This window comes from Tenrec ecaudatus, chromosome 4 (genome assembly GCF_050624435.1).
Source record: "Tenrec ecaudatus isolate mTenEca1 chromosome 4, mTenEca1.hap1, whole genome shotgun sequence".
Classification (NCBI taxonomy): domain Eukaryota; kingdom Metazoa; phylum Chordata; class Mammalia; order Afrosoricida; family Tenrecidae; genus Tenrec; species Tenrec ecaudatus.
In genome coordinates, this window is record NC_134533.1 from 32,288,011 (window position 1) to 32,432,189 (window position 144,179).

The following is a 144,179-nucleotide window of genomic DNA, read 5'->3' on the forward strand; positions in this document are numbered from 1 at the left end:
TCGCCAAGGACTTCATCCCTATGTATTCTTCCTTTACTTTTATTTTTTTAACTGAAAAGGCTTTAAAATGAACCAAAAGGTAGATCAAATGGAAAGATATTACATTTTGATCTAAATAGATATGCCAAAATAGGTTTTACAATACTTTATATCTGATAACAGGGCTGTCCATCCTGCAAATGAGTTTTGGCTTTCTAGTGTCATCCATGGACTTCTGTAAACTGGGTGTTCCCAGTTTAAGCTCTGAGGCCTTACCCCCTTTTTCGATTTGGATTATCTGACTTTCAGTTCTTGGATCACACAGACTGGTGTGCTTCTTCTATGTGGACTTGAATGTCTGCCTTTTTGAAAACCAGCCTTGACGGCTTGAGACGGTATGCTTTCCAATAGGCAAAACCTAGATTTTCCATCACCTATTGCTATAGCACCCACTATCTTCAATGATCTCCTCCTGAGATCAGACAGAAACCTATCTTAAGAACCAATTGTTCTTAGAGTGGAGCTAGAAATAAGGGCAAGCCCCAAATCCATTCCGGCATTGTGGTTTATATATGTCTCTAGATGAATTTAGAGGCATCATTATGGTTTGATAGAGATTATTGTCAACACTCTCCCTGGGCTATCACTTCCACTGCAACCAAGTCAATATATATAAGGCAGGGGAGCAGTGCTCTTGTGAGTCTGTGGGCCTGCAAATCTTCACAGAAGTAAAAAGCCTCATCCTTCACTTCTGGAGAGGTCTGATGGTTTCAAACTGTTGACCTTATGTTTTGCATCCCAATGTATAACTACTACGCATTCATCGCGTCATTGGTTCAGCCAAGGGCAAAGATTTCAAAGAACACTTATGAGAAAAGGACATCTTATTAGTATAGGCCAGCTATGCATAGCAATATATGAATTGTTGAATTGTACAAATTAAACTTGTAAGCGACTAGAAACTATTTACATAAAATATAGGAGTTGGTAATAAGGCACTTCCAATAATATTCCTTCCTATCATCAGAGCCATGCCTATCATAATAATACATGTCATAGTGAAGCAGGAAGGGCATTAAGATAGTAAGTGTATGGTTGTTCTGGGCTGTCAATTTTAGGTCAACCGCAAGGCAAGAGATTCAAACCAAAGTCCAATGGCCCCACATTCTATGTCCTGGGGCTAGTAGTCCTCTGCTTCTCACATTAGAGAGTTCTAGCCTTAATTCAAATGGTTAAAGGTAATTTTGAGATAAAGACCAGTTTCCTTATTTGGATTTCCATATCAAATCCTCTTGTGTCCTATGAAGGATTTTGAGTAATTCAAACGAATAATTTTTTGTTTGTTTTGGTTTCTTTTTGTTTCGATTCACTTTGTGTTTTATTCTGTCTTTTCTGGGATGGTTTCCTCTCAACATACCAGCGTGGCATTTATAAATCTCATCTGTTATTTATGACAGAAGCAACATGTCATCGCTCCATCAAATATCTCTTAATACAGGCTGTGGGCATTTTCTAATGCCTTCAATGTATTTTTGTAATATTTAATGCATGAATGCGTTATAAAATTTATTAAGCTCTACATCAGCAAATTCTGTCCACTAAATTAGGTTCTTCTTGCATGTAGGGATGCTAAAGAGTTCTCTTTTTTAAAAGAAACCCAATGTATGCAATCATACAGGAAGAATTATCAGATTTTTTTGTATTGAAATGTTCTCTTTTGAGTTGAAATATTGAAGGTGTCTATTTTCTCTATGACTTTGTAATCACAGGTTATGGTTGTTGCATCTTTACAGTGTCAGCTATTATGCTAAACTTTTTATGGATTATTTCATTCATTCCTTTGAGCAATGTGATAAGTAAAGTGACGCTTTTTCAGAAATATGATGAGATAAATACAGTTACTAGAAGTTAAGAAAACTGCACATGATCCCATTTGCCAGTGCATTTACTCCTTTGGGGAAAGCGCAGATTAAACCCAGTGTCAGTTTAGTATCAGGGACTCCTGTCTTTTATTTACTCCATTAGGCATCACTTTGTATGAGGCATGAGCCTGCAGTTTTTAATGGCACAATTTATGTGTGAAAGCTTATCAGAATTCACTCTAAAAAAAGTGCACAATATACGTCATCTTATGAAAGTCTATTTCTAGAAAGGACATACAAAAGTTTTTTTAATAATTACTATTATTTGACTAATGGGTTTGAAATATTTTATGGTAAAATATACATTAGATTTCTTTGGCGAGTTGAGAAAAGAATTTATAAAGAAAATAAGTCCTTAATATTTATTAAACTTTAGTGTTACATATTGTAGAGTGTGAAGTTTTTATTTTAGTCTTCATAGCACTATGGAATTTCCCTATGTGCAAACCACTAATCTAAGCATTGTGCTATACAAAAAGTTACACTTTGGATTATGGGAAAAGGGAATTGATATTAATTTAAAATTTAGATATACATTCATCATTATAAAAAGCACATAACACACATGCAGAATTTTACTATTGTTTTCATTTCACATATGCAAAACTAATGTTCAGAAATTTTCAATAACAGTTTATGAGATGTTTTTAACAGACAAAAAGTTCTTCCAGAGAAACATACAGCATTTCATTACACTACATAATTGGGACAAGTCTATCTAGGTATTAGTAAACAGTGATGCAGGAATATCAAGAGATTTTACAAAGAGATATGTTCAGGTAGTGTCAGTTTTGGGACTAAATTTAGATTTTCTGATTTTTATTCTAGTATCCTTTCTTCCCATTTTCCGCAGCACAGTTTTATCATGGTATAGGTGATTAGTTACTTAGAGAAATAGAACATATTAAAGGCAATCACAATTCTGTCCGATGTGTGGGTTTCTAGAAATTTACCACCTTGATTTTGCGGATTAAGTAGAGTCAGCAGAAATATGAGAGAAAGTTCTGGTACTGAGTACTTGACCATGGTTTATAAACAAAATAAAACAAAAATGAAAACAGAGCCTGCAAAGCACCTTATTCAGATGACCGGAGTAGTAATGACAGGAGAGAAGTAACAAAACTAGGCAAACGTCTTGAAATGTCACAGGAGATAAATGGATCCTATGTGAGATTTGAAGGAACAGCCAAAGGAAGACTTCAGAAAGAACATTAATTCAGAGGTACACAGAGAGAATCTGAAGTACTACTTCTTGAGTTGATGACCATTGCTATAGTTTATTGTGCCAGCCTGGCCAATAAACACAAGTAGGATTAACTGAATGGCAGAGGGATAAATGGCTCTGTGAGCCTCACCTTGGTTGTTCTGTGCCTTAGTTTAAAGGGGTACACTACCTGTGGGATGCCTAGCCTGTGGACTGTGTCGCTGTATGTTGAGGTCCCTTTAAGCTCACATGATTGGAATGTATATCTCTGGAGCTGGGGACCGACAGGTGAGACTGTTGGGGACCTGCCTTGCTGTTTGCTGCCTGGATATATATATATATATATATATATATATATCCAGTTTAAAGGGGTACACTACCTGTGGGATGCCTAGCCTGTGGACTGTGTCACTGTAAGTTGAGGTCCCTTTAAGCCCACACGATTGGAATGTTCATCTCTCGAGCTAGGACTGACAGTTGATGACAGTTGGGGACCTGCCTTGCTGTTTGCTGCTTGGATCTATATAGCCCAGCTCTCTCTACAGAAGGGAACTGGCAACTGCAGCTCTCAAGTCTTAAAGGACTGCTAGTGTCTCACTGCTTTATAATTTAACTGTTAATGTCTTGCATTATCTATCTGTATATAATTTAATGGTTCATTTCTTGAATTATATATCTATCTTTATAAATATATTCATATATAATTACTAGCCATCTGGTTTGTCTCTCTAGAGAACCCTGTCCAATACAACCATCTTACTTGAACTTTGCCATAGGGAAGATCATAGGTCGAAGTGAGGATCTCAGTCTTGAGGAGACCTTAGGGTTGATTTAAGTACATGATCTGTTTAATGTGAAAGATAGCCGTCTTGAGCCAACATTGTAGCACTAATTTTATAAAATTGAGTTATTGCCAGTAAAGGCAACATGATATATTTGAAAATCCAATATACTGTCCCTATATCTAACATTATATAATGTGAATGTCCTCGAGGTCATTTAGAAAGAAAGCAAACATACTAACACATTTGCTGAATCAGATGTCATGATTTAAAGTTTGTAAAGCAGTTGCTCATTTTAACAAATATGTATTATTTTGAATCTAACTAGATTTGATGTATAAGGCGAGTGACAACTACCCAAGAATGGGTGATAGTGAGAAAGGATGTATTCCCTCCAATTCCCATCTGTTTACAATAGACAACTTTGCTTGGCATATTCTCTGTTGGTTTTAATAATAAAATGGCAAGAATTAACTCGCTCTTTGCTTATTTTGGGCGTCCTGGGAGCACAGTGGTGAGAGAGCCCCTCTAGTCAATAGTTTCTGTAGCTCAAGCCCACCAGTTGTGCCACAGGAGAAAGATATCACCATGTGCATATCTAGTTACTAAAACTTTGGGAGTCTTTGAGGGCAGTTTTATTTTGTGTCTTAGCAATGCTTTGAATCAGAATCAAATCCAAGACAATGTGGTTTCCTTTGGTTTTGCATTTTTTTTTTGTATCCGGGTCAACTTTTTTTAAAAAACACACTGTGAGGAAGTGACAATAGGGAGGGGTTTGACTATTATTGAATCACAATTCAGTCTATTCTCTCCTAGAGAGTGTATGTCATCATTCAACATGTATTTGTTTTGTACTTTTGTGGGATTGTTTGCTGGAAGTATTCTTTTGAAATCCGAGCACTAATAAGAAATCTTTTCTTTATCTTCTATGTCCTCCTGGATGACAATGGGAAAGACCAAAACATGAAACCCTTCCTTGTGCGATGCCCAAGGAGCCTGGAGTCTTGTGTTAGTCTGGGTACTTTAGAGAAACAAATTCACAGAAACTCATATGTATAAGAGAGAGTTCTATATAAAGGGTAAGTGCACATCAAGAAAACATCCCAACCCAGTGCTGCCCAAGCCCACAAGTTCAACATTAGCCCATATGTCTGACACCAATCCACAAAGTCCTCCTCCATCTCACAAAACACACCCAATGATGCCGACTGCAGGAGGAAAGCTGAATCAGTGAAAGTATAAGCATCTCTGCACTGGCAGGGGTCTCCACACGGCTGCTCCAGCACCGAGAGCTGCATTGGGGTAGGTCCATGAGGCTTCTCCTCAGGGATGTCTTTCAAGAAGTGAGCCTTGCCAGCTGAAGCAGGGAACTGACTAAGGCAGCTGCACCCTTGTCTAACCATCAGAAAGCAAGAGATCCGAGAACTAGAAAGGCGAGACTCATTGAGCCATTTATCAGTCTGCCCTTCAATTATCCCCACATGTGTTTATTGACCAGGTTGGCAAATAAACTAATTCAAGTCTGATCTTTTTATTTATGAGGAAAATAGTATTCCAAGAATATTAACTTAAAAAACAAACACATGAGAATTATATAAATGCTTTAAAACACTTGTGTAAAGACTCATCATTTCCCTTCACTGATATGGAGTTGATTAGGACTCATACCAATCCTAGAGGGCATGGTACAACTGAGTTTATTGTTTTCTGAGATAATTTTATTTATTGGAGTAGAAAGCTTCATTTTTTTCTCCCACACCAAGAACTGGTGACCTTGCAGTTATTTTTTCACAAGGGTCTCCTAAGGGTTCACCATTAGTATAATATATGTGGCTTAAGTGTATAGTTAGTTGTGTGTGTATATATATGCACACACACACACACACACACACACATATATATATATATACACTTAAGCCATGTCTATGTTGTACAATATAATACAGAATCCTGGTGCATAGCTGCTTTAGCTATGCTGACAAAACTTACTACTGATTCTAACTTTTTTTTCCCTGCATACTTGTAATTTATGGATCATAGTCACATGAAGAATAATAAAAGAACCAGGAAAGTTGTTCATAATTAGTGCTCTCTACTTCTAAGTGAAATGGAGAATATTTCAATAAACAGCTTTCAAGAATGTTGTGTACCACCTTGGTGCAATGAACTGTCACATTGACACAGTGCATGCACATGGAGATTTATTGCTTTTCATTCCGCAAGAACACTAAAGTCGACTTACTGTAAATTTCAAGCTCGATAAAAGCTTTCTAGGCAGATCCTTCACAAATGACTAATCATCTCGCAGACATTTTGTATTTATAAATGAACATTAAAAATCTAGTGATTGGTATAGAATGTAATTTCAAAATAATTATGATTACCAGCTGTATTTGCTCATTTAATTTATCACCTTGTGATGTCTAGATTAATAATTATGACTGACTACTAATATGGAAAGTTCAGCTATTAAAAACTTTGTAAGAGAGAGAAGTTATTTGACAATATTTTTTGGCAACTCTTCCCTTTTAAAGCCATAAAAGTTTGGGCATTTATAGGTTTCTAATATCAATTCAAATATATTCTGGAAACATATTAAAATCATAAAAAATGGCAATATAAGATGTCCTTAAAGTAAGGACAAATATTGTTTGTGAAATTTTGAGTCATGCAATTTTTAACATTTCAGGGGTGTAAAATAGAGTTGATTACCTTTATTTCTTTGACATTCACTTTTCATCACTGTAGACCATGACCCATCTCCCAACATTTGGCTAGTGAAGTCCTTGTAATCAGTTTTAAAACAATGTCTTGGAGTTATGATCTGTACTGTCAGCAACTGGATAGATCATTAATGAATACAGTTCATCCTCATCTAAACTTACTAAATCCAACTCCATGACATATTTTTGGAGTTTTGCAGTAATTTATTCTGAATTCTATTTTGAGTCAAAAAGTAAATCAATAAGAATCTTCTCAATTTTCAAAATTAAAAGTTTTTTTAAAAAGCAAAGTGGGTCAAAGGGGTATCATAGACCAAAAATAGTGCAATGTTTGCAGACAAAATTTATGTGTTATGGTCAAACTGTATATATATTTTTTCTCTAACATCTCATAAAAATCATTAGTTTTTGAATAATAGTAAAAAGGCAAAGTTTTGTTCCATTTCAAAAATCTTTTTCTCTGATATTTATCTGTGAGAATGTTTTCAGTTTTTATTTATAATTTTAAAAGTATCTTTCAAATTGAAGTATGTATACAAACAGGTTAAATTATGACTATGATTCTAAACTGTGACTCTTTACTATAAATGTGTGGAAAGAGATTAATAGTAAAGCATCACCCAAGAAATATGATTTTAACTCTATTTAGTGTGCATGTGATTTATTTTATTTAATTAATTTCATTTCATTCAATTTTATATTTTGGGGAATATCAATTTTATTTATTTGCATTGAAATGTACATCATTAGCTGAACTAAGAAAGTAATTATAATTCTTATGGATTTGTTCAGTGGTTATATACTTCCCATGGCAGTGTTTCAAGATAAATTATTTTAGGAAATGCTGCACAAAAACCACAAAGGCATTAAGAAATGACAATATCATTTGAATATGTCTACAGTCTATGCCAAATGTCAGTTTGTGCGCTTTCATGTTGTTGTGATGCTGGAAGATAAGCCATTAATGTTGCAAATATCAGCAGGGTCACCCATGATCAGTAGGTTTCATGGGAACTTCCAGACTAAGAATAGCCTAAAGAGAAGAAGTACATAGTTTATTTCTGAGGGATTAGTCACTGAAACCTTATGAATAGTAGTAGAAGATTGTAAGATATGCCTAAAAATGACACACAGCCCTTCCCCAGGTGGAAGGCCCTCAAAATACTACTGGGGAAGAGCTGCCTCATCAAAAAGAGCTGACCTTAGTGCATGGATTGAGTTAAGTTAGCAAGCCTTCATTTGCCGATTGGGCATCAAAATGAGAAAAACCAACAACAACAAATTAGCTGTGCAAACATCCACTAATAAATTGCGATGGTGAATGTACAAGATATGAAGCCAGGAAAATTGTAAAGCATCGAAAGTTAAACTGATCACATAAAGATTCATACTCTAGGTATTAGTGAGTTGAAACGGACTGACATTGGCCATTTTGAGTTAGAGAATCACGTGTTTTCCTAATAAAGTCAGAATGAGTGATGCCTTATTCATTGTCATAAAGAATATTCACAATCTATCCTGAAGTATAATGCTGTGTACAATAGGATATTTGCTCTGTGTCCAGCCCTCATTGATTCTATGTCACAAAATTTGGAAGACAACTATGTGGCCAACTGCCTGATAGAGATCTACAAGACATGTATACATATGCCCATTCCAAAAAAGGACTACCCACCAAAATGTGCTCTTTATATCCTAATATCATTAATACAACACACAAGTAAAAATGACTGCAGCCAGACATTGACAGAGAGCTGCCAGCAGTTCAAGCCAGACTCAGAAGAGGATGTGGGAGGAGGCGTATCATTGCTGATGTCAGGTGGATCCTGGCTGAACACCGAGAATATGAGAAATGTAGTGATGTGTTTTTTGACTATTCAAAAGCATTTATCTTTGTGGATCATAGAAAACTATGGATAACCATATAAAATGGGAATTACAGGACATTTGAATCAGAAACCGTTTGATGAGAGTAAGTTTGGCTTATGTTGAGTCTTGTAATAATGGAAAAAAACACCTATGCATAGACCGAGAGGTGGTCATTTGAACAGAACGTGGCCCTGTGGTTGAAAATCAGAAAAAGGATGGATCAAGATTGCATTCTCTTGCCATACTGATTCAATGTGCATGTTGAGCAAATAATTTGATAAATTGAACTGCATGAAACAATGTGATATCAAACTTGAAGGAAATCTTAATAATTACCTACCAGATGACATATTCTTGCTTAAGGAATCAAGGGAGAGCAAGTCTACATCTCAGAAGTATGAGATATATATTATATAACCTAGGCACAAAAGTGGTTTATCCAATAAGAAAGGTAAGCTGTTTAATTTTTTCTGCCACAGCTAGATTTGGCCAAATTCGGGTGAAAATATTCAGTACAAATTCATAACAAAACACATGTAAGCCTGCATTTACCTTGCTTTTTGAGAATTCAGGGATGGGCTATAAATTTGAAAATAAGCAAATAAAACAAAATATCATTCTGTAGGAAGGAGCTTTGAAGTTGGAGAGAGCACATGTCAGTCATAATTGGAAGCAGAATCTTTGATAAAGTGATAAAATGTGAAATTGTTCAGTACAGATCAGTAAGAACTAAACTGATGTTTAACTCTGATATGGGGTAATCTACATTACTCAATAATGCCATGAAAATACTTTTTGTGAAGGATTGAAAAAATTCTCTAAAGTGGAAGATTCTTCTCCCTCGGGAAGCTTCATAAAGCCTTAGTTTGGGAGTGGAGGGGGCGTGTAATACCCTGTGAGGAGTAAAATGAAGAGGTAAAACAACTCTTAACTCTACAATGTCCTTTTTCCAACAGTAAAAACTATGTGAGCAATGTATACAAGTGTCTTGATTAATAAGATTTATTTTTCCTTCATATATAACTGGAAATAGAGCTGCAAACAGATTTAGCTAGCCTGTAGATCCAACAGTAATTAAGTACTCATGTGGGGTCTGCAATATTTTCTTAATGTTGAAATAATTTTCCATCTTTTGATTCTGTATCATAACCTCTTTCACCAATAGCTTATTAATTTGTATTTAGGGTTTGTTTGGTTTTTGTTTATTTCTTCCTGCCACATTTTATTATAATGATTAGGAAATCCTATTCTGGGCAGAATGTAGTAGTTCATAGGAAATGAATGTACCTTTTGGAGCAAACAAATAATAATTACTAATGGCAATTCCCATTTGAGGCATTAGGGCCTGTGAAAGCAAGATGGATCATATGGAACTGGAATTTTAAAGATGGAAGATATGTGGTGAAATTGACAACATGAGCTATTTTCTCTCAGCCGTGGTTTCTCACTATGGGTGTGTTTGAAGGATTAGGTTAATCCCAGAGAGAGAAATCCCATATGAGGAAAGAGATTCCAGTGAACGTTTTCGATACCAGGAATTCAGGGTCTATATTAATGAGGGAAAAGATCTGAGAACAAGAGAGCCACATGAATGACATATGCTGTCTAGGAATATTTGCTAAATTGTGAGAGAGAGATGAAAAAGAGATATTGGGAAAGATAGATGAGATGAAGAAATGAAGGAACAAAACAAAGCAAATGAACAAATGAAAGGAAAAAGGAAAGATTGATCCCTTTGGTTTTGTTTCACTGGAAAACCTTTCCTAATATTACTAATAGACCAATATAAAGTAAAATACTGGGTTGCACCAGTATTGACAAAATGTCTCAAAAGTAAGCAAAAAACTCGTTTTCCTTTTAGAAAGATACATCTCTCTAGCAGGTTAAAGGTCTGTTTGTCGATTCAATGGGTCATTCCCAGACTATCTTTGATTCTAAATCCTCTTAGAGTTTGTTCTGAAGTGTATGTAGGAATGAAATATAGTCACAAATAAGAGAAACACATTTTTCCTTTGCTTCTTCAAGGAAAGTTACCTAGGAAAAGAGAAGGTATCTTACAATATGGGAAATGGGGGCTATTTGGGGAAAATATTGAATGAAGAATACATTTAGAGATCAAGGCGATAAGAGTAGACAGTATTGCCATAATACTAACCTATACTTATAAACCCATGTGCTGGAGGAAAAACAAAAGAAGTAGATTTGCGTGTTTCAAGATTCATTTTTAGTAATTGCTCTAGTTTGTAAAATTCCATGTCTGCCCATTGAAATTTCAGGCAGTGTTGCTGATGATCCGACTCAACTACAAATAAAACACTTAATTTCTGTTGATTTGGTAAATATAGTATCTTTCTTAAATCAAGACTGAAATTAATTTATTTCCATTCTGTACCCCTGTAACAGTCAGTAGCGAAATACCAATACTACTTACATAGGTGACAGTATTACGACTCTATAAAGCCATGTGGCTGGGAGGGTCAATAATAATACCACCACCACAAAAGCCAATAACCAACAATCATAAGGATAGCTTCTCAGATAGGTATGGGAATGTTCATAGAGCCCCTTGACTTACTTTGATTAGTAAGACCACCTGGCAATGAAATCATCAAAGCTTTAATGAGAACATACTGTGTAAAACTCTTAACCAGTAACTGCCAGAGGAGTACTAGGAAATACAAAGATACTGAATACTCTGTGGAGAACAAAATAAAAAACACATCTTTCTTGGAAGAATTGCATCCAGAATACTTCTTAGAAGCAAAGGTTGGGAGACTTCATCTCATATACTTTTATCACTTATCAAGAGGCCTCAGTCCCTGGAAAGGGACAGCAATCATGGAAAAAAGATGAAATGAAACACACACAGCCCCTCAATGAGCTGCATTTTAAATGGCAGCAACAATGAACTTAGCAGTGTTTTCTTCGGTTATACAGTGTTACTATGAATGGGAGAAAAGTAATTTACAATGAACAATGAGGTGTCATAGGATTGTAGTATCGTATACTATATATCTATATACATATAAAGAAAGATAGATGTGCACTATTGATGCTGAGTCACAAGAAACATTGGTCTACTAAAAGCTGATATTATTAAACATAGGGTTTTATCAAAGAAAATCTATTTCCCTCTCTCAGGTGCTTTGAGAGTCAAATTAAATGTGGTCTATGATCCTGGAAATCGCTCAAGGACAATCTTTAGGTTTTAACTCTCAACAAGGGATTATTGTTAAGACCTTTCCCTGTCAACTGTGATTTGTAATGAGTGTGCAGAATTGGGAGTTACAGGAAGGATATAAATTAAACTTATTAGTAGAGAAAATAATTGGAGTTGAATATTACTAGATAGGGGTTAGAAGTCAGCAGGTAAAATACATCAAAGTGACACTCTTCCACTTGGGGAGATTATTAATGCATTAAAATTGACAAGCATATACACAAAAAACAACAACAAAAAAGAATCTGAAGCATCACTTGGGTTTTCCACATGAAAAGGTATTTACTGGAAGCTTGTAGAATCAGGAAATAAATGAAACAGAGATATGGAAGTAGGAAGAGGAAATGGGACCCGTGTTTGATTGCCTCTGTGCACAACTGTCCCTTTCGCATTTATACCAGAACTGGATGACTCCCAGCTGTAATTATCGATGTTTACTTTTCAAATATTTTAGAAGAATTCTAATCAAAAGTGGGAGAATTCAGAACCAAATTTAGGAGCCCTGAGCCTTGAGGCTTGATGAACCCATCAAATAATTGACCTGAGATCATCTTTTTATGTTAAATCTCAAACAGTAATCATTCTCTGAAGTCATCTTTGAACCAAGCATATATATTAGTATAGTATGCCTATCTTGCTCATTGTACTCTGGTAATGATTTAGTCATGTAGGATCAAAGTGACACAGGAAATTTAGATGAGGTCCAAAAAGACAGTAAGTTTATATTAAGAGTGGAGTAATTTGGAAAATGATAGTGAGCCAGATGGTTGTACACCTTAAATAATGCAATTGATGCCATTGAATTGTAATCTAGAAAACGCTAAAAAAATGACGTATGTTTTGCTGAGTACATTTTCAGCCAACAAAAATTTTTTCAAATGTTTAAAATAAATGAATGAAAGTTTTATTTAAAATAGCATTCAATATTTTGATGGGTATGAACTATCTCCGGGTATATTTTATTTTTTTTCTGAATTGTTATGGTTTAAATCACAGGTTTATCATGAGCATATAACTAATTATGTACAAATGAAAAAAAAGTATCATGTGTATATACTTGTGTCTCAGACATAGAAAGAGTGGGAGAAGACAAAGCATATAAAACATGTTGGAAGACTTTTATCATTTGGGGAAATTTTTCCAGGTGTCTTTGCTCCTACAATAATCATTAATAATATTAGTCATTCCCTTCCATTGACCTCTCCCAGTTATTCTCATATTGAATGTTTCTTCTTGATTATATAATAAAATTATTTCAGAAAGTGCCAGGTAGATATTTTTGACTAGTAGTTTGCAAGCTACTCTGAAAATCCACTGCAGCAGCAGTGTGGCTACTTTGATATATCTAGGACATACGAAATCTCCCACTGACCTACAAAACACACATTACCTTGAGTTTGTAGAATTTCTGATTATGTTTGGATGAGAATAGAGATGGATGCTTTTCCATTGTACTTTCATCCTGCAGATTTTAGTCAGAGAAGTGAAAAAATCTTAAGTAAACCTGGTCTGGCAAGATATCCAAAGTCCCTCTGCTGTCTCAAGGGTGGCAGATAGCCGAGATAAGCGCACAACCTTGAAGTGCTTATCTCAACCAAGCAGAAACCCTACTCTTGTCGTTCAGCACATCATTTTCTGTTTGTGTTGGCAGAGAGGATCTTCAGTGTTCAGGGGCTGGAACAGAGGCGAACGAAAATGACATCAAATGCATTTGATTTAGGGTCCTTAGAAGTTCGTGCCTTTCATTTGCTAGATGACTGTTAGCGAAAGGAGCATCCCTGAACTGTCAGGTAAATGACTTTGTTTGTTTGTTGAACGATGTCCTCATATCATGTTTTCTAACTCTAGACCAGATGGTTCGTGATTTACATATCATTAATTTTCAAAGATGATGATACATCTCCATTGCTGAAACCTCTGGATAAGGTATTCTCTGAAGACTTTTGAGATTTTATATGATAAAATTTGAGGAAGCAAAAACATATTATTCGAACCTGGCATTGGTAGGCACGTCTTACCTTTTCTTATTTAATATTTGAGGTGGGTGGCAAGATGAATTTATTTTTACATGTAAAAATTATTTACATTGAAAAAATTTAACAATGCATACACCCAAAATAAAATCCTCAGTAGACAACTGATTTAAAATTTGTTTCCAGGCTAGTGAGACTTTCCTCAGTGAGAAAGGCATTTATGACTCATTTAATATTAACATTTCTCTCTAGTACTTGGGAATTGTTGAAATGTCTACAAACACTCTAAAGCACGGTTTTCAAACTTTGTGTAAACACTGATTGCATTCACCTAGCCCCATCGAGAAATTATTAAATTATTTTAAAGAATGCTTTGCTGCAAATGGAGGTTCACTATTCTTTAAAGGACATGATAGCTTCAGGCATCAGGAAGTCAAATCATAAACAGTTATTCCACATTCATTCTAAACACTTACACGAGGACGGCATCTAACATGACTTATGTCCAACACAATCGATCTGAAGGTTGTTTCAATAGCTCCAATATTAGTGACCTTGATACTACTGTATGCCTACAGTACTTTACTTCTCTCTAAATCCTGATGGTTTTAAAAATATTACATCCTTCTAAATTTCATGTGAAGTTGAGAAAATAATTACTTGAATTTTTGAAGTGGAAGACAAAAAATAAATTGATTAAAAAATAAATATTTGGTTTGGTCTTGATTACTGAGAGATTTATAGGATAAGGAAATTATTTCATAAAAAACATGATCTAGCAAAAGGTTGTGATATGTATATGTAAACAAAGTCACTTTCCAAATTGAGCTTTTTTCATAAATTATACAAAGTTTGGTGTTTAATAATTATTGTTGAATCCAACATGTTGCTGTAAAACTATCACAGTAAGACACACAAAGTCAACAGTTTCCAAAGGCACAAGTAACATTAGCATAGTCTTTGTGTTGTGCAAACTTTGTCAATATTCTTTTCTGAGTTGTTTCCCCTTCAGGATTCTATTTCATCTTTATATTGCCGTGTCATTTTGCTCTTACATAGATCTTATAATAGCATTATGCTCAAAGCTAAACTATTTGTTTAGTTTTAATATTGATTCAAGCAATATTTTTGTTCTGTTTAAAAACTGTCTCAGGGCAGTATCGTTCCGGGGATCATTGCCCTCCATGCTCCAGAAATTCTGGAGTGTACAAGAATTTGAAATTTTGCTTTTCATGTTTTGCCTCTTGATCAGGATCCTTCTATGGATTCTTTAATAAAAATGATCAGGCTTCTAGATCTTTCAGGTCTCATGTTAAAGGAAGTAGTTATTCATGGAGATAATTACCTACAAAATTCATAGTATCCCTTATTCCTAACATTAATTCTTCCTCTGTCGTTCCACATGAATAGGGTCCAATTGGGCTACCTCATATAGCTGTCTGAAAGCTTTGAAGTCTCTAGGTGCTACGCAATGAACGAGGAGAATGGAAACATGAAATAAACAAAGGATCAAATCCCACGATGTGTTTGGTTTCTTGAAAATAAGCAACCTCAGCAGCCATGTCGTTGTTGCTATAGGAAGCAAACCCATGGCACAGCTCTTGACAATTCAACTTCTTACAATTTACTGACAGTAATTTTAATAATTGGCTATGCAACATTAGCTGTAATTAATGTGGTTTTAAGTATTGGGGAAATTGACTTAATCTGCTTCTCCCACATTTGCACTGGTTTGCCTACAATCCTGTATTCACATTCTCTTTGGAATCTGGCTTGACTTTCTAGACTTTCTCTCTCAATATATATGTAGTCAACTGATGTTTGCTTTCAGAGTCCTAAGAATAGCACCATGTCTCCTCACAAATAATGACCTTAGGAGAAAAGTCTGGGTCACTTCGCAGCTGTTTTTTCAAAGGATGGTGTGTTTCAACTTAAAGCTCCTTTTTCCTGGGGAGTCAGAACCCAAGGCATAAAATTCACAGTGACCCTTCTCATTTCCAAATCTTCCATTAAAATTCACTGCACTAACTACTAACTAAAAGCTTTTCTCTCTTGTTGTGTTTTGTTTTGTCCGTTGTCAGTGGTTTGTTGTTGTTGTTTTGTTGTATATTGTTGCTTGGTTGTGCTCTGTCTTGTTTTTGTGCATGTTATTATCTCTGCAGGTCTGTCTAAATAAAATAGGCTGGATGAACAGTCTGGAGGAGAAAACAACGGGACTGACAGATCTGGGGGGACATGGGATAGGGGAAGGTGGGGGGAAAGGAAGTGGTGCTAACAAACCCAGGGATAAGGGAACACAAGTGATCCAAATTGGTGGTGAGGTGGGTGTGGGAGGCCTGGTAGGGTATGTTCAAGGGTAATGTAATGAAGAGTTATAGCTGAAACGCAGTTGGGGACAGAACATGATAGTAGGACAGGAGGAAAGTCAAGGGAAATAGAGGAAAGAGCAGGGAAGCAAAGGGCATTTATAGAGGTCTAGATAAATACATGTACATATGCAAATATATTTATATATGAGGATGGGGAAATAGACCTATGCGCCTATATTTATAGGTTTAGTATTAAGGTAGCAGAAGGACATTGTGCCTCCAATCAAGTACTCCCTCAATGCAAGAATACTTTCTTCTATTAAGTTGGCATTCTATGCTTTACACAATTGATGTATGTATGGAATGTGATAAGAGTTGTATGAGCCCCTAATAAAATATTTTTTAAAAATTCACTGAACCGAGCTCCCAGGTAGTGCCATCTGGTCAGTGGTCCGCCATTCATCTTTGAACACTAGTGCACACATTATGTTGACTTTTTCATCTGTTCCGGAAATTCACAGACATCAGGAATGAACTTTTTTAATCAATTGACATTTCACCTTTTATGAAACAAGAAAAGTACTCATACACTTGAATTTTCCACAGTGCTGTCTTTGCAATCTGTTTTCAACATCACAACAGTTTCTGTGGCATTCTTCCCAAGCAGGAAACAAACTTTCACAGCTGCACGCTGTTCCATTAAATGAGCCATCACACACACACACACACACACACACACACACACACACACAACAATGTTCAAGTAAAACTGTTTTCAAGAAAAACACTATGATCACAGAGAACCTTTCTAGGTGATGCCACTGGGTGCACTAACTCAGAGCAAGTAGCTCAATGATTGCCTAGCCGGTAAAAGGGGAACTACGGAGCTTTTTTGATTTTATTGGTATCCCACTCATCTGCATCTGAGTTAAAACAAAGGGATTTCAAAAAAAGAAAAAAGAAGGAAGACAAGAACTGAGATATGTAGAAAAAGAGGGAAAGAATGATAGTAGAAGGGACAGAGGGAGTAACACTGAAAGTGTGGGAGGAGTTTATAATTTAAGCAAATAGGAGGGAAGTAAATACAATCAAGATAACTAGCACATAGGTTGTTGTGGCTCCCTCAGTCCACTCCAACTCAGCAACCCTACCGTGGAGTAAAACATGCTGGTCCCGCTCCACCTTCACAAGTGTTCCTATGTTCCAGCCCTTTGCTGCAGCCAGTGGATCAACCCATCTCGTCGAAGTCTTTCCTTTTTTCTCTGACACTACTTTAGAGCAAGAATGGAGTCCTTCTCCAGGGACTGTTCTCTCCTATGTCCCAAGTATGTGAAACAAAATTTCACCATTCTTGCCTCCAGTGAGTATTCTAGTACTACGTCTCCCAAGACAGACCTCTTTGTTCTTTTAGCAGGTCAGTGTAAACTGTAGAAGGATGAATGATATTGGAGGTTGTCTCCACTGAATGCCTGTGCTAAAGGGAAATTATTGGGGCATGCTATAATAAAGGTGTTTGCAAGAAGTCAGGCACATATGAGACACCTATAGGGGTAATCCAAAGCTGGGGATGTTCACACCAAGGTCACCTAGACACAGCTGAAGGTCAATCTGGGCACGCACACTAGGCACCAATGACATCACTTTACAGGTGCCCTGAATGTAGCCACTAAGAATGGTCAATACCCTCAACCACACCCCCTAAGTAGCGTAGGAGGGGATAAAACGCAGAGACCAAGGGCAGCTGCCCTCTGATTCAGGTACTTATTCCCCATGGTTTTTTCATCCCACCCTCTAAAGTGACCATCTTCAGTCACGAACTCTTGCTCGAGTCCCACCTCTCCTCACCCCACCCCACCCCAGCCTTGCCTGTTTTCCAGGGACAGTATTGAGTCTGAGACTTTCCTTTCCCTCATAAATATTACTTAGATGACAAAAGTGCTTCTACCACTTGAATTCTTTCAGCACTGACAAGCAAGAACCGAAGAAAACCATCTCAGAAACCTAGCAATTGTGAAGTCAATTGTGAAGTCAATTGCACCAACAAGCAATTCAAACACAGCTATATTTCTTTGGTGTTCCTTGTTAAGCATCCAACTTTCACATCCATATCAGGTGATGGGATAAGCCATGATTTGGATCAGGGGCACTTTAGTTCTCAAAGTAGCATTGCTTTGCAAAGCTTGAAAGAGGTATTGTTCAGAGGACTTACCTCATGTGTAGCCTTGAATCTTGTCTCACTCAATGCTGATGATCATTTCTAGAAAATTTACTCTTTCATAATGATCTCTCTGAAAAGAGAGATTATGTATGCCTTTCTATTCAAATTATGTTAAATATTAAATAAGATTATTTAGAGAGAGATTTGGTCACAATTTTAGGTATTAAGTCTCCAGTTAATTGGAATTATTACTATTAACTTTTAAAAAAAGAGAGCGCATGATATAAAGTACATTTTTTTCCTAGTCAATATTTCTCTGGCTTGAAACCTTACTATGAGCTCTGTTCTGGTGCGGTATGGGTTACACATTGGGCTGTGACCTGCAAGGTCAGCAGTGAGCCACCAATTGCTCTGCGGAAGAAATATAAAGCTTTCTACTCCCACAAAGATTTGCAGCTTCAAAGTCCGGTTCTATTCTGTCCTATTTGTCACTGAGCCACTAGGAATCAATTTGATGGCAGTGCATGAGAACCCAAGACATGCTACGTCCTCCCAGAGTATCTAGTGTTTTCCTCTAACATCAGCAGTGTAGTGGTAGCTGTCTGACAGCATTACTGAGAACTATCAAAAGAAAAATAAAGCCCATTGCAGTGACCTTGATTCATGCTCACGGTGACTCTCCAGGACAGAGGAGAACTCCGCCTTTCTATTTTCCATTCTGTGGTCTCTGCTGAAGCTGCCGGCCATGTCTTCCTCCCACTGAGAAGCTGATGGGGAAGAACGGCGCTGACAAGAAGTGCTGAACTTAGCAGCCGAGCACAAAATCACGACACTGTCAGAGCTCATTCTGGGGAGAATTACACAACAAAATGAGGAAACTAAATATTTTAGGATCCATTAGTGTTGATGAGAGTCGCTGTGTAGTAATTCAGGTTCATCACGTCGTGGGCTACAGAGTAGAACTTCTATTTAGGGTTTCGACATGCTTCGGAAACAGATCGCCAACCCTTGCTTCTCTGACCTCCAAATGTGCAGAATGGTTTGGAATGTCAAACTTTTGATTATTTTTTGTCCGGAACTCTGTTACTGATGACATGGAGGCGTCTGGGGTACACAGCGACCCTGTGTGATGAGGGGCAAGTGGTGAAGTGCTGGGCTCCAAGCAGAAAACAACTCCATAAATGTCTAAAAAAAACCACATAGGTTAGATAATGTTACTTTGAGGACTATCCATGCTTCCTGACACTGTATAAAGCTAAATGCTTACTTTGTGTCACTTAATAAGACAGTCACCACAATATTTTTTTTATTATTGTAAATGCAATACTCTATCTTTGACCTGCTTTACATAAATGGAGTTAAATTAAGCCATTCTGCTTTTCTCTATCAGGTTGACCCAGAGCCCGCTGTGCACCAACCCTTTGTGGCTTCAGTGCTGAGGGCGAGGGGGTGACAAGGACAATGTGCAGAGGTATGTATCAAAGCGGGGTGGTTGGACTAACGCTTCGCTTGCGTTAAATAAGTAACTGTGCCTAGGACCGCATTCATCCCACACTTCAGAGTAGCAGTGCACAATGGCTTCCAGGCAGTTGGGGAACAATTGCCATGCCCTATTAACAAGCAGAAAGAGAACAGTAGCTTTTCTTCCATTACCCAGGGTTGTACTTTGGACTGTATCTCTCTAGTCCTTTATGGCTCTTCAGCAGCAGGACAGTGATAAGTTGACGGCAACCTTAAGCGTCAGACTATCCCCCCGTGATGACCAGATGTTGCCCAGAGCTAAAAGATCATTTCCCTCTGCAACTTGGGCTTATACAGTTTAGTGGGAAACACTGATAAATGTACCTAGAAGTTGTTTGACTTTGTTTTAAAAATCTCACTGGAGGAAGACTCTGCAAACATACCTTGCAGGCCAGTAATAAATTTGGCAGTGCCATTTATTAAAACACGTTGAAACATTGGGCCACAGCCAAACTAGAACGTGCTCGACAGCTGCATGTTTTCATGTTGTCATTGCTGAGGTGGCTTTGATTGTTGGTGGATTAACAAAGTTGTTATGTAATGCATGGGGAATGAAACATATACAAAACCAGTTAACTACAAGCCAAATAATATGCTGCAGGAATGATTGTCTCTTATCAACTATTGAATAGATTTGCCAAGATGTCCAACAAATTCTGAAGGAAGATTACCAACATGAGGCAAGGGAAGAGTTAAAATTTATACAGCTATCCTGAAAAAATTTAAAAATAAAAACAATTACTATTATTTTATGTGATAATATATCATATTATGAGCAGTTGAATGAAATAAACTATCTGAGAAAAAACTGAAGAGAGAAAAGAATTTTAACTAGTGATTTTAATTCACAAACAGTACACTCAAATTAAACCTGATCTCGATTCTTAAACGTTATTTAAATTATTATCCTTTAATGTGGGCTGTTATAAGTGATGAAACTTTTGGTCTTGAAATGAATAAAATTTGACAAAATCTTGAGTTTTTTCCCATGGAATAATGTTTTATTCTCTCTTTGTCTTTCTATCATGGAGATAGCTTTTTTCCTTGACTGATATATTATTTGTCTGAATTAAGTAGAGGTCAGTAAGTAAGTTTGCCCCTAGGGGTCTTTGGTTGATAACTTGAGGGCTTCTCCGGCCTCTATCTCAGAGATGGTGTACAAACTAAAGGCAAATGATTTGATGCTAGTCTCATCTCCTGAGGAGACAATAATCGCTCAGAATGCTTTCTCTCATGTCTCGATATTTGATCAGTCAGACTGTAATACAGTTGGTAAATATCTCCTGGATGACTATATACTTTAGTAGTTTTCATATGGATATTTTTCCACTTCTAACCACACTCTCATTTTCCTGTACGTATACAAGCCTAGTCATAGTCTCACTGCCAAACTATTCTTCACTTGGCTGTTCCTCATTCTGAACTTAGCACAGAGGCCTTGCAGCAGATGTTTCACCCCCGTCAGTATGACTGATACTCTATGTACATGTACTCTACTGATTGGTTCTTTTGGCAACTTAGAGAGTCAACAGTTTGGCTTCAAGCCCTTCATGCTAATATTGAATCCAGGATTTTTATGCAAATTCACACATCCAGACAAAATGGAACACCTAATACAATCAAACTGCTAATTAGAAAGGCTCAGAACAAATTGATTCATTATTTTCTTTTTTGGCAGTTGAATGCTAACACATCCTCAAGATAGTAACCTAAACTGGAAATCCATTTTGTGGTCTCAGAGAATACTTCCCAGAGAATCCTTTATGCTTTGAAAAAAGTAGACAGGCTAATCCATTGTCATAAAAGCAACTAGCAATGATATTTTTAAAATGACTATCCTTTCTTTTGTTTGCTTAGAAAATATTTTGTTTTGGTCGTGATGTATGTTGCTCTTGGGATGTGTATGCCTGGGACTATGGTATATCACTGCTAGAGGGTACTTATTACAAAGGTAGACTACAGGAACGAAAGTAGAGCTTCAATGAAATGTAGGCTTATTAAAGAGAAGACAATTTTTTGTTTTATGTAAATATATCATTTTCCGTCACATGTTTATATTACTCAACTCTAAATCTCTTAAGCTAAACTATTAAGCAGATATAGTTTTATCAGGAAAAATAAAATGGGAATTCTATGGCATTTTTCTGGACATTAAAGTAAGTAATTTCTTCTGAAACCACCTTAGATGTGACTGAAGAATATTAGCTGTCACCCAAGTATTAAATTACCTTTAGCACTAGAACAATTTATGCTTGCATTAAACCTGTTTCATTACTAGTCTATCAAATATAAGTTAGAATATTTATTTGCATTTCTATATAATTTTCCTATTCATGTTATATAAATCAAATGAATATTTAGTTTTTTTTAAAAGCAACAACTGGTGTAGTGCCAATGTATAAAACGATTAGAGTTATTTTATTTGTATTGCTGATGTCCTCACACCCTCTACTCACTGTGGACCCATGCACATACACAATAAATAATACACATAAACATTCAGCGTGGGCAGACACACGCAGAGAATTCCAGAAAGAAAAAAAATGAAAACCTTTTGCTCTTCTGAGGAATGTTTAGATAAGTAAATATTCTGTTGTATACTAACACAAATCCTAGTACTTTAAATCTAGATTGTTTCATAAATATAGATTACAAGTGACTTATTGTGGAGTTGTTATTAATGATGGCGGTAATAATTCAGAATTGTGTGTTTTATAATAGACATGTATTTGGTTTAGACCTATTAACATTTATAGATAATATTAAAAAATACTATGCTCTATGCAGAGATTAGAGATGATAAGCTTAAATAATCACCAACTTTAATAGGCTTTTCAAAACAAAACCAAAAAATCTTTTGACCATTTCAAAATCTTTATACATTTTATTCATCCAATATTCAAAACCACTTTATGGAGGGATGAAACTTGAAATATGAATTCCAGGGTAGGATCTACTATCATTCTCAGAGGGCTATTTGCAAGACTTTAAAAAATCATTCAGATAAGAAAAGAAACATGAGTAATTAGAGCCACGAAATAAATCACCAGTAGAGACAATTTTACTTACACACACACACACACACAAACACACACACACACACACACATAAAGGGAATATTTTATGAAAACAAAATGTTTAAGAGATTATTTGTTCACTCTGTTATTTTCTGTGACATTTTATAAATGTTGAATTATTTGTATTTTAGTACAGTTTGAACAAGCTTTCTATATATATATATATATACACACACTGTACTTTCCCTCAGAAAAGTGCTTCAATTTGATAATTGAATTCACACAATTTTCAGAATACTTGCTTCATGCCACTAAATTAATCCAAGAGTCTGTTTCAGCGTATACTGTCCATGGATTCTTGAAATGCAATTACTGTAACTATCCCAGACTTAACAAGTCCTATATGTGAACAAACATAGCTATCTTGCTAAATAAGATATCACAAAAAGAAATGGCTTCATTTAAATCTTGTTACCTCCAGTGAAGTATAAAATGATGTCAATAGGTTCTTTTCCATAAACTACATTTAAACCTATAGTTTAATTTCTAATGAAGAAATAAATGTTTCTCTATCAGCCACTGTATGAATTAACCATCTTCTAACCAGTAATGTTTTGTGTGCCTACTGTGTGCAATAAACTTAGGATACCAGATTAATGAATATTTTTATCTGCATGGTTTTATAACAACTCAAAGATAGTGAGCTTTTTAAAAATCATTTAACTGGGGACTCTTACAGATTTCATAATCTTCTATAGTTCAATTACATCAAGCAGTATTGTACAATTACTACCATAGTTAAGTTTCAAACATTTTCTTTCTTCTTGAACTCCTTGATATAAGCTCCTTTTTATCCTCTTCCACTCCAACCCTACCGATTATTATTATATATTCTCCTTGTTATCCTCCTTCTCCTGCTGTATCTAACATCATCTAATGTATCTGGTCACCTATAATTCTGTTATTTATACCCCTAACATGGAGTTATTCAATCATCATTACTATCAGTTACCCCTTTTCCCTTGTTCCCCCCATCACTTCACAAGTTCTCAGGGAATCATTACTCCTGTTACTGTTTCTGAAGGGTTATCACTCTTGACTTTCATGCATCCAATGATCTTAACAATAAAAATAAACCTATGCAGGTCTAAAAAGATTAATGAGGTAAAAACAAAGACCATAGTAGTAAGGGAGGAAATATTAAAAAACTAAGGGATAGTTATGTATTTCATCAGTGTTATATGGCACCCTAGACATATCATCCCTTCCATGTGGCCCTTCTTCGAATGACTGTCCAATTATCTTACAGATGGATTTTTGGTCTCCACTTTTTCCATATTCATTAATGTCAGTTTTATTGCTTGTTTATAAACTTTTGATACCTATTTGAAACTATGCCTCATGATTACACAGACGGGTGTGATTCTTCCATGTGGGCTTTGGTGCTTCCCTACTAGATGGCCACTTGTTTAATTTAAAGCATTTAAGACCCCAGATGTTATACCCTTTAATAGCCTTGCAGCATCAGCTTTCTTCACCACATTTCCTTGTGTACCCATTTTGTCTTCAGCAATCATATTGTGAGGTGAGTATCATACATTGTCACATTACTAGAAGAAACCAATCTTGTAATGAGATAAGATTTAAGTTGAGGTCCGAAGTTCATCTGCTTCTTTGTTATATATGGAAATATACATAGAGATAGATATTTTGACTTCTTTATATATACCTTGGTTGTGTTTGATCAATTGGAATGTATCTGAGAGGAATTACTGAGAGGCGAATGATAGATAAACATGATAGTTGTGCAGGAGAAAAGAAAAAGAGAAAATAAGAAAGTAAAAGACATAAATAATAAATATAGGAAGTGAACTTTTTTCTTTCTTTTTTTTTTAATTTTAACAATTTATTGGGGCTCATACAATTCTTTTCACAGTTCATACATATACATACATCAATTGTATAAAGCACATCTGTACAGTCTTTGCCCTAATCATTTTTTTCTCTTTTCTTCTTTTACAATTTATTAGGGACTCATACAACTCTTACCACAATCCATACATATACATACATCAATTGTATAAAGCACATCCATACATTCCCTGCCCCAATCATTCTCAAGGCATTTGCTCTCCACTTAAGCCCCTTGCATCAGGTCCTCTTTTTTTTTTCCCCTCCCCATTCCCCCCTCCCTCATATGCCCTTGGTAATTTATACATCGTTAATTTGTCATATCTTGCCCTATCCAGAGTCTCCCTTCCCCCCTTCTCTGCTGTCCCTCTCCCAAGGAAGAGGTCACATGTGGATCCTTGTAATCAGTTCCCCCTTTCCAAACCACTCACCCTCCACTCTCCCAGCATCGTCCCTCACACCCTTGGTCCTGAAGGTATCATCCACCCTGGATTCCCTGTACCTCCAGCCCTCATATGCACCAGTGTACAGCCTCTGTCCTATCCAGCACTGCAAGGTAGAATTCAGATCATGGTAGTTGGGGGGAGGAAGCATCCAGGATCTGGGGGAAAGCTGTGTTCTTCATCGATACTACCTCACACCCTAATTAACCCATCTCCTCTCCTAAACCCCTCTATGAGGGGATCTCCATTGGTCGACACTTGGGCCTTGGGTCTCCACTCTGCACCTCCCCCTTCATTTAATATGATATATACACATACATATATACATATACACATACATACACACACTTATATCTTTTCTTTTTTTTGCATGATGCCTTATACCTGGTCCCTTGGGCACCTTGTGATCGCACTGGCCGGTGTGCTTCTTCCATGTGGGCTTTTTTGCTTCTGAGTTAGATGGCCGCTTGTTCACCTTCAAGCCTTTAAGACCCCAGACGCTATCTCTTTTGATAGCCGGGCACCATCAGCTTTCTTCACCACATTTGCTTATGTACCCATTTGTCTTCAGCGATCCTATCATGGAGGTGTGCAGTCAATGATATGATTTTTTGTTCTTTGATGCCTGGTAACTGATCCCTTTGGGACCACTCGATCACACAGGCTGGTGTGTTCTTCCATGTGGACTTTGTTGCTTCTGAGCTAGATGGCCGCTTGTTTATCTTCAAGCCTTTAAGACCCCAGTCACTATCTCTTTTGATAGCCGGGCACCATCAGCTTTCTTCACCACATTTACTTGTTCACCCCCTTTGACTCCAGCCGTTGTGTCGGGAGAGTGAGCATCATAGAGTTCCAATTTAATAAAAGAAGGTATTCATGCATTGAGGGAGTGTTTGAGTAGAGGCCCAAGGTCCTTCCGCCACCTTAATACTTGACCTATAAATATAGACACATAGATCTATTTCCCCATCCTCCTATATATATTTGCATGTACATGTCTTTGTCTAGACCTCCATGAATGCCCTTTGACTCCTAGCTCTTTCCTCCATCTCCCTTGACTTTCCTCCTGCCCTACTACCATGCTTCATCGCCACCTGGGCTAGAGTATACCTCTTCTCTAAGCACCCTTACCCTTGATCATTTCCCACCAGGCCAGCCACTCCCCCTTCTCTACCATTTGGGGTCCCATGTTTTTCCCTTGTCCCTGGGTTTGATAACACCACTTCCTTACGCCCCCTACCTCCCACCCCAAGTCCCCCCAGAACTGTCGGTCCCGTTGTTTTTCCTCCAGATAGTTCATCCAGCCTATCCTATTCAGACAGACCTGTGGAGTCACTAACATGCACGAAAACTAGACAGAGGAAAACAAAGCAACAGTATACAACCAGACAACAAAACAACAAAAACAAACCACTGACAAAGAACAGAACAAAACAGTTCACAAGAGAAAAGCTTATAGTTAGTTCAGGGATCGTTTGCTGGCCCTTAGGAGCGTTTTCCAGTCCAGTCTGTTGGGGCACCATGCCCTGGCCCCAAAGTCCACTTTCAGCATTCCCTGGGGACCTTGCCACTCCATTCCCTTGCTGTTCCGCTGCACTCCCCCAGTGATTTGCCTCGGTGTGGTGGGATCAGGTCAGGTGCAATTCCCACACTGTGTCTCCGGTGCTGTCCCCTGTATCGCCCTTAGTCACTGAGGGGCATCATGTCTCATAGTGGGGCCAGCCATGTTATTCTCTCTGTGGACTGGCTGCTCTACTCAGGAACATCATCATCACGGCCTGGTGGGCCAGGCTGTGCTCCACTCTCTCCTCCTGCCCCTTCATCTGCTCCCGTGTGCTCTGATCAAATATGTCCATCTCCCAGAGCTGCAGAATCAATGGCGTCCTTTGGAACAAATTCTTTTCGGGGGAGGGGCAGGAATCCACTTAATTTATGGTGCTGGGGCCAGAAAAATGGTCAACTGAAGATAGTGTCTAGTACAAAATGGTGACTTCATGATGTTATCTTTTGTTTAGTGCCATCTGGTCAAGTGTTTACGTATAGGACCTGCTGTGGGAGAACAGGAAAGTCCCATCGTGTTCTCTGGGCTGTAATCTTCATGGACACAGATCCTCTGTTCCATTTCCCACGATGTTATATATATTTTTTACATTCAAATTCATCCTTTATGGTCAAATTTGCAATCCTGTAAAGTTAAAGTTGTAACAGTAGTTTGTTGAAGAGTGTTTATGTTATACATTACCATTGAAATAATTTAGGAAAAGTCACACTCGAGATTGATGTTCTGGCTGCCAATATGTTGCAGAACCAGGTTCACATTAGTAATGCTATTCTGTTTAACATAAATTGAATTATTTTTATTTATTTTTCCCTTTTAGTAATCATGTTGAATAAATGATATATTGATTTAAAATGTGATCAATCACTTTTCACAGAAAGATGCTTGTGAAGTAAAACGATAAAAATGTTGACTCTGGGTATCACCTTTGTACCTCCTAAATCACATCCCAAAGGTATTAGCACAATGATCAATTTACCCTGTAAGATAATCAACACAATTTAAAATATCACTTCTATAATTCTGGGAAGAGATAAATGCATGTATAAATTCATAAAATCTGAATGCTTCTATTATGTAATTCCTTCTTTTTTTATGAGATTATGTAATACCTTCAAACACAAAACAAAATTTAAAAAACCCTCATTAGTATCAGAGTTATCCTGTGCTATTCTGATTTCATATTTAATATCTACTAACCTCTTTTTTTTTTTAAACATTTTATTAGGGGCTCATACAACACTTATCACAATCCATACATAGACATACATCAATTGTATAAAGCACATCTGTACATATTTTGCCCTAATCATTTTCTTTTTTTTTTTTTTCTTCTTTTACATTTTATTAGGGACTCCAACAACTCTTACCACAATCCATACATATACATACATCAATTGTACAAAGCACACCCATACACTCCCTGTCCCAATCACTCTCAAGGCATTTGCTCTTCACCTAAGCCCCTTGCATCAGGTCCTCCTTTTTTTCCCCCCCTCCCTCCCTTTTCCCCCCTCCCTCATATGCCCTTGGTAATTTATACCTCGTTATTTTGTCATATCTTGCCCTATTCGGGGTCTCCCTTCCCCCCTTCTCTGCTGTCCCTCTCCCAGGGAAGAGGTCACATGTGGCTCCTTGTAATCAGTTTCCCCTTTCCAACCCACTCACCCTCCACTCTCCCAGCATCGTCCCTCACTCCCTTGGTCCTGGAGGTATCATCCACCCTGGATTCCCTGTATCTCCAACCCTCCTATGTACCATCATCACACACGAAGATTAAATTTAACAAGCAGAACATAGCATTTTCTAGTTTCACCATTCATCCACAGGATTTTGCTCCAATTGTCTTTTCTTGATAAATGGTAAAAGAAAAGCCCTGCTTTCAAAATCAAGAATCTAGTACTATATTTCTACGTGATTATCTTCTTTGTTGCTCTGTATTAAATTTAATACTCAAATCCTCTGAGTTCGACCTTAAAACAGTTAAGGCTTATTGTATCAACCTGGCCATTAAGCACATGTGGGATTAATTGAAGGGTGGAAAGACAAACGGCTAAGAGAGCCTTCCTTGCCTTTCTAGTTCTCTTGTCTCTTTCTCTTGGATGGTTGGACCAGGGTGCTGCTGCCTTAGCTAGTTATCTCCTTCAGCTGGCAAGGCTCACTTCCTGCAAGGCATTTCTGAGGAGAAGCCACATGAATTTACCCTGATGTATCCCTGGGTGCTGGAGAAGCCACATGGAGACCACTGCCAGCGCTGAGAAGCTTATACCCCCGCTGGATTCAAAGACTTTCTACTCACTGGCCTGTTATCGTCCTGCCTTCAGTATCATTGTGTGTGTTTTGTGAGTTTGAGGAGGACTTTGTAGATCAGTGACAGGCATATGGGCTAAGCTGTACTTATGGGCTTGGACTGGACAGGGTTGGGATGTTTTCTGAGTGTACACTTACCCTTTATATATAAAACACTTTCTAATACATATATGAGATTCTGTGGCTTTATTTTTCTCATTTACCCAGACTAATTCATACCTCCCTCCACACTCGCATTATCTCAATCTAGGATCTCTAACTTCATTTTTTTACCTCTAGGACTATAAACATGTCTTTTCATCAAAGGAATGTACCTATTTGACTACTCAAATACCAGTTCATAAAGATTCAACTGTGAATAGCAAATATAAAACAATATAGAAACTGAAATGTTATTGCTTTTGGTGTTAGATGCCATTGCGTAGGCCTGACACATCGCGAACCCAATGCACAACAGAACAAAGCACCGCCCTGAAGCATTTGCACAATGGTTCCCATGCCTCAGCTCATTGTTGCAATCACTGCGTCAATCTGTCTCATTGAGAGGCTTCTGATTTTTGATGCTCCTCCACTTTACCAAACATGAGATTTTTCTCCAAGGACTGCTCTCTTACCCAAAATATGTATCCAAAATATGTAAGACAAAGTCTTGCCATCTTTGCTTCTTAGGAACACTCTGGCTTAACTTCTCCCACTACAAATCAGCTTGTCCTTTTAACCTTCCACAGTACTTTCAATATTCTTTTCCAGCATCACAATTCAAATGCATCAATTCTTCTATGGTTTTGCTTATTCAATGTCCAATTTTCGTATGAATGCGATGTAATAGAGAATACATAGCTTGTATCAGGTGCACCTTAATCCTCAAAGTAACATCCATGCTCTTCAGCACTCCAAAGATATCTTATACAGCGGATTTACCTAATGCACTGTGTTTTGATCTCTCAATGGCTGCTTCCATGAGCATTGGTTGTGGATACAAGGAAGACAAAATCCTTGACAATTTCAAACTTTTCTTCATTTATCATAATGTTCCCTATTGGTCCAGTGATGAGGATGTTTGCCATCCTTCCATTGATTTGTAATTCATACTGAAGACCACAGTCCTTGATCTTCATCAACAAATCCTTCAATTCCCCCTCACTTACAGCAAGAGGGGTTGTGTCATTTGCATACAGTAGGTTGCTAATAAGCTTTCCTCCACACCTGATAATGTGCTCTTTCCATACAGTCCAGCCACTCTGATGATCTGGTCTGCATATAGATCGAAAAAGTATGGTGAGAGGATCCAACCCTGGCACACACCTTTCCTGATTTTAAACAATTAAATCTTTGAATTTTTTCTTATTTCAGAGACAGATATGCTAAGGTTATTATCTTTTGGCTTTCTAATTCTAGGTCCTTGCACAGATGTGAATATGCTTTCACTTTTGCAAATGGCTAAGGGTTAAAAGCTATAAAATATTAAATTACCAATGGCTGCTTAAACTTTTTATTCATAAATTATATTTACATTATTGTAGCTACTAAGACTCCAGTACAGCTTAATGAGTCAACACATATTTACATATAGATGGCCAGAAACTATGGATTATTCAAGAATATTTCCAGATAATGCAGCATCTGTGATACCTTGACTTGAAGCTCATTTTAATTTGCTAGCTTTTTCGTGATAAATCTTTATCTGTGCGGTATATTGTGGTTGGTATATGTAATCGTGGCATGTGCTAAGGTCTATTTGCATATTTGTGGTCTATAATTTTCCAATAGGGAATCCTTCAGACGTTTATATGTTTTCGTTAAAACATGAATCATCCTTATCCCTGTTGCTGTAGAAAATGGAAACATATTCTTCAAAACATTGCTTGTAGAGTGTGATACTGAATTGGTGATCTACTGTATGCGTGCTTGAGTAAAATGAAAAATAACTAAATAATTCATAGGCATATGTAATAAAATGACTATTTTGAAACTAGAAAGAGTATTGCTTTAAAACTTAAGGGTATTGTCTCATACTATAAGTCTTAGAGTAGTGTGTTTTAAAACATATTCCTATACATTCTATATTGGTTATATATTATTGCATATAAATTATCAGAATTAAGTGGCTTAAAACAAAAAATATTATGTATTATATTATGGGGTCTGAGGGCTAGTAATTTCAAGTGGACACATGAGGATGACTTTATTCTGCTCTGTTGTATGTGGGTCTCAGAGGAAATACTCAGAATCATGGGTTGCTTGAATCATCTGACATTTTTTCAAATACTTTTATTGGGAGCTCATACAGCTCTTAACACAATCCATACATCCATCCAGTGTGCCAAGCACATTTACACATATGCTGCCATAATCATTTTCAAAGCATTCTCTTCCCACTTGATCAGCTCCCCATTTCTTCCTCTCCCTCTCCCACCCTCCTGCACGAACCCTTGATAAGTTATGGATTATTATTTCCATATTTAAAATCATCCTCCATCACCCCTCATGCACTTTTCCATCATTCATCCCCCTGGGAGTGGGTTCTAGGTTAATCCTTGTGGTTGATTTCCCCTTTCTACCCCAACCCTCCCCTAATCCTCCTGGCATCTCTACTTGGCCCTGAGGGGTTTATATATCCTGGATTCCCTGTGTTGTGGGCTCTTATTTGTACCAGTATGCATGTTCTGGTTTAATCCGATATGTAAGTTAGAATTGAGGTCATGATAGTGGGGTGAAGAAAACACCAAAGATCTAGGGGAAAGTTGTGTGTTTCATCGGTGCTATATTGCACCCTAACTGGCTCATCTCTAATCTGTGACCACTCTGTGAGGGGTGTACAATTTTCTACAGATGGGCATTGAGTCTCCACTCCATGCCCCCCACCCCCATTCACATTGGGTATGATTTTGTTTTGGGTCTTAGATGTGTGACACCTGATCCCATGGACACCTCATGATCACCCAGACTGGTGTGCTTCTTCCATGTGGAATTTGTTGCTTCTCAACTCGATGACCACTTGTTTATCTTCAAGTCTTTAGGACCCCAGGAACTATATCTTTCCATAGCTGGACACCATCATCTGTCTTCACCACATTTGCTTATGCACTCATTTTGTCTTCAGGGATCGTGTCGGGAAAGGGAGCATCACAGAATGTCGGATTGTTGGACCAAAGTGTTCTTGTGTTGAGGAAGTACTCGAGTCGAGGGCCAATGTTTCTGCAACCTTAATTCTTGACATATAGATATGAGTACATAGCTCTATTTCCTTCTCATTATATATACACATACATATATATACATACATATATATACTTACATACATACATACACATATATGTTTTCATATGTACATGCCTGTGTTTAGGCCTCCTGGTTCTTTCCGCTATTTCCTTTTACATTCCTCTTGTCATCTGACATCCTGACAAAGACTGCACAATTCAAGGTCCATGTTAATTTACTTACACGACAGTTACTGCCTCTCACCAATCACTTCTCTCTTCACAGGGCTGTGAATGTCTCCTTAAGTACTGAACACCCTTCTTTCAGACTTAACCTTAGGAGCGCCATCCAAGGGACCAAGGTCAAAGCAGCATTTCCTTTTATGTCCTAACCATAGAAAATATGCATAGTTAAATGTGATATCCTATTCATCAGAAGGAGTCACTAGCCTGAGTTACAGTCAAGGAAGGGGGAAATTTGGTTCTCATTTCTTAATCAACCATGACAAATGATGCATATCACTTTAAAATGCAAACACTTAACACTTTGACTCTTTTTTATTGTTTTATCTGCTTTTGGTTTGCTGGTCCTTTAGAATACCATCAGAAATCTTCTTTTATAGATGTTGTTGTTATCCTTGAGAAAGAATTAATCAAGTGAACAATTAAGTAGAAGCCCTCCTCAAGGAACTGTGGGGTCAAAGCAAACATAGAAGTGCCTATGTACTTTATAAGAATAAATATTAAGTTATAAATGGTAAAACTTCATATTTTCTGAACTCCTAAATTATTCAGATCATTGGGATATGCAAGAGAAATTTAGTTATTATATTTTATGATCTCAACTTGAATCATATTTTGTTGAAGCCTTACAAATCCCCCCCCCCAAAATAAATTCACAGCCCATAAGTCAAGGCTACTTCACTGAAACCCTATAGGACTGGGTATAACTCCCCTTGTGGGGTTCCCAGACGGCAACTCTTCATGCCACTAGAAAGTCTTGGTTTCTCCCAAGGAGCCACTAGTGGGTTCAAACTGCTGACCTATCTGTTGAAAGAATAAATGTTTCATAAAGGAAAAATACATTATCATTGAAATAAGGAGCCCTGTTATTGTCCTGCCCTGCCATTGGTGAGCATTCATTTGGTAGCCTATATTTGAACCCTTGAGGATATGGGAAACCACTAAAGGCAGGGTGTGATGAGGCTTTCTACTCCTCAAAAGAGTTCTAGTTTCTGAAACCCACTGGGTCAGTTCTACCCTGTTCTGTATGGTCACACTGAGACAAAATTGACTCAACATCAGTGAGTGTTTTGAGTTTGAATCATTTAATTGGAGAAAGATGTCAGAGCCTGCTTCTGTACAACGTATAGCTTTAAAATTCCAAATTCAGAGGTAGTCCTATGGGGTCACTATGACAGAATTTATTTCAAGACAATAGGTAGTAATGAATTATAAAAAATCTAATATTTAAGAAGAAAGTCATGCTTAAGAAAATTGAATAAAAGTTAAGCACAATTCCTGTTAAAGTATTAAAATTAAGACAGTAATCCAGTTTTCACGCAATATTAGCTTTTCTTGGGAATGATATGACACAATATAATTGAAAATAGTAGAATTTGAAAAAGAATTTTCAAACATATCTAAGAGGTGAATACTTATGAATTTATAAGGTCTTTAAAGAATATTTGTATGTTTAGCTAATCTGGTAGGGTTATCATTTTGAGATTTGATCATAGTATTATCAATATAAAATGATTTATTAATTATGCACCCATGAGAATAAGGGACCGGTTAGCATCCCTTCCTCTTTTCTCACCCAGGAAGTCTCTAATTTCATTTTAAATTAATGGATGGCTTATTACTGAACATCTATTGTTTAAAATTTCATCATCATGAAAAAAAGACCAGTTTAGAGACCTGGAGTGAAAGTTTATTTTGAATTTGTGAACATTATATTCAGAACGGTGGAGAGTGTTGAAAGTACTATGGACTGACAGAATAGCAAAGATGTCATGGCAGAAACAGCCATTCAACATGCTCCATGGGGAGAAGCACAGACGGTGAGACTTTGTCTCATGTACTTTGGACATGTTTTCAGGAGAGACCAGTCCCTGGAAAAGAGCATCGTGCTTCACATACGAGAAGAACAGTGAATAAAAGGAAGACCTCAAGGAAATGGACTGACCCAGTAGCTGGATGTCAAGAAGTTTAAAACACATTTGATTAGTAGTAAATTTAAATTGGTGCACCATTCATTGTTTTAATCCTCCCATGCCATCAACTTACTTCCAGTTCACAGCCACCTTGTGAAAGCAAAATAAAGCCCAGCCCACTCCTACGTCGTCCGCAACATCCTTCATATGTGGGAGCTCATCATGGCAGTAACTGATAGAAAGCCTTCCTCTTCTTTCACTGAGCATCTCATTAATCAAGCTTGTTGTCCTTCTTTAAGGGATTGGTGACTCTGTTTTGGACTGCTAACCTCAAGGTTAGTTGTTTGAAACCAACAGTGGTTGCAAGGGAGAAAGATGTGCCTTTCCACTTCATTTCAGAATTACACTCTAAGAAACCCACAGGGGGCAAGTTCTACCTTGATCTATAGGATTCCCATGTGTCAGAATTGAATTGATGACAGTGATATTACAAAAAAATAATAATAATGTACTCAAAATACAACAAATGGAAACTACTATCATGATTTCCAAGGAGCAGTCTAGCTATACTTCTTTTAAAAAGATTTTTCAGCCAACCTCCCAATAACCCTATGTCCTCCAAGTTCAGCTCAGAGTGACTCAATGCAGGGTTTTCAGCCCTGGCCTTCTTTAAAGGAGGAAAAGCTTCCTGTTTCTCTGGAACTTGGGTCAGCTGCACCTTAGCCCTCAAAGTGACAGCTTTGTGTTTCCATACTTTAAAGACGTGTTGTACAGTCAATTCGCCCAGCTTCAATCACTTCTCCATTTATCACAATGTTGATGGCTTGTAAATTGTGTGAATTTCTTCTAAGAGTGGGTGGTCTAAGCATATGAATGGCAATCTATTTCTATGCCTGCCCTCATCTACTTCAGATATGTACCTTTTAATTTCTTTTGACAAGTACACTTTTCTAGAGCTTCTCTTGAATAATTTGTTTTTACTTAAATAAAAGATGTTTTGGCTCATGTTAAACAGGCATATCAATTATTGAATTAACCTATTAAAATCAATTGCACTATTTCTTTGATTGAACCCCAGCTAAAACCAGATCAAATATCTATTATATTTTAACATGTATTTTATGAATGCATTTTGAAAGATGGTATAAATCATGTTATCTCACAATTCTGTGACACCTGGGTGTTAGAGCTAGCAAATGAATAACTAGGCAAACGTAATATCCAGTATCTAATGAGCCCTGGAGCCCTGGTGGTGTAGTTATGGGTTGGACTGCTGTCCTCAAGGTCATCAGTGTGAAACCACTAGCCACTTGGGGAAAAAGAGACTTCCTCCTGCCCATGAAGCGCTATGGTCTTGGAAACCACAGTGGCAGTTCTACTCTACCCTATAGAATCACTATGAGTTGGACGCAATTAGTGAAAAGTAAGTGAGGGTATTGCAAAAGGTGCCCCAGTGGTGCCGTGTATTAGTCATTGGACTGCCAAGATCAGGGTTGGTGGCTCAAACTCACCAGCTTCTTCTCAGGAGAAGAATGACATTGTCTTCTCCTGTAAGGATTCACAGTCTCAAAAACTCCACATAGATGCCTGTGAATCAGAATGGAGTTAATGGCAATGTTGTTTTATTTAAAATTAATATTCCATTGAATAGTTTGTCTCTCAAATGCACTCAATACTGCAAATTAAGTAAATGAATTTTGTTTGTAGTATGTCACACACTGCTATGAAATGAGTTAATTTTTTAAGTATATGATTCTTAGTCTTTTAGATATGAATATAAAACACAGGCAAAATAGAGAGAAGAAATTTAGCAGAAAATTGAGGCCACATGGACTTTGGACCTTAGAATTAATCTCAGAACAATATATGAAATAATAATAATTGAATTCTCTGAGTTTATATTTGAGAACATTTAGTCTCTGAATATTTAAGTGAATTATTTAAGGTGACAAAATGAATAGTTGTCAAAGCAAGAAAAAAAAATCAAACCTGTCCTCAGTCAGGAATCTCTTCTGACTCAGAGTGATTTTATACAGATATTCCTAGGCTTTAAAGGAACAGAGTCTCATCTTTCTTCTACAGAGTGGCTGGTGAGTTTAAACACCAAAAAGCACAACCTGTCAGCTACACCAGGGCTTTTAGGTGTCAAAGGGAAAAAATAAATGCTGAAGGTGCATCTGCACTGCTTACAGAATATCAGAAAACTTTCAATAAAGAACTAGAATCAAATGATCATGAGCATCTTGCTGTCACAATGATGCACTGTTTGTCACCACTTATGTCTACACAATGACAATCATAGACCATTTCATTATGAAGAAATTAAGTTGGGGTTAATTCAAATAACAGCTGTATATAATTATCAATATTCCTGTTGAATGCTGTAGCATTGTTATCAAGTTCACTCGAACTCACGGTGGTTACATGCGAGTGTGGGTTTGTCAGGGCTGTCATCTTTTGAAATCGGGTCCCCAGGTCAATCTTCTTAAGGTTCTAACTGTCCACATTTTGCTTAATGGTTCAATGCTTAACCACTTGCACAAAACAATCTTTCTAATTATCACTGTCTATTTATCCATCATCTGTCTAATGATCCATCTACTTATCAAAATGTGTGAAAGTGCATTGACCTGAAATCCAGGAAACCTTCATTCAGACCCCATATAAGTTATGTTATTTTATTTTTTTAGCTTCGTGGCCTTTGTAAACATATCTCCCTGGTGTCATACTAGAGTTTATATGTGAATAAGCAGTCATTATATGAGGAACTGATAGCAGAACAATGATTCTTAGTACATCACCAACGCCCTGGAGCCAAGAATGTGGTAGAGTTAATGAAATATTTGAAAGATAACTATAAGAGTCAAGTGAGAACTCCATGTAGTCTATTCACAGTTACTCAGCTGTTATCCAACCCCTGGATGGTCAATCATTGTCTAATATGTTGCACTGGAGCTTCTTTCACAGTTGTGATTTCCCAGATTTTCTGTGAAAACATTTATTAGTTGTTTACTATCTTTCCATCTGGTGATATGTTCTGTAGGGAAAAGGGTTGTTTGCCCAATTTGTTTTCTATTATATTACTCTTTCTTATTGCAAAGATGAGAACATAAAACAATCCCTAATAAATATACTTGTCTGACTTGCATACTTTACTGATTAAAATGATTTTTTGTGCATGACACTCAAAATAATTATAATATTAACACTATCTATCTATTTTCATAACTTGTTTGTCGGTTTGGATTATAGTCTAGAAAATTGTGTAACACGCTTATATATTTTCACCGTAGTTACTCTATCTTATGTTGAAGAAATAATAAGAGAAACTGGACTCCAGACAGAAGAAAATTGCAGCAAGATTGGAGGGAGATGGTAACAACCTCACAGCCGAGCACGATGAGAGCAAGAAGGGCTAGAAGCTTTGGATGAATGCAAACCAAACACCACCGCCATCAGCATGGATTGAAACTCAATATAAAGAGAAGCACACTCTTCAAAACTGGGCCAATATTCAACATGATAGTAAACAAAGAAAAAGATTGAAAATGTCAAGGGATTCATTAGGCTTGGTCCATAATCAATGCTCATGAAGTCAAAGTTCAAGGACATCTAAGAATGCATTTCCCTTGAGTAAATTGCTGCACAAGACCTTGTTGAAATGTTGAAGAGCAAGGATACCATTCTGAAGACTAAAGTGGGCCTGAACCAAGGCAGAGTATGTTAAACAGCCTCCACTGCATGTGAAAATTCAGCAAAGAATGGGGAGACCAAAGAGGAATCGATGCATTTGAATTATGAGGTAGGTGAAGAATATTAAAAAAAAAAGTGGACTGGCTGCCAGAAGAACCAGTCTGTCTGGGAATAGGTACAGCCAGAAATCGCAGTAGAATGGCGAGACTTTGTCTCATGTATTTTGGATTCGTTACGAAAGACTAGTGTGTTAAAAGGGACATAATTATTGGTAAAAACTCAAACCAATCTCACTGCCATTGAGTCAGTTCAATTCTTGAACAGGGTAGAACTGCCCACTGAGTTTAAGAGATTTCACTCCTTAAGGGAGTAGCAAATCCCCATCATTCTCAGAGGAGAACTGGTGGTTTGGAAATGCTGACCTAACCCTAGCAGCTCAATGCATAATCAATACGACACGGGGCTCTGGTAAAGTTGAGGTTCAGTGAAAACGAGAAGACTGATAAAGAGATAGATTGACATATTGGGTAAGACAATGAGTTCAAATGTAACAACTGAGAGACCTATGCTTGACCTGCACCCACGGCGAATGGAAATCAACTCAACAGCACCTAAACACTAAAATAGCGATCAATATCTACTTACGTAACACAAAACTAGCTTTCTTTGTTACATGTTCTTAATGCTGCTGAAAAATCCATGAGAAAGGACAGCAGAATGGGAAGAAGAGTTTCAGTATGCATAGAAAACACCCGTGGTTACAACTTTTTCAAAGGACTGCGCTATGTGTTCTCTGTTTTGGTTTTGCTGATTTTATTTCATTTCTAGAATTATGGCTATTAAGATCTTGTTTTATTAGCATCTTTTTTGCCAGATTTATTTTCATCGCTCAAATACGTCTACATTCTCCTTCTAAATGCAACATATTATCGATGTGTAATTCTGGATTTTATAATATAAATTACAGGTATGTGTCAGAGTTGGTAACCATAGTGAAGACAATCATGAAGAAGGTAAATAGGATAAAGAGTGAAAATGCTGAAGGAAGGTGAAGAAATAGAAAAAGAAGGAAGAAAGGAGGGAAGGAAGGAAAGAGGAAGAAAGAGGAAAAAGAAAAAATTGCAATGTAGTTATTTTTCCTTCCAAGTTCTGGAATTGAAAACTCCAAGTACACTGAAAAGTGTGTACATTGAATAGATTAGTAAAATAGAACTTAAATGTCCTAGATTTATGACTGACCCTTTATTATTAGTGCTAACAAAGAGAAATGGCAACTTGTATTAATCCTCTATATTAAGTCTAGCTCAAAAATCAAACTCACTGCCATCAAGTCAGTTCTGACTCATAGCGACCCTGTAGGAACAGATTACATCATTTGCTACTGCATATAGTTAGTAGCCCTTCCCCATCTGTTTCTGTATTAAATGCATTTAGCAGTCCTGGTTTTATCTTATCTTATTTATTTACATCTGATCTTGTTTACTTTCCAACACTAGAAAAGAAAAGATTTTAAAATGTATTTTTAAAGTTCTTAAAGGCTTGAAGGTAAAAAAGCGGCATCTAGTTGAGAAGCAGCAAAGCCCACATGGAAGAAATACACCAGCCTTAGTGACCACGAGGGGTCGAAGGGATCAGGTATCAGGCATCAAGGAGAAAGAAAAATATTGTGAATGAGGGGCAGTGCAGATTGGAGACCGAAAGCCATCTGTGGGCAACTGGACATCCCTTAAAGAAGGGTCCCGGGGAGGAGACTAGCCAGTCAGGGTGCAGTGTAGCAATGATGAAACATACAACTTTCCTCTAGTTCCTAAATACTTCCTCCCCCCATGCCCCACTATCATGATCCCAATTCTACCTTACAAATCCGGCTGGTCCAGAGGATGTGCACTGGTACAGATAGGAACTGGAAACACAGGGGATCCAGGGCATATGATCCATTCAGGACCAGTGTTGAGAGTGGTTATACCTGGAGGGTGGAGGGAAGGTGAGGGAGAAAGGGGAAACTGATTACAAGGATCTAGGTACAACCTCCTCCCTGAGGGATGGACAGCAGACAAGCAGGTGAAGTGAGAAGTCAGATGATGGAAGATATGAGAAAATAATAATTTATAAATTATCAAGGGTTCATGAGGGAGGGGGAAGCTGGGAGGAAGGAGAAAAATATGAGGAACTGATATCAAGGGCTCAAGTAGAAAGCAAATGTTTTAAGAATGATAATGGCAACCAATGTGCAAATGTGCTGGACATAATGGATGGGTGTATGGATTTTGAGAAGCGCTGTATGAGCCCCCAGTAAAATGATTTAAATCTTTGGAGATTCTATAGGTTTGATCTTTCCCATGTGAGAGATTGTTAGAAACGTAATGATTTGATAGGAGCTTCTCTCAAGATATAGACTCATTCAAGTAAGAGCTTTCATATAATATAGATCAATTTCAACTGTTCCGTGATTTATTATGAAAGTGTTATTAATGTTTAATGGCTTTTAAACAGCAGTCTAATTCCTTAGTAATTTATTCAGATAGCTGTAAGTTGAGCAGTGCCAGAAAAATATGTATTTATAAATTATTTCCTTACAATGTGCTATTGCTCTTATTCTTCTGGTTTTCATTTTGATAAATAGCTGTTTTACACACTTTGCGAAGTATAAAAATAAATATTTGATGATTGTGAAGTCTTATTATTGCTAATGGAGTCATTTCATCTTCAAATTTTATTGGTGACATTAAAAATTATATATGGCTATAAGTCTTAAGATTTCAAAGTATAGAAATATGTATCAATATTTTGACCCATAAAAATTAATTCTTGTGGTTCCATATTCTCTATAGTCATTACATCTTTTCTTTCCTTTAAAAAGAATAGATTTCTGTGTTTAAAGTTCTAATTCACTGATTTAAATACATGTGAAAATATAATTTCACTGAACATTTCTCTCAGTAATTTTTGCATAGCTTTATAAAATCATTAAACTTTTAAAAGTTGTCTATAAATCTTAACACTAATATTAGGGATCATCAGAATTTAGTAGTGGGAATATCTTTTTATACCCCTTGGTTGGCTAAGAAGTACTATATGCAAAGAGGAATACAAAGGAAAATTCTTGTCTATTTGTCAAATTCAATATCTTCATTGATTTGAGATTTAATGTGATTTGCTAAATTTGCTCCAGGATTTCATTATAATATCCACTAATCAATCACATCAAGCAGTATTGTGCAATTGCAACCACAATCAGTTTACAAACAATGTTTTCCTTCCTCGACTCCTTGGTATTGGCTTTCTTTTACACTCTCCCCACTGCCTTTACTATGCCCCTTCCCCCCAGAAACCCTTATTTTACTCGCAGTCCCTATAGGCTTATCAATCCTGGGTTTCATATACTGAAAAACATATAACACAAATTCAAGAGGGTGACCCCCCCCATGACATAACACATCTGAGATAAACCCCAATGTGAAAAAATAAAAAAGACAAAAATATAGATAATATTGAAAACAAGATCAGGCCAAAGGTGCATCAGAGGAAGGATCAACTGAAAAGAATTTAGCTGCTCAAATTAGGTTTATTCTGTTGATCTTTTACAGTCATCTGTCCAGTGCACTCTACTTAGTAGCCATTTTCCTCCCGACCCTCTATGATGGACAGAGGGAAATCACTGGAGGCTTAATTCCTATGTAGCTTCCCAAAATATATCTTGGGATCCCTCTGTCATCTATAGCATTCTCCAAACTGGTTCTCACAATTTAGGTTCCGGTACTATTTCCTCTTTCAACTTTGGATTATATGTTTTATAATCCTTTGGTGAGTGATGATGATGTGCTTCTTCCATGTGGACTTAGCTGACATCTCCCTTAGATGGCTGCTTGTTTACAAGCATGCCGTTAAGGCTATGTTATCTGATAGCAGGGCACCATCTCATTTCTTCAGCATGTTTTGCTATAGAGCCCACATCATCTGTGTTCCCTTCTTGAGGGAGAGCCACGATAGATGTAGGAATTAATTGTTCTTAAGTTGGCTGGGATTTAGGGCAAACCCAAAACACATTCCTCAATCTATAGTTTTTTATTTTGTTTTAATCTGCCTTTGACTCCATTAAAAATTTTCCTTGTTAATTTATAGAAGAGAGTCTTACCACTTATCCTCCTCGGCAATCTTAAATTAATTTTGTCTTTGATTATCCCCTGCTAATAATTTTTAAAGCCCTGTTGAGAGAGGGATATTGGGTCAATGTAGATTAACTCCATATTATGGTACCTGATTCCTTATTACAGTATTTGAATTATTCACTTGTACACAATCAATCATTTCATGACTGGACACTACACAAATGATGGTGGTTAATTGTGAGGGAAAATTTAAAATAATAATCACTGAGCATGTCAGTCACAGGATTGCTGGAATAATACATATCTTAATACAGCATATAGGGCATTGATTTAGCAAGACCTAGTTTGTCTGCCTACCAACAGTCCAACAGTATTGGTACTGCTGTCTTCTGTTTTCCCAGACATCATGTATTTTCTTACTTAATTCTCAGGTTATAAGTGTATCTGAGGTAGAGTACAGTTCACTTAGTGAGGTTTCCACATCAGATCTCACTGATGTAGCCTCTGGAGCATGCTGTGCACCTTGAAGATTCAGGATTCAATGCGCCAGTGTTCCAAGGCACCCGTCCTGGGTCCCCAGGATGCCCTGAGAAGCCCAGGTGACTGTGGCTTATTTGGTGTATACAATCAGGGACACAGCCCCTCCTTTTCAATGTTGTTGCTTTTCCCTTATTTTGTAAAGAATTAGGAAACAATTTTCGTACTCCCTAAAACATGGTAGAGTTGTGGGTAAGGGTGGAACCAATTACAAGTGAATTCAAATCTCCCAGATTGTCATGGAAAGCTCAAATTCAAACAAAACCAAACCAAACTCACCACCATGGAGCTGTGTCCTACTCATAGTGACCCTGTGTCGAAGGCAGCAAGTCATAAATGCCTACTATTTTCTCCTGGTGACCTTGGAGTGGATGTGCCAGAATGTTGGGGTGCATCTTGCCCTATGTTCTCAAGAAGGCCCCCTGAGTGATCATTCGAGAAGGGAAGTCAGATCATATCACTTCTCTCCTCAAAATCGGACAGTGGTTTCCATTTCATGCAATTAGGAAAGTCTTCCAAAGGGTCTAGGAATTCCTGAATGATCCACCGTCTCACTCACTCACACACACATGAACACACACACACACACACACACACACATCCTCATCCGCCTCCACACACGCTTCTTGCTTTTCACCTTTGTATTGTAGCACTCCCCTCCTGCATGTTTCACTTTAGCCAATGTCTGCTTGGGTCTTTAAACCCATATTTATCTCGCTATTTAGCCTCCCCACCCCTAAAAATGAGCCTGGCTAACTTTCTGACTACTTTTATATTTTTCCTAAAAAGCCGTCTTCGCATTGAAGTCCTATTTAGCATTGCGATTGCAGCCATCTCAAACACGTAATCTCAATAGCTTATGTTTTATGTTGATCTATTTTTATGTCCGCAGTTAACCTCTTACCATAGTAGCTTTCCTAATGTACAGTGAAATCTATGAGATCTAGAATCCAATGGGACTACCTTGTTTTTCCAGATCTCTGCTTTCAACAGGGTTAAATGCTTACCTTTTTCTAAAGCCTTATAATAGTGGAAGACATTAGAAATGTTCTTCTTTGACTGATTTTTTACTTAAATGTGTTTTGACTTGCTCAGACTTTGCTGTAGGATGCTCCTTCTTGGTTGTGGTGGGTTGTTTGTTTTCTCTCCTCTGGATGAAGTCATGGATCTTTGTTGTGTTCACTTATGTTGCCAAAAGCATTGAGTGCCTCAAAAGTTATCAAGAAATATACACTGGTGAGGGGGAGCTGGGTAGCGTTAGGATATGAAATCCCTCAATCTATATTTTTAGAGAAAGTATACGCAACTAAGGACTATGGAAAATATTTTATCATTTTGTTAAGATGCCAGAAATGTTATTAGAAGGAATTGATTGGTAATGATTGTGATATGCAACTTGCATTCAAATATGTTTTATATCTGTATATGATTCACGTTTAAAATATTAGCATCATTTTATATTTGTATAGTAATTAATTCCTAACTACAATTTAATGTCACCAACTTTGAAATATATCATAATAGCTCAAAATATGTGGTTCAATAAGAATAACAAACTTTACCTGTCATTTCCTCAGTCAAGTATTGGTAGCTTATTTCACTAGACCGGCACTTCATTATTTCCAAAGAGAATATCCTAACAAAGAAAAATTTTAAAATGTAATCAGTGACCTTAAACGAAAATGCTGTCTTTGATAGGATTATATCTATCTGCAATCTAGGAATTCCAATCAGTGCAAATATTACCCAAATCTACACACCAACCACAAAAGCTAGTGATGATAAATTTGAATAATTCTAGCAACATCATCTGTCAGAAATTGATCAAGATACATTGGTGATTGGAAGGCAGAATTTGGAAATAAAAAGGAAAGAACTGTGGTTGCAAAACATGGTCTTGGTGATAGAAGTCAAGCTGGACATCACACGATAGAATATTGCAGGATCAACAAATTGTTTGCAACAAATATTTTATTCAATGATACAAAATTTACTATACACATGGACTTCTCCACATGACACACATAGAAATCAAATTGACTCTTTCTGTAGGAAGACAAGAAGGAGAAGCTCGATATTTGCACCTAAAATCAGACCGGAGACTGAATGAGGAACAGATTCTCAATTTCTCTGAATAAAGCTGAATAAAATTCAAGCAAGTCCAGAGAGACAAATAGGACCTTGACTAACCCATCTCAGTGTGAAGAGCATCTCAAAACAAAGTTGACAAAGGAACACGACAGAAGACCTGAGGAGCTGAGGGAGGACATCAAGAACTACATCTGTGAAAAAAGCATGATCATTAAAAAGAAAATAAAGAAAGAAAAAACGCAAGGGGATATAAAGAGACTCAGAAACATGCATTAAACCATAGAGAAGCTGAGGCTGAAGCCAGAAAGCTGAATAGGAAATTTCAAAGGACAATTCTAAATGACAAAGACAAATATTATAATGAAACGTGCTAAGACCTAGAGGTGGAAAACCTAAAAGAAAGAATATGCTCAATGTGTTAGTCCAGGTAGACTAAAGAAACAAATTCATACAGACTCATATGTTAATAAGACAGAGCTTTATCTGATGGTGTCCAGCTATCAAAAGATATAGCATCTGGGATCTTAAAGGCTTGAAGGTAAACAAGCAGCCATCTAGCTCAGAAGCAACAAAGCTCACATGGAAGAAGCATACCAGCCTGTGTGATCACAAGGTGCCAAAAGGATCAGTTATCAGGCATCAAAAAACAAAAATTCATATCATTGTGTGCTCACCTCCCTGATATATTAGCTGAAGACAAATGGGTACATAAGCAAATGTGGCAAAGAAAGCTGATGGTGCCCAGCTATCAAAAAATATAGCATTTGGGAACTTAAAGACATGAAGGTAAACAAGTGGCCATCTAGCTCAGAAGCAACAAAGCCCATATGGAAGAAGCACACCAGCCTGTGCGATCATGAGGTGTCAAAGGGATCAGGTACCAGGCATCATCAGAACAACAAATTCTATCATAGTGAATGAGGGGATAGTGTGGAGTGGAGATCCAAAGCCCATTTGTAGGCCACTGGATATTCCCTTTTGAGAATGATGAGGGCAATGAATGTACAAATGTGCTTTACACAATTGATGTATGCATGGATTGTGATAAGAGTTGTATGAGCCCCTAATAAAGCAATTTCAAAAAAGAGAACTTTATAGACAAAAGCAATTGAATATTGAGATATCCCAGCCCAGTCCACATCAAGTCCATAAGTCTGATATTAGTCCATATGTCTAATACCAATGTATAAAGTCCTCTTCAGACTCACAAAGCACAAGCAATGATGCCGAATGCAGGAAGATCATAGGCCAGTGGGTTGGAAGTCTTGGGGATCTAGTGGCATTGTAAGCATCTCAGCACCAGCAGTGGTCTCTATGTGGCTTCTCCTGGTCCACAGGTCTGGTTGCATCACAGTAGGTCCATGAGGCTTCTCTAGCTCCCAGGGCATAGCATCATGTGTCTTGTCAATAGAGTTTCTCTAAGGGAGTGAGAAAAGAAAGTGTGTCTCCTGCCTCCAAGTAGGAAAGTCCAGGAGTTCCCAGAATTCTCAGGAGAAGGCCATGCCCAAATAGAAGGTTCATTGGATATGATCCAGTTGATAGACTAGACTCCACCCATTTACGCTTAATCCTCTCAAGCCCCAATTTGACACCAGGTTATGTAATGACCACACTCAGCATATCTTAAACTGAAAGAAATGAAGAAAATATTAAAGCCTTGAGTTGCAGTGTTGAATGATGTGGGAAAATAATAAGTAATATTAAATAATATTAAATAATACAGAGGAAACATCTAAAGAAAATAGGTATAGTACACAGAATCACTTTACCATGAAGAAGTCAAACATTCCACCATTCCTGGAGGTAGCATATGAGAAAAACCAATAGGGCTGAAGAAAGAACTTCAAGTGCCCTAAGAGCATGAGCCAAAAACAACCCTCCAGGAATTGAGTGAATACCAATTGAAAGTTTCACCAAGCAGGTGATGCACCGGAAGTACTTACTCGCCTATGCCAGGAATTTGGAAGAAAGCTATTTGGTCAACTGACTGGAAGAGTTTCTGTCTATTTCACAGAAATTTGACCCAGCAGAAAGCTCAAATTATAAAACAATATTACATGCAAGAACATTTTTCCAACAGTGGTTTCAGCAATACACAGCAGGAAGCTGTTAGAGGTTCTTGCTGGATTCAGAAGAGGGCTTGGAACAAGGACTATCATTACTGATGTCAGATGGATGTTGGCTGAAGGAAGAGAATGCCATAAAAATATTGACTTGTGTGTGCTTGACCACAGCGATGCATTTGACTTGTTCGTAACAAATTAAGAAGAGTCTTGAGAAGAATGGGAATTCTAGAACACTTCATTTTTCACTTATAGAACTTACACATGTTACACATGTATCAAGAGGCAGTTGAGTGAACAGAATGATAGATGGTACAAAATATTAAAATTGTCAAAAATTTTGTCTTGCTTAAATCTGCAATCACTGCTCATGGTAGAAGAAATCAACAGATCAAAGGAAATGTTGCACAGTGTAAATCTGCTGCACAAGATTTTTTCTAAGCTGTTTGAAAACAAGCATGTTAGTTTGAGAACTAAATGCTCCTGCCCCAAACCATGGTATTTCCCATTACCTCCTGTACACGTGAAAGGTCCTTTCTTGTCAATAGCCCTGGGGATTCCTTGAAGTTTCATGGTATTCTTTGGCATCTGCCTATCTCCTGTATGTATCTCTCTGTCTATATGCTCTTCTTTTACAACTAAGAAGTGTTTAGAATTAGGCTCCATACTAATTAGAATTGAACTATGTAACATGCCAAAGAAAAAGTCATTTACAAACAAGCACATGGCCAGGACATTAATAGATATTTTGTGGGAACACAATCCAATGAAAACGCAGGTGTAAAAGAATGTTTTAGAGCTTTTGAAAGATAATCTAAAGCATCTTTCCCTATGGGATTAAATGAGATTCTAGGAAATGTACTTATTTTTATTATATTTATTGGGTGACAATGTAACAGTTTTTCATTTTTCTCTGTGCAACAACTATGAAAAGTTATCAGTTGGCAAGTATTATTTAGATATGTGCCTCATAATGGTGGCTGAAGAGATCTGGCTGGTTTCAATTTTAGTCACTCACTAAAATTTATAAATTAAATATTAATATTTACAAAAATTTTCCATTGGTAAAAGAGACCAGAATTGTGCCCCTGACTTAATTCTGTTCTAAGTGTATGACTTAGTCAATTCATTTAAAATGACCAATGTCCCATATTATTTATCAACATATAGGTCTACCAAAACTGTTGATAAAGTGGAAACAGTTATACAAATAAAAGAACTTTTTAAAGCAAATAATTCTTCATTTATTAAATACTTTGCTAGTAAATTAATATCAAAATAATGTTTATTTATTGACAGATTTCAAATTACTTTCTTCAGCAGTTTTTAGATAAAAGATATGCCAATTAAGAAAGAAAGAGAAAATCAATTTTAATATAGTATTAAAAGTTATACACATATTTTAATGCACAAGGAAATCCAAGTTTCATGATTCCTAAGGGTTATTGTTACGAGTAATTTGATTTTTGACACTGGATGATATCTGTGAAGGAATTCAAAAAATGAAACCCACTGCCATCAAGTCCATTCCAACCCACCTCACTCACACACTCACTCACCCACCTACCTTACTCCCACACATGAACTCATTCACCCATCTTCTCACTCACCCCACTCACTCACCCAAACACTAACTCATTTACACATTGCACTTACTCACTCACCCAGCTTCTCACTCACTCACCCACCTTATTCACACACTAACTCATCCACCCATTGTACTCACTCATTCACTCACTCACTCACTCACTCACTCACTCACTCACTGACTCACTCACTGACTCACTCACTCACCCATTTACTCCCCTATTGTACTCACTCACTCACCTACCTTATCCACACACTAACTCTTTCATCCATATTCTCACTCATTCACTCACTCACCCTACCCACCTTACTCACACACTAACTCATTCACCCATTATACTCACTCACTCACTCACTTACTCATCTTCCCATTTGCTCACTCATTCACTTATTCATTCACTCACTCAACCATTCACTCAATCACTCACTCAGTCATTCATTCACTCTCTATGCCCACTCAGAGCAACCCCTTAGGACAGGGTAGAAATGCCTCTGTGGGCTTATGAAATTCTAACTCTTTAGAAGAGTGGAAAACCTAATCTTCCTCCAGGAGACCAGATAGTGGTTTTGAACTTCTGACCACATGATTTCCAGTGATTAACAACCCAACACATAATTCAAAATGTCAAAAGGGCTCCTATTCTGACCCATAACTGCCAAACACTGAGATCCTCAGGTTGTAAACCTTTATAGAAGATAACATCATTTTTCTTTAACAGAGCTGGTGAGGCTGAACCATCAACCTTGCAGTTACTTGTCCAATGATTACCTGAAACTGCCATCAGGGTCCCATAAAGTAATTAAAAGGATGACCAAGCAAATAGCCTAAGAAGTACCATAAGGTGACATGTCATTTTGGTTAATTCGTTCAATATTTCTCATCAAATTCATCAAAATAATATTTCTGAGGAGAAATATTCATAATCTCTAAAACTTTGTTGAACTTTTGCAAGTAGAATATAAGGTAGAAAATATGTTATATTATTGCCAGTAAAAAACATATTAAGAATCTTGCATATCAACATGTTTGTGCAAGAAATATTTATTTTAACCATATATTGTTTAAAACAGTGTAGCTCAATAATTGAGTTGTATTCTTTATGAGGGGGAGTGCAGATTGGTGACCCAAAGCCCATCTGTGGGTGACTGGACTTCCCCTTGCAGAGAGGTCGCAGGAAGATGAACCAGTCGGGGTGCAGTGTAGCAATGATGAAACATTCAACTTTCCTCTAGTTTTTAAATGCTTCCTCCCCTATCCCCCCCCTTCCCACTATCATGATCCCAGTTCTACCTTACAAATCAGGCTGGACCAGAGGATGTACGCTGGTACAGATAGGAATTGGAAACACAGGGAATCCAGGAAAGATAAACCCCATAAGACCAGTGGCAACTATGGTGTTACCAGGAGGGTGGAGCAAAAGTGAGGTAGAAGGGGGAACCAATTACAAGGATCTACATATAACCCCCTCTCTGGGGGATGGACAACAGAAAAGCGGGTGAAGGGAGACGTCGGGCAGGGTAAGGTATGACAAAATAATAATTTATAAATTATCAAGGGTTCATGAGGGAGGGGGTTGTGGGGAGAGAGGAGAAAAATATGAGGAATTGATATCAAGGGCTCAAGTAGAAAGCAAATGTTTTGAATATGATCATGGTAACATATGTACAAATGTCCTTGACATGATGAATGGATGTATGGATTGAGATAAGCATTGTAGAAGTCCTCAGTAAAATGATTTTTAAAAAGCTGAGTTACAATGCCTTATTTACTTACTAATATAATGTAAATCTGAAATATATTTGGTATGAAGTCCATTTTTTTTCAGAAAAGTTTACTGAGAACCCCCCTATCAATTAAATACATTTTTACCATTTCCCACAATCCAAGATAAAATGTAGGGTTCTGCTTTTGCAGCCAGCCCCCCATGGCTTCAGTGATTACATAAAAATTAATAAAGGTAGTTTGATTTCAAATGTCCCAAACTCTCATGTCTACAAATCAACGCATTTTTCCATCATACAGTTTAATTGGAGAGTTAAACGTAATCACATACTTGTTGATCATGAAAGGAATCAGAGCTGGAGTAAAATTTGAAAAGGTGAAGATATATTATACGAATTAAATATTTAATGACATTGTGGAATACAGTATAAATTAATTTTACATAATCATGTCACCATTTTTAGTGTTCTAGAATACTCCAGGTCTCTTCCATTTTCTATTTCATATACCGTGGACATATGACTTCCAGCTAGGTGAGATGATACTATAATACATCACTTCATTTAAAAGTAATTCATTAAATTTCCAGAAAATTTTAAAAGGTAAAATTGCAAAAACCAACTGACCAAGAGTCATGAAATATACCATAGCTTTTCTCCGTTTATATAGTTTTTCTCTAACATGCTTTAAGGGGGATTTCTTTACTAATCTGGATAGAATTAGCAAAGTGAATTTCTAACATTTTACTGACAGCAGGCATGGTAAAGCAGACCATCTATTAGTAAGCCAAGCTCAGTTAACTTTCCACATATCACCTTTGAATTGTTCTTCCGGCACGGCTTATTCTCTGTACAGCCTTGCCAATACAGTTTAGCTAAGTGTGAGGCCTGCCTGTCAGCTTTCTCAGCTGTTTTGCTAACCGTTTGGAAAGTAATTACTCCCCAGAGGTTATAGCATGCCCCGTGCAATATGTGCTGAGCAGTCGGACCAGAAATTAGGCTAGACCTGACCCTGGTCTCCTGCCAATATAAACAGTGGGAGGATTCTTGGCTCCTAAAATGCTTTAGGTCCACAAGCCGAGCAAGTGCCTCCAGACACTCTCTTTTGATTCTAGATTCTAAAAGCTGCGGGTTACTTGAAAATCATAGTTCATTTCACAAGAGGAGACTGAGCAGTACCATTTATAATGTATCCTTTTCATGCTTCTACATAATCTAGGCTATTGAATCCAAGAGATTTCAAGTTGTAGCAGTCATTTTGCAACAAATTGGGACAATTTGACTAATAAGATAAAATTGAATTATCTTCCTATGCTATGTCAACTAGGTTTTCTGACTTTCCAACTCTCAGTTTATAACCTCTGGAAGCACATACACAGCTGAAACAAATTAATCAAAATGCGTGGAAAACTGGAGCAAGAACATAGATGCACCCATAGTACAAAACAGATGAAGTGAAATAAAATGGTTATCTGGAAATCAATGAATGTGTTTGATTTTTTGGTTGGTATCTGGTTATGTTCTTTCTCTGTCAGCCTTGAATAATTCTTATCCCCCAAACAAAGTTGAACAGCACACAAAAACAAGCACATACCCAAACAAATACAAGCTCATTGCCATCAATTCAGTTCTTACTCACCGAGACCATGTAGGACACAATAGCATTGATCCAGAGGTTTTCCAGCCCTGTAAATCTTGACACAAGCAAAGGACCACGTCTTTTCCCGTTAGTGTCTGATGGGATCAAAATGCCAACTTTCAGTTAGAAGCCATGTCAGCATTCACTCAACACCAACATGTTTTTTTTATGCTAGCAAACTAGAAAATACATCATAATGCTTTCCTCTTTTTGCCAACGGACTAAATGCTAGGGCGTTTTTTGTAGTTAAGAAGTTATTGGAAATGCTACACTTTATTCGTTTACTCACTCAACAATGTTATTGCACTTTTATGTAATATCTAGTACTATATTAAATTCCTGATCTTTGTCACTCTGTTTTAGGATAACATAACAACAATTGTGAGGATGGCTGAGGACTGAACAGTGTTGCCTTTGGTTCTATATGGTTGCTTTGAGTTAGAAATAACTCAACGGTACTTAACAACAACAATTTAGGGATCATGAAGTGATATACATATTGTAAAGAAAATTAATTTAAGTTTTACACTCAGTAATTGAACTTTCTTGTATAGTTTTATTGCAGGGTTGTTTTTGTCCAAAAGGAAAAAATGCAGATCCTAAATGCTTCCCACCCCCTGCCCCCACTATCATGATCTCAATTCTACCTTACAAAGCTGACTAGACCAGAGGATGTTCATGGGTATAGATAAGAACTAGAAACACAGAGAATCCAGGATAGATGATCCCTTCGGGACCAGTGGTGAGAGTGGTGATACCAAGAGGGTGGATGAAGGGTGAGGTAGAAAGGAGAAACCAATTTCAGAGATCTACATGTAACCTCCTCCCAGGGGTATAGACAAGAGAAAAGTGGGTGAAGGGAGATGTAGGACAGTGTAAGATATGACAAAATAATAATTTATAAATCATCAAGGGTTCATGAGGGAGGGAGCAGCAAGGAAGGAGGGGGAAAATGAAGAGCTGATGCCAAGGGCTTAAGTGGAGAGCAAATGTTTTGAGAATGTGCTTCACACAACTGATGTGTGTATGGATTGTGATAAGTGTTGTATGAACCCCCAATAAAATGATTTTAAAAATGCATCCAGAAGCTCAGGAGGCAATATTAGCAGAGTACATCAAAGGAACAGGTGTCCATTGCTGTTAAGGGTCTTTGAGTCTATTCTGACTCACAACCACTCTATTTCAATGGAAGGAAACAATTCCCTCCTGGTCCTGCACCATCTGCACAGCGTTTCTTCTGCACGAGCCACTGAAACAGCCACTGTGCCAACCCAATTCGTGGAGTCTTTCTCTTTTTTTCTGTGCTGCTAATTTTTAAAACATGATGTCCTTCTCTAGGATTGTTTTCTCCTGAGAAAACGTCCAAAGTATTTGAGACTGTCACCATCCTTGTCTCTGAAGATCATTGTGTCTGCACTTTTCCCAAGACCAATTAGTTAATTTTTTGGAAGTCTGTGGTACTTTCAGTGTTCTTTGTCAGCACTGTAATTCAAATGCAACAATTCTTCTTTGGCCTTCCTTATTCAGTGTCCAACTTTCACATGCAAAGGAGGCGATTGAAAATACCATGGCTTGCGTCAGGAGCCCCTTCTTCCTCAAAGTAACGGACTTGCTTTCAAACACTAAAGAGTTCTCATGGAGCAGATGTACAATACAATGTGTTATCTGAGCTTGGGACTGCTGCTTCCATGAGCATTGATTGTGGATCCAAGGAAGATGAAATCCTTGACAACTTCAACCTTTAATCTGTTTACCACGGTAATATTTATTTGTCCAAGTGTGAAAATTTTGGTTGTCTTTACATTGAGTTGTAGTCCATACCAAAACTGCAATCCTTGATCTTCATCAACAAGTTCTTCAAATCCTCCTCACTTTCAGTAAGGTTGACATATTTGCATATTTCAAGTGTTAAGAGCCTTCTCCCCATTCTCATTTCTTCTTCATATTACTTAGTTTTTTTTCAGGTATTTTCTCAGCATACAGATTGAATAAATATGGTTCAAAGATACAATATTGACCTTTCCTTTTTTAACCATTCAATATCCCTTTCTTGTGTTCATACAAGTGTACATTTATTCATGTACAGGTTTCACATGAGCATAATTTAGATTTCTGTAGTTCCCTTCTCAAGACAATCCACAACTTTTTATGGTTCACATGGTCAAATGCCTTAGCATAGTCAATAAAACACAAATAAACACCTTTTGGGCATTCTCTGCTTTCAGTCAAGCTCCATTTGATGTTAAATATGATCTCCATTGAATAATAGAAAATAGACGTACAGTACAGATTATTGAATCGAACATCACAGTGAGAATGCTGAATTTCATAAATGGAAGAAAAGATATCATTGAGAATCAGATGTATGAACCGAGTTTTTGAAGTTTTGGCAATGCTTCCAATCTGTCTTCCATTTCAGTGATATTATAGTGAGACAGTCACTGCAAAATGTGCTACATGTCAAAGTGGAAGAGAGTAACTTCAGTTTAGAGGATGATGGGAGCAGATTCTTGAAAAAGAATTACATGGTAGGCAAAAGGTGTATTAATAGTGGAATTATATTGGATTGTACATAAGAATGAATAAACTTGAGCATGAGTTTTCGGATAATTCTTAGGTACTACAAGTTAGTTTCATTACTGTGTCAGTCTGGGTAGACTAGAGTAACAAATCCATAGGAACTCATATAAGAGACAGTTTATATAAAGTTTTATATAAAGGGTAAATTGTACATTAAGAAAGCATCCCAACCTAGTGCAGTCTAAGCCCATAAATCCAAAAAAACCATGTATCAAATACTAATATATAAAGTCCTCTTCAGACTCACAAAACTCATGCAATGACACCGAGTACAGGGCAATTATAGGCCAGTGGGTAGAAAGTCTTTGGATACATGGGTTGGAAGTCTTACAGATCCAGTGGCATTATAAGCATCTCAGTGCTGGCAGGGGTCTCCACAAGGCTTCTCCAGCACCCAGGGCTGCATAAGGGTAGGTCCATGTGGCTTCTCCTCAGGGATGTCTTGCAGCGAGTCAGTCTTGTCAGTAGATTATCTCACAGGGAGTGAGAGAAGTAACCCCACCTCCAAGAAGGAAATATCAGAGTTTTTCCCAGAAGTCTCAGAGGAATTCCCTGAGGCCACAGAGGCCTCATTGGCTATATCCTGATTGACAGCCTAGACTCCACCCCTACACTCTTAATCCTCTCAAGTTCCAAATTGACACCAGATTATGTAACTACCACAATTACCTCCTGATTTTGAGTTCGTTTTTAAAATCAGCTAAATGTGTTTGGACCAATGTTGCCTAAATTATATTTGACTAGTATCATCATGGAAAAAGAGAGAACTGTAGCATGTTTTGAGTGCATCTTTTAAGATACAGATTCTGCTTCCGGAGAAAATCACCAAATAACATGTATCCTCAACATCATCAAGGTTTAGCCCTTTGCTTCATGCATATAGACTAAGATGATGTAAAGACTCTGTCATGAATCCTGTCTTCCTTTCTCCTCTTATATTTCATCCTTTATACATTAATCAATGCCATAAAATGCTGCTGCAAATCATCTTGATAACATTATATGGGCCTCAAGTAGATCCACTTTTATTTTTTATTTATTTCCAACTTCTGCTTCTTCTGTATTTAAGAAATCACTATTTCTTTACCTAAGAATTAGGTATTCTATGTTTTAAACATTGAAATTATAAATTGAATATAATTTCATACAGTAAATGATTTTGTCATTAATAAATTCAATGTACCCAAACTGCTAAACCTTTCTTCCATGGAGTCTCTGAATGGGTTCAAGCAATGAATGAAAACCATTTGTGTCACCCTTTCTTGTACTTGATATCCTCCATAAATTTTAATCCACTATGTAAATGAGATGGCACTTTCCAAAATAAAAAACACACGCAAAAAAACAATTGAAAACACAGTTTCTCAACTTAACATCTAAGAGGTCCTTGGGTGGTGCAATAGTGAATGTATAGTCTAAAAACAAAAGAAATTACACAGATGTGTTTCTCAGGTAAAAAAAAAAACAAAACAAAAAGCCTGGTGATCAATTAAAAAAATCAGCCATTGAAAACCTTTCAGAGGACCGGCTGACTCTGATACCTATTAGTTTGAAACCAATCAGTGGCAACTAGTTAAAATATTTTTTCCCTTTAATTAATACAATTTTGGATTTTAGAAAAGCACTGCAATATATATTCTTGTGTTGATTCTGATTCTAAGGAAACCTCTGTACATAAATTAATATTTATGCATTGAAACATATAAAATTGATACTAAGTGATTTATGGACAAGAATTATAACCCATAAGTGAGTTTCAGGATTTTTCCCATAAATGAGTTATTATCAAACTCAAATACATAATTTGCTATGAGATTTTAGAACTAAGTAGGTGTGCAAATTAGAACTAAACCAGTGGGAAAGAATCAGAAGGAGTTTCCTGAATCGTCATTTTTATCAGTTGGTGTATTACTTACAAATGGAAATGAAAGAAGGGAGGTCCGTAAATAGAAGCCAAATGACATGCAGCCAAATGCGAATTTAGTATTTCATCTCCAGAGTTAACTTAATTATTTGATACTCTAACTTTCTTTTACTTACATCGTTGTTTTAAATTATTGTAAGTTAAAATTAATATAAAATGTCAAATATTTCATACTTGTTCATTCATACTCCTATACTTAAATATCATTTTCATCCAATAACTTTTTGCTTCTAATTTATTTATTGTTTGCCTTAACTTTTCTCCCTCAGGTCAGGGATAGAACCACTGTCTCCTTGTAGAAGAGAGAAAAACGATAAATGCGAATTTCACTGATGATGTTTCCTTCATACTTCTTGGTCTCATGACACATAAAGGTATATGACTAGAAAAATTTTAATAAAGCAAGTATTTTAGGACACAGTAAGTAGCATAGCAGACACCTAATTGGAATAAAAAGCATGCATTCTCCTAGCTATAGTAGTAAATTGTGGACATCAATAGAAGGTACTCAACCTGGATATATAGAATAGGAAAAAAATGTAGGATGATTATTTATTAGTTTCATCGAATTAATACATAACCTTCTGCCACTGAATTAGAACCAGCAGAAATATTACAATAGCCTTTCAATTCTAAAATATCAAATTATAAGATCAATTAACCTGCAAACGATTTTTTATAGACATTGAGTTATATAGATTACACAAATACACATTGCTGATTTTGCATTTTATAGCACTATAGTAAAAAATTAATGGGAAAAATAAGCCTATTAAGAAACCAAAGGCCAAAAAATTAAAAGTAATATTTATTGGGTCAACTCTGATGTAGCATACCATTGTATTCAGGTCCTCCTCTATTGGTGGTGGTGTTCTTGTCACATGTCTTCAAGATGCCTACCAGATATTTTATGTACGACAGTATAAAGAGTTGCCTTATTATACACCCTCTTCAGGATTATTGGCATCTAGTTAGAAGCCACCAGCCTGGGAAAGTACTGGACCTTTTATTCCTATAAACAATTACAGTCTGAGAAATCCGCAGGGGTTGCTATGAGTCATGTAGCCTTCTGTTCCTTCCTAGATTTACTGCCTGTGAAACCCTACAAAGCAGTTCTGCTCTGCCTGAGAGCCTGTCTGTGAGTCAGCATCAACTCTGTGGCAATGGATTAAATATCAAAGAGATATTTATCCATGCCAGGATAAAATTGAAATAACTAATAAAATTAGCACCGTCATAGAATAATAATACAGGATGCAGTTAATGTACCTATACAACTATGTCGAACATAGGCCCATGTTTCTGCACAGTTAAGGCTTTGCTGGAAAACAAAACATGAACTGTAGACTATCAAGTAAAGGATATGCTTGGATACAGAAGAGTGAGGAAAACCTGGAAATATCTCTGAAGCAATTCCAGAATTTGTTTTCCAGAGACATTATTATCTTCAAGGACAGTAGAGCCCAGTGCCACTTGCTTGCCCTACACACAGTTGTAAGCCAGAGGCTTTTTCTTTCTCATAGCAAAGATTTTATTCACAGTAGAGGACTGCGGGTTCTCCTTCTCTCAGGAAAGAGGAATGTAGATTCAAATTTTTAGACTTCCAACTAAAGAGCATTAACTGTGGGAAGCTAACACTGAGGGAACTATGACTAGGATTTAGTCCCCAACTTATTCCAAGGGAATCTGGAAAGTTAGTGTTCCACGGTAGGAAAGCCACCACTTTAGTAAGTTAGAGATAAAGTCCAAGTACATTATCCTGCTTTAAATATCATTTCCACAGATGCTTCCTTACAGCTATGTTGCTTTATAGGGAGCACATGGTGGATTCTTCCCTATAAAATCAGACATTTCTATTTGCTCTTCCTCTTCCTACCATGGCTTCCAACCCCTCCCATAACTTGCCCCAATCATAGTTAGGCTGGGGGTGCCTTTATCCCCCAAGGCTGGATTCAAAATGTTTGCCTTAGCTTGAATTTTTGACCTGGCTACTGGTATTTTAATATTCTCATTAATTTTGCCTTGACAGCTTTCAATGTATAGAAAATAACTGTGTTGCCCTGTAGCTGTTTTGAACATAATGCACAAAGCAAAAGGGGGAATTGTGGGATGCAAAAGGGTTTTTCCCCATTGCCTTGCCCAAATGTATGCCAAACCTAGGATGCTGCTGGCATCACACAGTAAATGACTGTACACTTGGAGGTCAATGCAAACTGATTAGAGATTAATCTTCCTGAAGGCATCAGCCATACAGAGCAATCAGACTATTGTCAGTCCCACCATAGGTGACTCCTTGCTGATAAAGATAGTGTATTGCTTTCTGAAGGAGAGGTCAAAATAGGTCAATCCAGTTCAAGGAGGACCAAGGTTAGGCTGACATCTTGAATCTAGGATCCGCCCATCTTGTCACATCTACACCCCTAATTCCTCCCCTTCCTACTACGTGTTCTACAGCCCTAAATCATTCTCCTCCCATTGCTAATATTGCTTATGTGGTACAACCACTTCCTGAGATGTATATGATTACCTGTAAATGGGGGGCTTGCATGTCCCTAAGTATATATAAGCCTTGGTAAAAAATATATTCACTCTCTCCCACCTCTACGTGGACCACCAAGAGGGGCAGAGGTGAGTGAGCATGCTACTATAAAATGTGTCTGACTCCTTTATTTTATCTTCTCTCCTACCACTCCTATCTTCTAGGATTTTACTACGATCTCTATATTATATTATCACCGTACAATTGCACTTACAGAACCCTATTCTCCCTCTTCATCACCACCACGATTGTTAGAGGTTGGTTACTCTGACAAATGGCGTTCAACATCGGGCACAGTAGGAAAAGAACTCTTTCGAGTTATACCCTGTGTAACAATTTGTATGGCCTCATTGGAAAGAGAAGGTGAATGAGGGAAAATTTGAGTGTTTTTTAGTTTGAGTGAGATGTGGGTCCGGTGAAGAGCAAGGATACAGAACACTGTATCACTCTTAGCCACCTCTTGAAGAAACAAAATGTAGTCATAAGGAATAAAAATAATGAAAGAGTCTCTTCAAGCTGGTAAAGAAATGTAATCCTTCTTTTCCAGAGTCAGGAACCTTTGCTATGGAGAGCTGGGACATAGTAACTACTAACTTAAGACAGGCTCGGAGGGAGGGCGAGATTCAAAATGTTAGACTTCCAACTGCAGGGCCGTAAGCTCATCCCAGGTGTTTCCCTCAGCACCTTTCTTGGACAATAGCATTTTTTATCTAGTCCTTCAGTGATGAGTACTTGAAATGTCTTCCAAAGCCAGTTATCTTATATATAAAGATTCTATGAATATTCTTCTACAATCTTATTTTTGCTCACATGTCTTCATTTCTCTTTAATTGATGCCTAAGAATGATATTACTGAGTCAAAAAGCAGTCTTGAAGGATAATTTATACTCAGTTGTATAAGAAGTTGTCAGACAATTTCCTACATTGTACGATTTTACTTTGTTAGCAGTAGTGGATGAAAACTTTATGTGTTCTACCTCCTCATAAACTTTCTGTGTTATTCCTTTTCAATGAGTTAGCCATTCTTCTGGATGTAGCATATTACCATAGTACTTTTCATTTACACTGCCCTTTTTTGATTAAAATGCTGAGTAATTTAATTCTTGTGCCTACTGATCTTTCGTATATGTTATTTTTGATATGACTATTCAATGTTATTCAATACTTTAAACTTTGTCTCTTATATCCCAGTTATAGAAGTTCTTTATAAATTCTCAATACATCTCTTGCCATATATACGTTTGCAAATATATTCTTATATTTTTAATATAGTATTTTGTTTTTACATTGTATTTTGATAAATGTACAATTTAAAATATTTTCACAAACTCCAATTAATCACCACTTTATTGTATGGTAATTGTCCCATTTTATGTTTCCTAAAAGAATTCTGCCTATCCTCAAATCATGAAAAGTCTCCTATATTTTTCATTAACTGTTTTATCTTTCATGATTATATCTATGGCTCATCACAGTTTGATTTTTGTTAGTGGTGTATGGCAAGAATTTTTTTTAACTCACATGAATAATCAAATAATTCAGCTCTGTTTCCTAAAAATATTTTTCTTTCTGTTTGATTGCTTTAGGGCCTTTATGAAAATCAAATTAGAATACAAATATGAATCTATATTGAGATCTCTAATGAATACTATCGATCTGTTTGTTGACCTGCATGGAATATTTAATTTACAATATCTCACTTTGAGTTTTAAAACTAAGTTCTAAGACTCGATAGACATGTTATTAGATGCCATTGTTTCGGTTCTGATTCAGAGACCCTGTCATACAACAGAATGAAACACTAAACGGTCCTGTGCCAGCCTCATGGTTATTGCTGTTGCTGAGCCCATTGCTATAGCCATGCTACGCCCCTAGCTGAGTGCTTTTCTCTTCTTCACTGACGCTTTACGTTACTGAGCATGTTGTCCTACCCCAAGAATTGATCAATACTAATGACATGTCAAAAGTATGTCATCTTGCTTTTAAGAAATAATTGGCTTTATTTCTTCCTAGGTATATTTATATTTTAGAAAACCACAGCAATATAGTCTTTCTGACAAACAGTGCCTCTACAGAACAGAGTAGAACTGCCCCTCTGGGTTTCCTAGGCTGTGAATCCTTAAGGGAGCAGAAAGTTCCATCTTTCTTCTGAGGAAGTACTGGTGGATTCTGACCATCAGGTCAGAAGTTCAAAAATTAACCAACTAGCCACTGGGGATCCGTTATTTTTTTACAGAGATTGATAATTGTAGAGACTATAACTATAGAGATAGTTTACAGACTTTTGTCCCATTTGTAAATTAAAAACAGCAATCAGAGAGGTTTAATAATTCCCTCATAACTAAGTCTGTGCGTATGGATGGCATTTGTCATGGAACATGTGAATCGACAATTTAATGTTCCTCTTAGGTTCATTTACAATCCTTTTCACTCCCATACCTTAAAAACAATTCCCTGAATCTATCCTTTCAATTTACGTTCTCTTTTATGCAATTCATAAAAGGAAGAATTGCCACATAAACAAGTGGATTGCGGAGTGTAAACCACACTGCTACCACAGTGGCAATCTGATCTACTTTCCATTGGGACTTCTTAGATGCCTAGTTGATTCCAACTCATGACCACTTAATGGACAAGTAAAAGAGAAAGACCAAAGTAAATATTAAAATTTAAAGTATATCATTAAAGGAGCATCAAAATTAAACTATAATCTTTGGTTTATGTTAACATAATATTTAATACTATAAATCCAATTAGTTCAAATTGAAAATGTAATACTCATCAATTTCTGTGAGCTTCAGTGTTTGGAATGGTGGCAATTAATTAATATTCTTCAGAAAGTACTGCCAACTCATTCCTAATGATTTTACAAATCAATTGTTTATTGTGTTTGAACTGGCTTTTTTTACATCTACTTTCAAATTCAGAGACATTTCTTGGAGTGCATACTCAACACACACACACCTACACACAAACACACACAGCGTCGCATTTGTGATGGAATATTACTTCAGTATCTCTCAGTTTAAAAATGTGATGTTCAAAGGGAGACTCCTATATTGTAAGGTGGCCAAAGTAAATAAAGCATATGTTATAGAAGAAGAAAGATGGGCAGTTTAGTGTTCTGTGGAGGATAGGGAAAAGTACTGGGTCAACTTAAATGCTGGGAGAAACTGAACTTTTACAGATGTGAGTGCAATTTCTAGCCGGATAAGACAAACGTGTGCAAATTTGGAGGACACTCAAATTTGGAGTTTTATTTGCAGCCAAATTTGTTATTAGGTGTCATCCAGTGGTTTCAACTCATAGCGACCCTATATACAAAACAATGAAACACCACTCTGCCCCGAGGCAGAATACAAATTGTTCTTCTGCTTGAGGTCTCCATTGTAGCCAGTGTGTCTATTTATATTGTAGGACTTCTTCTTTTTGTCTGCATCTCTCCTTTACCAAGCCTACTGTCAGCTGCCTGTCACCGCACTGCTGCAACCAGTACTGGATACTCTTCAGTTAAGTGTTACTTGCATCGAATATTAATAATATTCATCTCTAATTTGCTCATGCTATTGGATCACCTTTCTTTGGAATGATTACGAATAAAGCTCTCTTCATTTGGCCAAGTAGCTACCTTTCAGATTCCTTGGCATAGACTAGTGAAAGTTCTGAGTACTTTGTCATCTTGTGGAAGCACTTCAGTTGACATTCCATCAATTCCTGTAGCCTTGTTTATGGTTAATGCTTGGAGTACAGCTCGAACTTGTTCCTTCAATCTCATTGGTTCTTGCTCACATGCTACCTCTTGAAATGATGGAATGTTGACCTGCTCTTTTTGGCACAGTGACTCTGTGGATCCTTTCCGTTTTCTTTCGATACTTCCTGCCTCATTCAACATTTTGAAAAGAGAATCTTTCAACTTTGCACCCCGAGGTTCTAATGTTGTCTTGAATTCTTCCACTTAAATGTATGCAGAGTGTGTTCTTGAGTTTTGTTTTTCTAACTGTATGTCTTTGCATATTTCATTACAATATTTTATTTTGTCTTCTTGAGCTACCCTTTGAAATTTTCTGTTCAGCTCTTTGGCTTCATTATTTCTTCCACTTATCTTAGCTACTATATAATTAAGAGGCAGTTTCCAGGGCCCACACATGGATGAAGTCTCCAGTGAACCCCATCAAACCACAGACCAGGAATGTGTATAGCCTTGCTGCCATGCAGAGTGAACTTTGTTGTTGTTGTTTGTTTGTGTTATGATGTTTTGGTTTCTATGTATTTCTGTATAAGAAAGCACGGATGGTTAGAGCTACTGGACAGTGACTCCACCCGATGGTTTCTGGAATTGCAGGATGAGGAACTTTGGGGAATGTGGAGTGCTGATGACAGAGAATACAAGATAGAAGTAAATGTTCTAAAATGGAATGTGGAGATGATTGTTCAACTCTTAATATTATTTTATAATTAAAGCATATAAAACATTGAAATATATGGCACTAACACTTTTCTTAAAAAAGAGAAAGTTTCAGAGTCTCTTCTGACATCCACTTTTATCCTTTGTTTCCTTCATGTCTTTTCAATGACCTTTGCTTTCCTCGTGTATGATGTTTGTAATGTCGGTCCACGGCTAATCAGGTGTTCGGTGTGTCAAATTTATTCTCGAGACGTTACTGAAATTTAGATGAGGTAAACCCAAGGTCATATCTTGGTTCTTGTGAACTTATTTCATTTCCCTCAGCTTAACCTGAAAGTACATATGACAATTTGCCAAGGAAATAGAAAATTAATATTCACTTAGATCCTTATCAGTGATGTGTTTTCTAGAGAAAAAATTTGCTAGTGACCCAATAGTTGCTCCCAGGAAAATTGTTGAAATGTTGTCTAGATTTCTTACCGTGCACTCCATATATTTCAGTAGCATATTTTAACTTTACAGGTTTGGAGTGAAATCAGATTATATATGGAATATGCTCAACACATTACCTAACTTAGAATTATGCAAGGTATATTAAAGTCCATTATTAGCATGTAATAATATGAGACATATTTCAGAATGTGCCCAATAATTAACAAACTACAAGATGCCATTGAGTGCAACACTCTCATAAATGTGTGCCTCTTTGCTGAGGCATCTGACAAAAATTGACAGCATATGCTAAATGACATGATCTCCTACAGGATGACAGACCATCTAAATTTGACCACTTTCCACATCAGAAATCTTCTTTTTATCCACTTTGTCCTAATTTACCAATTCCAATTTTGATTAGGCTGCCCTCTGGGTGACTGTTTCAATCCTCTATTTTTACTAATAGAACAATGAATTTGTCCATTTCTACCATTACTCACATCTTAACTATAGTTTGTAATATCTTACAGTACTGTATGTGATTCCTTTCTCTGGTTTGCAGGTGCAATGGATAGTGTTTTATTTATTTTCTTGTCTTTATTTCTGTTCAGAGATTATTGAGTTTGAAATTATTTTCTGTATAAATAAGTTTCTATACAAATAAAAAAGACTGCAGAATTCTCCTGGTTATGCATAGAGTAGAAAGGAAAATTTCAGTGCTCCTCACTTGTTAACCACCCGCAGGATACTGGGGACACAACCTTGATTACTGAAAGCCAGGAGAACTTCAAACACTTGCTGATCAAAACCAAGGCTACAGTTTTCGACATGGATTACAAGCCAAAGAAAAAAGAAGCACATCCTCACAACTAGACCAATAGATAACATCACAAAAAACAGAGCTATTGAAGTTATCGAGGATTTCATTTTGCTTGAATTTGTTCAGGCAGCAGTCCAGAAATGAATAGCAAAGTGCACAAGGAGGATCTGCTGTTTGAGGTCTCTTTAAAGTTGTGAAAAGCAAGTAGTTCCCTTTGAGGACAAAGGTCCTCTTGTGTCATGTATGCAGAGCCTGAGTGGAGTCACAGGAACAGAATCCAGTGTTGGTCATAAAAGTTCTTTAATCTACATCCCACAGTCATTTGTTATATTTTTGTCATACATGACCACTACAAACAGTAAGGAAATTTTTACAAATATTTTCATATCAGTTCAATTATCCCATATATAAATTAAGGTTGTAGTTCTCATACATAAAAATAAAATATGTATATAAATATGTATCTGATCAGTAGATACCTGCAGAAAGATTTCTCTGTAATATACTTGTCTTAATTTCATTCAGAAAGATGCCTTCCATAAATAGATACATTGGATTCACAGGCAAGAAATATTTCCATTAGTATTAATATCAAAAATATACCCAAGCTGAAGTTGACATGTTCCCAAGTAATTGAAAATTTTCAACAACTTTATAGGAATAATTAAATAATTTATAGGAATAATTAAATAATTGTTCTTATTAGGAGCCACCTCCAGAAGCAGAGAGACAGCTCTTACTTCATTTCCGCTGAAAGAGGACATGCAACCCTTAGAACCTTCTAGGCTCAAGAGGGAGCGAACTGTAATCATGAGCACACACACAAAAAAATGGTACAGCCATTACAGAAAAGATGATGGCAAGTTTGATGGAGAAATCCCAGGAGTGATCCAGGAGACGAGTACAACCTAATTCAGAGGAAAGTTCATGCCATGGTATGAGGTAGCCACTGTGGGTGCACAGATCCACAGTTTAGCTCTGTCTTGTTCTTGTTCTTGTCTCTGCATGTCTATCTAGATAATATAGGAAAGATAAACAATCCAGAGGAGAAAACAATAGAACTGATGGTTTCAGCGGACACGGGAGAGGGGCCATGGGTTTAAAGAAAGGAGGTGTAACAAACCCAGGAACAAGGGGACAACAAGTGATCTAACATCGATGGCAAGAAGGGTATAGGATGCCTGGTGAGTCTTGTCCAAGGGAAATTTAGATAGGAGGAATTAGTGAAACCTGAATGAAGGTCAAACATAATAGTGGGACAAGATGGAAGTAAAAGGAAACAGAGGAATGAACTAGGAGGCACAGGATATTTATAGAAGTCTAAATACAGGCATGTTCATATGTAAATACATTTATATATAACACTAAGGAAATAGATCTATGTACATATATCTATATATTAAGTATTAAGGTAGTGGATGGAAGTTGGACCTCTATTCAAGTACTCCCTTAGCACAAGAGCACTTTGTTCTAATAGGTTGGCATTCTGTGATGCTCGCCTTCCTAACTTGATGGCTGAAGACAAAATGGGTGCATAAGCAAATGTGAAGAAATCTGATGGTGCCCGACTTTCAAAAGATATGGCATTTGAGGTCTTAAAGGCTCAAAGATAAACAAGCACCCATCTATCTCAGAAGCAATAAAGCCCACATGGAAGAAGCACACCAGCTTGGGTGATCATGAGGTGTCAATGGGATAAGATATCAGGCATCAGAGACCCAGAACAAAAAACAAACAAACATATCAATGTGAATGAGAGGGAGGATAGAGTGGAGACCCAAAGTCCATCTGTAGACAATTGGACATCCCCTTACAGAAGGGTCACAAAAAAGAGCTGATTCAGTCAGGGTGCAGTATAGCACCAATGAATCATACAACTTTCCTCTACTTCTTTAATGCTTACTTCCCCTCCCCCCCACACACTATCATGACCCCAATTTTTCCTTTAAAATCCTTACACTGGTACAGATAGGAGCTGGAAATAGAGGGAATCCAGGACAGATAAACCCCTCAGGACCAATAATGAGAGTAGCGATACCAGGAGGGGAGGGGGAAGCTGAAAGCAGAAAGGGGAAACCGATCACAATTATTGACAGATAAACCCCTCCTAGGGAGACAGACAACAGAAAAAATGGGTGAAGGGAGATAGTGGTCAGTGTAAGACATGAAAAAAATAATAATCTATAAATTATCAAGGGTTAATGAGGGAGGGAGCATGGGGTAGGGGGAAATGAGCTGATACCAAGGGCTCAAGTAGAAAGAAAATGTTTTGGAAATGATGTTGGCAACACGTATACAAATGTGTTTGACACAATGGATATATGTATACATTGTGATGAGAGCTGTATGGACTCCCAATAAAATTATTTAAAAAATAAACAAACAAAAAACCCTCAATGTCTATGGGCTGGAGGCTTGCAGGCAAAGGGAAGTGCCTCTGGACTCTTATGGAAGTGTTCAATAGTGTTGCAACACTTGGAAGAACAAAGTAGAGACCAAGGTGAGACCAAAAAGCCAAAGGGCTCAAGGTGAGACATGCTGACGACATGGTCAAAAATAATAAAAATCTGTCCTGATGGAAGAGCTGTGTTCTGTTATTACTGATCCTGAATTGCAATTGCTACTTCTCTAATTCACACCATAAGTGTGAGGCTAGTTGGTTACTTATGCACAGGCATTTCAATGAATTATGGAATCTGTAGCAGAGGAGAGACTGTTGTGAGACTGATGGCAGGTATGGAAGTAGAGCTACAGGTGACATCCACTTGAAATATAATCATCAACTGAAGGTGTCTATGGTTCTTCAATTCTGATGCTGGTGCTCATGGTTTTTCTATTTCCCCATTTTGAAGTTGTAAGAGGACTGACTCTACCATGCAACTTTCACAGAATTTTTAAAAGATATTTAAAATATTCCTCAACCTTAAGTAAACTCTAAGACAAGCCAAACTGGGGCCACTGTTTTATTCTTTGGGGCAGTGTATACAAATTAAAAGAGATATAAAATAAATATGAATCAAGTCCATTGTGCTCCTTATAAAGCCGAAGCTCAGAGTCCTGGTAAAGATATTTCTATTATCCTACTGTTCTTGATATTTGTGGGAATTTTGGTGTATGGATAGGTGGAACACTGGAATGTACAGCCTGTCATTCCATCATATTTCTCTAGATTCCTCAACTACACTCTCCTCTGAGGAATCCCCTCCTCCCCCCGCCCCCTGCCACCAGCTCCTCATCTAATGCATTGACAAATCTGATCACCATTACATCATGAGATTTAAGCCACGGAGTCATAGTTTTCCCTCATCGCTGGAGAACGCGTATGTTACAGAGAAGACAGTGGTAAGACTCTTGCTATATGCACCATAAAGGTAATAATTTCTCTTGTTTCCATTTTACCAGCATTCATTTTTCTCTGAGTGACATTTTTTTCTAACTTGTATCGTATCCAGAGTAGAGAAGCCAAAGATGCTCCTGAAGAAGGGGTCACGGGTTTAAATGTATAAATCAGGCAGTAAATTGAGGGAATATGAATATGCTACACATTTCCCAGCATTGGTCATGAATATGCTGTAGGGCAGGGTATGATTCTTGACAGGAAATGGCTTACTGGACCTCTTTATTTCAAACGTTTCCAGAGTTGCCATGGTGATGTCTTTCCAGCAACTTTTGATTTTTTGGCCAAATATCTTTTGTCCAGGTAGACTGAATTTTTAACTGTTTTTTGTTTGCATGTTCACCAGGTGAGATCTGGTTATAACAAATGCTTAATTGTTATGCTATTATACTTTTCAGAAAGGAAATGTCTCAAAAGAGACATTATCAGGAAGAACTGTACATAAGTCTAAATGCTAACTCCTCCCCCACCCCCACCTACCAACATTATGTTTCATCTTATATATAGATATATTTCTTCATCTTATATCTTAAGTAAGCTGTGGAATTTGCAATATGGCCCAGAGCTAAGCAGGCTGGGGAGTGGTATCATTGTTTTGCTTTGTATTCTAATCATAACTGACTCTCAGTCAGAAGGAAGGGGTAGATATTTCTTCATGAATGATGATTTCCATATTTTTACCCAATATTATCTACTGCAGATATAATTTTTTTCAATGAAAGGGAAAATATATGGTGATTGTACCTATGCTCCCCGTGGGAAATGAATATATAGATAAAAGAAAATGAAATAGAGTTTAAATTGGAGTTCTTTGACAAAAATGTAAATGATCTTTATTACTTTTTAATGAATTATCAAATAATTGCATCACCAGTCTATGTGACTCACTACTTATCTCCGTTGAGTTCAAATGAAATGAATAGGAAAATGTTTGCATACATCTACTTATTCATTAAATCTGGCAAATATTTTTATTCACTTACCTTATGCCAAGCTTTATGTTAGAAAATAATGAGAGTAACAAGATCTATGAAAAACAGTATCTAGCTTAGAAGTGTTTGCATTTTTCTTCAGAAATTGCAGTATCAAACTATTAACGGTAATGAGTCAACAAATCAGTGCTTTTTGGCAGATATGAGATCCAAGAAACTTATGTCATCTTGCACATAGATATTTCTAGATGTAAGCTAGAACTCAAATTAAAGGAGATATTTAAAAGTAGAAGTTTAAAGTGGATAAGACCAATATTTTATTCTGAAGTTTAAATTTGATGATTGATAATTGGAGTGACTTAGTAGATACAGACTTGTGTTAGTCATTATTGTGTCAGAACAACAAGCAATGTTTTATTTTCACTTCTCACTACAGTTTCTACTTCTAACTCCTTTCTTAATACACCCAGTGAGTTGACCTCATCCTGACACAGACCCAACTGTAATATTGGTTGTGATTGTTAATTTTATATTTCATATATTTTAACAAGCTGTTGTCTTCACAGATGGTTGTACCCTGGTACATAGTTATTTTGTTTTTTAAAAAAGACAATTGTCAAGCTTTGTGCTACAACCAATTTAGCAATTTGTTCTCGGTGCTTTCTATTTCCGAATACACAGGTGTTAAATGGTTATTTACTTCGACAGATATGATCTCTTTTATTTTGCTTCTGGAAATCCACTTGATGCTAAAAATGTTTGCAGTTCTGTCTGAAAATAGACAAAAAACTCTGCATAACCAAATTACTTTTCAGAATTTGGTATTATAAAATTTGTTTTCCTGTTTTATGCTGAACTAAATTCATATTACTTCTAACTCCCATATATATTATGGATTATTTCAATTTATGGTCATATAAATTTATTAATATAATTGTATATATTTAATTATTAATAATCTAGAAAATAAAATAGAATAGAAAGTGAATAGAAAAAATAATAAATGATAGAATTGAGTAATTTCAAAGTGCAACTTGAGAGGACATAGTAAAGCATTACAGTGAAATGTACAAAGATCTGGAGTTAGGAAATGACAAAGGTACAGCACATGCATTGTATCTCAGACTAAAAGAATTGGAAGAAAATAAAGCTATAGATTGCAATTCTAGGCATAGAATATTGAAGCATCCCTAGAAGATGGAAAGGATAGAGAGTCACCATACTAAAATATAATTGATTGGCATTTAAACATCTCTTGAGGTAGCAAATGATAAAGATTATTAATACTGAAGACATAACATAAAGCTGCAGTGAGGACAGTGTGAAAGGAAAGCATAAAGAAATTGATGAGATACTAATTGAAAAGTTTGAGCAAAATTATGTAGTACTGAAAGCATTCTTTAGTATATATCAAAAAATTTAGAAGACTGACTGAATGGAAAAGGTAAATATTTGTGTCATCTCAAAGGAAAGTGGCCCAGAAGAATATGCAAATTATCAAAAAGTACCATTAATATCACATGTAAGTAATTTCCTTTTGAGGGTAGTTACCAAAAAATGGCTATAATTTTCTTTTGAAATGTAAAATTTTGCTTTTGGTGCCACCAAATTAAAATCCCAGAGTGTGTTTAAATGTTGTACTTATTATTTATAGGAAGAAAAACTTTCTTTGGTCAGTATTTGTGGTTGAAATGATTCATTTTCAATTATTAATGTGCTGTGCTGTTTTCTTGTTTTGTTTTGTTTTAAATAGGATGCAGCTTAAAATTCCTGGCCCATTAGGTACATGTAAAATGTTTCCGCAGTGAATCATAAAACTAAAGTTTGTATTTAATGAGCAGGTACTTTACACTGTATTATGTTATATGTTTTGAAAATATATATATTTAGATTGATCCATTATGAAACTATTCTTTAAAAAATTTGCAATGGCACTTTCACAGGGAAATATCAGAAACACAAATTAAATTAAGAACAGAAGATGGAGCAAAATATTTCATTTAAGACATTAGATGGATTTTCTAAAAAAATAGAAACAGTCAGAGATGCTTACGTGTGTTTTGTTGACTATGCAAAGACATTCAACTATGTGAATCATAACAAACTATGGTAACCATTGCAAGGAATGGTTACTCCATTCTATTTCATTGTGCTCAGATGGGATTTGTGCATAGACCAAAAGGAATACTACATAGATTAAAATCAGGAAAGATGTACATCAGGATTATGTCTTTTACCACACTAAAAAAATTTGTATGTTGCGCATATAACTAAATAAACTTGGGCTTGATGAAGAAGAGTGTGTCACCACGAAGGGAGGAAGGCTCCTTACCAACCTGGTATACACAGATGACATAAGCTAGCTAGCTAAAAGCCAAGAGGACTTGAAGCACTTACTGATGATCAAAATTAGTATGAATTGCAAATTAATGTAAAGAAACAAAAAATACAGTTTGACAAAAGACAACAAACAAAATATAAGAATTATCAAAAATATCACTATCACGTAAAAGTACATTTTCACTGAAGAAATTTCACATACAATAGCAGAGAAGATTGCCTATGTCAAAGATTTCATTTACTTGGGTTCACAATCAATATTCATGGAAGCAGTAATCAAGAAAGCAACTTGCACATCACACTGGGCAAATCAGCTGCAAAATCTGTTTTAGAGTATTATGCAGCCAATAGAGCATTTTGAGGTTTAAGGAGCACCTGACCCACACCATGGTGTTCTCAATTGATAAAGCTGGACAATAAATAAGATATACCAAAGGAGAATTAATCCATTTGAATTATGGTATTGGTGAAAAATGCTCAAGGCACCATGGAGAGTCATAATCCTTTTTAGAAGTCAGGGCAGTTAGACTTTGTCCCAGTCCCTTGGGAAGGTTATCAAGAGAGAGCAGTCCTTGAGAAAGGTTCCATTCTTGGGACAGTAGCGAGTCAGTTGGAGAGGGCTAGGATGTTTTCTTGATTTATAATTACTTCATGTTATAAAACTCATTCTTACACAAATATGAATGTCTCTGGATATTGTTTCTCTTGTTGATCCAACCTAACACATAATATATTACCCTTATTTTTTGAATCTCTTATTAGCTATTTCTTAGTGTATACTTAACAGTGAAACTATGGTTAGAAGAGCCACTTTAATCATGTCCTTAAAGATAAGTGTATTATGCTCCCTCAAAGTGTACAGAATATTTTCCAGCAATAAATTAAAAATAAAATGTTATCGCTTAAGTATCTAGTAATTAATGCTTGTTTTAAATAATTTCTTCTCTCCTTCTCACATACTATATCTTTGGAATGAAACTGTCATTCTATTTATTGAATATTATTTAATAAAAATGGATTTCAGTAACTAATTTTGAAGCATATTTCATTATTTTCTGGTAAATGTGAAATAATGATTCACATGAACTGTGTATATTGCAATACTTTCTTAGCTGCAAAAAGATGAAGCATGCTGTTTGGCATTAATGCAGCACTTCTTTTTAAAGTACAAAAACATTTTTTCTTAATTTTTATTGATACTACAGAAAGAATTTTATTATGTGGAATGCAAATTATTAAAGTAGTAAGATAATTACTTGCATTTTCTGTACCTTGTTTGATTGATCTACAGCCAAAGAAAGATGTAATTTTTAAATACAAAAAATTGTCCTTATATTTTTATGAAATGTCTAAAATTAATTATTTTAAAAATATGTACTTATTTTTAAAATAGTGTTAATGTGAGATACATGTATCATGACGTGGCTATGGATTAAAAACAAAATGAAACAAATAAACAAAAAACCCCAACGGGGCTTTTGAACAGCTTTAGACCTGCACATAAATCCTGTTGATAGACTCTTTTTATAGAGTAAACTTGGTGTTTTGCTTGAGCCCAGGACGGCATTTGGAATGTCTGTTTGTTTATACATTTGGAAAAGACAAATTGACAAGATACTTGATGATCTGTCAAGAAACATTTGCAAATATTTCTGGTGTCAGCACAATTCAGATTCAAATAAGAACTTGTCCTCAACAAGACCATTTATGTGTAAACTAAAAAATATGATGGAAAAAAAAGGGAAAAAAATGAAATGAGCTTTTCACCCTCTACAGAATTCTAGCGTGCTAATCAGTAGACGCCTGTGCAAAAGAGCCATTTGTCTCACACACGCACACACACACCCAAATAAAATGAACACACACACACAAATAAAATAAGCATACTCACATACAATTCTACCTTTCCTGCATTTTTTGCTTTAAGGAGCACAATGATTATAAAATAAATTAAAATTAATTGCTTTTATATAATATGTGGTTCAAAATTGTTTTTCTTTCAGGGTCAATAATTGAACGTGCTTGTGATTCCTGAGACCTAATTTTGTGTATGTTTGTAAATGTGCTTGTGTGTGTGTGTGTGTGTGTGTGTGTGTGTGCGCATGCGTGTGTGAAGATTTTTAATCCTACACGATTAAATTTACACTCTTAGTCTAATAAAACTTGTTTTTCTTTCTCTGTTTCAAAAATTCAATAACTTGGAGTAAGAGGTGGCTTTTCATTATAGCTGTCTTCAGAAGAGAGAAATAGGTCTACGTTTTCTTACCACAGAGGTGTGATAGGTTGTGTCAACTTGGGTAGACCAGGAGGCTTCTCAGCGGTTTTGCAACTGAGCCCTAGCCCTGGTGGTGTAGTGGTTACACATTGGGCTGTGATCTGCATGGTCATCAGTTTGAAACCACCAGCCACTCCTCGGGAGAAAGACTGGGCTTTCTACTCCTTTAACAGTTATTGTCACAGAAACCCACATGGCATCCTCACTACGTCAGCATTGACTTGATGGCCATGATGTGACCTAACACAATGTAATCAACTCCACTACGGTATCTTCTGTGAGCAGCCTAGGAGCTGAAAGACAAAAAGGGTAGTTTAGGTAGCATGTGGCTCCCTTCACAAGAAAAGCCCTCAGAGGTGTTTCTTATTTCCCATCTAAGAGGCTGTGGGAAAGTTTGCTTGAGCTGTTGCCAGGCCCGATCTTGAAGAGGGCTCATAGACTTACAATCACTTGCCATCTAACCCACCATCTGATCTGCTGTCCTTGGCTTCGTCAGTTGCCTGTGGTGTTCCTGGGTTCATCACTCTGAAGCTACGCAAGCCAGGAGAAGGCTCTAGCTTAAGATGGAATGCATGAATTGGAAATTGGATTGAATTTAACTCTTTCTACAACTATATAAATCATTTTCTTGACATAAATTTCTTGGTAAACAGATAATAGATAGATAGATGATAGATAGATGATAGATAGATAGATAGATAGATAGATAGATAGATACTTCCTTGTGGGGAAAGCCTATGGGCCATGTAGAACCATACAATTATGAATAAAAACTAGCATAACATACCTCACCAAAGAGACTCGCTTCTATCCATCACATTAGGGATGAGTAATGACATGTTTGACATGACACTGTGGCCTGTAGATCAGGTTATGGGCTTCCCAGTGGCCCTTAACAGAACAAAGTTTCCCATCTCTGCTGTATCTCTGTCTCTATCTCGATATAATCTCTATCACTGCATTTTCACCTACACATACTCTAGTGTCATTAGGAATCAGTGTTCAACTTATCATATCCATTTACAATTTTTAATCAATCAGCTTCTCAATTCATGGACCTAAGAATTATTTCGAACATCGCATAAAGAAGGGCAAAACTAAGTGGTGCATTTGAGCTATGGTGCGTGCAAAGAATATTGAAAGTCCATGGACTGTCACAGAACCAACAAATTTGTCTTGGAAAAAGTACAGCCAGAACACTCCTTAGAGGCAAGAATTGTGTGACCTCATCTCACGTTCTTATGACATGTTGTCAGGGGACACCAGTTTTGGAGAAGAAAATCATGCCTGGTAAAGCAGACGGGCAATGAGTGAGCGGAGCACCCTCAACAAAATGCATTGACAGAGTGGCTGCAACAATGGGCTTAAGCATACTAACCATTGTGTGGATGGTGCTAGACCGGGCCTTGTTTCACTCTATTGTGCATAGACTCTGTGTGGATTGGAACTGAATGGGTGGCACCTAGCAATAACAGCAACAAAGAACATTTGTTAAGGGCCTTCCAGCCATCAATGCACTGTTCTTGGATGTGAAGTACAGTAAACCATAAAATTAAATAATTAACAATAAAAATTTTAGGAAAAGGAATTCTTGAGATTAGATAGCCATGTATGTTCACCTGGATCGAGTAGAGAAACAAATTCATAGACACTCATGTGCATAAGAAAGAGCTTTTAAAAAAAAAAAAAGAAGAAAGAACTTTATATACAAGAGCAATTAAACATGGAGAAAACATCCCAGATCAAGTCCATAAGTCCAATATTAGCCCCTGTGTCTGATACTAGTTCATAAATTCCTCTTCAGACTTATGAAATACATGCAATGTTGCCAAATGCAGGAAGATCACAGGCCAGTGGGTGGAAAGTCTTGTGGACCCACTGTTGGTATAAGCATCAGCACTGGCAGGAGTCCCCACATGGCTCCAGGGCCTTGGCTGCCATCAGTGTGTCTCCATGTGGCTCACTGTCAGTAATGTCTCACAGGGAAATAAGTATGTGTCCCACCTCCAGCGAGCTATTTTTCTCCTTATTGCCTCCAAATGAGGTCCTCGGGTAATGACTTGATTGACAAGATAAAGTCCACCCCTTCACTCTTAATCCTCTTAAATTGACAACAAATTATATAATTACCACAGACCACCCCTTGTCAATTTGACACCTTCACACAACTCTTTAGCCATATATAATTTTCAAACAAAAATATTAAAATCATATGTGTACATAAAATGACAAAACTAAACTGCATACATTTCAATATGTGTGAAAGCCTCATTTAAACATAATATTCTGTAAGTGAACTAAACAAAAATATTCTATACTTATGTGAACAGCTACAACTTAATCCTATAATCATATTAATATATTCCCCCACCTATGAAAGTGTGTAAACCAACAACTTCATGCCAATGTTGGGTATCCAATTTCTATACTGCCCACCTGCATGAACCCAGTGCTATGAGGAGACAATCATATTCTTTGATATAAAGAATCTTCACTCCAGCTAGAGCCTTGTGTAAGTTGCATCCATCAGCAAAGTCAAACCAGGCCAGGCCATCCATAAAGTCTGAAGCAATACATACCAGTTCACAAGCTCAAAAAATCTTCATCTTTTGGGTTCTGGTCAACTCAATGTGGGCTGCCTCATCTAACCTCCAGGGTGCCCATTGGTCGCCTTGCATTTAGACCATAGCCCCATTGCAAATTCCCAACAACCCTAGCCCTCTTGTGCTAGGTCATGAACTTCAGACCAGCTAACCTGCTCTCATCTTCTTCTCTAGTTCCTATAAACCAGGTCCATGGGTGTCAGTGACCAGACTCTACCCATCTCTCTATTACTGCATTTCTCCCACTTCCACTCAACAAGTGGAACCAAGTGGTCACCTAGCAAGTATTTCTGGTTGCCAGAGGCTCCCTTTAATATTCAGTCCTAGACAGGAGTTTTCCTTATGGTTCCAGATTTTTTCCAGCTTCTGACAAAAACCACTAGTTCAAACTTCAAAAAACCAAAGAGTTCCTCTTTCTTCAATCAGTCCACAATCCCCTAGACAGATATCTTGAAATGCAAATATCCAAGCCACTGGGTGAGGCTTATCCTTTCAGAGCCTTCCTTGCAGGAATGTCCTAATAATATTAAATATCTTTTAATTCTATTCAATGACAAAAAGAAAATAATTGCTAACAATGAATGAAAATGTGTGATCTCAAACAAATAAATGAAGTGAGTAAAAATGAGTCAAAAAATTTTAAAACTGAAAAGAAAAAATATAAACTTAAAATTCACTAAATTAATTTGACAGACTGGAAGTACCAAAGGAAAAATAGTAAACTGGTAAATAGAACAATAAAAATGATTTAATGTGAAAAATAAAAGAAATATATTTTAATCAATTGAATAAGGAACTTAGAGATAACCTCAACATAACCAATATATTTTTGAAATATGGGAATGAAAAATACTTTTTTTTAAATAGTAAGATTTTCAACTTTTTGTATATTATATATTAGATTTAAAAAATCTCGTTGAACCTCAAGCAGAATAAATAAAGAAAAATGAATAGTATCATTCTGGCAAATAGATGTATGTCAAAAATAAATGAGAATTGAAATTACAAATGTAAAATGATGTCATGTAAAAGGAGGGAAAATAACTGTAATGAGTCAAAGATAGGAACCCTTTCCTAAAGAATGCTCTCATTTTATCAGTCATTTTTATTCTGAGAATTAAATTGCATTCATGTGATATAAATGTAATTTAGTTCATTTCAATATGTTTCTATTTAGCTTTAACTTAAGTACTTCAGATTACCACTCTGCATATTAAAAAATCCCCAGAACTTCTTAAAAATACAAACAATTAATGGTTAAAATGTCACTAGATATAATAGCTCAGTCTTGTAAAAAAAACTAAATTAGCATGTCTTTATTATTTAAACCAGGATATAGATACAATGTGGATCCTGGTGTTCTTTAAATTTATGTTTGATGTTTGATGGATACAGCTAAAAGACTGGGTTTGAAAATTGGCTTTACCAGTTCATGACTCTTTAATAATGGTTATATTACTTCATCTTTATGAGTCTCACCTTCCTCATCACTAAATGAGAATAATACACCTTTATTAGCTACCTCAGAGAATAGTTACAAAGAAAAAATGAGATAGCATTTATCAGCATATTTCAGACTAGAGTTCCTGTAGAACTTACATTTATCAATATTAAAATTACTATTAAGAATAAACTCTCAAAACAATGAATAACCTCTCCCCAAATCATGAAGGATATTTGAATTTATTCTCTAGCTCACTGTTTCATGCATTAATTTGACTTTGCCAAAAATGTCCTTCATTCTTCATAAAACTATCTTTGTGAAAATCTTTGGTTGATAATTCCAACATACCACATCTAGAAAATTTAAATGGCATATTCACCAGCTGTGATACCATGATAAGAAATTAAAGTGGATGTTCTGTGCCCACATGGAATTCCTGGGAATAAAGGCTTGACAATCTACTTTTGAAAAAAAAAATCATTGAAAATTGGAAGATCTTCATGAGTCAGAATCTGCTCAATGGCAAATGGTATTAGTATAACAAGCAATCAAATTCATATTTTCTGTTGTTTAATATTATCTAGAGCATTAAGGTGCTTTACAGGTGGAGAATATAACTTATAATAACAGAAAAACTTCATACTTCAGGGCATATATACCTCAGGCTTTGGTAACGGTTGGGTTAACTCAAGAAATGATATTGAAAAATACTAATTATGTACTAACCATTTAAGAAGACCAGAACTAACACTTCCTTTACCTTATAGTTATTATAAGATTATTAGAAAGAAGAAATTCTGGTATTAATCTTTCCTTTGAAAGTTATAACATGTAAGAACTGTGATGTTTTCAAACTTCCTTAGTTTAATTTATCTAATTTGTAAGATAGCATGATACACATAAAACTTGGGGGTTTAAAATGTGATAATGTATGAATTTTGTTTGTTAAATTTTTATAGTGTTGGTGGCTGTGGCAGTGTGGCAGTTAAATAATCTGGTGTCAATTTGAGACTTAAAAGGATTAAGGGTGAAGGGGTGGAGTCTAGTCTGGCAATTGGATCATAACCAATGAGGTCTCTGTGGGCATGGATTTCTCCTGAGAATTCTGGGAAATCTGGATTTCCTCCTTGGAGGCAGGAGATAATCTCTCTCAAGACACTCCCTTGCATATGCACTACTGAAAAACTAACTCCTGGGAGACATTGCAGCTGACAAGACACATGGAACTATGCTAGTGTCCTGACCTGGAGAAGACATATGAACCTACCCTGATGCAACCAGAACTCTGAAGCCAGAGAAGCAACTTAGAGACCCTTGCCAGCCCTGAGATGCTTACAATGTCACTGATCCAAAGACTTTCTTACCCACTAGCCTATGATCATTCCTGCATTCAGTGTCATTGCATGTGTTTCCTGTGTCTGAAGAGGATTTTATAGATTGGTATCAGACATATGGGCTAATATGGGCTAGGACTGGACTGGGTTGGGATGCCTTTTTAATGTACAATTGTCCTTTATATAAAACTCTCATATATATATAATATATATATTTATTTATATATGTATATTGTATGGATCTGTTTCTCTAGTGTACCCAGACTTTACACAGGCAGTTACATAATCTCCTGTCAACTTGTGAAGTGGTAGGCAATAACCTGTCATTCAGGCCATGACCAGTGAGGTCTCTGTGTGGGGATAGCTTTTCCTGAAGATCTGTTAACTCCTGTATTCCTCCCTGGAGGCGGGACACACACTCCTTGCAAGACATTTCAATTGATAAGCCACATGGAGTTATGCTGATGGCAGCCAGAGCCTTGGAACTGGAGTTGCCACGTGGAGACCACGCCAACACTGAGATGCTTCCACTGGATCCACAATACTTCCCACCCACTGGCCTGTGATCTTTATTCCTGCATTCGGCGTCATTGCATGTGCTGCATGTGTCTGGAGAAGAATTTATAGACTGGTAACAGACATATGAGCTCATAACGGATTTATGGACTTGACCTGGACTAGGCTAGAAAGTTCTCTTAATATATAATTTCTTTTTCTATAATGCTCTTTTTTATACACATAAGAGTCTCCCTGGGTTTGCTTCTCTAGTCTACCCAGACTAATACAGTGGCAGTATCCAAAATGCTTTCAACTTAGTGACATAGATGTTTCTTGGCGATAATAATGATTAAAAATTTCTTGATAGTCACATTTAATATTTTACATGTATTTAAACATCCTATACATAGATGAACACATCAAATTTACCTAACTAATGAATAAGACAAGCAAGTACTTACTATCTGTAGTTTTTACTTTAATCCATTTTCTGCACTGCATCTAAAAGTATCTCAATTTTTAACAACTCCTCTTAGTAGTTGGAATTGCCAACCTTTTGGTTAATAGACCAGCCCTTCTTGAGCCCCAGAGATTATGTCTATAGAAGCCAGTAATATTTTTGATAATTTAGCAGATAAAGGGACGTTACCAAATTAGATCATCCACAGCTTCCCCTGGCTTCTTATATCTGTGCTCTTTCAATATACCATTTTTCATTAAGTTATGAGGCATTTAGTCAAACGATACTCTTCTCAGAAAGTTATAAATATTAACAATTCAACACACAGCATGGAGAAACTTTGTGTAATGTTATGATTTTCATGGTTTCCACTGAAACACCCCTATCAGCAGTAAAGAGTGAATGCATAGCCCCTAAGATTAAGTGCTTTAGCCTGAAGCCACCAGACATAAGAATAAACATTCTTTGAAGTTTCCTTTTTTATATTAAAAATTCACATACATTTTATGTTCTTCTCCATAATATACCCTTGCTTATTTTAACATAAAAGCAATGTGCTTCCCTAGAATTTTTAAATACAGTTGATGCTCCAAGAAGATTCACAATGCTTTGAGCCATTATAGTGTAGGAGTTTTGACTATAGATTTGAGGGTCAGACTGCTGGTTTCAGATGTTCTTCCTATCATTTATAGCTTTATATCTTAGAGCAAATTGTTTTAATCTTTCTTATATAGTATTCTTATCTGAAAAATAATTTAACCAACTCTGATAATAATAATTATCATTCTGATATATTAGGTCTTGGTGTGATATGTGTCACACTTGACTAGACAGTATAAGAATTGTAGGGTGCAAGGGTTTACAGAGTACTCTACTATATGCATATAATACATATTTACAATCAGTATATATGATATTATACATTATTTATACTTAGGTGTGAATACATAATCCAACCAGAGAAAATAAGTTCAATAATGGGCAATTACTTTTTTTTTTCAATAACCACTGTCTTGAACTATGTTTATGAAAGCATGCATCTTTGAGAAGCCTTAATAACATGCTACTGAGAGTTCAGCCCTCTCCTTTGAATATACATGACGAAGGCTCCAGGAAAAGAGGAAGAAAAGGCCTGTAGGTAGGACATCTAGGAGAAGGTTTTCAATATCCAGGTTTCCAAAAGTCCTAAAGTTGATTTTATTTTTTCCCTGTGTGGAGAGAATTCCCTGAAAACATACAGTCATTTAACTAACGGTTCAGTTAGATTTCATAATGCTTTGATTAATCGTATTGGAGACTTTGACAATGGTCTCACACTACGTAGGTATTATCCTGTGTGATTCTGATTGAAGACACAAGCAAATTTACTTTCAAAATCTAAAGTAAAACACAAAGGGTTAGCATGAAATCATTGTTGTTTGAATGAGCAACATCACCACATTATGCAGACTATATCAAGCTAGTTCCAGTTCTCATATAAGCATTAGATAAACGTTAAATATTAATGACAGAAGATCTAATGACCTCTGGGATGACATCAAAAACATCATACATAAGGATCAAAAACATCATACATAAAGAAAGCAAAGGGTCATTAAAAAGCCAGGAAAGTGCAAAGTGACTGAGATACAAAACTGAAACTCTGTCTTGCTTGTAGAATAGCTAAAGCAAATGGGAAAATGGTGAAGTAAAAGAACCGAAAAGAAAATTTCAACAGACACTTGAGAAAGCAAAGTATTATAATAATCTGGAGTTAGAAAATCTAAAAAATAAGATATTCAGCATAGATCAAGCTGAAATAACTGAAGAACAAATTCAAACTTTGAGTTGCACATTGGAAAATTTCTGTGAGCAAAATATTGAATAATGCAGGAAGCATAAAAATATGGGACATATCGATACCAGTTTCCATATGAGGATGACTCAGGACTGGACAGTGTTTCATGAGCTGGACCTGATTCAGGGAACGTAAGCAACAACAAAATGCCTAAGTTATTTGCATTGGAAAGAACTGCGACAAGCCTCAACTTTGCTCCTTTATGAGTCTACGACTCGCTTTCCTGGACAGCCCACACTAGCGTTATGAAGTAGGCTTGCTACAGATAACAAAGATTCAGATCTTAGGACATTTCCTGCCACTGTGAAAGTGCTGAATTATAGGCTGTTGCTTTACACGCTTATTACAAAGAACAAAAGAAAATTAAATATATAAGTAAAGTAATTAAAGCAAGTAATTAGAATGTAAAAAGTAATTAACAATGGATATAAGTAATAGCAATATACAAAGGACATATATATTTACAGATACAAATATATACATGTTCTTATTAGGTGCTATCTACTTGATCCTGACCATAGCAACACTATGCAAAACAGAAGGAAACTCTGCACAGCCCTGCCCCATCCTCACAGTTATTCCTTGCTGGACCCCATCGTTGCAGTCACTGTGTCAAATCCATCTTGTTGAGGACCTTTCTCGTTATCAATGTCCATCTACTTTAACAAGCATGTTGTCCCTCTCCAGGGTCTGGTCTCTTCTCACATGTTCAGAATATGGAAGAAGGCTGTGCTTCTAAGCTAGATCAGTTTGCTCATTTAGCTCATGGTACTTTCAATATTCTTCTCCAGCAACACAATTCAAATATATTTATTCTTGTCCAGTCTTTCTTATTTAATATCCAACTTTCATATATATGAGGCACTTGAGAACACCATGACTTGCCTCAGGCACACCTCAGTCCTCAAAGTAACATCTTTGCTTTTCAATACTGTAGAGCAGTTTTGTGCAGCAGATTTACCTAATACAACACAATATAGGCATGCAAATATATATTTGCATGTACACATATAGTGTGTATAAATATATGTCTGTATATGTGTGTGCATATATATATGTATATAGAGATAGATGTAAGTTGTATATGAAGGAAACCTGGTGACATAGTAGTCATATATTAAGCTCCTAATTACAAGGTCAGTAGTTTGAAACTTCCAGCTACTTCCTAATAAAAAGAAGAGGCTTTCCAGTCCCGTAAAAATTTAACCTGTTGGAATCCCCTCAGGCAAGTTCTATTCTGTCCTATACGGTAGTCCTGCGTTTGACCTGAATTGATGACGGAGAAAGGAGTGTGAGGGATGAGAGGGAACTTGGTGGCATGGTCAGGGAAGGCTTGAACTGCTAACTTCAAAGATGTCAGTGCAAAGCCAATATTTACTCAGTGGAAGAAAGGTGAGACGATTTCTGGGGAAAAAAATTTCAAAGACTTGGAAACTTTTTATAGGTTATCAGGAGTTGGAATTGACTTTAGATATTATCCAGTGGGAATTGTATATGCAAGGATTTCAAAAAGTTCATGAAAAAATTCCGTTATATTTAATTTGATTTTTCATGAACTTTCTGAAAGCTCCTTGTATATGTATGACAATTGCTACCACCATAGAGTGCTCTATGCAACTGTAAATGTTTATATGTGCCTTTTTTGATAACTGGCACATTTAGTAGTTTCATTTGGGAGATTGTGTATGTCATAATTTTGTGTGGGAGTGTGAGTTGTACTTTTAGTATTGGTGGAGTGAAAATTATAACAATGCATGTGTGGGTGTGTGCTCAAAGATCGGCTAAACTAAAAGAAAGAGCAAGTCACAATGTAAAGACCTATTGCATAATTGTTAAGAGCTCAGGTTTTTATGTCAAATATATTTAAATACACATTGTAGCTGATCTCCTTATTATACATAATTACTTTAACATATTATAAGTCTCTATTTCCATATCTGTACCATAATGAAAGTTATTATTTTCCCATTAGGTACTAATGAATGCTTTATATAATCCCTGACTTTTTATAACTACTTATCAAATGATGTTGATTTTATAGATTATTATAATTATAATAAGGGAAAGAGTTATATGATTTTGTGGCTAGTTTTTTGTGGATTCAGTGATAAATAAGTATAACTCAACACTTATGAAATTACTGAACACACAGAGCCATAAGTTTTGGGATGCTTTTCAAAAAGATAGAAACTAATTTAGTCACAGTTTGTAAAACTTCTTAAACAAAGGGAGTTAGAAACTTCAGTGTGGAAAATTAGAAAAAAAGATTTTTACCAACAACAAATGAAATACCCCTTCATTATTTTTGAGTGTGTAGTGCCAAAACTAAAATGTGATAACGTATTTTGATATCTTATCCTAAAATTGAATAAACTCCAAAGTAGACAGTTTAAAATAGTATCGAGAAGAGTGGATTACCGTGAGAGTCAGAATGAGCGCGAGAAACCCTGCGATGGGGAGTGAGGAGGAGGAATGGGGGAGAAAAGTTAACGAACTGGAAACAGAACGTTGAGGAAACTCTATCATTGCCAATAGCGCTTTATCTTGGTATTTTGGCTTCGCACCTGATTCAGCAAGAGTAGTGTATTAAAGAAATCACTAAGAAATGGAAGATCAGGAAATGCCCTTAAAATAGCTAAAAGAAAGGGTGTGGTTGGAGGTTTTGGAAAAAATATTTTAGGTCTGAAAGAGCTTGGAAATGACAGGTTTTCAACAAAGAGAGACCCGCACTATAATGACAACTGTTAGATAAATCACAGTTGTAAGAATTCTAAAATTAAATATCTGTATAACCTTTATAGTACCATTACATGATATATGTTCATTAAAGGAGCCTGGAAGGCTCTGTGGTCTAAGCATGGGATTGCCAACTGCACGATCTGCATCCAAGCCCACCAATCACGCCCGAAAAGAAAGCGGAGGTTAGTTGTCACTGTAAAGATTTCTAGAACCAGAAACCCTCTCTGGACCCGCTCTGAGTCAGAAAGGGCTGGATGGCAGTGGATTTGTAATGTTAATTTAACTTCAGTACAAATTCTATTTTTATAAGATCTCATTTTGATTCTTTTCAACACACTTCGCTGCATTATGATACCGTGCTTTAAACTGTGTACTTGTGTCGCTGCATAAGTTATAAAATTTGGAGCAAGCTTATAACATAATCTTTTGGAGACCAAAGGCATCTCCTAATAGAGTGCGGTCATTCCTTTGTTACTTTTATTAGAATCATCTTCAAACATATTTTAGTTGAATACTAAGTTTCACTGCATTTCCTCATTTTCATTAACTGCCTCTTAAATAATACTCATCTAATAGTCACCACTCAATGCTGTTCAACTGACTTATTCAGTTTCACTCTAAGAAAAATTAAACTATTTTAGCAAACCATGTACCATTTCTTCAATAAGGACTCGAATAAACAAGTTAACAGAATATTTTTATTGCATTGACAAATGTTACATCATTTCTAAGGTGCTTGAGAAAAATAGAAAGTGTAACCCAAAATAGTTATGCTAGAATTTGAACATTTTTCAGGCCACAAAATTTGTTTATTCTGCAGGGGTATGAACAACAACAAAAGTAGCCTATGTATATGTATAGTATATGAGTATGTTTATATAACTGTATAAGAATAATATTAATGATTAAAATAATGCATCTCATAGTAGCAGTGGACCATAGATATGACTATGAAGATATTAATATATCAACCATTGGTTCATTAACATGAATTAACTATGGATAAGTAAAATAATATAATATTTCATTATAGTATGTGCAGTCAACATAAACCTGAATCTTCTTTTAACCATGCTGTTCAAGTTAATTTACCTTTTCCTAAATATCCAATAGATACTCTCTAATGGATTTGTTAAGATTTCAGGAAAACATACAGTGTAAGTAATCAATTGACTATAATTAAATCTACCTCATTTTCTTTTTTACTAATTCATAAGAATGAAATATATTCGTTTTCTCCCATGCTTTTGTATCATCTAATATTAAATAATAACAATTTGTTTTTGTGTTCATGGTGGTGGTCAAAGTCGTGAGAGGTTGCTGACAGCTCCTCCTGGGGAGCTGATGGAAGAAGCTCTTGGTCTGTCTCTCCACCTGATAAAAACAGACCCTTTGCTTTCTGCTCCCTGGCAAAAGCTGCTGAAACCAGGCACCTGCAACTGCAAATGTATCAGTCTCTTCATGTTCCCATCCTTGACCTTCCCTTGCAAAGGTGCATTACTGCCGACGTGTTAATTCTTGCAATGCGTCAAGAACTGTGAACTGCCCTTTGTGCAATCCTGGCACTAGCGTGCTGGCTTCATGACCTTAAAATACTCTCCAAGACTGCCCCGAAGAAAACTTTGGACCCTGCAGTCTTACTGCGGGGACCCCGTGCACTCACTTTCCACGGTCTCTTTTGTACATCAGTTTTCTCTTGCCGGTCGTACCCCTCTTAAACCTGTTCGCTTTGTAAGATAAGAGGTTCTCGACATTATCTTCTAACCAATGTGCGTCTTTTTCCTCGAGGGAAATCTCAAGAAAGTCAAGCTCACTGCCATCGAGTCCGTCTGAGTCACTGAAACCCAAAGGACAGGGTAGGACTCTCTTTGGGGGGCTTCGGAGACTAAGTCTTTATAGTAGCAGAATACCTCCTCTTTCTCCAGTGGTTTGAACTGCAGACATTGCTGAGAAAACTGTCATGCATCACAAAATGCTTCAGTTTGATTTGTGAGGCACTATAATGGCAAATGAATAGTGTATGGAGTAAATGGAAAATAAACCAGGAATGTCCTGTAAGGGAAAACATCTGGTTCATTCTGAGTAGAAATAGAGACTGTGTGAAATTACTGGGGCTCGCCTGGTTCAGTGGCTCAGCTCTCGGCTGCTAAGCAAAACTGAACTGAACTGTTCCATGTTCTGCTTCCACAAGTCTTTACAACCTGAGAGTGCCCATGAGGCTTCCTACTTTACCTAGTAAGATCAGTAAGCATCAGAATTGACTTGACCTCCAGGAGTTATGTAAAACAAAGCATTTTATATTTAAGATGCTCATGATCAGTAATAGTTTTATAGTTCTATTCTGTACTATTATAGCTATTTGAAAAGCATCACAAAAAACATCAGAGTCTCTGCTTTTTAGAAGGATGCCAATTGTACTTGCTGCTAAATAACTTTAAAGTGATTTTCCTTTCTATTCTGCTATCCGATTCGAAAGTGTCTATGAGTAAATAGCATGTTCATTGCGAGGGTCAAAACAGCTATCTTATCATATCAAACAGGCTATTGTTACAGACGGTTCTTACATTTTCTATGTGCACTTAAATCAAGTAAAGTAAAACGTGCTATTAATCATTTCATAGTATCTTATAAATATTAAATTCTGATTTTTTTAGTGTTAAAAGTAGTGTTTAAAATTCAAAGCATCAGAAGACATGCAAAATCTTAAGAGCTTAGGAAATGTAGTGAACTATCTCATCATGAAATACTAATTGTACTCCCATTTCTTTTGTTCTACCCCCTTCAGAGGTGCAATTCAACAAATATATTAATAGACTATAGCACTGCTCTCTCAACAACTCATTATGATCTTTGCATTTGAAGTGTTTTCATTATTAGAAATATTTTTAAAACATGAATATTGAATTATTTATGTTGAACTTACTTTTTATTCATCCAGTTGTTTAATATTATAATTGTAATCTCTGCCTGGTTGACATGTATTTGAAATGCTGTCCCAAAAATCTAATTTATAAAATAGCCTATTTTTTGAAGGCATTTGAGTAAGGACTGCCAAACAGGTAAAGTTATCAAAAATGTAATGAAGCTTTTCCCTGTTGAATGTAGGTTTTCAGAAAATAGAATTTTAATTCACCTGTGCCATTCAGCAGTCAAAAATTGTAAACATTAAAAAAATTAAATTTGGCATATTAGCCATTGTAAACATTAGATTTGTGTGATTAGATAGCTTAGCTATATATCTCAAATCCATAATCCGTGAGATAAGTATTTGAGGGTGCCAATTAGAATCTTCGAAGCATTTCGAGGGTGCCAATTAGAATCTTCGAAGCATAAGGATTTTAATAAGCACAAAGGTGATATTAGCATGAGAAATATTGGGCACAATGTTTTAGTGTGTTTTAAACAAGAAAATAGGCATTTCATAAGTGCTAGTTCTTCTCTAGAGGTCTTTCACCTTTCATATCAGGACTTCTCTCCATTCTATACAGTAGACTACCACAAAATAGCTTCAAAAATGAATATTTTAAACAGAATATAAAAAACCCCGCAAGATTCAGGAATTGTAGGCCACAGTTTATGATTTTTATCTTTATTGATTATAGAAATTAGACCATAATACATGACACTGCTATCTTCCAAAATCTAAATCCTTTAAAAATAAAGGACTTATTTCAGTCCATATATGAAATAAGTTTTTCTAGGATTCAGAATTTCCATGTGATGTCCCAGCAATGATGATACTAACAATTATGGGTAAACTCTCATATATTTGGTTACAACAGGTCAATTTATATAAACACATTTATTATATTTATAATAAAAGAAGTGACATTTAAATTTTAAGGATGGATAAGAAAAGTCTTAGCGAAGTAATTTTCAAGTTAAAAGGATTAATTCAGTAAGAAGTAAAAAATATATTTAGTCAAAGATGAATCCCACATTTCTAGGTTTAGTAGCAGGATGTGGTAGAAACACTTACTGGAATATACTCCACTTAATCCACTGCTGGTGGCTCAAGGCTTTAAATGTGGTGCAATTTTGGGGAATGCTAAATTTGAAATGTGCTTTTCTGCATGTGAAATGCAGGCTAGATAAAGCTATGGAGATCATGACAACATTGAAGTGCTTCGGAGAATATGACAAGGGAGGTTGTAGAGAAATGGCAAACTGATAACAATGGTATAAGAATAACAAAGGAAATGAGAAAATCTTTTAAAATTGATTGTGGGCACAATTTTATACCTCCTTTTAATATGATTTAATTAGAAGATATGTAAATAATACCCCAAAACGGTTATAGATAAACATACATGTGGGAGAAAGAATTTAATGAGGAATTAAATGAAATGAAGATAAACCACACTCAAATTTGAGAGTTACTGTGTATCAGAAGAGAAAAATACAGACTGAATAAGACAGTCAGCATGAATAGCAGGACATTTGGCACAAGAGCTGTGAAAGTAAATAGTTGTAGTCTGAGGACGAAGTGTAATTGGGTGCAAGTAATTGCGATCATATATACACAAATAAACTGTATTATATGAACTGAAGGAAACAGATACTCGTCATGAAATATCATGAAAATTGAAGTGTCCACTAAATTTGTTACCAAATAAGGTATTGCTCTGAGGATAGCAATTTTTATAGGCTCTATGAGACAGTGTTTATATCAAAATGTCTTGATACACTTAATCATAAGAAAACCCATTTGCAGACAATTGAGCATCCCTTTACAGAAGGGTCACAACAAAGAAACGAGCCATACGGGAAGCAGTATATCACTGATGAAACATACAACATTCATCTAGTTTCTGTTTTTTAAAAAAAATCATTTTATCAGGGGCTCTTATCACAATCCATGCATCCATCCATTGTGTTGAGCACATTTGTGCCTATGTGGCTGTCGTCATCTGCACACATTTCCTTTCTCCTTGAGTCCTCAGTATCAGCTCATCCACCCCCTCTTCCATTCCTCATGACTCTTTGATAATTTATAAAGTATTACTTTTTTCACGTCTTACACTGACCACTGTCTCCCTCCATCTACTTTTCTGTTGTCCATCCCCCTGGGAGGGGGTTATATGTCAATCATTGTGATCGGTTCCACCTCTACCCTCCTGGTATCAGTACTCTCATTAGTGGTCTCGAGGGGTTTATCTGTCCTGGATTCCTTGTGTAAGGAGCTCTTATCTGTACCAGTGTATGTGCTCCGGTCTAGCTGGATTTGTAAGGTAAAAGTAGGGTCATGATAGGGGGGGGGGGGAGGAAGCATTAAATAACTGGAGGAGTCGTCCAGCAAGATTGCAGCCCAGTATATACAAACCAGAGGGAGTCTGCAGAAATCAGCACAGGAGAGTCACTGAGAGGGAAACTCCACCCTTCCTGGTCTGAAGATAAACTGACAGAGATCCACTAGGTTTTGAAGAGCTGTGGGCTTTGAGCTTACCACTGCAGAGGCCAGCTGGGGGTGAGCTTTAGCTTGACCACAGTCATGGCCAGCTGGGTGACTTTGACCAGCCCAAGGGCTTTACATCAACACAGCCACAGCTGCCGCTGCCTGTGGGCAGGGTTTAAAGCCCTCCAGCCCCAAGGTAAGGCCATCAGAACTCATCTGTCTCTTCTCTCTTTCCTGCCACAGTCATGGTGGGCTCCGTTTTGTTTTGTTTTGTTTGTTCCACCACCTCTACTCCCCCCTCCTATGTTTTTTTGGTCTTTTCCCCCTCTTTTTCCTTTCATATGCCACTGTCTGCCTTCAGGGCACTCCCCTCTGCCTAGGGTAACGTGGTCTGCCCTCCACCCAGCCCTCTGGCACCTTACATGTGGCTAAGGAAATCCTGTCTATCTTCTACTGTACTCCAATGGCTGGGGGACCTCCTGACAGCCTTCCACCATCCTCAGCATGGTTGGTAGAACTCACTCTCCAAGCGGCTGGAGGAACTCCTGCACACCCTTTGTGGTGCTCCTCTGGGCTTGGGAAACCTCTGCCCACTTTCCATAGCACTCCACCTGGCTGGAGGATTATTGATTTTTAATTTTTTTCCCTACACAGGGCTGAGGGAAAAGTCTCATCTTTCTCCTGCTTAGTAGCTGGTGAGTTCAAACAGCTGGACTTGTGATTAGTAGTTCAATGGATGGAAGTAGATTTTATTTCCATTAGGCCTATGATCAAATATCACATTTCTAAATACATATATAACATATCGGTGCTCAGTTTCACCCAGCCCATGGCATTGCCTCTCCCTGTTTCATGTTTCTCTGCAGCATTCACTTCTTACTGACTTAAAACAATATTACTCAAAAATAATTAAATGTTTACTAGGTAAAAATTAAAATTAAAATGGGAACCTATTGTTTCCCTATATCTGTTCCATCTATATCTATGATTCTGAAAGTTACACGTCTATTAATCTAACCCTACAATAAAGAAGTTTGCATTTCTTTGACTCACATCAAGTTAAAATAGTAGTCTGGGATTCCATGAGAGATTAAAATTTGTGTTACCTTTCAATTATTATTTGAGTGTTATAAACACAATGAATTCTAAAGGGATAAGTTGAGGCTTGGCTGTATGGGTTACAGTCCCCATGCATATTCTCTCAGGAAAAGCCCTTAAAGATGGCTAGGCGCATTGCCATGTTTGGGGGAAAACATTCTTTGGCTCAGTTTTTATGGCCTTTTTCTTAATAACAAAAACTCAATATGAAAAGGGAGAAGAGTCAGAACTTACATTGTGAACACCAAATTTGTAGAAATCTATTGAGGACAGTGGTAGGTCGAAATCTATCTTCAGCCTATGTAGTCAGGTTGAGACTCTGGCAGAGTCCCCGAGCCACAGGCAAGGGCCTCAAAAAGCTTTACCATAATCAGACCAAGATGATTACAGATTTGATTCTGGTGGAGAGAACCTTGATATAATCTGGTACTTGGTCAGTTGATCTCCCTCTTCGCTCAACCTGAAATTTTATATAATCATTACTTCTCTCTTATTCCACAACAGAAAGCTTTTCTCTTGCTTTTTAAATGTTGTTTTGGGTCTTTTCTTTCTTATTCTTTATTTTTGCCTTCAAAAAATTATTATAATTTCTTCTTTCAGTTTCATTTTGCTTTGTTTTTTATTATTTATGTTAGGTTTCTAAGTTTTTGAAGCACAGAAGGTCTTAATGTATAGAGATAATAAATGAGGTAATGCTATATTAGGACAGGATATGGGGAGATGAGGAAAACTGGGGAGCAAACAATGTGGGGGAGGGGTCAGAAGGAGCATTAGAACTGGTTCTAATGATGTATATATAACTTTTATCAAAGTAATTTAACTATGGAAATATATGATATGTGAATATTATATCAAGAAAACTACTTTAAAAAGAAAGAAAGAAAACCAAATGTGGCCAATGGTTGCCATGGGTGAAGGCAAAGGAGTGTTGCTTCGGGGACATTGAGTGAGTGTTAATAGTGGAGGAATCCTTTAGAAAAGGATGTAAATAAAGGTTGAGCACCATGAAGAGGATAACCAGTGGCACCACATTATACATGCAGACGTGGGTGAGTTGGAGAATATTGTCTGGGTATATTTCTGCCACAATTAAAAGATAATGAAACAAATAACAATCAATATGATTGTACAACTCTTCTTGATTTGATTGAACTATTGAATTGTATGATATGTGGATGAAGTGTCAATAAAACTGTTTCATAAAGAGAACCCTGCCTAGCACTTTGAAAGCACTCCTGTAAATAAAAATAAATGAAAGTGTTCTCAGTCGCTCTATTTATTCCCAATTGCTGGGAAATGTAAGGAAAAGTCTTCCATTCTAGTTGCTACATGAGTTTTTATAGGGAGATGTTATATTTTTCTTTCTTTTCTTATAAATAATTTTATTGGGGGCTCTTACAATTCTTGTAACAATCCATACATCAGATCATTTTATCGGGGGTTCTCACCATTCTTATAACAATACATACATCAATTATATCAAGTCCATTTGCACAGATGTTGCTATGGTCATTTCCTCCTTTTACCTCTCTTACTCAGCCCCCCTCCTTACCCCTCCATAAATTATAAATTGAGATTTTATATTTTAATTAGTTTTACTTTATGTTTATTCAGAACGAATGCTATCTATAAACAGAAATAGAACTTGGAAAAATTCCATGTTGAGTTTTTCAGAATAATTCGCAAATAATTCTAATGTACTGAAGATAAAATTGATATCTCTTAAGAGTTTAAACTGGATAATTAAAAAGCAAGAAAATAAGCAATTGTCACATTCCCTTAAAAATCGTGAGAATAGGCACATTTGTTTGTTTATTTAACTGGTTTTTGACATCTTGATTTTTAGGTTTGTTCCTGGGAGTATTTGGGGGAACTGCTTCAAAATATGGCATTAGATAAATTGGATCATCTATAGCAGGGGCTCTCAAATTGTGTGTCACGGCCCCTTTGGGGGTCCAATGACCTTTTCACAGGGGTTTCCCAATGTCATCGGAAAACACATAAATATTTCACAATATATAATTACATATTGTTTTGTGATTAATCACTATGCTTAATTATATTTAATTTTAACAATGAAAATACATCCTGCATATCATATATTTACATTATGATTCATAATAGTAGCAAAATTACTGTTATGAAGTAGCAATGAAAATAATTTTATGGTTGGGGGACTATATTAAAGGGTCACCCCATTAGGAAGGTTGAGAACCATTGATCTATAGTTTCTTTTTTTTTTTGGTGATCCAAATGGGTTTTTATTAAGGAGAGAAGGTGATAGAGAAGAGAAGAGAAAGAGAAGAGAGGAGAGGAGAAGAGAAAGAGGGGAGAGAGGGGGGAGGGGGAAAGAAAGGATTGAGAGAGAGAGACCACAGCCGATCTATAGTTTCTACGATATAGTGTTCTTAGATATATTTTCAGCAATTAAGGATACAATTTATGAATTGATCATCCTAGTTTTAAATATGCAAAGAATTCAGACCCACAAAGTACCAGATAAGGCACAAAGGTTAAGAAATATTTGAAAAGGAATTAGGGATTGAATGAATCCCTATGTGTGCAACCACGGTGGCTAGATGGTTACGAATTGAGCTGACCGTCCTAACCCCACCAGTTTCAACCTGCCAATCACTCTGCAGCCTTTGGAATATTTATATTTCCAACATCCAAAGGTGTGCTCCTCTGATCTCTGAGCCATGATTAGTCAGAGTGGATTAGTTGGCCGCAGGTTGGACTTTGGGATTGGAAGACTGTGCAATATCCACAGAGACTACAGGCTAGATAATGGAAAGCCAGGACACAGCTAGAGAATGATGGAAAATACTGAAGAAAATTTAAAATGTACATCGATGGAAGGCAATTCCATATGCACAAATGCACAGATATGCGAAGGCAATTTAGAGTGACAGAAATGTAACTTTTCATAGCACTTTTCGCCAGTGTTTTAAATAAATTTTTCTCATTCGAATTTTGAAATGAACATTTCAAGCCACATTTTAATATTTAAGTCAATGTTAAATGTTTGTTAAATGTCTCAGAGATGAGATTGACTCCAGTCTTTATAAGAAAAAAAATCTCACTTCTCTTTCAAGAGTTTCTGTGCACACGTGATGAAGTTATGCCATCTTATAACAGTCTTCAAATATTTTAATGTTAATGAAGAGTTCAAACTCTGACAGGCCCATTTTGGGTGTCAGAACATTGGAATCTCCATTTATTGTGCCAAACTCACCATCAACCCATCAACTATGACTCATAGTAACTCTAATACAGAATGGAGCTTTCCCTGTGGGTTTCTGAAACATGATCTCTATGAGAACAGAAAGTCTCATCTTTATGTGTCAGGCTGCCCGTTGGGCTTGAATAACTAACTGACTTTGTGGGTAGCAAACACATAACCCACTATGCCATCAGGGCTCCCTAGTTTATGTATCATTTCTGGCCCCTTTTATATTATAACAAGCTGGAACTGCCTGCCATTCATTTCTCAATAAAAGTAAAGTGCTGTTTGGGGAAAATCCCAAGTTCATGAAATTGGCCTTGCTCCAAAGAACATCTTGTGAAATAGAACGTAACCTAAATATTTCGTACAACACAAATGCCTTTAAATAAAGCTAGGGTGCACTTGCTTCATCTCAGGCTTGCTAGCACTATATTAAAAGTTCCAGGTTTTTTTTAAGGCAAAGTAGAACGAAGAGTGGTAGTTAGTGTATACTATCTCAAAAATTTGGGCTGACGGGAAAACTAGTGCTATTTTTTTTTGCATAAGTATGTGCACCTACTTAGAAACATATTTAAAATTTAAGGACACAAAATGTGTTGGTGATTGTAATCAAGGTGATGATTGGGCCTTATTTTAAGCTTTCTTCAATATACATTTTACCAAGTGTATTTTAGTTTATCCTGTTTTATTGCTCAAGTAGAAATCAGTATAGAGTTGATACAGTAACATTGTGTTATTAAGAAATTTTATATTCCAGATAATATTCCTCCTCTGCTATAAATAATAAGCAGGACTTATCTTAGTAGGATTCACTAGATTAAAAAAAACTAAACATATAAATATAGGGAGACAGAAATTTACATCAAATAAATAGCCCATGCCTTTGTGAGGACTGATACGTTTCAGATCCATGTGCCAGTCAACAAACTAAAGATAGCTGTTGTTAACCAACATCAAAATGAACCTCTTGCTCTGCAGTAGATTCCTGCCTATGGAAACCCTGGAGACACTAGACGACAAAGAAGAGCTAAGAACTGTTCCGTAGCATTTCAAAAGTTCTAAATCTTTATGAAACCGGAAGGCACCATCGTTCCCCTTTGCAGAGGCCAGTGAGGGAACCCTCTGCGCTGCTGGTGAGCTGCAGGAGGATTCACCACTGTGCCAGCACCCCGCCTTGCCAGCATGGACCAACCCATGACCTGCAGGGTATGCAGCACTTCAAGGGCTTCTGCAGGCTTCCAATGAATGGCGTGTGGTTACGAATAAAGTGCGAGCATTACCAGGACATCCAGGTATATGCTGTTAGTAGGCCAACCGAACCAAACCAGATTCATCAAGTTCCTTCTGACTTATAATGGTCCTAGGTAAGGCTTTTGAGGTTATAGAGCTCTATGTCAGCAGACAGTTTTTATTTTCCCTAAAGGAGCAGCTGGTGTGTTTGAACCACTGACCCTGTAGGTAGCAGTCCAATGCTTAAATGCTTACCTCTCGGCCACAGCAACCACAAGGATCCTCCAGAAACACACCACACATCCAATATCACCAAAATGGAAGGTGGCCACGCAGTGTTTTCCAAAGCAGTGCCAAGTGAACAGATTGCATGCACTGCCACGGCAAACACAAACAAAGCACCGCCGGTGAGTGCATGCGCACTCACGAGTCCATGGGACAGGGCCGAACTGCCCTGCGCGCTTCTGTGACTCTGACTTGTTGTGGGAGTAGAGAGCCCTGTCCTCCCATGGAGCTGAATGGTGGTTTCGAACTGCTGGCATGGCAGAACAATGAGCAACCACTGCACAACCAAGATTCCCCACAACCTGTGAATGTCATTGTTTGCTTCGAAATGTTCTTTTTAGGTGTGATTATTTTTGAATGCTTCAAATCCATGAAAGATTCCCTGGAAACCTTTGCGATGTAGATTTCACCTGGATCTCTAAACAATGCAGAGTGTCCTGTGAAGGCACGGTTATTCTTGTGCACTGATTCCAATGGATTTATCAGTGATAGCTGGGTCATGTTTATGCAAGTGTATGGACGTTATCATTAAAAAATAGAGGAGCTGACAAGTTAAACATATAACCATGTTGCTTTTAAGTGCTATCACGTAGGTTCTGGTGACCCTATGCAAAACTGGAGGAAACACTTCCTGGTCCTCTGTCATCATTAGAAGTATCCCTGTGTTCAAATTTGTCGTTGCGGCCCCCGTGTCCATCCAACCTAGGCGGGCCATCATTTACTTTTCACTGTCCCTCCATTACCAACCATGATTTCCTCCTCCAGGTACCGGTCTTTCCTGACAACATGTCCAAAATATGTGATCACAGCTGCCAGCAAAGACAGCAGCAAAGAAGGTTTCATGCAGATAATACATACAGATATTCCCCTTTGGGGAAAGCAAAGAACCCTACTCAAGACAAATTGAATTATTAGCTGTTTTTCCTGGAAAATAGGATTTAATAATTCCACATTGGACATATAATGCTATCTTGTGATTAATATAATATAGTTCATTGCCATTTATTCTTATCCATCCATTTTATTCATCTGATATAAGCAATCTTTCTATTCTCAAAAAAGAGTAATGCGTGTGCATGTGTGTGTCGGCTTCAAATATTTACAGCTTCAGAAACCCTATGGAATAGTTCTTCTCTGCCCTACAGGTTTGCCGTGGTAAGAGTGGATTGCAATTTTAACATAGAACTAGAAAAACAAAATTCGACCACTTCTCCCTTTATGTGGGCATGTCTCATGTTAGATCAAAGCCTCCCGGGGCCCATGGGTTCATCCATTGTCCATGCCCTAAGTTGCATGCCTTTGGCATCACGTTCCACCAGTGCTGTACTTTGTGTCCATAGGAGGGATGATGTAAACATATTAAGTTTAGAGTATAAGTTAAGTTTTTAAAATACATAAATTACAAGAAAGTTGGATAATATCAGAAATGTTTATTTTTAATTTGGTTCCACAGAACTATTGTCTTGATTTTTAATATGGTTCCACAGAACTATCTCCACAATACCTGATTTGGGCATTTATAATAATTTCAACAAATCGTTTTACTTATTTTCTGGGTAAAGGCATCAATTTTAAAAACATTAATGCAAGGATGCCTAGATGCTATCTTGGGGGAAAGTATTCTGCTCACTTGATGGTATTCTTACTGGCATACCTCTAAATTTTACTAAATTATTGCTATCTCCTATGCTTACCAGCTATTATTGCATACTATGCTCTGAAGCAATCATAAAGTCTCCTACCTAAACACATTATATGCAAGTCAAAGCTATAAATTTCTTCATCTTGTTTTTAGAGCATTCTGTGTTCACCTTTATCAATTATGACAAATATATTCTTATCCTAATCATCAATATTTTGATCTCCTACTTTTCTCTGACTTCTAAGGCAAATATGTGTTTTTTTAGCTTTTAATCTCTGTATCTGAATTAATTCTTGGAAATATGTACATAAAAACTTCTAAACAAGTGTCTGTTAAGTAAATGATTGTGTTAGTCCTGGTTGATTAAAGAAACAAATCGAGGGACAATCATGTGTGTGTAAGAGAGCTTTATATAAGATTAATTGCATATTGAGGAAACATCCCAGCCCAGTCCAGATCAAGTCCCTAAGTCTGATATTGGCGCATATGTCCGATACTAGTTCCAAAAATCCCCCTCAGACTCATTCAGTCCATGCACTAATGCTGAGTGCAAGAAGATCACAGGCCTGTTGTGGACCTGGTGACAATGCAAGCACTTCAGCCTTGATGTGGGACTCCACGTGGCTCCTCCAGCTCCAGGGCTCTGGTTGCCATTAGCATGGCTCCATGTGGCTTGTCAACAGGAATGTGTTGCAGAGAGGATGTGTCCTGCCTCCAGGAAGAAATACAGTAGTTCCAGAGTCCTCAGGAAAAACCCATGCCCGAACAAAGGAATCATTCTCTATGACCTGATTGACAGTCTAGACTCCACTACTTTGCTCAAGTTGACAGGAGATTATGTAACTGCCACAATGATTGATGGAGAAAAAGCGATAGGTAACTTTTCCAATCAAGTCAGAATAAAATAAACATAATTACAGCTCCGGAGAAATTACCTTCTAAATTATACCATCCAACTTTTAAGCAGGTAAAGATGCAATTGCTAGGTCTAAATACAGGCATGCACATATGTAAATATATGTTTAAATGATGATGGGGAAACATATTTTTGTGCGTACATTTATAGGTTTAGTATTAAGGTAGCATATGGACATCGAGCCTCCACTCATGTACTCCCTCAATGCAAGGACACTTCGTTCCATTAAACTGGCATTCCATGATGCTCACTTTCCCAACACAATCACTGAAGACAAATGTGTGCATAAGCAAACATGGTGAAGAAAGCTGATGGTGTCCGGCTATCAAAATATATAGCGTCTGGGGTCTTAAAAGCTTGAAGGTAAACAAGCAGTCATCTAGCTCAGAAGCAACAAAGCCCACATGGAAGAAGCACACCAGCCTGTGTAATCATGAGGTGTCAAAGGGATTAGGTAGCAGGAATTAAAGAACAAAAAATTATATCATTGTGAATGAAGAAGAGTGTGGAGTGGGGTCCCAAAGCCCATCTGTAGGCAACTGGACATGCCCTTACAGAAGGGCCTCAGAAAGGAGATGAGCCAGTCAAGTTGCAGTGTAGCAATGAAGAAACATACAACTTTCCTCTTGTTCTTTAATGCTTCTTCGCTCCTGCTATCATGATTCCAATTCTTGCTTACAAATCTGGCTAGATGCACACTGGTACAGATAGGAACTGGAAACATAGGGAATCCAGGACAGATGAACCCTTCAGTACCATTGGGGAGAGTGGTAATACAAGGTAGGTGGAGGGAAGGACGTGAATAAAGGGGGAACCGATTATAAGGATCTACATATAACCCCTCCCTGGGAGAAGGACACCTGAAAAGCAGGTGAAGGGAGATGTTGGACAGTATCAGACATGACAAAATAATAATAATTTATAAATTATCAAGTGTTCATGAGGGAGAGAGGGCAGGGAGGGGGCAAATGGGGAGCTGATACCAATGGCTCAAGTAGAAAACAAATGTTTTGAGAATGATGATGGCAACAAATGTACAAATGTGCTTGACACAATGGATGGATGTATGGGTTTTGATAAGGGTTGTATGAGCCCCCAATAAAATGATTTTAAAAAGAAGATGCAATTGCTGAACTTTCAATGATGGCTTTTTCTAGAGCATTATTATATTGCTGAAATCAATTTTAATTATATTTCAGAAGAATATTTTGTGTGCTCTCTAAGGCTTTTGAGAAACAAGTGATCAACTTAGCCTCCAATGAACACAACGGAAAATAGTATAAACAAATTCGTTTGGATTTAAATAAAGGGCACATGCCCTCCTAAAATGAAATGCAACATAGAAGGAGGAAAAACCCAAATGTATGTGGAAGGAAGTAGGAACATATGTGATAGGAAGAAAAACAATAAAAGGGAAATAGAAAGACTTAATAAAGAAAAAGAAATAGAAATGGAGTTCAAGGATAATATGAAAGGAAAGAATTTTGAAAAATTAAAACAAGGAAGATACATTTTAATCAGAAAATTCAGGAAAGATCTCAGGTAACACAAATGCAAAACAAATGCACCATGTCTTTATTAGGTGAGATTTACCAGTAAGGGGAAAATATATATATATAGCCAATAAGTAGGAACCCCAGTGCTCTAGTGGTCATGTGCTGGGCTGCAATCCACATGGTCAGCAATTCTAAACTGCCAGTGGCTCTGTGGGGGGAAGCCTGGACTTTCTTCTCCCTTAAACAGTTAGAGTTTCAGAAACTCACAATGGGTCACTGTGAGTCAACAATGACACCATGCCAGTGAGTCTGGTTTGGGGTATGGTCAATATAATGCCTTTAAAAGTCAAGGAAACACTGCTCAATCGTGAATCGTCCTCAAAATCGCTGAATGTTTGAGACTACTGTGGCACCCAATGCACCGATTTTTTTTGCAGGGAGTCAAGCATGGTGTTCTTTTTTTCATCTTACCTGATAACTTATTCAAATGTACAGCAGAACCAGACACTGCCTAGTCTTTGCCATTCTTAAAATCATTGTGATGTAAAAGCCCAGTGCTGTAGTCATCATGCTACTCCATCTCCGGGAGGGTTTTCCTCTTTTCCCCGACTCTCCTGTACCAAGGGTTGGTGCCTATGGATAGCATGTCCACAGATTGTGAGATGAAATTTCACCACATGCAAGCACCATAGTAAAACAAACTGTCAAATGAGAAAGATACACGTAAGCATGTATATAAGAAGCCTCGAAAAGGTTGTGGAAAATGTCATTTTCTTTTTTTTTTTTTTGTTTTTTACCCTAACCCTAACCCTAAAAAAATGTCATTTTCTTTTCATTTTATTGTTTCCAGGATTTTTTGAATCCACTTTGTACATGTATATTATCTACTGTAAAATATCTAAGGAATGTAATATGGCTATGGAATGTATGTGTTCATACCTACCAGAGTTTGAGTTAGTGCTTCAAAAGGCTATGTCTTGGTTTTGAATCCTGTATCTGTAAATATAGCCATATACAAATTTGTCTCATGGCAAGTGAAGCACCCTGGGATATACCTTGCCATCACTACATCCTGTATATAAGTCAATATCACATACCTTTCTGCATATGCTGACAAACGAATATAAGAACTCAACAAAAAAAACTTCTTACACTCCTCTAAGTTCCAAATATTATAATATTGCACAGTGTTTCTATATAATTCTGGATAAACAGGAATTGGAGTTGGGGAGGATTTCTCTTAAATTTGCCGTTGATTCTCCCAACTCTAACATCAAGTTCATAGATTCCTCATGTAACTGCAAAGGAGTGCTGTCTGAGAAGCAATAACACTAATGGAAAACACACCATAAAGCTTGAGCGATTGTGTGGACCAATTACCTGTCAAATAATGAATGTCCCTGTGAGCCAGCAAGCATTTTATCAGCACAGCATTCCGTCTGATGGCCTGGCTCCATTATGGAAACCCTTTTCCCAGGATCATATTTTTCCTCACAGTTTCGGCAGCATGAAATTGATGAGTCTTCACAAGTCGAGACCCAAACATTGAAATCACTAATTTATGAAGAATGTTCCATATTGGGCTGTTTGGACACAAGGTCTGTGACTCAAACCCAACCATTCCTCTACTGGGTGAACAGCGGAGCTGCCTGTTGTCATAAGATACAATGTCTCCAAACCCTATAGAAGACTGCTTGCTATCTGTGAGAAATATCTCACTGGTGGTGGATTTGTTAGGATTTTTAAATAATGTCATGTAATGAGAATGATTAAGTATTTTTCTATTATTATTATTATCAAGAAGCATTTTGTTGCTTTTAATACAAAACTGCTTAGGTGATAGAAAAGCGAATTAACACCAAGATCACAGGGCAAAAGTACATGCCAGCTGAGCAAGTTTTTGGATTCTGTTTCTTATATGTTGGTTTAATAATTAGATTTTTTTACTTGTGGACTTTTGTTTGGCTTCAGCAGTCTTCTAATATAGCTAACTATAACTGAAAAGCTCAACATTTTTATTTCTTATACCACCAATGGCAATGGTTGCATTTGTGTGATACTTAAAACCCATGGAAATAGATTTATTTTAGTAACGTGGTTTCATTTCTTGGTGATATGCAAGAATTGTTGCAATTATTTAATAATTAATATTTTAAATTTTAAAAGTTAAGTATGGGTGAGCAGCCACTGGAAACTCTTGGCAGGTGAGGTACACAGTAGTCTGCTTGAATAAAGATTAATTATCTTAGAAACCTTAAGAGAGAGTACTCCACCTATAGGTTCACAATGAGTCAGAATTGGCTAGACAGCATGAAGTTTTGTTTCGTTTGTGTTTTTTCTAGCCTATTTCCCATTTTCTGTTTCCCTTTGGGAAAATTAAAACTTTTCCAATAGTGCAAATATATATAGATGCCTACACATTCCTTGCTTTAAGCTATATGAGATTCATTTATGTTGGTGCTGAAGTATAGAAAGTAGTAAATGATCTCTGGTTCTTTCGTTGTGCGAAGATAGGCAAGTGCAAGGACTCTGACTTTGATCCAATTTTCTATTTGGCTTCAATGAGGAAGGTGACAAGTTCCTAATATGGATGTGTTTTGTAATAATAATAATTGAAAACAAAAACCAAGGTCAAATACTCTCTGTTTTAACCTTGGGGGAACTTCTTCTTGGCCGTGGGATAGGTTATCAAGGTTGGCCAGCCACCCCCTCTCTTTTCTGGCCCCTCTCTCTGCTCTGTTTCTATTAGGTATGAAGGAACTCAGCTGTTACCCATTTAGATGATCACATTTGTGATGTACATTTTGGCACTCAGAGTTTCCTGTTGAAATGGCCACTGGCCTATTTTTGAAAATAAAACTTTTACTAGAACAGAGTAGTATCCACTTTGTTCACACGTTGGTCTCTGGTAGCTTTGAAGTTGGGGTAAGCTCTGATGGTCACAGCCATTAGAAGACTTATCAGAGGTTTCTTTGTATAAATACAGCAAAATAATGACTTCTGTTTTAGACACCAGAAGACAAAACAAAACACAACACAGCTTACTACCATTGAGTATATTGTGTTTGCTACTAGCCGAATAGAAAGTGTATGGAAGTAGACTGCCATATCTTTGTTCCTTAAAATATCTTACTGGTTAAAACTTCCAGTCATTTGGTTACCAGTTAAATATGCATCACCTCGGTACCATTAGGGTTCCTGTTCATTCAATAAGTCATCAAGGAGTAGACTGAGCAAAATGTTCTGTAAGACAATTGGGATATAAGAAATTTTACATGGAGAATTTTTTCACAGTTATTTTCACACACCTAGTATAACACTTAACACTTATTACACATTACAGATGCTTGTTGAAAAATACTGAATAAAAATAAAGGAAATTGTAGATTGTTTTACGTGTAGTAATATCATAATGAGATAATTATTTGCAGATAATTATTTTGATAGACTGTTCCCACACAGATTGGAGGTGTGATGACTTTAGAAATATTTGGAAAAGTTTAGAACGCTTCAGACAAACAGTAATACATTACACAATTGGAGTGTTAACTAGAGATTAAAAAGGGGGCATCTCTGAATAGAACCATTATAAATGAAAGAAACAAAAAAAGACTATCTCCATTTGAATATAAATTGTATAGTGCTGCAGTTTTGACTCTTTTAAAATAAATACTTTAATAAAATGTTAGGATTTCACTGAAATGTATCATTTGTGAAAATCCCTGCTGTTTGCTTATTAACTAGGCTTTTCCTTAAGAATCTATGTAGTTCATAAACCATTATCAGTGTCAGTGAAAAGTTTTCTTTCACTGATATCACCTAATTTGAATCTACTTTTTGAGAATTTGGTTGAGATTTCATTGACTCAATTGTATTTCCAAATACTCTTGTTTCTGTTTTGTAAATTCAGTTCGTGTGATTTTTTAAGGTGAACTTCCTAAACCCAGACATAATTGAACTGCTCTGGTCTGAAACCTGATTTTTCTGAAGATGTGTTCATAGCTCAGCCTGCTTAAAGAAAAAGCCAAAGCAACAGTCACAAATATTAGCATTGAATGTGTGACTGTTAAGTAATCTATCTGCATCGAAGATAGCAAAAACAATGATAGGGGGCATACTATGGGGACTTGTATTCATATTCTAAACATTAACATGTTAAAGAAATAATTATAAATAAATTGACACTGACAAAAATGAAAATTTATATGAAATGGAAGTAGTCTCAGGAAAATAAAATTAAATATCTTAAAAAACAGATAACAATAATTAACCAAAATGATAAAAGGACTAATTATTTTGAGGAATTAGTTGACTTATTTATTTTTATAATCGCATGACTATCTGTGGGATGGGGAGCACAAGGATATTTTAAGATTATTATTTGAATGTCATTTTCTCAGAGAATGTCTCTGTTTCATTTTTACATTGTTTATAGACTGCTGAATATCCATAATATGTATACCGCCTCAATGCCTTTGTTCAAAGAGTATCAATCATTTTTCATTAAATATTTATTGATAATAATTATTGTTTATGCACATGTATTAGGAGGTTAAATAAAAATATTACTAGTAAGTTTTAAGTTCCTACATGCATGGGCTTATTACAAGCAAAATATTTTTAAACATGCCTCAGTAATGAGTGAACTATCAATCTAGGCAAATGGAGGTTGTGTAAAATGAAATGGAACCCATAAAGGTTAGCATGAGCTGAATTGGATTGGTATTGGCCTGTCTGAATCAGAAAATCATAAAGTTTACTAAGCTGGGACTGACAGAGTCAACAGAAATCATGTCACATTTCTCATCAAAAAGGACAATTCAGTATCTATCTTGAAGTACAGTACTCGTTGTAAAAGGATAATATCAATCCACATATAAGGAGATTCAATCAATACATTATTATTTCAATTTACACACCAATCAACATAATCATATGAAATTAATCAAACATGCAATCAAGATGCCTTGCTATTAATTGGTTATTGGATTGCAACTGTTAGAAACAAAGAAGGAACAGTAGTTGCAAAACATGGTCTTAATGATAGAAATGAAAATGGAGGCACATGACAGACATTTGCCAGACAAATGGCTTCTTCATTGAAATAAGCTTTTCAACAACACAACAGCTGACTATACACCTGGACTTCTTCAGATAGGATACATAGAAATCAAATTGACTGCCTTAGTGGGGGGACAAAACGGAGAAGCTCAAGAGCTTCAGCTAAAACCATGACAGGAGCTGACTGTGGAACAGGTGATCAACTGCTCATATATAAGTTCAGGTTGAAGCTGAAGAAAATTAAATTAAAGACTATGAAAATCAAATTGCAACCTTGAGTATATTTACCTGAATTCAGAGACTATCTCAGGACCGGATCCGAACACATTGAACACTCATGATAGAAGACTTGATAAGATCTGAGATGAATACCCTACAGGAAGAAAGCAAATATCACTAAAAAGACAGGCAAGTTCAAAGTGGATGTCAGGAAAGGTGCCCAAACTTCCTTTTTATCATATAGAAGCAAAGGCAAATGGAAGAAATGATGACATTAAGGAGCTGAACAGAAAATGTCAAAGGGCGGCTCCCGAAGACAAAGTAAATATTAGAATGAAATACGCAGAAATAAGGTTAGGAAACAAAAGAATGAACACCACGTGCAGCATACATCAAACTGGATGAACTGAAGAAACATTCAAGACTTGATTTGAAATATTGAAAGATACTATGGGCAAAATATTTGAATGATAAATGAACCATCAAGATAAAAATAATTCATTTTGAGAAGGCCATAAACGGAGTCAGGCTTTGTCAACTGAAACTGATCCCTCTGAGGACCACATTGATGTTTACATGCCCTTGTTATTTAAAGAGACCCTCTACCTTTTTATCGCTTTAAAGATACATTTCAGTGAAGACTCCTGCTATCAGCATTAGATAAAACTCTAATGTTTCATTTCTTTACATCTTGCATAGGAAGAATTCATTGCATTACTATAAAGAAAGATAATATTATAATTTGTTCTACCATGTATATCAGGCAACTACCAGAAATTTTAATCAAAGTATTATTTCTGCTGTGTGTAGCTCTATAATCTAGGTATTGTTATTAAGGTGGAATTGAAAATAATTGTATATTGTGTACATCAACATTAATATGTAGAATACAAATAGATAACTGATGATTGGCAAAGTCAAGATTCCCTTTATTTCTTGGGAGTTCTGGATATAAGATCTGTTACTAAACACATTACAAAGGGACCTTATTTTTCAGTAAAAAAAAATAAGAACCTGAAGAAACATGCCTGCTATAGTTTTTACTGTTTATTTTAAACTCAATATCAATTTACAAGAACAAATTATTAGATTTGCTTCAATTTATGTAGTTAATGATTCATATATTACAAAAATAAATTGTTGAAACATGATTTAATATTTAACTGACTAGATTATTTACATCTATAATTTCTAGAGTGAGCACACTTGACTGCCCAGCATGAAAACTTGTAATCCGGATTTTTCATTCAGTAAGAGGGGATTGAAAGACTGTAGTATTAATAAAATAAAAAGCCAGCATCTTGAGCCCGTTTTACATAGAAGAAAAAGCAGTGACAATTATAGATGTATAGAGAGAAATTAAGAAATTGATGGTTTGGACAACTGTAGAAAATGCCAGTACAAGTTGGACCACATTGAATTTGTGCTCCGGGAGAGGGACATATCTGATCAGAGCACATGGGAACAGAAGAAGGGGGAGTAGGAGAGAGTGGAGCACATTCTGGCCTACAAGGCCTTAAGGATGATGTCCCCAATTAGAGCAGCCAGTCCACAGAGAGGACCACATGGCAAAGCCCACTGTGAGACATGATGCCCCTCACTGATCCATGGCCCTGCAGGGGACAGCACTGGAGACACAGTGTGGGAATTACACCTGACCTGATCCTGCCACACTGAGGCAAAGCACTGGGGGAATGCAGTGGAACAGCAAGGGAATGGAGCAGCAAGGTCCAAAGGGGATGCTGAAAGTGGACTTTGGGGCCAGAGCATGGTGTCCCATCAGACTGGGCTGGAAAACACTCCTAAAGGTCAACAAGTGATCCTTGAACTAACTACAAGATTTTCTTTCTTGTTGTCTTTTGTTTTGTTCTTTGTCAGTGATTTGTTGCTGTTGTTGTTTTGTTGTATGTTGTTGCTTAGTTTTGCTCTGTCTTGTTTTTGTGCATGTTATTATCTCTGCAGGTCTGTCTAAATAAGATAGGATGGATGAACAATCTGGAGGAGAAAACAACGGGATCAAAAGTTCCAGGTGGGACATAAGATAGGAGGAGGTGGGGGATAAGGAAGTGGTGTTAACAAACCCAGGGACAAGGGAACAACAAATGATCCAAATTGGTGGTGAGGTGGGTGTGGGAGGCCTGGTAGGGCATGATCAAGGGTAATGTAACCAAAATGAATTGCTGAAACCCAGGTGGGGACAGAACATGATAGCGGGACAGGAGGAAAGTCAAGGGAAATCAAGGAAAGAGCTGGGAGGCAAAGGACATTTATAGAGGTCTACATAAGGACATGTACATATGCAAATATATTTATATATGAAGATGGGGAAATTGATCTATGTACCTATATTGATAGGTTTAGTATTAATGTAGCAAAAGGACATTGGGCCTCCATTCAAGTACTCCCTCAATACAAGAATACTTTCTTCTATTAGCCTTCTATGATGCTCACCCTCCCGACACAACTGCTGAAGACAAAGCAGGTGAATAAGCAAACTTGGTGAAGAAAGCTGATGGTGCCCAGCTATCAAAAGATATAGCATCTGGGGTCTTAAAGGCTTGACAATAAACAAGCCGCCATCTAGTTCAGGAGCAACAAAGCCCACATAGAAGAAGTACACCAGCCTGGGCGATCACAAAGTGTCTAAGAGAAAAGGTATAAGGCATCATCAGAACAAAAAAATCTTACCATAGTGAATAAGGGGGAAGTGCAGTGTGGAGACCCAGCGCCCATTTGTCGGCCACCAGAGATTCGCTTGCAGAGGGGTCTAGGGGAGGAGACAAGCCAGTCAAGGTGCGATGCAGCACCAATGAAAAATACAACTTTCCTCTAGTTCCTAAATGCCTACTACCCGCCCCCCCCACCCCACTATCATGATCCCAATTCTACCTTGCAAACCTGGCTAGACCAGAGGATGTACACTGGTACAGATAGAGACTAGAAACACAGGAAATCCAGGATAGATGATCCCTTCAGGACCAGTTGTAAGAGTAGTGATACTTGGAGGGTGGTGGGAAGGTGGGGTAGAAAGGGGGAACCGATTACAAGGATCTACATGTGACCTCCTCCCTGGGGGACGGACAACAGAAAAGTGGGTGAAGGGAGACATAGGACAGGACAAGATATGACAAAATAATAATTTATAAGTTATCAAGCGCTCATGAGGGAGGGGGAAGCGGGGAGGGAGGGGAAAAATGAGGACCTGATGCCAAGGGCTTAAGTAGAGAGCAAATGTTTTGAGAATGATGAGGGCAATGAATGTACAGATGTACTTTACACAATTGATGTATGTATGGATTGTGCTAAGAGTTGTATGTGTCCCTAATAAAATGATTAATAAAGAAAAAAAATTTTAAAAGATAATGGGTCAGATGTTAGGATGGAGGTTTCTCCTGAGTTTCATAGTTGTGGGGACTGATTATGCAAAGAATGATAGAACTGCACAATTTGCTGATAAATTAAACCATAAAGGGAAAGTGCTTCCTTCAATAATGCTGAATGAAAAATGTACTACTAATTAATATTCTTTAATGAAACAATTACTAAATTGATTTCAACTATATACATGTAATTTTATAGTCTTAGAAATTCTAGAATAAATGGCGTTTTCCCTCAGGCACTTTTGATTAAAAGTACCAGTACTTTCTGTAAAAGGGTAAACATGCATTTCTCTCTCAATTTTTAAATTTGTAATTAAAATTTATTAAAAACAGTGTTATACAAATCAGATCTTTAAAAACTGTAACTATAACCATTAGAAAAGTGAAATCTTGTAAGTTGAATGACAATATTCACTTAAATTTAGAAAATTGAAGCTCTTCTAAATAATGTTAACAATTCTGATTGTGATATTAATTGGACATTAAGGACCTTAAATCTGAAAAAGATTTCAAGGTTATTTTGTTTCACATTTACAAGTAGTGAGACTATAGAAGGAAAAAAATCTTTCTAGTTTGCAAAACTTTCACAAGACTGCTATGCACAGTAAAAATAATTTTACACCAAAAACACCTCTGGTAGAAACTCTTGGTTTTTAATTGATATTATTCCCTGAAGCTTTCTTCCTGTGTGCAGCTGTGTGCTGCCTAGACATCTGGTGGCTTGTAGGTCAATGATTAGATCATAGATACAATATTTGAAAAAGACTGTATCACCTGATATTTCAAAAGTCTTCTTGGAATGTATAATAAATGTGTAGATTCTTAACTTTGTTATTTAGGTATTATAATAATTTAACTCAAAGAAATTCCTAATTGAGAAAGGCTAAGAAAATATTGAATGTCATTCTGGTTTATTTTCACTTTAATGAACAATATCATTTTACTACTATGCCTTCCAGAAAAGATGTTACCTCAAAACATTTGCTTTTCACTTGAGCCCTTGGTATCAGCTTCGCATTTTTCCCCTTCTTCCCCACGGCCCCCTCCATCATGAACCCTTGATAATTTATAAATTATTATTATTTTGTCATATCCTACGCCATCCAATGTCTCCTTTCACCTACTTTAGAAATAGTTTTTATCTGCAAGATAATACTATAGAAGTAAGAAATTCACCGATAACTTTCTAAAACAATTTTTAAATCTACAGATAAATTACTTCTAAGTACTAGCAGATTGTCAGATTAAGTAAACATTCTAATCAATTCAGAAAATCTACATGAAAAATATATGTATTACAACTTGATAAACTATAATGTTATAGTATATTCTATTGCATTTTAATAATATGATATAATACATATTACAACTTGATAAGCTATAGTAAATAAGGAGTGAACTTTTAAAATTTCCTTCACAGCATTGCTAAAATGTAAACGGTTTGATAAATTAGGAAATGAGGTTCGATGAAACTGGCAGGGGAATTTTGTGCCACCAAGTCCCCAGCACCCTGCATCATGCCTACTGCATTTTGTTTTATTATTCCAAAATGCAATCTCATATTTATTTTTGTGGCACACTTTGTATTTTTGATCTTGACCCTGGTTGGTTTTCAACAATAAATAGTGAAAAGAAACACAAGTATTTTCTTAGTCCCACTTTAAGTTTTGGCCTTAATTGAATTTTAATTCTATTTGTAGAATTAACACTGGATGATTCGGTTTGCTCCTTCTGGTGAGAGTGCTGGAACTAAAGGAGCTAACACTGCTTCACTGCCCCCTGCACATGGAGGCCTTCCGTTCACGGGTCCAGTGCATCTGTATAATATACACGTTTCTGAAGGAATGACATTTTGAAAACAAAATATGATTTTATAGATTCCATGTTAAATTTGTATTATTTGATTCATTCTATCTACCTAACACCAATTTCATGCAAAAAGATATGAGTGGAAACAAAATGTCTGGCTGCCAATATAGTGGATTCAATTTCAATAGCCCAGTGCTCATTTTGAGCTATGATTAGATTTGAGTTAAAATATGAGAAGTTCCACATATTTCCCCCCAGAATCTCCTATTTTTATATTAGATAAAAGAAACATTTTTGTGCTATGATATCCTCTAGGTTTCACGGAGCCAGAAGTTTACTTAAGATTTTATATCTGTACTTGCCCTATTTATTTTACAGTTCCCAGTTGTCTTGGGGAAACATGTAGCCAATGATGGAAATCGAACTCTGAAACAATTCCATTTCTTTTGTACATTGTGGGCTCCAAAAATGTTGATTCCTCCAGTTTCTCCAGCAGGTATATTGAACCTATATATTATTCATACTTGTGATTCATGTGTTTTCTACAGCTGTTACACGCATTCTGTCTGTACCAATTGACACAACACAACAAAGAAGCAATGTCATGTGGATAACTCCATGAGCATAAATCTAACACAGTCTAACTGATTTTGACCAACAACATAGATTAGCGCAACACCTGAACATGGGAGCAGAAGTGGGCTGTCAATCAAAAGGAACGGCTCCTGTTTCAAGTTTCTCACAACTGGACTTATGTCTTTCAACATATTAATTGAATTTTTTAACTTTATTTTTTCTAATTTTCTGCTGATAGATTTTCTGCCAATAGAAGTAGATAAGGGGTTGCCGTATCTAGGAATCTACGTAATAGCCTAAAAATTACAGTAAGAAGCACTGAATGTCAGTTAACTACGGGAGTGGAAAATGCCCCCAAAACAAATTCAACAGAAGAGTCTGTGGGTGTCAGAAAAGACTCATAAAATCCAAGAAAACAAGATATGAGAATTTTCCATGAAGCAATCTGTGAGCAGAGTAAAGAAAAATAAAAGCAAATCAAGCAGGAAATAATAAAACCCACTGTGAGTTAGGATATGAACTAGAGAATGAGAAAAATGCGGGCAACTCCAGGAAAGGAGTAGGCAGAGGTGCTGTTAGGCATCCTGGAATCTGTTCCAACCCATAGCGACCCTGTATACTACAGAAGGAACCCCTGCCCAGTGCTCCACCATGCTCCTCATTGTGCAGGTGCTTAAGCCCATTGCTGCAACCACGGTGTCAATCCAGCTTGCCCACAGTCTTCACCCTTTATCCCTGTCCCTCGACTATGTCCTCTTCCAGAGATTGGTCTCTCCTGATTACAAATCCAAAGTACCTGAGAAGCAGTTGGGTCATCTTTGCTTCTGAAGCGCACTCCAGCTGTACTTCTTCCAAGACAGATTTGTTTGTGGTTTCGGTAACCCACGGTACTTTCAATATTCTTTGCCAATATTAATTAAAATTCTTCTTCTGTCTTCCTTATTCACTGTCGAATTTCACATGTGCATGAGGGAATTGAAAATAGCATGGCTGAATCAGCTACACCCTAGCCCTCAAAGTACCAGCATTGCTTTTCAAAAAGAAGAGGGGACCTTGTACAGCATCTTGACCCAATGCATTTGATCTGTTCAATATTGCTTCCATGAGCATTGACTGTGGATCCAAGTGAGATGAGATCCTTGACAACATCAGTCTTTCTCCATTTATCATATTACCTATTGGTCCAATTGTGAGGATTTAAGTTTATTATATCATCGGCATAACACAGGCTGATGCCACACTCTTTGCCATATGAGGCAAAGGTGGAAGAGAAAAATGTTTTTCGTGTTTAGTGGACAGAGACTGAGGAGCCCTGCTAGCGTCGTGGATTGCTCTTTGGGCTGCTAACCACGAGGTCAGCATGTTAAACCCACCAGGTTTTTCGGCAGGACAAAGGTGAGACTTCCTGCTCCTGTAAAGTTTCACAGCCTCAGCTCAACGAGTCAGTTCTCATGTGTCCTATACTGTCACTGTGAGTCCAAGAATATTTAAGGGCAGTGAGTTTTCTTTCTTTTCTTTAGTTTTCAACAGAGCATGTGAGCTGACATCGAGCGTCACTGGAGAAGGACTGTGAGATAATGATAGACAAGTTGATTGGAAGGCAGGGTCTGAAAAAGACCACCAACATAATGACAGTATGAACATTTGGAAAATTCATTTAAAAAAAGAAAATTATTTTTTGGAATTTATTATATAGAGTCACATATTTCCATGACAACACACCCTTGAGTCACACCAAAGGTAATGTAAAAAATTGCTTAAAATAATATTACCATTTATTTTCACATGACAGATTATTTCACGAAAACACGAGTTTATTGGGGCCACACCTACAATTGAATTAGATATATTAATTAATAATGCTATCAATTTCTTTGGATAAGAGACTTTGCATCTTTTTAATATATTTTCTCCTTTAAATTGTCAGGAAATTTTATTTGAATTTTTCATGCTAGTTATAATTTGTTGCCAAGTAAACTCTTGGAAATATTATTTACATACCTGGGGTCCACTTCCACAGGAGGATTATCTCTCCTGTCCTCATTTAGATAGGAAAATTGGAATAGTTGTATCATTTCTGCTGCAATTGTGAAATTATGTCTTTTTACAGTGATTAACCATTGAGTTGCCATCGCACAGATTGAAACCACCAGCATTTCAGTAGGATGAAGACAGGGCTTTCTCTTCCCACAAATGATTTCAGTTTCACAAACTCACAAGGGAAGTTCTGCTCTGTCCTGCCGTGTCACTCTGAGTCAATATGGGCTAGATAGAGTTTGGTTTTTATCTAATGTCGTGCTGTTGTTATTGATTGACTGTGCTCCAATGTGACTTTGAAATGCACTTGAAAATTCATTTATAATGGCATGCAATTAATTTACTTTCCTGATTCTTGTTATCTGACAACTTTTATAATGTTCCTGACAATTGCGATTTAGGTACATATGTTTATTTGTAAACTGTTACATGAGGAGATGTACCCTTTGCTCCCAGGTGCAATTGTTTCCCATGTGTCCATTTTTATTGAATTTTAATTTCTTCTTATGCTGAAAAGTATTTTGTGTACTCCTTACCACATCTAAGACTCTCTGTAGGTCAGAGCATGCACCTGCTGGATATGACACCTCCTAGAAGCCACACTTGTTCAGCAGATGCTAATTAATGTATTTTTCTACTCCTTTGCCCACTTGGTAAGCCAATCATAAAATGTCATGCCCAAGATCTTAAATAATTCTATGTCTATCTACGGAATTGAAGAAACAATTCACTGGAATCTTCCCCATGTACAATCTGATCTACTTTACCATTATTCCGGCAATATTACAACATTCCAAGTGTTTAGGCAATGGAGTAAAACGTTGCTGTGTCCATGAAGCTTCCTGAAATGCTAAAGTTTTTGTCTCACTGCAATTTAAAATGAAACATCTAAGGATCCCTGCTGCAGAGACATTTTGTGAAAATTCATTGTGTCTCCGGAAAATATTTTTATAGAAATTCACAACCTTCTCTACTGCCTTCAGATCACTTGTTTAGCCTCACGTTGATAAGTGACATTCTCTTTTGTTCTTATAACAAATACCTTTCTACAGTCTCCCAACAGGTGCATTAGTACTGGAGACTGTCAGGTGGATAATGAGAATTCAGCGACTTACGAAGGCATGTCATGCTTCCAAAGATGATGGAAAGTCATTTTCCACCTCTTTCCTGGAGTGGATGTCTTATTTTCCTGCCACTCTTCCGGCATGGCATTAGTCACACTCTGCTTGATCTGGTCAGATTCATCAAACAAATCGTTTTCATCAATTATGTGACAGTTTACGCTGTCCAAACTTGCCATGCGCCCCCATGATTTTTCATCTTTCCACTGCCATTGGTCTGATTCCCTGATCCACCATGACAGGTCAATAAGAGATACAGAATTTGTCGTCAAAATATTTAACTATTTTCCCCATCTCTTATACAGTATTAAATCAATGTCTGCTCTTTCTTATATTTTTGTTACAGGATTGGTCATTGAAGGAGCTTCCTACTCTTTTTCCCCATCTGCCTGCATATTAGACTGGGGATAACTGTTTCTCATTTATGCTCTCTAAGGTACTCTATGCACATATAGATCTTAACACTTAGCAAAGTTTGATAACATTTCTATCTCCCAAAATGAGTCCAAACCTCTACAAGAAAATCGAGTTGTATATGCAAAAAAGAAAAATCACTGACAGCATTCATTTAAAGGTGTATTTTATTACAAGGAGGACCTAGCACCACCATTCTGCTGGTGTCTGTGCAGATAAAAGTGTAAATAGTTTAAGGTAGAACTGGAAGAAAATGATAAACTTTTATGTGGTGCTTTTCTTTAGCGTCTTGTGTATTTCACTGAACTTATTCCCACCACCATCCCAGTGGTCCACCAGGCTTTATTTCTCAGGAAGCCAATTTCTAGTAAATGAATTGTTCCATACAGTCCTAGGTATGGGACAAGGCGATAATCTAGTCCAGGCAGCTGGACACCGAGGGTGACCTGTTTTCTACATCTGTGTAAGCCCCAAGTAAGGGTTAGCATTGTTTAACTGGCTATGAGGACCCAACAGTATTCATTTGCCTCTAACCTGCCTACTGGGCTCTGCTTATAGTCCCATACCTCCTCTTGAGGTGTTTCTTGGGCTTAGAAAGTACAGTAACTTGACATTCAGAAGGCTGGGAGTGGATCCAGTCCCTGCAGGGAATGTAGCTGTGGACATCCCCCAAAAAGAATGGGCATTGCAGGATCTTTCCCAGTTCCACAGAGAAGCATTGGAAAGCCCAGGAACCTGGGCCTGGAGTGAAGAGAAGAGGGAGAGGGTACTGAAGCAGGAAGGCAAGAGTCCTTGGGAGGCCCCATCTGCACTTGCTGTTCTGACTTTCACCAGTCCCCACACACTGGCGCCATTGAGAGAGGCATTCCCTTTCCCACCGGTCTTTGCTGTGTCCTACACCTTGTGTTTTGTTCTTCTAGTGACAGGCAGTCTCTGGACGCTGAGCGAGTTCTGTTCCCAAGTCTGTCTGGAGGCTGGAACTGTTTGAAAGGATGAAAGGGGAGCGGGCAATGGAGCTGTGTGGATTCCTGAAACCCCTCTCTTCAGTTTCTCTTGTGAGTAAGACATCAGTTCTTGGCTTCGCACGATGAGAGATTTTACACCAAAGCCTGTTTTGTAATCCAAGTGGGTTTTTATGATGGATGGAACAAGTTTCAGGTGTTACCGTCTCAAAAGGGTTCACAACCGGGTCCAAACAACTACATGGAAAAAAGCATCCACACATGCAGATTTTTTTGGGGGGGTGGGAGCTGTGGGGGTGGGGTTAAATTCCAGGAGGCCAGAAGCCCAAGAACCCTAACGGCTGAGAGCATGTAGGCCGTGAGCCCCGAGTAGGAGCAGGGTAAGAGCCTAACATTTTTTTTCATTCTTCTGGTGAATGTTTCCTAATGGAGCAATAGCATAGTGGTTGCAAATTGGGCTGTGATTCCTTAAGTCCACAGTTCAAACGACCAGACATCCTGGAGCATGGGAGAAAGAGGGGCATTCTATACCAGTCAAGAATCACAGTCTGGGAAACTCACAGAGGCACTGGCTCTCCCTGTCCTACAGACACACTTTGCATTGACATCAACTCCGTGGCAGTGGTTTTTGATACTGAGCATTTCATTTGTGTCTTGTAAGGGCTCATTTTTATCCTCTCCTCCATTTTTAAAATAACTTCATATGGTCACTATGGATCAAAACCAACACCACAGCACCTAACAACAACATATATGCAATTACTATTTAGAGAGCTTACCTCTGTGCACTAGAGCAGTGGAATGACATGGTAACTGGGACTTGAAATTGATTGTAGTGTTTATAAATATTAAAACTATTTATCTGTACTGCTTTAACCAATTGAATTTTAACTAAAAGTAGATGCATACTTTCAGAAACTTTAGGTCTTAGTTTGAATGGCTAGTTTTAAATATAAAGAGTTAACTAGTTCGAAGGTATATTAATCTTTCAAGCCAGTATTTGTATATGAGGGGGTACCCCAGAAAAGCACTGCTCGGTGGAGCTTTTGTAGTACACATTTTTCCTTCTAGGCAAACATCCAGCAACATTCTCTGAGTCAGTGTACCCAGGGGCATCACATGGGAAAGTTCTCTCTGGTCACAATAAATATTTTCATAAAAGCAGTTTTGCTCCAAACTTGTTATTTTGTGTGTGTGATGACCGATTTAAGAGAACAGCATGCAAGTGAAATTTAGCTTCCTGTGTGGGAAAAAAACCATAGAAACTGTTGTGATATTGAACAAAGCTTATGAGGACAGCACTCTGGAAAAACTCAAGTGCATGTGTGCTTTTCTCATTTCAAAAAAGGTAAAATATCGATTAATGACAAACCTCATTTTGGAAGTTCATCAATGTCCTGAGTGGTTAACAATGTTTACTTATAGTGCATTTGGAGTTTGTTCCACCAGGTCAGACTTTTAATCAAGCTTTCTATTAAGAGGTTCTGAAAAGATGACAAACAGTGCACGACAAAAATGGCCTTAGTTGTGGCAGACGGTGGACTGGTTTTGCCAGCATGCCAATGCAATGTTCATACAGACATCTCGGTGAGCCAGTCGTTGGCATAAAACAGCGTGGCTCTCTTGCCCCCAAACCTTACTCACTTGACCTCGCGCCATGCAACTTCTTTTTGTTTCTGAAATGCATAGGGACATTCCAGAACATCAATTTGATGACATAGAAGAGATAAAGAAAAAAATGAGGGAGGTGCTGTTAGCCATATGAACAGATGAGCTTGAAAAATGTTTCCAAGAATGGAAATGCATATTTGACAAATGTATTAAGTGCAAATGGACAGTATTTGAAAGTGATAAAGTTGCTTTGTAAAAAATATTCAGTACATAGCTTTGAAAAAAATTGCATTTTGGGGGAGTAACTCCTCGTGTGTTTAATATGTTCATATACCTATTATGTTCAATAGAAAACCAGAAGATAAATAAAAGCTTTGTTTCACAGGTCTTCTCATCTATTAGGATCATGTGAAAGTATGTGTTTGTATGTGAGTACTTGTGTATGTGTGTGTATTAGTGAGTGTCTGCCTTAGTGGACTATAATGATTATTAAAATTCCCAGCAAAATGAGGAATAAAAGAAATAAAATAGCAGAAATTGTAAATAAAATCAAAAATCACCAACATAAATTCTCTTTCTACAAACTGAAATAGATTTTGTCTTATTTGTTCTGTTTTACATATAATTAAAAACTGGATCATCTCCTCCCCAAGATATGTTTTCTTATTGAAAGTCATGTTTAGTAAATAGAAAATATATTAAAAAGAGAAAAAGGAAGAAGAGTGGGAGAATATGTGAACTAAAAATACTCCTCAAAAATGTTGAGTATGTGCTAACTCAAGAAAGGAAGTGCCTTAATAGAATGAATGCCTTCGCAAAAGTGAGGACAGTTGATATTTGCAAGTACAGTAGGACCCCGGTACTCAACTGCATGAGTGCTTGACAGATTCAGATTTGACGTGAAATGTCAAGGAAATGTTGCATCGGAGCTTGAACAAAACATCGGAATCTGATCCAATGCATGTGACTTTTGTGAGCAAAATCAGTTTATATTTCAGTCACTCATGTTAGTTGGCTCTTTTAGTACGTGTCACTTAAACCTCTGGTGGCTGTGTTCCAAGTGGTTTGCTATAATTTCATTTTTTATGACTTTTTTTTAACTGTTTTTAGATAAGAAAAATGGGCCCAACGAAAGAGTTGTTTTTGAAAATAATCATCATGATAAGGCATTGGTTAAGTGTGTAATATATATTGTTGATGATAATTTAGTAAACCCTTTTAGAAAATAGTGAAGGAAACCATTAAACGGATTTTTTAAAGAGAAAACCAACAAAGGTCCTAGTGAAAAAGGCAAAGAAGGAAAAATCTCCTGAAAATCAGCTACCAGTTGAATTGATGGAAGGGGATTCCCTTCCAAACAATCACTCTCTCTCCATCCCGCCTCTCCACATCGCTGTCCACAGAGCCAGATCCTCATCAATCTCAACGAATGAGGCATACTGTAGTTGTTAAAAAAACTTTCTTAGTGTTGTGTTTCTTATATAAACTATATTATTTAACTCTGAACTTATTTACTTTGAAATGTCTGCATAATGTTTTGTATAAAAAAGCAAGGTTAGGATAAAAACTTGGTGGTTGAGAATAGATTAATCCATTTTCAGTGATTTCTTATGGGAAAAATTGATTTAGAACTCAACTGCATCACATCTCACTTCTAGAACAGATTAGAGTCGAGGTCTGGGATTCTACTGCCATTAGGTATTGACGTATTAAAACAATTACTGAGATTTAAGATATTTGCATTCTTTCTACAGTGTCTCATCCCCATTTAATTTCAATCATCTCCTATTGCTGTTCAACTCCCCTTTCATCAAATCCCTTATTTCCTAATATTTTCTCATTATTTTTGTATGCTTTTCTCTGTTTTTCCTTCCTGCTTACTTTGCTTACACACAAAATACGATACTTAAGATATTGGAATAACACAAGCAGCAGACAGTTTTTCAGCTTATGTTACATTACTATTCTGATAGAGCTGCTTCTCAGAGAGCTGGTGTGAGACAATCTATCCAAATGCCACCCACCTGCCAGGCTCCTTAGACTAAGTGAAGATAATCTTTCTTCAGATGGCAGCATGTTGATGGGTATTCCCAAGTCCAAAATGCAACCAAGATTCTAATTAACCTGATTAAACCTGCTGTGCATGACTCATTCCACCCACCTTCCTTTGATCAAGTTGTCACTATCTATTTGGATACTCATTTTTTCTTCTGTTATTTCCAGGATCTTTCACAAATATACCGAAGCAACACAAAGCATATAATTGTACGTTGCTATAATTTCCCCTGGTGCCCTTACTTCTTTCACATGTCAAAAGCAACACACTCTTGACAGGTTTGAGATCTAAAAAGTGTAATTATGTCTTGCCAGTCTCTAAAATAATGTGTGCAGAGCATAAGAAGATTCATGGTGTTCAAACAGCCTGGTAAGGAGGACCATACTCTCACTGATCAAATAAAAGAGGGTTTTCTTTCTAGGTAACTCTTGGCCATGCTGTACTGGATGTCTCCTAAAGGGTTGGCCAACACAGAAATGCAAGCTCAGAAGTCCTTCCATATCCATCTTTCTTGAACTTTTATTTGCAGAAACTTTTAAATCATATTTCCATTGATGTTCAGCATGCAAGTCAAATGCAGATTACCTTGAAAGCTTCAATAATGAAGAACAGGAGATATAATCCAAAGGTTAGGAATTTTAGATTGGTTTTTAACAATATTAAACTGACATTTTGTGATCACTGTGTGTATTTGTGTGTGTGTGTGTGTGTGTGTGTGTGTGTGTGGAAAAGAGAGAGAGAGAGACTGTGGCAATGCTTTACAAATGTGTTAGTAGTCTGGGTAGACTATAGAAACAAATCCATAGACACACATGTCTGTAAAAGAAAGAGCTTTCTATACAAGAGCAAATGAACATTGAGAAAACATCCCAGCCCAATCCAGATCAAGTCCATAAGTCTGATATTAGCCCACATGTCTGATACCAATCTATAAATTTCTCTTCAGACTCATGAAACACATGCAATGATGCTATATTTAGAAGATCACAGGCCAGTGGGTAGAAAGTCTTTGGGATCCAGTGGCATTGGAAACATCTCAGCACTGGCAGGGGTCTCTACATCAGGATGAGCCCATGTGTCTTGTCAGCTGCTATGTCTTCCAGGGTGTGAGCAGAGAGCCTCCCACCTCCAACGAGGAAATACCAGATTTCCCAGAATTCTCAGGAGAAGGCCATGGCCACACAGAAGCCTCATGGTCTATGATCTGATTGACAGACTAAACTCCACTCCTTCATTCTTAGTGCTCTCAAATTGACAATTATGCTACTACCACAACACGTATTAAATATATAATGCACATAATGATAGAACTATTAGTGTCCTCTATTAACAGGGCTTTGGGGCACAAAGAAAGTGTGTACATACTTGTTCAAGAACTCCTAGTGATGAGTAACTTCACAGAGATTTTCAACCTGCCATGTTGGCACCAAGGAGCCTGCTGCACTATCCTGTAGTGATGTCTAAGAAAGGGAAAGGTGTTGTCTTCAACTTTTGTTTAGTGAACTTTTCTGTGCCACATTTCAAGAGACAGATAAAGAAAAGTCGGAATTAAATTAGTCAGGTGTAATTATATTGATTTTCTAAATAGAGAGACTTTTTACCCCACTGAATGTGGTCTTTTATGACACCTGGAGAGAAATTACTTGAAACATCAAGACCTAGGTTTTCAATACTGCAGCTACTAGCCTCACATGGGTATTTAAATTAAACTTCCTGAGGAAAAATCAGTATTTCAATCCCATTGTAAACTATTCAAGAAAATGATAGCCATTTGTGTCTAATGACCATCATATTTAACAGGACCGTTCTGGACCAGTTGCAGTGTCCGAGCAAGGCTACTGTGCAGCCCACCGCCGGCCTTTCCAATAAAAGCGGTGCTCCATGTTCAACAGCTTGGACAGTAGTATAGTTTTGTTGGAAATGAAATCCCAGACATACTGACTCATCATCTACTCATTCACAAGTTCTCTAAGTTTTTACCATCAATATTCATCTATATTTTTTACTTAATGTTAAATTTGGTATGGCAATTAAGCACACTTAATTTATAGGAAGCCAGTTTTAGTGTGTGTCCAATCTCTATGACTGGCTGGATACTACTGTTCGGTTTTGTTTCAACAAGTTGTTTTTGTATTCTAGTTCATTGAATAATCTTAACTAGATCATGGAAACAATATGTTAAGCAAAACGAAGATACACAGAAATGAAACAATATGATCACATGTCTTTGAGAAATACATACTTAAACTCTGTATTGTGACTCTTTGATTGAGAATCTCAATTTGATTGTTTTTTTCTGTAGGTTGGTGTTTGCTGCTACCTGACTTCTGTGAGGCATAAGATTTCTGTTAGTGAAAGGAATGTGAAAGAACTGTTAAAGAACTTCAATGTACTTTTCAGAAAACACAAAGGAATCACACATACAGGAGAGCTTCAATAGTTCATGGAAAAATCTCATCTGATAATTCAAATTTTTTACACAAACTTTTAAAGCACCCAATGTATGTCAGCATTTGCCCTTAGAACTTAAGAGTTCAGGTTCATGATCTTATGCTGCACACTCCACAAGAAGGACCTATATATCATTCATATTTTAAGAGCTGGGGCATATCATAATAACCTTTGTTTAAATTTTCATTATGTATAGACAATGGGAGAATTCAAATTATAAGCAGGGAAATAAAAATTCCAATATTACTGGCTTAAGTTTATTGTTGAATTTAGTATTTTTTAATTAAAGCATTCTATATCATCTTAAAAATAGTCAATTTTTAACAATCTGAAAAATTTCTGTGTGGTTTATGAAAAGGACAACAGAACTGTATGTGAATGGATATATTGGAATGAGTAAGATATGTCAATAAAATATTATTAAAATAAATAATATATTGATTAATCACTCAAGAGAAAAAAGAAAAGAAAGGTACTTTCTGTAGACAGAATGGCAGTTTCTGTAATTTCTTGTTTGTTTTGATGGTGAAACTTTGGAGGAGTGCCATAAGAAGGTAGCTTTGTGTTAAATCTGTTTTTATTTTACTTTTTTTTTTTACACATTTAATTCCAAAACTTTACATACAATGATGGATCATGAAAAGCAGTGACTGGTATGGTATGAAGGTACCAAGAAGTGAAATTCTTCAGTTATTATATCCATATTTAAAATATCCAAGAGTTTATTTTGAACTCCTTAGGATCACTAGATTATAATAATTTCTATTTAACTGACAAAAAAGGATTACTATTCAACCAAACCATTCTTCTTTATCTCCCCTTAAACTTTTTCTAGCATATGGAATTTTCACACATAATCAATATAAAGCTTTTTACATCTATACCACTGTAGCTTCTTGGATTAGTTGCTGAAAATAATTGTATTTAAGAGTTATATATATATATTATATATATATATTGTGTAATTATACAGCAGTAACATACATATAAATAAATATATATGAGATCCTGTTGGTGTAGTGGTTACATGCTGGGCTATCCCCTGCATGGTAAGCATTGAAACCACCAGCAGCTACACGGGAGAAAGACAGGGCTTCCTGCTCTTGTGAGCAGGCATAGTCTCAGAAACTTACAGCGGGTCTCCATGAGTCAGCATTGATTCGATGGCAGTGTTTGGTATATATATTATATATATATATATTTAAAGGGAATGATTCATTTAGTAGAATGCTAGATTATTAATTTATTTATAGGTACATGTGGTGCAGTAGGCATAATGGAAGATCATATCTGATGTCCTTTGGCTCCCCTATTACCAGGAGGTAGGAGTCAGACATGGCTCCGTATTCCATCTTTACCCTTGTGCTTAGTCCAGGGACACACATATGTGTATAAAAGGGGGTTTTATATAAAGGGTAATTAATTGTACATTAAGAAAGCATCCCAACTCATTCTAGTCCAAGCCCAACATCTGATATCAGCCCCTATGTCTGATACCAGTCTACAAAGTCTTCTTTAGACTCCCGAAACACATGCAATGATGCCGATTGCAGGATGATCACAGTCCAGTGGGTAGAAAGTCGTTGGATCCAGTGGCTTTGTACGCATCTCTGCAATGGCAGGGGTCTCCATGTAGCTCTTCAGGTGCAGTATTCTTGCTGCAGCAGGGTATGTCCATGTGGCTTCTCCTCAGGGATGTCTCACAGGAGACAGTCTTGTCAGTAAAGTCTCCAAGTGGCTTGGCAGAGTGAAAAGATCTCTCTGGCCTCCAAGAAGGAAAAATAGGAGTTCCCAGAATTCCCAGGAGAAGGCCATGCCCCCACAGAGGTCTCATTGGCTATCCCCAGATTGACGGGCTAGACTCCACCCCTACACTCTTAATGCTCAAATTGGCAAATGATGATATCACTACCACAACCCCATTCTCACATCACCCATAGCTCCTGCAACACTCTACTTCTAGCTCGAGTCGAATCATCTGTTGCAGTAACCACACAGAACTCCCAGAAAACATGTGGAGTGTTTGGGAGGTTTATTAAGGAAGTTAATGCTTACAGCCACCGAGTCCAGCTGAGAGCGCAACTCTTTAAAGGAGTGCATATCCTTGTCTTTTCCCAAGGAGCTGGCTGGTGGTTTCAAACTGCTGAATTTCAGGTAAGCAGCCCAACGTGTAAACACGAGGCCACCAGGGCTCCTAGGCACGTCAATAGTTGACTGCAAGTGAGATCAGTAAAAGGTGAAGTCCACAGCAACACTTCTCTCAAGTCAGGAACCAAGTCTTGCTAAGTCCCTCAGTCTCTCAGCCATGAGGTTCCTTGGCTTCTGCCTCTGGGACCAGAAGCCAGCCCACCTATTGCACTGTCTCACAGTCCTATGGACTCCCCCCAGTTGAGGCAGGGTTCCCGTAGTCCCTGAACTCTATGCTAAAGTCACTCGGGTCTTGGTGTCCACCACTTCAGAGTGAGACCTGCAAGCTGCTCTCCCAATGGTCCTGGGAATTCTCACTGGGTCCAGACATCTCCTATACACTGAGGAATGGCTTTGATGGAGGTATGCTTTTTGTGTTTTAGCAGAGCATATGCCCAAAGAAACAAAGGGTAAAACTTGGTTCTCACTCTCTATGAAAGTCCCACCTCAACTCTGTCCATTAATAGTAGAGAACTTCCTTCAAAATGGAGCTACAGAGGTAGGCATAGCATACAGGAGAACTCTCTTTATTGATTACAACTGAATTCACTAAATCAATTTTTCTCAATAATGATGTAAATCCGTAATTTTAAGTCACAACAAGGCCAGAGGTCAACTGTGAAACAGATCATCAAGTATTAATACATAAGTTCCTATTAACGCTGAACATTTTAAAATAAGTCTATTAGAGTCAAACTACCCCCTTTAGTTTATCTCACCTGGATTTGAAGAACACATCAATAAAGATATAAGGAGAAAACTGAGGCGTTCTGCTCCCATGAAGATTTGCAGCCCAAGGAACTCCCACTGGGCAGTCTGTCCTCCAAGGGGACTGTGAGTTGGAATCTGCTCCATAGCACTGAAGAAAACAAACTGTATTTCAGATAAGAACAACTTTTCTAATGAAAAAATAATACATGTTGCAGGTATGTTAGATAAATTCCACCAAAATATTTCCTATAGAGCCATTTATTTTATTCTTTTTTTCTCAATACTTTCCTGCATTGTTCCCCTTTGAACCCTCCTTCCTTCATTGTTCCATGTGCGTATTAAGAGACGAAAGTGCCAATGGCTCCACGTCATTGAGACATCAAGCCATTGATAATATACAGGTATCAGAATCCCTAGTTCATTGCTTCTACAAGTCTGTCCAAAATGGTGAAGCGTTTCAGAATTTTATTAAATAATCAGCATAGGGGTGAAAAGGGACTATTGCTTTTAACAACTGACCATTTCAGAATTATCCTTTTACTGATGTCTCTGCATGGTGCAAATTTTTTGCTCTCGGTTTCTGCCAAAAAGTTTTACACTTGACAAGGTTCAGCAATGCAGCAGGACACAGCCTTTCATTAAGATCATTGCCAAGAAAGCAGTAAGGAACTCAGCTCAGTTCTGTAACACTGAGCCACCATGAGTCAGAATGAACTCCATGTATTTTGTTTTGTTTTTCCCCTTTTACTTCAATTTCCTTTATTGATCATAATGGGTCTAAATAATGTATATTGGAAGCTATTTTGTGTTGAACATCATGTTGAGTACTTTATACATTTTATCTTGAAAGTATCATGCCCATTTATATGAAGTATGCTCCTGCTTTATAGCTACTTTTTATAAACTTGCATGGAGTGTAAACATCTCAAGTTTATAGGACTTAAAAGTTGGTAATCACTGTACTAACAGATTAGCTAAACTGAAGAGCCGTGATTTACAGGTGACTCACAAAAAGAGGTGCTTTCAGTCTAACAGGTTTGTTGACTTTATTTTTGCCTAAAATATATAGTTTCCTTGTTTACTCTTATGTAAACATCTCACAGTTATCATTAGTGGTTAGACAATAGGGGGTGATGATATATGCCATTATTGTTCTGCACCTATTAAGGAGTATAAATATTTTAAATGTGCATGAATAAAATTGTTTTGAGTAATTGTCCTAATATGTTACCCCCAAAAGCCCCTTGACTACATTTGTTGCAAAAGACAATTGCAAAAGCTCAATATCATTAGTCAAAACAAGGATTGGGACCTAATGTGGATCAGGACCACCAATTGTTCATATGTAAGTTCTAGTGGAAGTTGAAAATTTTAAAACAAGTTCACCAGAGCCAGGTGAATTTAGATCAGACCTCAAGAATGAATTTGAGGCATTGAAACTTGCTCTTAATGGTAAAATAAAGCTTAGGAAAATGAAAGAAATTATGAAGAAAAGAGTTGAGCAGAAAATTTCAAAGGACAGCTCAAGAAGGTAAAGTCAATTATAAAGGAATGCGCAGACTTGGAGTGAGAGAACTAAAACACTCAGTGAGAACACATTCAGCATATCTCAAGTTCAAGGAAGTAAAAATTGAACACTCAAGATATAATATTTAAGGATTATATTGAAAAATAGTGGATTATATAGGAAACAACAAAAGATAATGGAAGGGGGTCCATGGAGTCATGGCACCAAAATGCATTGTTTTAAATTCAGACATTTCAAGAGGTAGTAGATGATGAAGAACCAATGGTATTGAAGGAAGAAATCCAAACAGCACTGAATTCATTAGCAAAAAATAAGGCTCCGGGAATCGACAGAATTTCTATTGTACTGTTTAAACAAGCTGACCTATTAGAATAAGTGAGTATCAAAATTGGAGAAAGGCTTATTAACAATCAGCCATGTGGAGATGACACAATCTTGCTTGGTGAAAGTACAGGGAACTTGAAGCAGTTGATGATAAAAATGAAACACTGCAGTCTTAACTCTAGATGTTAAAGGGAAATGAATAAAAACAAAAACTCACAACTGAACCAACAGAGATCATCATGATAAAAGAGAAATTACTGAAGTAATGAAGAATTTCATTTACTTTGACCCACAATAAACACGAATGTTTATAACAACTAGGATACCAAAGGATGTATCGCATTAGGCAAATCTGCGTACAAGAACTCTTCACATCGCTCATATATGAAAGCTGGTCAGTGAGTAAGGAAAACTGCAGAAAACTTGACTCCGAATATTGAGAGCACCATGGGATGCCAGAAAAGCAAATACATCTCTCTTGGAAAACATGCAGTCAGAATGCTCCTTAGAAGTGAGGATGGTAAAATGTTGTCTTGTGTTCTTACAGGAAAGACAATCCCTGACAAAAGACATTATGTTGGTAAGTGAAGGGTGCACCCAATGAGGAAGATCATTAAGGAGACGGATTGACAGTAGCTATAACAGTGTTCTCAAATATTACGGTTGTGATGATGGCTGAATACCAAGCAGTGCTTCTTTCTATTGTACACAATGGCTTCAGTATCAGTGGTAGAGGAGCCCCGGTAGTGCACTGGGTTGGAATTGGGCTGGCTACTGCAAGGTTACCAGTTTGAATCCATCAACTGCTCCATTAGAGAAAGGGGAACTTTCTATTCTTTTAAAGATTTACACTCTGGGAAACCCACAGAGGGAGTTCTCTCCTTTCCTGGAAGGCCTTTATGAATCAGTATGGACTCCATGGCAGTGAGGGATTAGTTATAAGTTCCACATGGTACCTTACAACAAGCAACAAGCATCCCATGTGGAGCTCAAGTTATATAGTGGATTACACATTTAGCTGATAACAGCAAGGTCATTGGTCCCAATCCACCACTTGCTCCTAAGGAGAAAGATGAGGTTGTCTGATCCCATAAGGATTTAAAGTCTCCAAATCCCTAAGGGACATTTTTACTCAGAGCTACAGGTTCACTATGCATGGGAATCAACATAAAGGTAGATTTTTAAATTTTTTATTTTATTGGAAGAATCCTTTAAGGACATCTGGTGGTGCCACAGGTTAAGCATTGGGCTTTACCAGAAGACCGAAGGTGTAGACCAATAAGGATATCTAAACATACTTTCCCCCCTAGACTTTAACAGTTGTACAAACCATGTGCAAGTACTCTGTCCTCCCTGTACAGTTTCTATAAGTTGGAATCAACTCAAAGGCAGTACATGAAGTTGAGAATTCTTTATGAGAACTCTGGTAGTGCAGTTGCTAAACACTCAACTGCTAACTGAAAGTTTAGCATTTGGAACCCATGAGCCTGCCCCACTGGAGAGAGAAGTGGCCTTTTGCGTTTGTAAAAATTACAGACTTAATGAAATAGCGTGGTTCCTCTCTTTCCATTGGGGTTGCAATTGACTAGATGGTAGTGGATTTGGTTTGGGGTTCGATTCATCCCTCTTAAATAGTGGAAAAGCTGAGTACTTTGGATCTGACATTTTATTTATTGTCAGATTGTTGTTTAGTCTACTACCATATAGATATTCACATAAGTTTCAAGGAGATTATGAGAAAATTTACTCCTAAAGTTTGTAGTAATTTCATTTTAACACATAAAAACATTTTGATATTTAACTGTAACTACTCTACAGAAAGAGAAGTGAAAGAAAAAAATATCTTTGATTTTTAATGCACATAATTGCTTCTTAAAAATATAATTGCTTAAAAAGTGACATTTGAGGAAAATTCTTCTCTGAAATGTTTAAAATCATTACAAACGTTTTGCTATGGAAGCATATATTGCCTTCCTTTCTTTTCTTTTAATACATCATTTTATTGAGGCTCATACAACTCTTATCACAATCCATACATACATCAATTGAGTAAAGCGCCCTTATACATTTGTTGCCCTCATCATTCTCAAAATTTGCCTTCCACTTGGGTTCCTGGAATCAGCTCATTTTTGAAATTCTTAAATAGTTACAATTGCAAAATCAAATGTCTTTATCATTGTGAATGTGATAGGTGGGTTTGTGTGCCAACATGGCCAATTAACACATGTGAGAATAGTTGAAGGGCGGAGAGATAAATGGCTCAGTGGGCCTTGCCTCTCTCTCTCTTACTCTTTGATCATCTGACAAGTGTGCAGCTGCCTTGCTCGTTCTGTGCCTCTATTCACAAGCTACACTATCTGTGGGAAGCCTACCTATGGACTGTGTTGCTCTAACTTGAGGTTCCTTGAAGACCTGCTTGGCTACGCTACTGGAAGGTACATCTCTTGAGCTGAGGACTGTTGGACCTTGTCATCTGGCTGACTGTTGGTGATTTGCTTGGTGTTTGCTGCCTGAGGCCAGATAGCCTGAACTGCTTCACAGAGGACTACCCGGTGGTCCTCAAGACTTGAAGGACAGCTGGTGTACTAGCTGTCTCATGGAAGTGAGTTGCACTGAGTCATTTGTAGTGTTTATGGATTTTTTATATCTTTTGAAAATACCAATGGGCTAGTGCCCACTTGGGTTCGATCCCTACTCTTGGTACCATAATGTATTAGTCTGGGTAAACGAGAGAAGCAAATACATAAACATGCATATGTGTATAGCAAAGGGTTTTGTATAAAACAGGAATTGAACATTGAAAAGCATCACAACCCAGTCCAGTCCAAGGCCATAAGTCTGATATTAGCCCATATGTCTGATACCAATCTACAAAGTCCTCTTCAGACTCACGAAACACATGCAATGAAGCCAAATGCATGACCATCACAAGCCAGTGGGTAGAAAGTCTTTGGGTCCAGTGGTGTTGTAAGCATCTCAGTGCTAGAAGAGGTCTCTGTGGCTTCTCCGGGTTCTGAGGTCTGGTTGCATCCATGTGGCTTGTCTTCTGCAATGTCTCCCAGGGAGTAGCAGGGAGAGAAAAGTTGCTTCCACCTCCAAAGAGGAAGTACCAGATTTCCCAGAATTCTCAGAAGGCCATGCCCATGCCGAAGTCTCATTGGCTATCTCCAGATTTACTGCCTAGCCTCCACCCCTACACTCTTAATTTTTAAATTGACACCAGATTAGGGACGGCCACAGTGAGATAATAAATATTTTTCTCACTGATTTTTTTTTATTTATAAATGCTCTCTGTTAGATAAACTGAGGCACGAAATGAAAAGAGACGAACCATACTCGCTGAGGACTGATTACAAAGCAAGCTTTATTGGGGACAAGCAGACGGGTTCAACAGCCTACAGAAAAGTGAAGCTGTGGAAGCTGCGCCAGGGGAGCGCTTGGGGGGGTTTATACACCCCCACCCCGTTGAAGCTTCTGGAGAGTTGACGTAAGCTGTGGTTTTGCTCAGTGGGGCGTACGTGACTGCTCGTTGTACAAGGTCAGTCTGTTCTGGTTCTAGAAACAATGAAATGGGCTGTCTGTGCTTTTAGAGGTTACAGTTTTTTTCGCAGAATTAGCCCGTTTCTGGGAAACTCAGTCTGGGGGAAGGGTGTCCATGCTTTTACCAGACACTCTCAAAATCTAGGTGAGAGAATACTTCTCTCTAAATGCATATACATTCTAAATGACAGTGTGTTTAAATAGAGAAAAGGAACCCTGGTTGGGGGTGGGGGTGGGGGTGTGGGGCTGAGTTGTGGTATGGTATTGAACTGCTAACTGCACAGTCAGTGTTCAAGTCTGCCAGCCACTCCAAGGGGGAAAGATGAAGTTATCTGTTCTGGTAATAATTCACAGTCTAAGAATGCTTATATAGAGTCACTAGGAGGTAGAATTGACTTGGGGCATTGGATCTAAACAAGACAGAAGAAGCTAATTTGTCCACAGGTATTTAGGAACTAAGCTAAAGTACATTTGTTTGCTGAGGTCCCTAAAATGGGTAATACCCTTTTATTGTAATTATTTTATTGGGGCTTCATACAACTCTATGATAATACATACATACATACATGCATACATACATACATGTGTCAAGCATATTTGTATATTTGTTGCCCTCATTATTCTCAAAACATTTGCTTTTGACTTGAGCCCCTGGTATCAGCTCCTCATTTTCTCCTCTCTCCCTCCCTCCCCACTGATAATTTATAAATCATTATTTTTCCATGTCTTACACTGACCAATGTCTTCCCTCACCCACTTTTCTGTTGACCATTCTCCAGGGAGGGGGTTATATGTAGATCCTTGTAACTGGTTCCCCCTTTATACCCAACCTTCCCTCGACACTCCTGATATCTCCACTCTCACCACTGGTCCTGAAGGGTTCATCTGTCTTGGAGTCCCCATGTTTCCAGTTCCTATACCAGTGTACAACCTCCAGTCTAGCCATATTTATACGGTAGAATTTGGATTATGATAGTGGGGGTGAGGAACCTTTTAAGAACAAGAGGAAAGTTATATGTTTCATCATTGCAACACTGCATCCTGAATGGCTCGTCCTCTCCCGGCGACCTTTCTGTAAGGGGATGTCCAGTTGCCTACAGATGGGCTTTGGGTTCTCACTCCACAATCCCTCTCATTCACAATGATATGATTTTTTATTCTTTGATGCCTGATACCTGATCTCTTCAGCATCTCATGATCACACAGTCTGGCGTGCTTCTTCCATGTGGGCATTGTTGTTTCTGAGCTAGATGGCTACTTGTTAATCTTCAAGCCTTTAAGACCCCTCTTTTGATAGCTGGACACCATCAGCTTTCTCCACCGCATTTGCTTATGTACCCATTTGTCTTCAGCAATTGTTTCCAGAAGGTGAGCTTCATGGAATGCCAGTTTAAAGAACAAAGTGTTCTTGCATTGAGGGAGAGTGTACTGATGTCGAGGAAAAAAAGAAACTCTGTGAGCACCTAGAGTTAGTAATTAGCTGCTGAATTCATGTCTGTGAAAAGCAACCGGCACAATTCAATCCTGCCTATTTGCAATGTCCTTTTCTCTCATGGACCATCCAAAATGGCACACGGATGAATTCCTGAATTTCATCAGTAGAGAGAACAGGGTTTCTGGCCTATATAGGCTCCCCAAGGTAAATGATCTAATCTAAATGTGACAATGGTTGTATTTGTAAGGTTTTGAAAATAAATGGACTCAGCTTGTAAGATGTTTACACATTCAGACATCCTAACAAGATATGTTTATTGAGCACTTTGAACAATTAAGGTCATCTAAATGTGAAAAGTTGAATATCAATAACACAAATATACTTTATTTTATGAATTTACTTTTTCCTAAAAAATAATGCCAGATGAAATTTGAAATTAGGGTAAAGCTTATACAGAAAGAAAATTAAAAAAGAAAAGAATCTTTTGCAATGATTCATTTCTATTTTTATTTTTTTAACATTTCAATAGGAAGATTGCTCTTAGTATAATTCAGCAAGTATCCCCACAGTTAGAGAAATATATATTTTTCTTTTATAAAGACTTACAGTAAGAAAGGTTGGTTTGGGGGGGGGGGGGATAAAACCACAAACAGAAGGATATTTACAAGTAGGTTAAAAAGGTGAGGTCTTATGTCAGTAAACAAGAGAGTGTGATTGTTGGAGTCAGTTCATTATCTAGGAGGATCCATGGACAGTAGTTATATGTTGCCTCTTTCTGAGTGAAAGCGAGCCAGAGTTCAGGAACTTTGTGGAAGAAAATAAACTTTAAAAAGCTGGGTAACAAGAGGATTGTTTCTGATTGGTCATTGTGTAAAACAAATACAGTTACATATTTATGACAAGAGGATGACATATATAATTTCCTGATAGATAAACAACAATTTATGTGTCCTGAAATCCAGTTTTCTGGGGTCCATGAACTTGGAGTGACCCACGCAGGCCATTACCTCAAGATCTCTTTTTGAACCTTGATTTTTGAAAAAGATAGCTTCCAAAAGTTATCTTGAAGTCAAACGATAGGCTAGTAAGTGGCTTAGTAAATATAATTTTGCCTTAGGCATTGGGATATTTTGTAGAATTGTTGACCAGGAATCAGATTCTAGAAATAGAAGTCCTAAGGTCATACTAGAAGCTGTGTTTTAAAGTAAATTTTTATTATGTATCCTAAAGCCAGTAGGCCAAACCCACCAACAGCTCTTCCTGGGATGGATGAGTCTGTCTACACCTGTGAAGATTTATAGCTTCAGAAACCCAAAGGGATAGTTCTACTCTATGGCTTTAAGCTGGGTTCTTATTATATAAATGTGTTGGACAGGATTCTCTAGAGAGACAAAACCAGATTGCTAGTAATTATATATAAATATATTTATAAAGATAGATATATAACACAAGACATGAGCCGTTAAATTATATACAGATAGATAATACAAGAAATTAACAGTTAAATTATAAAGCAGTGAGACAATAGCAGTCCTTTAAGTCTTGAGAGCCGCCAGTCACCAGTTCCTTTCTGTAGAGAGAGCTGGGCTATATGTACCCAGGCAGCAAACAGCAAGGCAGGTCCCCAACTGTCACCGTCAGTCCCCACCTCTAGAGACGAACATTCCAATAGTGTGGCCTTAAAGGGACCTTAACTTACAGTGACACAGTCCACAGGCTAGGTATCCCACAGGTAGTATACCTCTTTAAACTGAGGCACAGAACAAGCAAGGCAGCCTCACGCAGGTCCGATGATTAAAGAGACAAGCAAGGCGAGGTTCATCGAGCCATTTATCCCTGCGCCCTTCAATTAATCCTACTTGTGTTTATCGACCAGACTGGCACAATAAACTATCCCAATAAATATGTTTCTGGATCTAGTATATGGCAATGTGGATAAGATCAAGTAGAATAATATTTTAACATTTTTTAATATTCTATAACTGTGGTTGAAATGTTTTACAGATTTGCAAATTATATATTCAATAGACTTTGATCAAATTATATTATTTTAATATATAATTTTAATTTTAACATAAGTATTAATTACCCTGAGTTTCATTGAAATGCAGCCAATGAAACATGGTCACCTGAAGAATTTGTTTCCCTTTAAAGATTGGTTAACTTACAATTTAGTAAAATAAATGCAGTAATATTCTTTGTGTTGTGAGAGTTTTGGGGATAACATTCTGGGTTCCCTAGTGAAGTAAAAGCAAATATATATATAGCTATATGGCTGACATGAGTGGCAGTTGCAAACCACCACCAGACTGGGATTTCTACTCTTGTAAAAAGCCACAGTTTCGGAAACCCACAGAGGGTTGCTATGAGTCAGGAGTGACTCAATGGCAGTGAGCTTAGTTGTATATATATATAGTTTTATATATATATATATATATATATATATATATATATACACACACACACAGTTATACACCCTCTTACACACGTGTGGATATACATACACACATATATAATTGCTGGTATATACGGTACATATAAAATTGCTAACTCTTTCTTATGCAAGATATATGGTTGCATTTAAGGCCCACACGAATAATTCAGCATAATATCCCCATGTTAAGATCCTTAATCATAACTGCAAAACCTTGTTTGCTGCTTTATAAGAAACACTTTGCGGGCTTCAAAGACCTTCTGTTTTTTAGTGATCATTATTGAGATTGCCATCAAATGTATGTAAATGAAGATTACTTTTAGCATGAAAACCATGACAGACCTTTATAGCAAGTGACTATCATGATAAGCATTTCTATACAGAAAATTGGCACTCAGTTCCTACTGAGTGCAAAGCAGGACAGAAAAGTTTAGATCATCAAATATTACAAAGACAAAAAATCCTGTAGGCCTTAGAGGGAAAGCATACTGTTAACTCCATTTTTATTCTCCTTTACAAACAGTATTTCTCAAAACAAGTGAGTGTGAAAGTGTTATAATTTTTGCTTAAAATTAAATCAAATTAACACAATAGAGCAACTTCTGAAAATAAGAGAATACAGTATGTACTTATTACTTTATAATTGGGAGCATCAATTAAATTCTTAAAACTATAAATAAATTAAATACCTAGTTTAAATGGTTTAAAACAGCAATTGATTTTATCTCATAACCAAACTCCTCCATAGTTTAATATTTTGATAATAGCATTCTTCTGTATTACAACTCAAATCTTTTATTTTACTTTCTATTCAATTCTGTCTGCGGCATTCTGAACAAGTTCTTTCTTTTTGGTTTTCTAACTCTATGTCTCCACACGCAACACTAACACAAAAGTGCCCTCTAGGTTGTTCCAGTTCAGAGACTCTATATCGAGAGTTTCTATGGTAGTAAATCATTACAAGAACAGATATTCTCATCTGATGTCAGAGTTGTTAAGAGTGGGTTAGAACCCCCGCATAAGTTAGAAAAATAAATGCAGTAATATTCTTTGTGTGGTGAGAGTGTTGGGGTAACAGTGTGGGTTGTATTACAATCTTTCTCTTGGCAGCTCAACACCTAATCATCACTACCAGGGCTCTTTTGGTCTGTATATTTCCTGATAATACTTAATGTGTCTTCTTGATCAAGGTCTTCATCAAAATATTCTGTTCAGCTCATTACTTCACAATTTCATTTGCTTCAGCTACTTTACATTCAAGAGTAATTTTCAGAGTCTTCTCTGACACATAGTTTGGTCTCTTATTTAATTCTTGTCTTGTCACTGACCTTTTGCCTCGTCCGGTATGATGTCTTTGTGTTACCCCACAACTTACAATTCTGTGGTCATTATTGTTTAACGACTCAATTCTATTTTTGAGATGGTCCCTAAATTCAGGTAAATTTATGAAAGGTCTTACTTTGGCTCTTGTGGACTTGTTTCAGATTTCTTCATATTCGACTTGAACTTGCAAATAAGCAATTGAGGATCTATTTCACAGTCAGCTGCAGTCTTATTTTAATTGTAGATACTGAACTCCCCCCTTCATGTCTTTTCACAGATCTAATCAACTTTATTTCAGTGTGTTCCATCTAGTGAGGTCCATGTGTATAATCACCATTTATGTTATTGAAAACGGGCATTTGTAATGAGAAAGTCATTGACTTTGAGCAGCATGTTTCTCGCGCTGTCCTCCAGGGGCCCACCGGAGGGGCAGTCTGAGGCCCCGCCCCGCCAGCGCAGGTTCAGTGGGCGGGCGGGGTGCAGCCTTGGTAACGGCCAAGCGTTCGGGGCTGCGAGCATTCTAGCGCTGCTGACGACTGTGAGGGCACACAGAGAACACCATGGCTGAGCAGGTGTCCCTGAGCCGGACCGAGGTGTGCGGGATCCTCCGCGAAGAACTGAGCCAGCGCAGGACCTTCCACAAGTATGAAACGCACATTTTCATCACCATGGGCGCCTCGGGCGACTTGGCAAAGAAGATGATCTACCCCACGCTCTGGTGGCTGTTCCGGGATGACCTTCTGCCCGATGCCACCTTCATCGTGGGCTTCGGCCGCTCCCACCTCAGCGTGGCCGACATCCGCAAAAAGAGCGAGCCCTTCTTCAAAGCCACCCTAGAGGAGAAGCAGAAGCTGGAGGAGTTCTTTGCTCGCAACTCCTATGTCACCGGCCACTATGACAATCCTGGCTCCTATCAGCGCCTCAACAGCCACATGAAGGCCCTCCACTATGGCTCCAAGGCCAACCACCTCTTCTACCTGGCCCTGCCCCCCACCGTCTACGAGGTCGTCACCAAGCACATCAGTGCCACCTGCATGAGCCCCACGGGCTGGAACCGCGTCGTAATGGAGAAGCCCTTCGGCAAGGACCTGCAGAGCTCCGACCGCCTGTCCAACCACATCGCTGCGCTCTTCCGGGAGGACCAGGTCTACCGCATCGACCACTACCTGGGCAAGGAGATGGTCCAGAACCTCATGGTGCTGAGGTTTGCCAACAGGATCTTTGATCCCATCTGGAACCGGGACAATATCACCTGTGTGATCCTTACCTTCAAGGAGCCCTTTGGCACCGAGGGCCGCGCCAGCTACTTCGATGAGCTTGGAATCATCCGGGAAGTGATGCAAAACCATCTCCTTCAGATGCTGTGTCTGGTGGCCATGGAGAAGCCCGCCTCCACCGACTCAGACCATGTCAGGGATGAGAAGGTCAAGGTCTTGAAGTGCATCTCTGAAGTCAAGGCGGAAGATGTGGTCCTGGGACAGTATGTGGGCAACCCCAGAGGGCAAGGTGAGGCCACGAAAGGGTACCTGGACGACCCCAAGGTGCCCCGCGACTCCACCACGGCCACCTTCGCTACCGTGGTCTTATATGTCGAGAACGAAAGGTGGGACAGCGTGCCCTTCATCCTGCGCTGCGGCAAGGCCCTGAACGAGCTCAAGGCCGAGGTGCGCCTGCAGTTCCAAGATGTGGCCACGGACATCTTCCACCAGCAGTGCAAGCGCAACGAGCTGGTGATCCGCGTGCAGCCCAACGAGGCCGTGTACACCAAGCTGATGACCAAGAAGCCCGGCATGTTCTTCGACACCGAGGAGTCTGAGCTCGACCTCACCTACAGCAGCAGGTACAAGAACGTGAAGCTTCCTGATGCCTACGAGCGCCTCATCCTGGACGTCTTCTGCGGGAGCCAGATGCACTTCGTGCGCAGTGACGAGCTCCGGGAGGCCTGGCGGATCTTCACCCCGCTGCTGCACAAGCTTGACCGTGAGAAGCCCAGGCCCATCTCCTACGCTTACGGCAGCCGCGGGCCCCCGGAGGCCGATGAGTTGATGAAGAAAGTTGGCTTCCAGTATGAAGGCACCTACAAGTGGGTGAACCCCAACAAGCACTGAAGGCCTGATCCCCACCCCCGCGCCTGTGCCTCCCTCGGTTCAATAGGACTTTGGGACTAGGCGACAACCCGGCATTCCCCAAGCCCCTCGGCTCAGCCTTGAGCTCCCAGTACATTCCAAAATTCAGGCTGTAGGCAAGGACCTTCCTGCGGGGACCCCATCCATGGTTTCGGGGGCACAGGACAGGAGTCAAGATAGTGGGGGACACTATCAGGAAGCTACGGGCTTACACATTTCCCCTCTGAAAGGAGGGGGATTGGATGGGACCCTATCCCTGTGAACGGGGGTTCCAAGGGCAGGAAAGAGTGTTGCGATACCTGTAGACGTTCCAGCACCCTTCCACATCCCTGGCCCCTGAAGACCCTCCGCCAACAGCTCCTCCCAGCTCCTCCGCAAGTAAGGCCAGCAGCCGTTCCCCTTTCCCCTCCTCCCCACCACCTCCCCCTGCCATTAAAGCTACAAGCCACATGTCAAATATATATATATATACATATCACGCAAACTCTGGTGTGACTTTATTCCAGGTAGAAATTTATTCAGATAGCAATTCTTCTTCCATTTTCAGCTAAACATTCCAATCACCAGTAAACATAAACGTATCTTCATTATATATTTGATCAAGTTCAAGCTGCAGGCATTGATAACCATCTTTAGTGTCTTCATTTTTTCCATTATTGTTGGGTTGACTAACTTAAATAACAGTCATTTGCCAGGGCTATTTGTAAGCATTTGGATATTAGTTTATCAGTGACTGATTTTGTACTTCCGTATAGATCATGAAATGTTGCTTTTAGTAGTAAACATCATTCCTCTCCAATTTGTCATTGTACATAGTATATCATATACATTACAGTTCATCTCATCTTACTCATGCCTAAGAACATAATGTTTATATTTAAAATTTTATTTTTAGATAGTTCCCAGTGTTCCTAGATACCACAAGTTCAATCCTAGACCACAAGTTCCTCTTCAGACTCCATAGCCACATGCAATGATGCAGAATGCAGGAAGATCACAGGCTGGTGGGTGCAAAGTTGTGTGGATTCAATGGTGGTGGAGGTATTTCCAGGGCCCTGGAATGTCCCTGATTGGCTTTGCAACAGGAAGGTGAAGTCAGAGAAAGAGGGGTGGGGTGAGGGGGTTCCCAGGACCCTCCTTATGAGGTCATTCCCACAATGAGATCCAATTAGATTGTTTCCTGAAAGACTAGCTAGACTCCACCCCTATTCTTTTATATATCTTCAATTTCACATGAAATCATGTAACCACCACAGGTGGAATACATTCAAGGTTGTATTTTGGCTCTCCTGAACTTGATTTAATTTACTTCAGCCACAACCGGAACTATATGAGCAATTAATGATCTGTAAAACAGTCAGCTCTTGGCCTCATTTTTGATGCTGATATTGAGAGTCTCCATTACCTCTTCCAGCAGATGTAGTCAAGTTGATTTCTGTGTATTCTATGTGGAGAAATCCACGCGTATAGTTGCCTTTTTGTTGCTGAAAAAGGGGGTTTGCTATGAACAAATAATTGATTTTGCAAAATTCTATCATGTGGTATCTAGGTTCATTTTTATCACCAAGATATTTTCCAACTATTCCTCTCTGTTTCCAAAATTTTCATTAAAATTTCCAATAATTATTAAGGCATAGTGATTGCATATTTGATCGACATCAAATTGGAAACATTTTGGATAGTGCATAGATGTGAATAATAGTTGTATTACTTGGATTTTTTTCAAGGTGGATAGATATAATCCTATTATATAAATAGCAGTGAACTTCAAAATAGATCTTGAAATGTCCCTTTTAATAATGAATGCAATGCCACTCCCCCTGATTGTGACATCATAGTCAGAGCAAACTATATGATGATCTGATTCCAAATGGCCGATCCCAGTCCATTTCAGCTTACTGACACCTAACACATCAATTTACAATTGTTCCATTTTACTTTTGATGACTTTGAATTTTCTTAGATTCTTATTAGTCCATTCCTAGTTCTGATTAGTAGTAGATCTTCCCAGCTCTGTCTTCTCATTTGGAATTGTGTCCCATCAGCAAATGAAGATCCCACAGGCTTTACTCTCACAGACATTATACCATTCACTTCAACGGTGACTCTACTTTGAAACGGCAGCTCCTTCACAGTCACATGTTGAGCAATGCTTCCAACGCAAGGGGCCCTTCCTCGGCACACATAGCCTTCTGTGTCTCTTCATTACACCCCAAGATCTGACAGTGTTGCAATTCTGTGGCTACAGCTTTCAGTGGCGACTTCCTCCAAAATAGACCTTCTCAGTCTTCTTCGTAGTCTATTTTTAGTCTGAAAGCTTCAATGAAACCTGTTTCTTTTAGGTGACTGCAGGCATTTCAAATATCAATGACATAGCATTCAGCATCTTCTCAACAGACATCACCACTGTGTGACAAACTGATGGAAAATGATGGGGCTAAATCAACAGACAAGGGAATTAGCCTAGATGGTCATGGAAAAAGCTTTTAAAAACTCGCTATCTATAATATGAGTATAGATATATAAATTATATATAGATAGATATATTTCTTATATAGAGATATATAAAATATTATATTTCAATATATTTGACTATGTCCAGTAATTATCTGCGTAATCTAATCTAAATTAATACATCCCATTTTGTGGAGTCATAGCTGATTCATGGAGATCACTTGATCACATGACTCATACTCAATCTCCTTTCTATTGGTTCTGTTTTGGAACAGATCACCAGACCTTTAATTTCAGGTTCCAATTTTTCTCAGTAGCCAAGACATTAATCATGCCTACTATCAAGGCATATTGGCTCTTTGTTAGAAATATGTATACTTCTCATCCTATTTTCATTATGGTAAATTTTAATTATATTAATATGTATGGAAAATATAAAATAAACTTCTAGAAGAAAATATCTTCATATTAATGATATAAGTCAAAATGTCTTCAAAGGGTACAGGAAAAATATTGATAAACTGAACTGTGTTTAGAAAATGCTCTGGCATTCATTTAAAAACACATTTCAAAAGTAAAAAGGGTAGCTACAAAGTGGTACAAGATATTTGTAGTATGGAGGATGATATGAGCAAAAAATATATATTTGTAAAATATGGAAGAATCCCCATAAGTAAAAGATCATACAGCTGATTTTAAAAGGGAAAAACTCTTGAAAAGATATTTCACAGAGGATATCAAAATAGCTAAGAACATATGAATGTGTTTAGTATTAATACTTATTAATTAAAACACATTAAGCGAACTAGCCATCTCAAGAAAGTCCTTCTAGTAGGGTGCAAAATATGGTAACTGCCTCGTGATTCTGTTTGCCGGTGTTGTAATTACATAATTTCATGTCAACTTGATAAATAGAGTGTAGGGGTGAAGTCTAGCCTGTCAAACAGGTCACAGATGGGTTGTGTCTCCTTGTGGGTGTGGCCTTTTCATAAGGAGGGTTCTGGGGATCTCCTGCTTGCTCTCTGACTTCACCTTGATGCCAGGGAGCCTCATTGATGGCTGTGCTCGCACTGGAGATAAGTTCACCTACATTGAATCCACAAAACCAATTGCACCCACTGACCTGTGATCTTCCTGCATCATTACATGTGGCTTTATGAGTCTGCATCGGGATTTATGGACTAGAATTGGACTTATGGAATAGTATAGGACTTAAGGACTGGAGTAAGACTGGGCTAGGATGCTATCCTCATATACAATTACTTCTTGAGATAAATCTCTATCTTACACATACATGAGTTCCCCATAGATTTGTTTCTCTAGTCAACCTGGCCTAACACAGGTAATATCTTCTAAAGCTGAACAAATGCCTATAGTTCAATGAGAAATTTTAAGCTCAAATATTCTTCATACAATGTGTAATATATGTTCACCATAAGATATACTGCCAAAATGTCAAAATAAATACATTACAAATACTCATAAAGGGTAACATGAGTAAATGATGGAAAGTTATACAGCAACAAGAATAAGAAAAATGTAAATACCCACAGACATATATGATTGAATATCACAAACATTTTGAGTAAGAAGAGTGATGTACAAAATAATGTTTACTGTCATCTTTAATAAAAACACATAGCATTTTATTGAAGACTCCTACAGCTCTGTAACAATCGATGCATCATTTGTATCAAGCACACTTGTACATACGTTGCCATCATTACTTTCTAGTCTTTTACTTTCTATTGAACCCTTGGTGTCAGCTCTTCCCCCTGTCTCCCCATCATGACCACTTGATAAATCATAAATTGTTATCTTACACTGACCACTGGCTCCCTACCCCAATGGTTTCTGTTGTTTGTCCCCTTGGGGAAGGATGGGGTGCGGTTATATTTTTACCTCCATCGGTTCCTCCTTCTTCGCCTTCTCTCCCCACCTTCCCCTGCCCTCCTGATGTAGCTACTCCCATTCCTGTTCCTGGATTCTGTGTGTCATGAGTTGTTATGTCTTATCTGTACCTGTGCACATGCTTTGGTCATGCCCGCCATGAAACAGAGTACTAGAATCATGAGAGTGGGGGCCGATGAAGACTTAAGGAACCAGAGGGATATTGTGTTATGCCTCAGTGCTTTACTGAACTCTGATTGACTCATCCCTTCCCTGTGACCCTTCTGTGAGGGGATGTCCCATTGTCTACAGATGGGCTTTGGGTCTCTGCTCCAACCCCCCTTGTTCTCAATAATATGATTTGTTTGCTCGTTTATTTGGTTTTGGTCTTCTAATGTCTGTTTACCCGATCCTGCCAATACCTCATGATCGCACAGGCTGGTGTGCTTCTTCCATGTGGGTTTGTTGCTTCTCTGCTAGATGGCTGCTTGTTTAACTTCAAGTCTTTAAGACCCCAGACACTCTATGTTTTGAGAATCAGGCACAATTTGCTTTCTTCACATTTGCTTATGCAAATATTTTGTCTGAGAGGATGAGCATCACCGACTGCCAGGTTGTTACCACAAAATGCTCTTGGATTGAGGGAGGGCATGATCAGAGCCTGGAGTCCATCTGAAAACTCAGTGTATTGTCATGTATATGTACTGGGCCAATACCTCTATTTTTATGAATTAATGTATTAACATGTACACAGGTATGCTTAGACCTCTATCCATATCTTTGTTTCCTATATAGTTCCTCTGTTTCCTTCCACCTTCCTTCTGCTCCACCATCACGCTTGCCCTACATCTGCCTCTTAGTAATTCCTCTCTGTTAAATTGCTGTTGCTCCAACAACCCCAGGACCTCTACATTCTTGTTGCTATTGAATTTAATTCCCTCGTTTCCTGTCTATGGCTTTGTTCACTGCTCCCATCCCCTACCCCCTTTTTACCCCCAGTCCCTCCAGGACCATTGGTTCTGTTGCTTTCTCCTTGAGCTCGCTTCCCATGCCTATTTTATATATGTAGGCAAACCAAAAATCAAAGAGACAAACAGAAAGAAAACAAAAGATTGGAAACAAAAGAGAAAAAAATACATAATTTCGCGGTTTTTTCATTGAACTTTATGACTGTCTCCCACTGGTCCTGGGGGAACACCAGGAGCTGCCCCTCCTGGACTGACATCTACATCTGGGACTCTTCAAGGCTTTGTGTCTGGTCTTCACTCCTGTTGTGGCCCTGCTATGCCCCCTTCTTTGTTCGCCCTGCTGCAGGGGTTCAGACTGGACTAAGTCCCCGCCATGTGTCTCCGGCATTGTCCTCTGTCAATGTATACTGCAGTGAGGGGACAATATGTCTTGACCTGTTGCCGCCCTACTGTCCTCTCTATGTCTTAGCAGCTCCCTGCAGTGACGTCGTCCTCCAGGTTGGGTGTGCTGATATGACGTCTAGACCGCCCCTTTCTCTTTTCCCTTCTTGGTTTGCTTCATGTGGCATGGCATGCTGGCCTCTCTTCTCAACCTGTAAGTTAAGTGTCGTCCTCCAGCACATTTGTCTAGGGAGTGGGTCCCTATGGCTCTTCTTAGGGCTGGCCCTGCAGCCCAATCTTTTCATGCATTCCTCCTCATGGCTTCTGTGCCCTCAGGTTGGGTGCACTGTGGTGGCTTCAAAATGCACACTCCCAATTTTGTGGAGACAAAGATTCTCTTCCTGGGTGGGTAAATACCCCTCTCCCCTTGTGCCATAATCTATCTTCCCCTTAACTCTCATCTTTTCTCCATCCCTTCCCCCATTCTCCTTATTTGTATTGGAATCACATGCACCTCCTAGAGTTTCATCTGACCTTCACCTAACTGCCTGTACCTCAACCCACATAGAGAGAGACAAGTGCATTTCTTCTATACCTACCTGCTGATAGTACTCAGCTCAGGGGACTCATGTTGCACTTGTCCTTTGTTATTGGCCATTTTGCTTAGCATTGTTTCCTCCAACTCTTCTCATGAAATAACAGGCTTCATGTGATCATCAGGGTTTTTTTTTTCAGTGATGTGTAGTAGTCCGTTGTGTTTATGTGCCAGAGTTTACTAATCCACTCACCTATCAATGGAAATTGAGCTTGTTACCAATTTTTGGCCATCGTGAATTGTGCCACTATACACACCGGAGCGCAGATGACTGGTCATGGTTTATTTCTGGGTATATGCCCAGTAGAGGGAAAGCTGGATCATCCCATTTGCTTTAAATATCACCAGATCGCTTTCCACAGTGGCTGCACGTATCTATAAGACCACCATCAGTGGACAAAGTTCCTATCTTGCCAACCCCCTCCAACATTTGTGGCTTTCTGATTTTCTGATTTGGGTTATCCTCAAGGGTGTTAGATGATATCTCATGGTTATTTTCATTTGCATTTCTCTGATGACTAATTATCAGGAGTACTTTTTCACATGTTTCTTGGCCATGCGGTTTTCTTCACTTGTGAAACTTCTGCTCAGGTCTTTTGTCCACTGGCTCAGGGGGTTAGCTATTTTTCTCTTTTTGAAGACTAGGAGGGTATTGTATATTTCAGTAATGAGCACTATGTCTGTTGTTTCATTGCTAAAAATCTTCTCCCAGTCTGTGTGTACTCTTTCTACCCTCTTGGTGAAGTCTTTCAATGAACACAGATGATTACCCTTAGTATATTCCACTTGTCGATTTTGGGTTCACCTGTGTGTGTACCATTCCCTATTACAGTTATCCTATGTATTTTCTGAGCCAGGGTTCTTAGGTTTGTCCTGATCCCTTCATTGATGGTCCAGATAGTCTGGATTTTTACAGGTTTTGTACTTGTGCATGGGGTGAGGTATACACATCTTGTTTCAATTTTCTTTTCTTACAGCACAACTTGTTAAAGAGGATATCTGAAGTCGTTAGTTTATTGTGCCAACCTGGTCGATAAGCA

General features: G+C 37.4%; 1 pseudogene; it reads left to right on the plus strand.

The window, feature by feature from the left end:
- Positions 1-135,279: 135,279 nt before the first annotated feature.
- On the plus strand, positions 135,280-136,833 carry LOC142445778 (glucose-6-phosphate 1-dehydrogenase pseudogene; annotated as a pseudogene).
- The last annotated feature ends 7,346 nt before the right edge of the window (positions 136,834-144,179 follow it).